The 105435-nt window shown below is 44.1% G+C and overlaps 1 protein-coding gene across 1 annotated transcript; it reads right to left on the minus strand.

Annotated features, from left to right (window-relative positions):
- Positions 1-7209: 7209 nt before the first annotated feature.
- CYSTM1 (cysteine rich transmembrane module containing 1) lies at positions 7210-93102 on the minus strand. The gene is made up of 3 exons (XM_068273018.1): positions 92917-93102; positions 37808-38052; positions 7210-7865 (listed from the first exon to the last, which is right to left on the minus strand). The coding sequence occupies exons 2-3, from the start codon at positions 38037-38039 to the stop codon at positions 7762-7764; spliced, it is 336 nt and encodes a 111-aa protein (XP_068129119.1). The 5' UTR covers positions 38040-38052; positions 92917-93102; the 3' UTR covers positions 7210-7761.
- Between the last annotated feature and the right edge of the window lie 12333 nt (positions 93103-105435).

Consider the following 105435-nt stretch of genomic DNA (forward strand, 5'->3'; position numbering starts at 1 on the left):
TCAATCGAAGCTTGAATCGGACATGTCAGAAATCGAATCGATACGTATCGACGGACGCATCGAATGCGGAAACGCATGGTGTGTATCAAGCATAAAGATGCTGTATATGTTACGGCCAGCACCCGAAGTCTGGCCACTTTAGGTTCTGGCCAGTCAAAACTAGAGTGGCCATCTCGCTGCGGCCAATGTGAGAAATGAATTACATTACCGCATTTCCCCACAGCATGAATGAATTAGATTCCTGGCGGCAATGTGAGAAATTAACTCTGCTCTGGCTCCTCCCCTGCCCACCTCCAATTCAGCTCTAGCAGCCGGGGACAGGCACATTCCCCCAGTCGTTCGTCGCGGGAAGGATGCAGACATTGCTTCTGCCAGCACCCGCTCCGCAGGAACGAAAAGTAAGATTCCCTGCTGCGAAGGAACGATGCAGGGGAATGCGTTTGTCCCCCGGCTGCCAGAGCTGAATTAATTTCTCACATTGGCTGCACTGAGATGGCCACTTTGCATTTTGACCGGCCAGAACCTAAAGACTTCAGGTTCTGGCCATAACTTATACATGCAAAAGATAAATTCCTGCAAAATTCACACACAGGCCTCAATTCACTAAGCAGTTTAGACTAGTCTACATATGGTTTTTAGTCTACACCAAACCATCAGTAGACTAAAAACCATGTGTAATGTTTTATACCTTGTCTAAAACATTCAGTAATTACACAATTCACAAAGGCAAACTAGTAACCACGCCCACTTTTTCTGACCGATTAGACCAGCTGATTTTGGTGGGTAATCTGTGAGGTGTTTTAGATATGAAGATGGAACCTTTTTAAACGAATTATGCATCAGTAGACTAGTCTAAACTGATTAGTGAATTGAGGCCATTGTCTATATCTGGAGATCTCATACACGCACTGTTTTAAGGTGGCCACTAATCATCCAATCTTTTTCATCCAATGTTACCATATCTATGTGATATAAGGGTAAACTGAGTGAATATATGGAATGGATATTTTACGCAGTTCCCTTTATATTACATAGAAATGGTAAGATTGGATGATTAGTGGCCACCATAACAGTCATCTGAAGATCTATTGTGGTGGATCTGATCTGTAATAAGGGGACAGATGTCCTGTACTTTCCAGGTAAATGGGTATAGAGGGTTGAGTTTAACCCTATACTGATTTATTTAATAGAAATATAAAATGTATTCGGGTAAAAACCTTTGTTTTCCATCTGTCACTTCTTTCTTCTTTTACTTCTTCTACCATCTCATTTAACTCTTCTGGCTTGGCACTCAGTTTGTGATCTGGACTGGAACACCTTCTTTTGCAGATAGCTTTCCTTCATGATGTGTTCAGGATAAAAGGAAGAGATTATTGAATGAACTGGCAGGAACATAGAAATCTTGCACTAGAGCGTGGCCTGTGTGTTGTTTACAATGTAAACATTTGGCATTGCAATTTATGTAGTGTCTAATAAAGAGACACTTCATCCATTGTTATACCAAATATGTCACTGCCAGTAGATGGGCAGACACTTCCGAAATGGTTAGTAGGCTGTATGCACCCTCTGGCTCTTACTGTTAAACTTCTCTCTGCAAACCCATCTGCCAACCAGCAATAATAAATGCCAATATTGCACTTATTTGAACTAGATGCATGTGATGTTAATTTATGCATTTGGTGGCAATAAATATGCATGATTGTGTTGGATTTCTACATTCATGCCTGTTCATTGTATTAAAGTTAACCTGGAATTATTCTAGCAAAAGGATTTGTACTTGCCTTCCTCCAGTCCCCTGCATTCCGTCAGCTCCCTTGGTGTTCTTCTGGTTCCCTCCAATCTGCTCTAAGGTCTGAGACCCAGCCAGGTGCTGGGCAACTTTGCATGTGCGGTCTAGGCATCGCATACCCACCAATCGTGCTCCAATTGCTGGGAGCATTCTGCGCAAGCACAGGTAAAGTCTACACAAACTGTATGCACCTGGAGGGTAGTTGGGGTGTATGCGTGGCTGGGACCACATAATCCACACATGACAGTGGCACGACAAAGGGGACGGACAGGACATCAAGGAAGCAGATGGGGAATGTAAGATGCCACAGGTATGTAGAAATCCTTTTGTTAGTTTTCTCAGGTACACTTTAAAGAAACACCTACTATGTGTGAAATATGAAAAGGGGTAAATTTCTTCACACCAGGTACTGTATTTGTTACTGTACAAATTAAAAATGTAACAACCTTTTGTGGCCAACAGAGGGCATCAGATATTAATTTAAAAACAATTGTAGAAAGTTCCCAACCTACTTGAAGTGGAATTGACTGAAGTAAATCAAAGTAAAGCTCCCTGCATGTGATTCTAATTTTGAATCGGTTTTTTTACATTCGCTTCCTGATTTTTAATTTACGTGTGTGCAGGGAGCCTAAAGGAGATCAAAACATGAGTATGTACAGTATTGTGCAAAAGTGAGTATACCTCATTTTTGTAAATCTTTTATCTCTTCATGGAACTAATTCCAAACATCTTTTACAAATAACTGCAAAGTGGGGTGTGTAATTATTCAGCCCCCTTTGGTTTGAGTATCCATAGACATTGCCTGATGAGTGCTAATGACTAGAGTGCAACTGTGTGTAATCTACTGTCAGTACAAATACAGCTGCTCTGTGATGGCCTCAGAGAATATTGGGAGCAACAACACCATGAAGTCCAAATAACACACAAAACAGGTCAGGGATAAAGTTATTGAGAAATTTAAAGCAGGCTTAGGCTACAGAAAGATTTACAAAGCCTTGAAACATCCCACGGAGCACTGTTTAAGTGATCATTCAGAAATGTAAGGCGTATGGCACAACTGTAAACCTACCAGGACAAGGCTGTCCAGCTAAACTCACAGGCCGAACAAGGAAAGCACTGATCAGAAATTCAGGCAAGAGGCCCCATGGTGACTCTGGACGAGTTGCAGAGATCTACAGCCCAGGTGGGGGAATCTGTCCACAGGACAACTATTAGACGTGCACTGCACAAAGTTGGCCTTTATGGAAGAGTGGCAAGAAGATTGCCATTGTTAACCGAAAAGCATAAGAAGTCTTGTTTGCAACAAGCCATGTGGGGGACACAGCAAACGTGGAAGAAAGTGCTCTGGTCAGATGAGACCAAAATGGAGCTTTTTCGCCAAAATGCAAAACGCTATGTGTGGCAGAAAACTAACACTGCACATCACTCTGAACACACCATCCCCACTGTCAAATATGGTGGTGGCAGCATCATGCTCTAGGGGGTTCTCTTCAGCAGGGACAGGGAAGCTGGTCAGAGTTGATGGGAAGATGGATGGAGCCAAATACAGGGCAATCTTGGAAGAACACCTCTTGGAGTCTGCAGAAGACTTGACTGGGGCGGAGGTTCACCTTCCAGCAGGACAATGACCCTAAACATAAAGCCAGGGCAACAATGGAATGGTTTAAAACAAAACATATTCATGTGTTAGAATGGCCCAGTCAAAGTCCAGATCTAAATCCAATCAAGAATCTGTGACAAGATCTGAAAACTGCTGTTCAAACACTGTCCATCTAATCTGACTGAGCTGGAGCTGTTTTGCAAAGAAGAATGGGCAAGGATTTCAATCTAGATGTGCAAAGCTGGTAGAGACATACCCTAAAAGACTGGCAGCTGTAAATGCAGCAAAAGGTGGTTCTACAAAGTATTGACTCGGGGCTGAATAATTATGCACACCCCACTTTGCAGTTATTTATTTGTAAAAAATGTTTGGAATCATGTATGTTTTTCGTTCCACTTCTAGTACACTTTGTATTGGTCTTCCACGTGGAATTCCAATAAAATGGATTCATGTTTGTGGCAATAATATGACAAAATGTGGAAAACTTCCAAGGGGGCCGAATACTTTTGCAAACCACTGTATGTATCCCTTTTTCTCTCTGCTTTAAACAGTAGGGTTATCAAACAAATTGCCTCATGTGGTAATGCCATTTAGCAATTCTGGTAGATTTTAGTCATGTTTTACCTCAAGAGGTAAGTTGTGAGGTAATTCATAAAGTAATTTGCATTAATTTTACCACAATTTTTCCAAAAATAGCTATTCTCATGGAAATTAGGGGTATGTTGGCACATTTACCGATCAGTTTAAGACCTGCCTGTACCTGAAGGTAAAATCAATTTGTATGCATTTTGCAGTTTTCAGTGGAGTTCCTATTAAGGCTGTGCACTGGAAAAGAACTTTAAATATTTACAGATTTTTTTTTATAGGGGATGCCTCTAAATATACTTTTCATAGGTTGCTACATAATCAAATACACGTTTCCCCCCGCCCCCTCAAAAAACCCCCCAACAACTTACAAAGATTACCCTAATGTATGGAAGACCATTAAAGAGTACTATTTATTTACTGCATGTTTCCTGATGAAATACCCCATGCTTTACCTCATGACCCCATGCTTTACCTCATGTTCCTAAATGGAGAATTTTTTTTTTAAATAGTAATTCTGAAAGAAGAGGAAAATACCTTGAGGTATTTTACCTACAAAAAAATTTGTTTAACTCACATAGCTACCAGAATTGAGACCATTAATGGGGGAATGATAGCTAAATGAGTTATGCACCCCCTCCTACACTGCAACCTGCCCTGACAAGGCATTACACATGGAAGGCTTGTATGTTATTTTACAGTGTGTACCTAAGAGTAGAAACTTAATTGGAAGCGAGACTCGCATTCAAAGTGGTTAAATGCTCCTGTAGCTTCCTGGACCTTCGACTCACATCCTGCACTAAATGCAACCTGTGCGCTTCCATCGCTCATGCACACAATCAATTATGAGTTTGGAAAAAAAATTATTAAATGGCCAGTGTCACATGAAACAAATAAAATGCTTTCTTCTGTATTGAAGTTTTAACCGTTAACCAATTAACGAATCTTAAAGTAAACCAGAGACTAGTACATTAAAAGATTTGCCATTTACCCGGGGCTTCCTCCAGCAGATGATCCCGACTGAACCAGTTACTGGAGCTAATCGCGGATGAATGGCGGCACGCAGGAGTATGGCGAGGGGTGCATCGGTGCTCATGGGGCTGGAGGAAGACTCGGATAAGTAGCAAATCTTTTCTTGAACTCATCTCTAGTACACTTGCAGTGTGGCCATGCAGAAGACACGCCATGCAGATAGCCAGACAACTGGTATTGTGTTAAAGGGAAATAAATACGGCAGCCTCCATATAGCTCTTGCTTCAGTTGTCCTGTTAGCCAATAAATGGTATCATCCAGAGTCAAAACCGCATGTGAAATCTCACCAATTCCCAATTTGACATGAAGGTGCAAATATTGCATTTTTCAAGCTTTCCAAATATCCAGAAACATTTATGCCATTTTATGCATTTGTCACAGTGAAAGTCCATCTAAAATGGTGTCTGTGGTGTAGCCTGTGATTGGGAACAAACTAGTATATACTGGGTATTAAAGGGTTACACCATCCAAAACTATTCTGAAAGGCAGCCAGCTGATGTCAGCACTAATTCAATACTGTATTATTCATTACATAGAGAAACTGTAACTAATAATTGAACTTCATCCCAATTAGTAGCCGATCTCCCCCCTTTCCCAAGATAAATATTTTCCTTTTCTAAAACGGATCATCAGGGGGTTCTGTATGGCTGATATTGTGGCGAAACCCCTCCCACAGTGTGATGTCAGCACCAGCAATGCCTTGTTGCATTGTGGGAAATAACAGCTGTTTCCAACTGCCAAAAAAAGCAGCATCTCTTTCCACAGACATCACCTGCCTCCATGTAAATCATGGCGATGAAAGGTTTTACAACAGGGAAACTGACAATCATTTATAAATAATTATTGTAAAAATTAAGCACTTTTTTTCATTGTTATTTTCACTGCAGATCTTATTTAAAGCAGACCCACAACTCATTCATTTTTGCTGTGTTTAACCACTTGATGACCACAATGCTAACCCCCCGCCCCCCAAAGACCAGGCCATTATTTGCTCAGCTGGGATGTGCAGGCTTTTCAGCCTCCTGCACATCCCAGCTATGGAGCCCAGCCTCTCTTCCTTTTTTGTCCCTAAGGGGACATGCCGCCAGAGGGGTCCGATCGCTGTGGCCCTTTGTTTATTTTTTTTTCCCCCAGCCTCTATGAGGCTCTCTCGACCTCCCTCCTCCCCTCAGTCAGCAGAATTGGAGCAAAATGGCGATCCATCCTGTTCCACCTCTCATAGGCATCAGCCTATGAGAGGACGGCGCTCCCTGATCTTGTACAGTGCTGCCGGGGACCGCAGCACTGTACAGTTGTAAACAAAGGGGATTTATTTCCCCTTTCGTTTACAAACAGCCTGCTAGCCGCGATCAGCGGCTAGCAGGCTAATCACGGAACTCCGTTCTGTGAAGTGGCAGGGAACGCTTGTGCATGCTTGAGCGGCCGTTCCCTGTGAAACTGCAGCCCCAGGACTTGACGCCAATTGGCGTTAGGTGGTCCTGGGGCTGCAGCTGCGGTCACGCCCATTGGCGTGAGGCGGTCTAAGTAGTTAATTGCTTAAACCATTCATGTCAAACTCTGGCCTGCAAAGCCATAACATTTGGCCTACAAATGGTTTCCTCAGTTTGCATTATGTTTGGCCCACTACAGACCGCCAGGGATATTGGAGGTGAAGGTCTAGATCACCAGGGAAGCCACATGGGGAGAGGAGGGGAAAGCACTAGACACCAGAGAACTGTATGGGGGGGGGGGGGGGGGAGGAGGCATTAGACACCAGGGAACTGTATAGGGGAGGGAGGGGAGCACTAGACACCTGGGAACATTATAAGGGAGGGAGTTTGTCCCAGTGTACAATTTCAGCCCACTTTGTTTGAATTTGACACCACTGCTAAGGGACTGGTTTCCACTGAGCGTGCGTCTTGCAGGGCACATGCCGCACTTACAGGGATTTGGATGCGTACTGGCATCACTGTAACTGCCATGCAGGGCTATAGGGATTTGGGGTGCATACTGTGATAAAAAGCTGCATGCGATTTGCACAGCAAGGCTATTGGCGGAATAGGCAACATTGCCCAGCTAAATTCCCTTGTGGAGAAGCACCACAGACTCCGCAGCAGTAGAAATAGGCCCTTAGACCATGAATGAGATTTGAATTTCATATCACTCCAAGAAAAAAAAATATATATATATATACCAGTAAAATAAGAGTTCAGAGTTAAAAGGATTTTATACATGCTTTACTTCTTTAATCGTTGCATAGTAACAGTAACAATTTTCAAACGGAGAAAAGACAAAAACAGATTCCATAATGCTGTAAATAAAACGTATTTGCATTTAGTAAATAGTAAAACTGGCTTCTATCGTATCATTCAGAGAAGGGTAGCAAGGCGTTTCCTAAAGCTAAGTGCACGCTATAGCGTCGTGCTTCCTATGAAAGCTGTGCGGGGCCGGCAGAGTGCCGCAGACAGGCAGCACCGGGCAGAGTGATCACTGAGTTCTGTGCAAAATGGACATTCAAAAGGCACAAGCAGTACAGGAAACACGTGATGTATAAAACAAAAAGAAAAAAACCATGATCATAAATATAGTCATATGCACTTAGCTTGTGCAAACTGGACATGAGACTTCACAAAAATTGTATTAAATTAACTAAGATACAACAGTTATGCAATTAGTGAACTGATCAGTTAGCGTAAAAACACATTACGAAAACAAAAAAAATAAAAGGTGTAAAATGTGGCGTATAGGCGATGCACAGTGTGGCCGCTTCTCAGTCTTATGTCAGCATATCCCATAGGCAGCAGCAGCACAGGGCCGTCCAGCAAGCCGTTAAGCAGGCACTTTCTCCGGAGTTATCTCTTCGTTCTTCTACAACGTATACTATAAATAAGAGAAACAAACTGTCAGCAAACCATGTGACTGCATCATTTTGATGTTTGAACTGAAATTTACTTGCATAACAAGGTATAACTAAACTAAATTAAAGAGAGCCTGAGGTGAGCTAAAAAATAAATAAAGTAGGCTACCTGATCCGCAAGGCTAAGCAGATCAGGTAGCCGCAAAAACTGCCGCTCCTGTGGGTCACAGTAGCCTACTTTCACTTGTGTGACCTCTGGGTCACGACGCTGCACCTCTCATAGCGTGCAGGGAGGCGGGGGAGAGAGCTGCCCAATGGCAGCTCAGGAAACCCTCTAGGAATGCCCCTGGCGGGCATTTTAAACAGGGGACTCCTCCCCCCGTTTACCTCTGAGTTAGTGACAAACATTGTTGGTAAACTGGGGGGGCTATAGCGCGGCGGTGGGGGAAGGGCAGAGAGCCATGTCATTAGGCAGAGAACATGCCTCTGCGTCCCATCTGTCCTCCCTCCTCCACCCGAAGATTTACCTCGGGTTCTCTTTAAAGTGAATCCGAGATGAACTTTTACTCATTGCATAATTGTGTTCCTTTCCTATTGTTAACTTCCCTGGCGTTCTATTAAAGTTCGCCAGGGGGCAGCACAGCGCTATTTTTAAATTTTTTTTTCAATCATGTAGCTAGCCTAGCGCAAGCTACATGATGCCCCCCTCCCTTCCGCATCCCTCCCACCCCTCCGATCGCCGCCGGCGCTGTAAGCCATAAGGAAATCCCGGTATGAAACGGGATTTCCTTTAGGGCTTCCCCCGTCGCCATGGCAATGCACGTCGTGACGTCACAGGGAGACCCGATCCACCCCTCAACGCTGCCTGGCACTGATTGGCCAGGCAGCACACGGGGTTTCGCCTGGGGGGGCCCTGCATCGCGGCGGGCGGCGATCAGGTGAGACACGCAGCAAGCAAAGTGCTTGCTGCGTGTTTAAAAAAAAAAAATTATTCAAATCAGCCCAGCGGGGCTTGAGCGGCGACTTCCGGCGGTAATGGACGTATTAAGTCGTCCATACCGCTAAGGAGGTTAATAGGGCATTCCTCAAGCCAAATACTTTTGTTTTAATACTCTAATTCCCTATAAACTAAAAAAAGCCACGCCCACAAGTTTCAAAAGAGCCTTGGCAGTAGCAAGGGCTCATGGGAGCTCAGTCTGGGCAGGAGGAGGTGTTACTAGCCATTGATTTCAGAGGCAGAGGGGATTAGGCTGATGGCTCAAGATACAGATAAGCCTGCCTCTGTGTAATGTTTACAAACAACATGGCTGCTGTCATTGTATCACGGGAATAAATAATCATATTCTGTTGAAGCTGTTTGCAGCTAGATTTGCTGTGTAAACCATCTAAACGTTAGATAAGATATATAGACAAGTTACTTGTTATAGTTCGTTTTTCATCTCGGATCCCCTTTAAGATCCCACTGATAGGCGAAGCAGGTAAAAAGGGCACGAAAGGCGCCTTGTTAAAAAAATGATTTGTAGCTATAAAAAAGTGATGGGGCCACCTGAGATGCAAATTGTGGCTATTTATAGCTGCAATTTGCATTTTACCATGTAACTCTGGCACCCAAATTACTGCTTATAGCAGTGAACATATCAGCGGTTAGGTGGAGAGTGTCTAATGTTAGGAGTAGGGGGATGAAGCGGACCTGAACTCAGAACTTCCTCTCTTCTCTAAAAGATAAGCAACAGCATACTAACCTTTAAAGAAAATCATCGGTTACAGCTGAGACAAATCCTGCAGTGCATCTACTTCATGCTTTCATGGAAGCAGACACAGGGTTAACATCCTGTGTTTACAAATTAGCTGCTCTGCCGAGGCAAAGGAGATTCCTGAGCTGACACAGCCGAGAGATCACATTACACCTGTGATTAGTCACAGATGAGGGGGAATTAGACAGGCTGAACCATATCAATACATACAGGGTGCATTTCTCTAAGTTTTCCTTCTGTTCTGTTTAAGAGTTCAGGTCCACTTTAAAAACTGGTTCTGAAAACTACGGTTTGTCTCGGAGTGAAGGGGGTGGAGCATGTTCTAGTGTATTTTGGCAAACAAAGCGTATTGTTCGGAGCACAATGTAAGCCACGGAACACAATACCCAGCATATGGTATCCTCAAGGGATTCTGGGACACAATACAGTGACTGAAATAAAAAACCAGGAGGATGTTGTTTAGTAAAGCTTACTAGTGCATGATGCTCCCATTATATCATTCGTTATACAACCTTCTCTGCCAAAGGGTTTTTTTCACTGCTGTTCCATCATAGTTATCCTTCAGGGTCACCCAAAAGACACTTTTTAATGCACTTATCTACTAAGTTAAAGCAGTTATCTACTAAGTTAAAGCAGGAGGATTAGCCATAGTATGCTAGGAAAAAAACCCACATATATATAAGTAGATAAATACCTGATCTACTTACATAACATGTATTGTACTGTCCACATTTTGATTTCAGTGAATTTTATATAGTAATTGAAGAGAATTCTGTTCCTGGTGGGAACCATGTCTTTTGCCCACAGTTTGAGGCTAAATACTGATGTCATTTCTTCCCTTAACTTTTTTATTTTCTCCAAATCGCTGAGTCACCTCAGCCTTGCTTGTAAACACAAGTGAGCAGAGGATCATGTTTCAGCTAGGCAGGGAAATAAAGGGAAGAAGAGGATTATAGATAAAAAGAACCCCTAGCATGCAACTGAATGGCAAAGGCTATTAAAAGGGCCGGTGCTCCTAAGGTATTTGATAACTCCAAACCATAACAGCAGAAGTAGTTTTGAAAGTTTTGAATGCAGGATTAGCATTTATATCGCTTAAAACACTCAGACCAGTTGCTGTTGAAATTAGATTTTTATGGAGACAATCCTGCTTTAAAGAGAATTCGAAGCAAGAATAAATCTCACTGATTCTCTTATATATAGCAGGGGCATGTTTGCCCCTGCTAAACCGCCGCTACACCGCCGATAAACGGAGGTCCCTTACAACCCCAAATCCCCTCCGTGCAGCGTGGGGATCACTTCCTGGTGAGGCAGGGCTATAGCCCTGCCTCTCAGCGCATCTATCAGCACTGATCGCCGCCTCTCCCCGCCCCTCTGTCTGCCTTCCCTGAGAGGGGCGGGGAGAGGCGGAGATCCGCCGCTAATAGACAGGCTGAGAGGCAGAGCTACAGCCATTAGCCCTGCCAACAGCAGCATCAAAATCTACAACCAAGTTGGATTTTGCAGGGGGGATTTGGGGGGGTAAGGGACCCCCGTTTATCGGCGGTATAGCGGCGTACATGCCCCTGCTATATATGTTACGGCCAGAACCCGAAGTTTGGCCAGAACTAGAAGTGGCCGGCCACTTCGGGTTCTGGCCGGCCAATGTGCGAACTGGCCGCTGCGCTGCGGCCAATGTGAGAAATGCAACAATTCCTGTAAGGTTAATGGGATGTTGTGGCCGCAGCGCAGCGGGCAAATGTATCACACATCTTTACTTTATTCAATGACATTAAGCCGCCCGGCTTTTTCTCTGCCTCTCTCCTCCCCCCCCCCCCCCCGCCTCTCTCTCCTCCCCCCGCCTCTCTCTCTTCTCTTATGGGCAGCCGGGCGGGGACACGCGTGTCCCTCCGGAGTCGTTCGTCGCGGCAGGGGAATCCTGCCGTTCTTGCAGAGCGGGTGCTGGCAGAAGCGATGTCTGCAGCCTCCCCGCTCTGCTCTCCTGCCGCGACGAACGACTCTCCTGGACACGCGTGTCCCCCGCCCGGCTGCCCATAAGAGAAGGAAGAGAGAGAGGCGAGGGGAGGAGAGAGAGGCGAGGGGAAGAGAGAAAGCGGGGAAAAAGCCGGTCGGCTTAATGTCATTGAATAAAGTAAAGATGTGTGATACATTTGCCCGCTGCGCTGCGGCCACAACATCCCATTAACTTTACAGGAATTGTTGCATTTCTCACATTGGCCGCAGCGCAGCGGCCAGTTCGCACATTGGCCGGCCAGAACCCGAAGTGGCCGGCCACTTCTAGTTCTGGCCAAACTTCGGGTTCTGGCCGTAACATATATAAGAGAATCAGCTAGATTTATTCTCGCTTCAGATTCTCTTTAAGGAAGTGATAAAAGGTGATTTCACTGAGCAGGTCACTGTCAGACACTATGGCCTATGGCCCACAGTAACTAGACTCTGACCCGTCCTTCTAGGGTAGTTAGGGAGATAAAACAAATGTACTTTTATTTGCTCCATTTAGTTTTATAGTTTTATCACACGGTTCTGAATAAAGCAGCCGTTTCAATTTCCCTCACAGTAACATCTTGGTAAATAAGTAAACAGGTGTGTGCAGAGCATTCACATGGTCATGGAGGCGCTTTGCTTTCTCAGACATTCATACCAGTTTCTCCTGTTATAGCCTGATGAAGTGGGTATAGACCCACAAAACATGTTGCATTTTGGAGTTAGAATTTATTTTCTACTGAAAATTAACAATTCTGTTTGAGAGTCTGCTCGGGGAGGTAACACCACAGCTACCTTCCTTTTAAAACTGTTCTTAAATATTTTACTCTACATTAATGCCTCTGTTCCAACTATAACCTACTATTTTAAAGGAACACTATTGAATAACATGGTTTTTTTTTTTAACCCGGGATTGAGAGAGTTCCTGAAGTGCTGGTAAATAATGATGTATGCAATTCACTTATCTGTTTTGTTTACTGTATCAAATTCCGTTCACTCTTAACTGAAGGCAGTCTGCTCAGCAGCTGCCTGTGTCTCTGATTGAAGTGTCTGAAGAGAGCAGAGGAAATGTAACCTGTTATAAACATTTGTAATCGTCAGTGACAGCAGAGCTTTTCATACTTTTTTTTTGCTTTCAAAGAAAAATGTACTCAGTAGTCTGATATACAAAACACTGGCTGTGCATTGAAGCAGACACCCCTTTTGTGAACATTTGTCCCAATAGAGCTAAATCTTACACACAATGAATTAAAAGTTTTTGCCTCTGATATTTAACATGAAAAGTAGGACATTTTTTACACAGCTACTTAGACATTATGTGGACATTGTAATTTTAGAACACTTGGTTTGATAGTGTTCCTTTAAGTTCACACTTAGTGGAGGGGTGTTATCCCCCATTGTTTCCCATCTACAGAGGGTGACTTAACCCTAGTGGGGATTGGTCTAATCTCCCCACCTGATGTTACAGTGGTTGCCTTAGTGGTAACCCACCTTTGCGAGTATCCTTTCACATTATGTGACACAATTGTGTTATTTGCTACACTATCGAGGGCTCTCGATTATCTCTCCATTTGTTCTTTCTTGTTAAAGCTCAGCAGAAGCCAAAAATGGGAATCACTCCTTCCAACCGTTCCCGATAGAAAAATAGCCATGTTGGTGAAGATCTCATCCCAATCTAATGCTGGGAATACACGGTTCGTTTCATGTCCGATCTCCCGTTCAATCGTTTTGGCGCTCAATTCCTAATAGAAGTGAATGGAAAAAGATTAAAAAAAAAAAACTAGCTGAAGATCAGAGAATCGACTGTAGAATCGAGCGACTAAAAACGATCGAGCGGAGAATCAAGTGGCAGAAACGAACTGTGTATGCCCAGCATAAGGCTTCATTGGATATCATTATTAAAGAGAAGGCCTACAAAACTAGCTGGTATCTTACTTCCAGGAACCTGGCTAAGTTTAAATGGAACCTAAACAGAGGATATGGATGTTTCCTTTCAAACAATACCAGTTGCTTGACTCTCCTGCTGAGCTCTTTGGCTGCAGTAGTGGCTGAATCACACACCTAAAACGAGCATGCAGCTAATCCAGTATGACTTCAGTCAGAGCATCTGATCTGCATGCTTGTTGAGGGGCTGTGGCTAAAAGTAGTAGAGACACAGGATCAGCAGGAGAGTCGGGCAACTGGTATTATTTAAAAAATACCAATACCAATATTATTGGTATTATTTTAAAAATAATGTGCGAGTAGGAAGGCAGGCTGGAAATTTTATATAGAGCCTTTCCAGGATCCCCATGAGGAGATTGTCTAGTTCAAAATCTGTTTGTTTTTTTTTTTTTGTTTTTTTTACAACCTACTGTAAGTGACAGCAACATAGGAACATTTATATTGCATTTTACTCTAGGAGACCCATACATCTTATATATGTGTATACATGTATTGTACATTTTTTCATGATGATTCTTTCAGGCAAAGCATTTCATCTAATTACATCCATACCCCTTTTCAAATCCAAAGCAGGTTAAAGAAAAAAAAAACAAAAACACTGGGAAAAAGATATTATACAATAGGTTTTTTATAAATGTCCCTAAAGCACACCGAGCCATACAAGCTGGATGAAGATCTTCCACCCTACTGTACGTAACACCACTGAATTAGATGGGAGGACTGACTGGCTGGGGCCCATGATTGGTCCACTGATCCGAGTCAACGAGAACCCTTGGAATGGATGTAAAGCCTTAGTATCCCCCTTTAGACTACTGACCCCAGCCTAGAGAGCCACCCTTTGTCACCACACCTGCATACCATGAGCTGGATAGTGTATTGGTTAAGGGCTCAGCCTCTGACACAGGAGACCAGGGTTCGAATCTCGGCTCATCTACTGAAGAGGTGCAGGCTTACTGAACAAGGAGACCTTGGGCAAGACTCCCCAACACTGCTACTACCCTACTGAGTGTGCCCTAGTGGCTGTAGCTCTGGCGCTTTGAGTCTGCCAGGAGAAAAGCGCAATATAAATGTTCTTGACTGTTTGCTTAAAGAGACTAACAAATTTTTCAGCCTTAGTTCTATCCTATAAGTTCCTATGCCTGTTCTAATGTGCTCTGGCTTACTGCAGCCTTTCCTAGTTGCACTGTCTCTGTAATAAATCTTATCTCCTTTCCTCTGTCGTGTCTGTCAGGCTAAGGTTTGAATGTGTGGAATGTGCAGGGCTACACACCCTCTGCAGGCTCCCTGCACACTCTGTATGACTCACACACACACTGTTTATGTGAGCCTATCACAAGCTGGTTAGTTTGTTTGTAAACACTGCCTAAAACTGTTAATTACAAGCCAGGATTGCAGCAGAGAGTGGCAGAAACAGCACAGAGGGGCACAGGAGAAAATAAGGAATAGAATGGTATGCTTTTTAGTGTAAGAATATTAGAGTACAGATTCTCTTTAACTCATTATGCAGAATGACAAACATGTTTTGAATTTCCTATTGTGAAGACACTGCAATAGTTCTGCCTAATATATTTGCATAAGAACAAGGTTAATACCTGGAATAATGTTTGATAACATTCTTGTAATTTTTTTCAGAGTTGACCTGGAAAGGATTTTTTGCAACAACACTTCTGAGGCATAAACAAGTCTATTGTGTATCTACAGTCCTGATCAATTACAGGCAGCTTTGAATACTTCGACATACTACTTAAAAGTGACTTCCCTCAAAGCTTTTTAGGGCCCATTCACACTAGAATTGCTTTTCTGAGCGTTTTGCGATTGATTAAAGTTTTTAAAATCGATCCCATTCACTTTCATTAAAATTGTGGTTAAAAAAAAAAAAAAAGGGAGGAAAAAAAAATTGCCACGATTTTCATGTACATGATCGCAAAATTGCAGCGATTTTTACAGTTTTGCGATTTATTAGCGTTTTTTTTTTAAATCGCTCCCACTCATTAAAATCGTGGTAAAAATCGCCGCGATTTGTGTACGTGATGGCAAAATCGCTACAAATTTTCCACGATTTTTACCTCAATTTTAAAAACCGCTAATCAACCGCAAAATGCTCAGAAAAGTGCTTCTAGTGTGAAAGGGCCCTTACAGTTTGTTTCGGAAGGAAAAATCTATAGGGACTGACTAGAGGAAAATTAGCATCGTTGGTGGGGAATCACAGCAACAACAACCATTCGTTACAAACCCACAAATAATCATGGTTACAATCCAACAACTGCAATCCACAGCTTTCTGTCAAAAGCCTGACTCAAATGCAGTGCGCAATGTAGTGCATAAACTGCTACTCCCTGATAAGCATTCTGATCAGAGAATGCTCACCAGGAACAAGATCAGGACCCAACTGCTGCATATATTGCCAGCGCAAAGCCCAAATCCACACAGTAATGTAAAACCACCACCTAACAGCCTGACAGAGTGTTCAAATGCGTTTTACATGCAGCTCAGATTTGCATTAGCGGCAGATACGCTAGCATTTGCTACAACGTTAGAGTTTCTGCCTAGTGTTGTTTTACAAAAATAAAAAACCCACACCGTACAGTATAAACAGACAAGCTACTACTTTCACCTTGTTATGCAACCCAAGGCAGTATATCTACGTCCCACAAGACTTCATCTTAAGATATCCGTTCCTCACTGCGATCGCCTGCCCCCATGCATGCTTCCACGCGTATTCTCTTCACGCCTGTTGATTCACCGATCAGTTAATGTAGAAATCCACTTGAGCAGGCACCGCCAGAATATAAATAAGCTCTTTATTGTTCACATGGATTAAAAGGCAGTCAAACGACAGACCGCTGTTTCGAGCTTCATGCTCTTTGTCAAGTTGTTAAAAAGACTGCAATACATTTTAAACTCCACTCCCCACACAATATACAGCTAGTGCCAACCAATCAGAGCGCAGTGTTACAAAATGGCCAATCAGATAGCGCCACCTCACAAGAGGACCTGATGGGGGAACTTCACAGGACAACCTTAGTCCCTCCCATTAGGTTGAAATCCACCAACTGATAAAAAATATACTTTATATTTTTCCCAAAATCAACAAAGTAAACATCAGAGAAGGCAAGACCACAAAGGCTCTTAAAGTGAGATTGTCCTCCCATAAAACAGCTATTAGGAATAAAGACACTACACAGGTGGTGGCCAGACATTTTGTGGAAGCAGGTCATGGAGTCTCACAATTGAGAGTACAAGTAATTGATGGTGTTCCTGTGGGATGAGGGGCGGGAAGGGATCGTGACAAGGAACTAACTATCCAGACGTAAAAACTTCTGGATAAAAAAAACTGGGAGTGTTGGGGAGTGGGGGTTTGAATATTGAATATGATCTATCGTTCTGCATCTGATGGGTTCTTTGTTCTCACGGGTGGGTTCTTGGGTGTGCTTGCCTTGGAGTGCAGTGTGAATAACTCCCAGTCAGATGTGTGTATTTTTCATTTTTGTTCTTTAATTCATTTTCTTGGTTACGGAGATCGCCATGTATTGTGTAATCTGCATTGCTGTGGGCCACTTTTCTGTGGTTAGCAACAATGGGAGATTTGTGCTATTAATCCACTAGATCATGCGCCTGTATGGTATGGGAATATTCATACTGTGGGGTGTTAGGTTAGCTTTGTTTAAGGGGTGGCAACTAGGTTGCTAGGCGATGGCTGGGAGGTCTAAAGTATTCTATTGGTCGGTGCCGCGTTTGCGGGTTGTGCCTCTGTTTTTGGAGGCTGACGGTGCCTGCTCAAGTGGATTTCTACAATTTTCAGCCCCAGTGGTGTGGAGAGCTGTGAGCTGAGGCACATCGTTGAATCTTCCATTGGATGGGTGCTGCTCTACAACCAGGAAAAAAAAAAAAGTCTATACTGATCAGTTAATGGGATCATTCACCAATCTAAGTGCCTGTGACCAATGATCACCGGTATCAATGAGAAGCCAGTGGTCCTTGAGAGAATTAAAGTGAAAACACACATGCTACATTTCCTGTAAACTGTACATAGGAATAAAGTGTGGTGGGGGGCGGGGGGGGGGGGGGGCAGAGTGGACAATTTGTAAAATTACACCTACTTACATAAAATTAAAACTATTAAATACATAAATACCCCAATTAACCACCTATCTCCCCTCCCATAGTCCAAAAAATAAAACACTTGGATAAAAATGAAGAAAAAAAAAAGTTAGTTACCCTAGGGACTCAACTTTTTAACATGTATGTTATGAGGGTATATTAATGTTATTTTTGAAAATAGGTTAGTGTCGGATGCAAAACTGAAAAGATACAAATTTCAAAATAAAATATGGTCGTCATAGATTGTACTAGGGACATATGTTAAACGTAATAACAGGTAAAAACAGTCAAATACAATGTATCGGTTTTAGCCACAGTAGCATGTTTTTATTTTAAAACTATAATGGCCTGAAAACTGAAAAATAATACATTTCCATTTTTTTGTTATTCCACTTAAAACGAATTTTAAATAAAATAATTCTCAGTAAAAATGTACCACCCAAAGAAAGCCTAATTAGAGGAGAAAAAAAACAAGATCTACCGTAGATCATTTCATGGTAAGCAGTGATAAAGTTAGTGGCGAATGAAAGGGAGGGGTGCTGAAATATGAAAATTGCTCTGGTCCATAGGGTAAAAAAAACCCTTAGTGGTGAACTAGCTAATAGAAGCATCCCTGCCAACATTCGTGGTGGAGTAATCTGTAAATTATGTAATTTCTCAACATGGCTAACCAATTAGATGTGGCCTGAGAGGACTTCCCGCCCCTTCTTCCTTTATCGGTTTCTACTGGATGATCAGCAGGTCATGTGACAGTTTCCACTCAGTCAGGTTTGATCTAACAACCCTGTATTGGTGAAAACAGGTTTTATCAGCTTTTAACACCATAGTAATCTTCATTAAACACCACACCTCATAAAAACACTCCGTGGAGAAAAACACTATGTTGTAACACTTTCCATAAAATGCCCCACCAGCGTAAGGATTTAAAATACACAGAGCTGTACAATACTGTGCAATGGTTTTAAGCTAGGTCCACACTAGAGTGCCTTTTGTCCTGAGATTAAAAAAATATATATAACTACTTTATCCAGTTATCAACCACTCTGATGACAAAAACATTCCAACAAACCAATACCATGAGCACCATTTACATGGTACACAGCTAGAAACACATCCAACAAGAGTTACGTTGTGTACTACTTGTATCTTAGGTTAAAGGACCGCTATCAGGAAACATGAGTTTTCATGTATTTTAAATTGTGCAATAAATAAAAAGTACATTTCTTCCTGAGCAAAATGTGCTCTAAATTACTTTTCTCCTACGTGGTTATCACTTACAGCAGGTATTAGAAATCTGACTGGTTTTGGACTAGCCCATCTTCTCATGGGGGATTTTCAAGGTTTTCTTTATTTTCAAAAGCACTTTGTAAATTAAGTACTGGGAATCCCCCATGAAGAGATGGACTAGTAAAAAAAAACAACACATCAGTTCTGTCAGATTTGTACTAAATTACTGTAGGTGACAGTAACATAGGAGAAAAAGTAGTTTTTTTTTTTTTTTACATCAGAAGAAATACTTTTTATTTGTTTGTGTTAAAGAGACACTGAAGCAAAAAAAATAATGATATAATGAATTGGTTGTGTAGTACAGCTAAGATATAAAGCATTAGGAGCAGAGACATAAGTCTATTTGTTTCCAGTACAGAAAGAGTTAAGAAACTCCAGTTATCTATGCAAATAGCCATTGAGCTCTGCAACTTTGAGGGCTGGAACCCACAGGAGCGCTTTTGGCAGCGTTTTGGCAGCACTGCGATACGCTAGCAGTTTGCCAAAACGCTGGGCTAATGTTAATGGATGGGGCAACTTCCACAGGAGCGTTTGCGTTTCTCAGAAACGCAAACGCAGGACATGCAGCATTTTGGGAGCGTTAGCGCTTTAATGTAAAGTATTGAACCGCTAGCGGAAACGCTCAGCAAAACCTAAACTGAGCGGTTTTGCTAGCGTTTTGCGGTTCAGCACACTGTAACAAAATGAAAAATAATTCACAGGACTAATCAGGATAAAAACGCAAAACGCTAGGCACCCGCTGGGGAAAAAAATACAATGTTGCAAAACACGACCAAAAACGCACATGAATCCGCTTGCAAACCGCTCAGACAAAACGCTAGCGGTTGCGTTTTGCGTTTGCGGTTTTCAGTGGGTTCCAGGCCTCAAAGTCACAGAGAGCTCTGACTTCTGATTAAGTTATCTCAGCTGTATTGTGTTTTTCTTTTGCAAAGACCAGTTCAGGACAGGTCAAAAGTTAACTGCCTGTTCTGCAAAAACTTTTAAAATGCTGAGTAATGTGTAAACTGCAAATATTAGAGAATGACGCAATGTTATAAAAAAAAAAAAAAGCTGTATAACTGAAAATAAAAATATATGAGAATATTTGTTTTGCTACCAATGTTCTAGTAATTACCCCTACTACACAACCAATTCATGATATCAAAATTTTGTTTTCGCTTCAATGTCTCTTTAACATTTTACATTTTTAAATTTTTCACGATAATGGTCCTTACATTTTGGAACTGGCTTGTCCAGCTTTTGGCTGGGCTGTACAACCTACCACATGATGCATCATTATGCTGCCATCAATTTTCTTTAGGATGGATAGATAAGTATTCAAAATTTCTGCACCCATGTGCTCAGTATAGTGGTGTGAGGTGGTAGTGGCCGCCAGCCCACCTCCCTCTGCCCAGAAACCACAAGGTACATATTCAAATAACTTCTTAAAAATAAATAAGATCAGCACATATGATAGCTTGTTTACCATCAGTATAAGGAGGTGACAGGTATGGCCTATTTTAAGCATACATTCATACAGGGCTGGTTCTAGACTTTCTGCTGCATGAAGAAAAAAACTTTAGAGAATGCTCCGCCCCCTCCCTATCAGATGTCACTGCTACTGATCGAGTGCAGGGATTGGCCCAATGACTGTGCCGTAGTTCCGCCTGCGAGACCATCTGCACCAGTTAGCAAAAGGAGCAGCAGGTGGCTGTGACATAGGGAAGGGTGGGATTCAGGGATGCGTGGATGAGGAGGGTAATGGCGTTACACACATGCTGGCCTTTATATGGGCAATCACGTGGGGCATGTGTATGTGGAAGAAGGACAGAGCCCAGAGCCAGCAGCAGACACAGACAGGTAAAGTATACTGCACGGGGCACATTTTATACTGGGGCAGCACTGGGGGTTCCTTCACATTCATCTCATCCAGATATCGCATGACGTAACCGCCGTGCACCCGATCAGGTATGTGCCTACATCTTGCAGCATGTCCAATCAATACACATGACCAGTGATGATCACCGGATTACATCCAAATAGGTTTTATTCGGATTTCATCCAGGTAATTAAAGCACCTGTGCGAGTGGGCGAGGGGGTTAACCACTTAAGGACTGCAGTGTTAACCCCCCCTAAAGATCAGCCCATTTAACAAATAGGGCACTGCAGCTTTAAGGCCTCGCTACAGGGCCATCCAACCCAGCACTCAAGCGAGTCCCCCCCCCCCCCCCCCCCCTCCTCCTTTTCTCCTCACCAACAGTGCTCTCTGTTGGTGGGGTCTGATCGCTCCCCCAATAGTTTTTTTTTTAATAAATATTTTTGTCTTTTATTTCTAAATAAAAGTGCTTTTTTTATCGTCTCTCTCACTAATTCCCCCCCCCCCCCCCCCATCAGCCTATCACAGTGGATCGCTCCCGAGTCCCCCAGGGGGACAGCCATGTCACACGCCTGTCTCCAGTACAGCGCTGTACTAAGTAAATAGACGGTGGTTGCGCCGTCTAACAGTCTTCTAGAGGCGATCGCCGCCAGGAGACTGATAGAGGAGTGGAGCTCAGTCATCCATGCGGAGATGCGCACACATCGGTGTGCGCGATCTCCTGCAAATCCCTGCCCAAGGACTTGACGCAATTGACGTTAGGGGGGCCTGGGGCTGCCGCCTTGATCACGTCCATGGGCGTTAGGCAGTCATTAGGTAGTTAAACTTACCCAGCAGGCATCTTCTTTAATCTGTCCCACGGCAGGTGATTACAAACACTTCCTCCTTCCGGGTTGAAGGGGGAAGTGTTTGTAGTCACGTGACGCGTTTGCAATGCAGTGTGGGAGGCGCCGTGGGACCGATTAAAGAAGAGGTCTGCTGGGTAAGTTTAACCCCCCTCGCCCACCTGCACAGGTGCTTTAATTACCTGGATGAAATCCAAATAAAATCTATTCGGATTTCATCCGGCGATCATCACTGCACATGACCAATTTCAGCCAAAACATTGGTTGCATCGGGAATCAGGCATGCTCTTGGCGGCACAGATTTTCATCCGATTATAATAATTAAATCAGATGGTAGACCAGACTCTGAGTCGCCTGATGTATGGCCACTGTTCTTACATATGATTGGGAGACCAAAAACCATATCCTCAATGGTGCGCCACAACACCAATAATATAACCTTATAAGTACAAGGATATATAGTAAAAAAGTATTTTTGAAGAGACAGACGTTTCAAGATGATCTTTTATATTAAATATTAAATTTTTTATATTAAATTTTAATGCATCAAAAAAGTTCTTTTGTAAAAACAGAGTTCACAAAATCTTCAAGTGAATTCATCTTTGCAAACAACATCCCATTATAAAGTACAAAAGACATACAGGTAGTCCTCGGTTACCGAATGAGATAGGGACTGTCGGCTTGTTCTTAACCTGAATCTGTCCTTAACCACCCTGGCGTTCTATTAAGATCGCCAGGGTGGCTGCTGCGCAGTAGGTTTTGATTTTTTTTTTTTTAAATCATGTAGCTAGCCTAGCGCTAGCTACATGATCCCCCCCCCCCCCTGCGGCGTCCCTCCCTGTCCTCCCGATCGCCGCCGTCGCTTATGCCCGTCCGGAAATCCCATTCTGAACGGGATTTCCTTCAGGGCTTCCCCCGTCGGCATGGCGACGATCGTGATGACGTCATCGGGAGTCCCAATCCACCCCTCAGCGCTGCCTGGCACTGATTGGCCAGGCTGCGCACGTGGTCTGCGCGGGGACCCCCTTTCGCGACGGATCGGCGGCGATTGACCGGAACACGCAGCAAGCAAAGTGCTTGCTTCGTGTTTTAAAAAAAAAAATACAAAAACGGCCCAGCGGAGCCTGAGCGGCACCCTCCGGCGGTCATTGACGAGCTGAGCTCGTCAATACCGCTAAGATGGTTAAGTTGGGACAAGCCACCATTGCCCCCATTTTTAATGCAGAGTATGCGCAGCGGAAGGTAGATAGAGGATATCTCACCTGTTCCACGGCAGTAGAAGGTCCCATCGTCCTGCCCGGAAGCTCCGCGGCCTGTCCTCCCGCTCCGTCCACTGTCCCCCTGGCGGCTGACGCATTAGTAGACGCCGCCACTAGGGGGCTTTTCCTGATTGCATCATTATGTGACGCATAAGAAGCCGCCGGGGAACAGTGGACGGAGCGAGAGGACGGGCCGCGCAGCTTCCGGGCAGGACAATGGGACCTTCTACCGCCATGGAACAGGTGAGATGTCCTCTATCTACCTTTCGCTGCGCATACTCTGCATTAAAAACGGCAGCAGAAGAGGTAGTCCCCGGCGGCGTGACATCGCGGCGGGTGTTCGTATCGGCGGGTCGTTCGTAAGTCGAGCGTTCGTAAACAGGGGACTACCTGTATGTTGAAATATGCAATTGTTTAAAAAGGCCTTTTTAAACAATTGCATATTTCAACATAGGATTTTGGTACTTGATAATGGGATGTTGTTTGCAAAGATGAATTCGCTTGAAGATTTGTGAACTCTGTTTTTACAAAATAACTTTTTGATGCATTAAAATTTAAGATCATCTTGAAACTTCTTTGTCATTTCAAAATTACTTTACTATATATCACTGTTCCTACATAACCAGGAATCACAATTAGAAGGCATTCAATACCATGAGAGGTCCTTCAGTATCGCTGCAAGCAGGTAAATCTGGATGTGCTGGTATGGCTGCAGCAACACACCACAAACTGTCCACATAGCAGGAATAACAGGCATTAACCTACTTAAGAGTCAACCTTCCATCCCTCATCCGATGTGTACACCAAAACACTCGTCATTTATCCCAGTGTCAAATTTCTGAAACATTTGTGTAATGTAACACCAACACTAATGTTATTTATTATGCTCTCATAAAACAGCAGGACAAATGCAAAACAGGAAATCTAATTTATGCGTTTATGCAAAGGTTTCATTTTTTTAATCTTTCCGATAACAGTACAGTGACAGATACTGCAAGGTGAGAGCCACTGGGTCTGGTCAGAACACTATCTACATGGAGTTGGTATATGTTCTCTGTTTGCATGGTTTCTCTGTGCATCCTAGTTTTATCCTGTGAAGAAAAAAAAAACACCATACCTGTAACTCAGCTTGTTTAACTCAAAAACTGGATTTGAACTAAGGGTATGCACATATGACTGATTATGGTAGGGATTAGAATGTGAGCTCCTCTGAGGGACAGTTTGTGACATGACTATGTACTCAGTAAAGTGCTGTGGAAGATGTGAACTCTAGATAAATACATAACTATGGCAGCATAGAAAGCCACACAGGTTCGTGATATGAAGGACACAAGCAATTGGTGCTCTCCAACCTTAAATGGTAAAAGCAGTTGATATGCCACATTTGAATCTTTAAGAAGAATTACAGGCTATCATAGAACTAGGAATCGAAAGGAGTTATGCATATGATCTGCCTTTGTTCCTATCCTGTTCAGAGAGAGCTGCTCATGGAAAAAGCATGGTTTAGGATCAGAACATCCACAACCCCCCCTCCCCCCCTCACAGTGATGAGAGTGGAGTGCATATCGTATTTCCTGTTAATGTATCACATGTTGCGCAAAAGGTGGATCAGCGCAACACCAGGCCGCCTCCGAATGGCCTCCATCAGAGATGCGCTGAGCCCCCCCAGGAACTACAAACGCACCTTGAACCCAAACAGAAGCTCTGCATATACACCAAAAGCATGGCTGTTAAGTGGGAGCAGCTGACCAAAAAGGAATTACATTAGTACATAGCAAGGAAATGAGCAGCGCTACTTAAAAACAGACTAGTGCCTACCTGCAAAAGAGTGCAAGCCCCACCTTTTGCGCAATTTTCAATTTTATTTGATTAGCCGCACCCAGGCTATGCATATACATAGGTTAGGATTTAGTTAGTGTTAGGCCCCTCCCATGGAGGATTGACTTCTTCGCAGTGGGAGGGACGAGTACTTAATAGGTTGCATGCAAGCTGTTAATGGAAACCAACATCCTCCTCTAGTGGTAGACAGGTCATGTGTATGCTCGGTGAGTATTCGACCCCACAAGTGGGGCTTGCACTCTTTTGCAGGTAGGCACTAGTCTGTTTTTAAGTAGCGCTGCTCATTTCCTTGCTATGTACTAATGTAATTCCTTTTTGGTCAGCTGCTCCCACTTAACAGCCATGCTTTTGGTGTATATGCAGAGCTTCTGTTTGGGTTCAAGGTGCGTTTGTAGTTCCTGGGGGGGCTCAGCGCATCTCTGATGGAGGCCATTCGGAGGCGGCCTGGTGTTGCGCTGAGCCACCTTTTGCGCAATTTTCAATTTTCGATTTCATTTGATTAGCCGCACCCAGGCTATGCATATACATAGGTTAGGATTTAGTTAGTGTTAGGCCCCTCCCATGGAGGATTGACTTCTTCGCAGTGGGAGGGACGAGTACTTAATAGGTTGCATGCAAGCTGTTAATGGAAACCAACATCCTCCTCTAGTGGTAGACAGGTCATGTGTATGCTCGGTGTGTATTCGACCCCACAAGTGGGGCTTGAACTCTTTTGCAGGTAGGCACTAGTCTGTTTTTAAGTAGCGCTGCTCATTTCCTTGCTATGTACTAATGTATCACATGTGATAAGGCTTAGGGTAAAGAAGTAAACATTTAAACCATTTCATGCACTGACATAACTATAGGGGATGCAACCCCAACAGCCGCAGGGGGACCCAGGGCCCGCCCGCCGCATGCGGGGTGAGCGCTGCCGCCCCCGCCCCATTGTTGGACCCCCCCCCCCCCCAGCCAGGCGTTGAACTGGCCACAGCGTCTAATAGTCGAGCCATTCCCCGCAGTCTCCCGGGAGGCAGAGCAGGGCTACGGAAAGATGGCGTCCGAAGCCCTGCACTGGAGACTATTTGTGTCTCCAGTACAGGGCTTCGGGCACCATCTTCCCGTAGTCCTGCTCTCTGCCTGTCAGCGCAATTTGCTGAAGGAGGATAGTCAGAGGAGCTGCGCGCCAGGTGCATTTTTTTTTCTGGTGACTGCTGCCCACGTTACGATTTTCTGGTGACTGCTGCCCACATTACGATTTATAGTCAAAAGCTGCCCCATTGCGATTTGGCACCTATGGGGGGGGGGGGGGCATCCAAATTTTCGCAGGGGGGCCCAGTGATTTCTAGTTATGCCCCTGAAGAGGTCTATTTTTTTAGTAGTAATGGAGCAGCTAATCTAAAGCAGCAGAAGGAGAAATCCGGCTGTATGGTAGTTGTGGCTTCATTCTGAATGAGACTTCAGCGGGTCTGCTTTGTTAAACATTAACTGCTCAAAGTGGGATGAAACAGTTTTATGCTGCGCTTAATGCTTTAGACCAGGGCTTTTCAACCTTTTCACTAATTGTACCACTTTTATCGCCTGAAAAATGTAAAGTACCACCACTGTGCCTGCGCAGTAGATCAGACCCGATCAGATTCGGCTGTTTCTGACGGAGCCCAAGCTGAGAGCCGCTACTGCACATGCGCTCACGTCAACAAGGAGATCTTTGGGGGGCCCAGCGCTGGATCCCCTCTACTGAGGAGGAAGGGGGAAGCCTATTTAAGATCCAAAGGGAAGTACCACCCAGGGGCACTTTTTTCTTACAGGTACACTTTAAAAAGGGGGGGGCATATGGGGGGGGCATATGGGAGGGGAATTGCAGGAGGCATTGGTGGGAAAAAGGACTACAATTAGATGGCTAGCCTACAGATTGCCAATACAGGTAGCCATTCCAATTCCTTGATCCCTTTTCCTGCTTCAGTATAGGTAGCCTCTCCCCACCACCAGATACCTGGGCAGTGACTCACCACAAAGTTCAGTTCCCCCTTACTTACTCCTTGCTGTGCTGCCCTGCGGAATAGTTCAGACCTCAGATCAGTAGGAACCTGGCCGCAGTGAAGAGATAACCAGGTGAATGGTGCAGTGACAGCAAGAAGTAAGCAGTGAAGTCACTTCCTGTATTTGAAGTATACCTGCCATCACTGTGCACGATTCACCTGGCTGTCTCCTCAATGCTGATCTGAGGTTTAAATTATGTTGCAGGGCAGCACAGTAAGGAGAGAGCAAGGGGTAGTAGTGAGCTTCACGTCAGGGCGGCAGAAATGGTTAAAAGACAACAGAGGTGAAAATAAACTAATGAGATAAGCAATTGTATCTGTCCTCCTCCTAAAATGATTTTTTTAAGTTATCCCACAGTTTTATTTATATATTATATTTAAATCTACTTTTTAACCCCTTGCCGACTGCTCCACGCCAATTGGCGTGAGCAGTGCGGCAGCCCCAGGACCGCTCCACGCCCATTGGCGTGAATGGCTGTCTATGGTGCTATGCCGCCTATGGGGCTAGCGCGCGCATCCCCTGCTTGGGGCGCGGAGCTCCGCCTTCAGTTTCAGAGCAGCGATCACCGCTCGGGAGACTTGACGGCGAAACTGCCATCTAATAGGGTAGTACAGCGCTGTACTGGGGACAGCCGTGTGACACAGCTGTCCCCCTGGGTGACACAAAAGCGATCGGCGGCGATAGGCTGAAGCCTATCACAGCCGATCGCAGTGATTGGCTGACTGGGGGACGGAGGGAGGGAAACCATTTAAAGAAATATATGTTTTTTTCTTTAATAATAATATTAACAAAAAAAAAATACACATAGGGGGAGCGATCAGACCCCACCAACAGAGCTCTGTTGGTGGGGGGAATCACTTGTGTGCTGTGTTGTGCGGCCCTGCAGCTTGGCCTTAAAGAAAACCTGAACTGAAAAATTAAAAGTCAAAGCAAGCATACACAAGTCATACTTACCTTCCACGTAGTCTACTCCTCAGTGTCTTTCTCCTGTCCCGCGTCCTGTTTGTTCACTGTGATCAAGGAAATTTTCCGTCCTCCATTTTGAAAATGTCCATTCCCCATAACAGCTTTCTGGTCAGCACACAGTTAAACTGTAACATCGCCCACTTGAGCCATAGGGAAACATGGACATTACCTGGCTCTTCTACTGACCACATATGCTATTGCTCCGTTATTTCCTGATGAAGCGGGATCAAACCTGCGAAACGCGTTGCATATTTGGAGTTCATAAATAAAATATATTGACTGTGTTTACTACAGTCGTTGTGTGTCTACTTGGAGGAGGTAAGTCCACCACTACCTCCTCTATTTACCAAGAATTTGGTTTTTAAGCTCATTTAGCTTCCTTTTATCCTTTTGGCGCCTCTGTTCTCCTGCATAATGAACATTACCTGGTACATCAGTTTTTCTCTCAGCTATAACTGACAGCAACTGATATATTTCAGATCTGACAAAATGTTGTCAGAACTGGAAGGGATAATTGTCAGAAGAAAATGGTGAGCTTCTGAGAGGAACTGATGGCAAGGTAACTATGTAATGTTCATTTGAAGTTACCTCATGTGTTTATTTTAAATATTTTTACACAGTACAGGTTCCCTTTAAAGCTGCAGTGGCCCAATTAAGTAAAAATGGCCTGGTCACTAGGGGTTGGGGGGGGGGGGGGGGGGGGGGGTTTAACACTGCAGTCCTCAAGTGGTTAAAGGGGAACTATGGCAAAAAATATGTGCAAACAAATAAGAAGTACCGTACTTTTCCAAAGCAAAATGAGCCATTAATTACTGTTCTCCTATGTTGCTGTCACTTACAGTAGGTAGTGGAAATCTGACAGAAATGACAGATTTTGGGCTAGTCCATCTCTCCATAAGATATTCTCAGCAAGACTTAAGGTAGCCATACACTGGTCGATTTGCCATTAGATCGACCAGCTGACAGATCCCTATCTGATCGAATCTGATCAGAGAGGGATCGTATGGCTGCCTTTACTGCAAACAGATTGTGAATCGATTTCAGCCTGAAACCGATCACAATCTGTTGAGCTGCTCCTGACGCCTGTGCCCCCTCCCCGTATACATTACCTGATGCTGGCTCCCGGGCGTCTTCTCTGCGCTGCACCGCACCGCTCTGTTCTTGCTCCATCCCGGCGCTTCCTGTGTCACTCCGTGACCAGGAAGTTCAAATAGAGCGCCCTCTATTTGAACTTCCTGGTCACTGCAGTGACACAGGAAGCGCCGGGATGGAGCCGGAACAGAGCGGTGCAGCGCTGAGAAGACGCCCGGGAGCCAGCGTCAGGTAATGTATACCTGATCGGATCGGCCGCCGCTAGCGACGCGCTCCCTACCCGCGGGCGATCGAGGGTAATTTCTCGCACGGCGCGATCGACGGACCGATCCGATTTCGGGAGGAAATCGGATCGGCGGGTGCGTTTAGCGCGAACGATTGACAGCAGATTCGAAACGGCCGCGAATCGGGCCAGTGTATGGCCACCTTTATTCTTTATTGCTTATTCTTTATGAAAGATATTCATGAAAGGATTTAAACAATGATGCTGGCCGGCTTCCCTGCTCGCTACACAGTTTTTTGGCAGTTGGAAAGAGCAACTGCCATTCACTAAATGCTTTTGAAAATAAATAAATCCCTTATGCTGGGCATACATGGTTCGTTTTATATTATCAATCGAGCCGCTGATGGCTCGATTGATAATATTCAACCTCACCGATCACCACGGCGGGTCGATACCGCGCTCGATCCCCGCGGGCAGACAATGGTAGAAACGAAAGGCAAATAAGGAAATGCCTGCGGGGGATGAGCGGGGATCGATCCTCGCGCACGAGCAGTGTCGCGCCGGCATCGAGCCGCTGGTTCGATACCGGCGCATAATCTAACCATGTATGCCCAGCATAAGAATCCACTGTGAAGAGATGGACTAGTCCAAAACCTGTCGCTTCTGTCAGATTTCTACTACTTACTATAAGTGACAGCAACATAGGAAAAAAAGTAATTTATGGCTCATTTTACTCTGGGGGGGAAAAAATGTACTTATGTGTATAGGTTTGCACATTTTTTTTTTTTGATAACAATCTTTATTTTAAGAGAAAGTAGTGCAAACAGAAAAAAAAAAAAAAAAGATATTAAGTGCAGAACATATATAGTTAAACACCTGCACCACTCAGACTCAGCAGCTTGTGGATCCAAGTACCCTTATTACTTCAATATAAAAATATCCACAGCGCTATTTATAAAAAGTAATTACTCTTTCTTGTAATATAACATATAGCATGAAATGAGAGAGAGATTATTATTTCATGCTATATGTTATATTACAATAAAGAGACATTACTTTTTATATTACTATAATAGCGCTGTGGACATTTTTATGTTCTAAAGAAAACAAGGAACATGGCATCGTTTTGTGTGTTTGCCACAGTACATACACATGTCTCATGTCACCTCGGATGCCCTTTAAAGGATACCCGAAGTGACATGTGACATGATGAGATAGACATGTGTATTTACAGTGCCTAGCACACAAATAACTTTGCTGTGTTCCTTTTTTTCTTTCTCTGCCTGAAAGAGTTAAATATCAGGTATGTAAGTGGCTGACTCAGTCCTGACTCAGACAGGAAGTGACTACAGTGTGACCCTCACTGATAAGAAATTCCAACTATAAAAAAACCTTCCTAGCAGAAAATAGCTTCTGAGAGCAAGAAAGAGATAAAAAGGGGAATTTCTTATTAGTGAGGGTCACACTGTAGTCACTTCCTGTCTGAGTCAGGACTGAGTCAGCCACTTACATACCTGATATTTAACTCTTTCAGGGCTCGTTCCCACTATCGCGAATCCGCATGCGTCCAATGCATGCGGATTCGCACATGTAATGCAAGTGGATGGGCCTGTTTCCACTGTAGCGTTGTTGAGGTGCGTTTTTTTCAGCGGTAAAAAAACGCACAAAAGAGCCAACGAATTCGCCTGCGAGTGGAATGCATGCGAATCGCCGCTAATGTATTTAATAGTAAAAACGCATGCGTTTGTTACATGCGTTTTTACCCGCGATTTCGCACCTTTTTCTATTTTATTTTGCCCTGGCAGTGTCATGGTTAATTTCGCATGGCACCCTGCCATGCGAAATCGCGGGTAAAAACGCATGTGGAAACGCATCCGCATGCGTTTTTACAAGCGTCGAAATGCCGGCGAAATCGCGTCGCAACAGTGGAAACAAGCCCTCAGGCAGAGAAAGAAAAAAAAGAACACAGCATAGTCATTTGTGTGCTAGGCACTGTACATACCCATGTCTATCTCATTATGTCACAATGGGTATCCTTTAAAGAGGAACTGTAACATGAAAAGATCCCCTGGGGGGTACTCACCTCGGGTGGGGGAAGCCTCCGGATCCTAATGAGGCTTCCCACGCCGTCCTCTGTCCGTCAGGGGTCTCGCTGCAGCCCTCCGTGCAGCGGTGACGTAATATTTACCTTCCTGGCTCCTGCGCAGGCGCTCTGACGGCTGTCGGCTCCGAAGTAGGCGGAAATACCCGATCGCCGTCGGGTCTGCTCTACTGCGCAGGCGCAAGTTTCCGGCGCCTGCGCAGTAGAGCGGACCCGACGGAGATCGGGTATTTCCGTTTATTTCCGTGCCGAAAGCCGCCACAGCGCCCCCGCTGGAGCCAGCAAAGGTAAATATTGAACTGACAGTCGGCACAGTCGCCGGCTGTTCGGAGGGCTGCGGCGAGACCCCCCATGGGACAGAGGACGGCGTGGGAAGCCTCATTAGGATCCGGAGGCTTCCCCCACCCGAGGTGAGTACCCCCCAGGGGATCTTTTTAATGTTACAGAGTCTCTTTAAGTCCTAAATCATTTTACCCTTCCCGAAAGTCCCCAAATCTTTCTATGTCGAAACCGCAAGATCTGGGACACCAGCAATTAACGGTTGCTAAATTTACAACTTGGTGTCACACTTGATGTCATTACATTGCAAAGCCTTATGGGAGCTGAATGTTACACTTCCTCCTCTCAATTGCTACTGTAATAAAGCAGAACAAACTTCTAGTGCTCTATAAATACAATGGACTAGCCATGTTTACCCATCTGCGGTGTATGTAACTGGCGCTGCGGAATGTGTAGTGTTAATGTAATAATTTGCGTACTCATTTTAATTGCCTTGGTGAAAGGGAATGGTGTTACAGGAAGCGCTGTAGTGTATCCACAGAATTCACCCAACTGGAAATACAAGTCCAGCCTACTGATGACAGAGTTTCATTCATTGCTAATATTGGAATAAGGATTAGAAAGAAAAAACACACCCCTCGGGATATTGCATGTCTGCTTGCTGTAATATTTGCGACGCCAGTATTGTGACACTCAAATGGGAAGTGGAAAACAAATGGGTCACCAACTACGGCTAACAGTAACAACTGGACTTGCTGCTTGTAGATGGTTATGGCTGCAAAATGTAGTAAAAATGTCACAAACTGTCCCTATGCTGGGAACAACAGGTGACAACCAGCGCAATCTCACATGTATACTATGTTTACACCAAACAGCTATACCTCAGCCTTTATTTGTGAAAACCTTTTGTAAGGTCGTTCTTTATATTGTAATGTTACATAGTTATTTGACTTAAAAAAATAAGACACAAGTCCATAGAGTTCAACCAGAAACCAAAGTACACCACCAGCCTGCACCCTCACATAACCCTGTTGATCCAGAGGAAGGTGAAAAACCCTTACAAGGCATGGTCCTATTAGCCCCAAAAGGGAGAAAATTCCTTCCTGACCCCAGATGGCAATCAGATAAAATCCCTGGATCAACATCAACACATTGTTTGACACAAGGCCAGTAAAGGTAGCCATACACTGGTCGATTTGCCATCAGATCCGACCAACAGATAGATCCCTCTCTGATCGAATCTGTTTGCAGTAAAGGCAGCCACACAATCCCTCTCTGATCAGATTGTGAATCGATTTCAGCATGAAACCGATCACAATGTGGGAAGCTGCCGCCCCCCTTCCCCCCCCCCCGCATACATTACCTGCTCCGGCCAGCATGTGTCCCCTGGTTTCCGCTGTCATTTCTCAGTGCTCGGCTCCTCCAGCTTCAATGAACTTCCTCCCGGGGAAGTTTAAACAGTAGAGGGCGCTCTACTGTTTAAACTTCCTGCCGGGACAGGAAGTTCAGTGAAGCTGGAGGAGCCGAGCACTGAGAAATGACAACGGAAACCAGGGGACACGCACCGGCCGGAGCAGGTAATGTATTGCCGCTAGCGTCGGTCATTCGAACGCCGCTATCGACGCACTCCTGACCCGCCAGCGATCGAGCGAAATCTTCCGCACGGACGGATCGACTGGAAAGATTGAGTTCGGACGGAAATCGATCATTCTGTCAGCGTTTGTGCAACGATTTCACAGCAGATTCGATCACAGTGATCGAATCTGCTGTATATCGGCGGGAAAATCATTAGGTGTATGGACCCCTTAACAGGTACTGGGTTTGAACATAACCAGGTTAAGGTGTCTATGCACTATGCGATTTGATCAGTGATTGAATCTGCTGGAGACAATCTGCTGAAGATTGTAAGGAGACAAGGGCGTCACGATATCTATGCCCAGTGCCTAGAGTCAGTGATAGGCCCCCTCGGCACTATAAAGCACTTTAAAGATGTCCAAGTTTCCAAAACGATTTGTGCTTCTGCGCCCTCATCCTCCACGCTAGATTAATAGTACATATTAGCCAATCTTAAAAGCCAAAATGACCCTTTCACTCTTAATTCTGGTCACATGAACTAGTCTAGACAGCTTCTCAAAAATCAGTTTCTTCAGCTGCTAAGATATATACTCGCTTATGGAGAGAGAACGTTTTTGATCCTATAGAGCCTCCCCACTCCTCATGGTGTCCTTGTTCCAGTGCTGTTTCGGTTCAAAAGTTTTCACCAGTGGGAGCTCTCAGAAGGCTTCAGAGGTAGTCATGGCCACGAGTACTTCCGAAGTCGGATGGCTCCTTACTGTGACCCTTTTTGGAAGCACCCGTGACTTTAAGTGCCTCTGAAGCCTTCCGAGGGTCCCCAAAGGCATATTTGACCACTTGTTCCAATACCTGCATCGGGGGTGATAGTCCTGGATCAAGGACAATGTGAAAGGACGGGAAGGTTCTATAAGATCGAAAACCTTCCCTTTCTATAGGCGAATATACCATTATTGTTATTTTCTACTACAATATTTTTACTTTAAATGATATTACCTACCTTAAGATTATTTTCCCAGTTTAAGCAATAAGTTTAAAGAGTCAATTTTTCAGGTTCTATGGTCGAGACAGCTGCTGATATACACTATATTGCATCATCCCCACCGTTAAGACTGCAAGGGGGAAGGCACAGACTGAATCTGTCATGCGAATATTGCAGCATATAGGACAGATAGTTTAAGGTGCAAGAAGTGCACATTGTCTGGGCTCCTGGCCAGTAACTTTACAATGGAGATATAGGACATTAGCTAATGAGGTAGAAGGAACTGTGTTGACACCCATAAATATAAGCTTCCTTTCATCTAAGAATACATCTGTGCCTGGAATGGGGTCAAGTCCGTGACTATTCCTGGGCGGGTCAGGGAAGGTAACGTATGCATAAATCAGATATAAGGCTTTAAAGTATTCCATTGACTTGCAAATCCAAATAAAAGGGGAAGAGCAGATAATATCTCACATAACATAGGAGTGGCATATCATCAGTTTTCAGAGAATAATTGTATATTTAATGAGAATGATTATATTTTACAATAGGCAATCTGATTTGGTCCAGGCCAAAAAAAAGCTCCATGGGCCCACTTAGGTATTTGGAGATAAACATTATGCCTGGCACACCATGCAATTTCTCATCAGATCTAAGGGTCAAATCAGTCATTTCCAACAGGTCTGATCAGGTTTCCATTCGTTTTTCTGATCACTTCTGCACAAAATAGATTGGAAACCAGATCAGACCTGCTGGAAATGATAGATCCGACCTGTCCTATGCAGGAACAGTGCTCCGTTCTGCCTTTCAGCTTACAATTGCAGGTCTTGCTCCTCAGGGAGCATGTTCCTACTGGTAGGAATCTGGTATTGCTTACATGGTTTCCTCAGCTGCATTTAGTGCCAAGTCTTTAAGGCCTCGTTCACATCAGGGACGTTTCTGTGGGCGCTTTTCACAGCGCACTGCCCTGTGCATTCAGCAAGGTATTGATTTTCCCATGTAATTAAATGTAGCTGGTTCACATCTATGCGCTGCACTGAGCAGCGTTACAAAAATGTAGTGTTGCAGGCATTTCTGTGTGTTGAGCTGTAAATCAATGCAAGTGAATGGGTGGGCTTTTTAAGCGCATAGAAGCGTGTACAAGCGCATAGAAGCGCATGCGTTTTTTATCCCTATTTGGCAAAAAAATAAATTTACATAGAAAAAAACTTTATTAAAGAGACACTGAAGCGAAAAAAAATATATGATATTGTGAATTGGTTGTGTACTATAAATTACTAGAAGATTAGCAGCAAAGAAAATATTCTCATATTTTTATTTTCAGGTATATAGTGTTTTTTCTAACATTGCATCATTCTATAATATGTGCAGATTACACAACACTCAGCATTCAAAATGAGTATTTCAGAGCAGTCTGAAGTAATGACCTCTCCTCTAGCAGAGGAAAAGTAATTAGTTCACTTACAGTTGAGATAATAAAAGTCAGATAACAGCCCTCTCCACGACTAAGTTAGTCGGAGAGCTTAATAGCTTTTTTGCATAGAGATAACAACTGGAGTTTCTCAACTCTTCCTGTACTGGACACAATGATGTATCTGATCTTAATGTTTTTTTTCTTCGCTGTACTACACATACAAATCATATCCTTTTTTTCGCTTCAGTGTCTCTTTAACAACTGCTACATTAAGCAAAACGTGCCTTAAAGAAGCGCAGCACAACACACAGAAGCACGCACTAAAGCGCGCACAAGCGCATGCATTTTTTTGCCACGCGCTTCACACGTTTCTCAGCGCAGCAAATGTTAACGAGGTCTTACTCTCCCTTATGATCTAGTTATTTGTGCGCTTGGTACTGTACATAAAACACGTCTATTTCATCATGGTCACTTCAAGTTCACGCTAACCATTAGCCGCATTTACGGCAGTATATCTACACCCAGTGGGAAGACAATTCCCGTCTGGGGCGTAGATATTCATCTACTGCCACCGCTCGCGCCACTGGTCATTAAGAGGGGAGATCATTGAATGGGAACACAGCCCCCCCCCCCCCACGTCAATGAGATGCCTGCAGTCATTGTAACAAATGAAGTTACACTTACACAAATTACTTCCCGTTCACGTAATATATTAGTATGCAGCAGGAAGATATGAGGACATCTTGTGGCGAAATAGTGAAATCACACCTATATACATTTTAATAAAAAGGCCTACACAATTTAAAATTAACTCCTTACCTCCCACACTCTCCCATGAATACTCAAAAGTTATGCATTAAAAAAAAAAGTTATTTTTGAAAATATGGGCTTGCAAATTGTAATGGACACAAAATTGAAAAAAAAAATGCACCTTTATTTCCAAATAAAATATTGCCGCCATACATTGTGATAGGGACATAATTTAACCTCTTGCCGATTTCCTCACGCAGATCCGCGGTGGGAATGTGACGCCGCGAGGGCCACCTAATGCCGATTGGAGTCAAGTCCTGGAGGCAGGTATTAGCATGGAACTAGTGTGAGATAAAAAGCAGGGATTCGTAATCAGCCTGCCAGCCGCGAGCGAAACTGGCAGGCTTTGAGTAAAAAAAAAAAGCCCCAGCTATTTACATGTGTACAGCGCTGTGATAGAGTGCAGCACTGTACAGGGACAGCCCTGTCACTCAAATGTCCCCAGGAGTGGCTCACAATCTAATCCCCCTCATAGGCTGATGCGGGTAGGGTACTGAAGTGTATGGATCACAGTCAGGGCCAATTTAGGCAGGGGGGGGGGGAGAAGGGGGGAGGGAGGGAGAGGGGGGGCAAACATTTTAATTAAGAAAAAAAAAATTGCAGCAGAGACCACCAAAAAAAATGCTTTATTAGTGGCAAAAGAAGGAGGCAAAATTAATTTTGGTGCCAAGTTGCATGACCAAGCAATAAATCGTTAAGGGAGGGTATAAACCTTTTGTCCTCAAGTGGTTAAACTGTGTAATAACCGGGACAAATGAGCAAATAAAAGTTTTAATTATGGTAGCATGTATTTTAATATTATAATGGCTGAAAACGTAAAAAAAAAAAAACTTAAACTGGACCTGACAGGAGAAAAACGCACCCTGTATGTAGCTAGAGAGTTTAGCCTGTCTAATTCCCCTTCATTTGTGACAAATCACAAATATATTTTGAGCTCTCAGCTAGGTCCGCTCAGGAACCTCCTCTGCCTCAGCAGAGCAGCTGATTTTGTAAACACAGGATGTTAATATGTCTGCTTCCATGAAAGCAGGAGTATACACACTGCAGATTTATTGCAAGATTTTTATCAGCTGAAAAAAAAAATTCTTCAAAGGTTATTATGCTGTTGCTTATCTTTTAGAGCAGAGAGGAAGTTCTGAGTGCAGGTCCGCTTTAAAGATACGCTTGTGTGCTCAAAGTTTAAAGGACACCTGAGATAAAAAAAACTAATGAAATAAACAATTGTATCTATCCTCCTCAACATGATTTTAAGATATTCCACGGTTTTATATTTAAATCTATTTTAAGTTTTTACAGTTTTCTGGTTTTTGCTCAATGACACATTGATTGAAGTATGCCAGAGCTAAAATCTATGAACGATGAACCCTTTTTTTGATCTCTTTCCTGCTCTCAGAAGCCATTTTCTGCTAGGAAAGTGTTTTCTTGTTGTAATTTCTTATCAGTGAGGGTCACGCTGTAGTCTGACTCAATCCTGACTCAGACAGAAACTGCCACTTGCATACCTGATTTTTTTCTTTCAGGCAGAGAAAAAAAACCACAAACACACACAGCCTAGATATTTGTGGGCTAGGCACTTTACATACACATGTCTATCATGTCACCTCGGGTAAACCTCTTGTTTTGTTGCACATGAAATTCTATACCTGTATTTTTAGGAGCCTCCACATAGACTGGTCCAGGGGGCTGCTGGCCATATTGAGGATAACCTTGATAGGGCGGTTGTGCTGCTGGATAGGGTTGTGCTGGTGGATAGCCTCCGGGGCCTGGAGGGTAACCAGGATACGCAGCGGGAGGGGGCCCTTGTGGTTGTCCGTATGGTGGGTAAGGAGCTCCCGGATTCATTCCTGAATAAGGTGGAGGATTTTCATAATTCATGATGAAAGTCTACCTGTAAAATACAAAATGAAATTACAGTTGGCATAACAGGAAATGGTTTTCTTTACTTACAAACTGTAAATAACCCTGCAATGCAGTGCAACCTGGGAACATCAGCACATGAAAGTGTGGCGGGGTAGTCAGCAATGGCCACCCACACATCTGTTCTACTTGTGACGTAACACTTGGGCAGAAAACTTACAGGAGAAGGATCAGACAAATTATTTTCCCGAAACGAATACACCTTGCGGATCTGCTTTTTTTAGGTTTCAGAGAGGTGAAAATTTGTCTTTCTAAAGGACGGCCATACATCCATCGGTACCGCCAGGAGCATGCCCAATTGACGGGGCAACCAATTTCAGGCAGAAATAGGCCACAGGTATCGATCGGACATGCTGCATGATGTTGGGCAGTTTTTCATTGGGTTCGCAGTGGTAACTACGAGCAACGAAACCCCCTGGCCCTGTCCCCCTACTATAAAATGTGTCCCCCTGGTGAAGTATACTTTACCCGTCAGTCGCTGGCTCAAGGCTCTGGCCACAATCCACATACGCACGCCACACGTAGTTGCTGTAGTAACGTGGATGGAAGGGGGGGGGGGTGTTTAGGTAACATTTTGCGTCACAAGGCTAATTCCCGAGAGATTTCACTCTAAACCAATCGGGAATTAGGCTGCAGTGTATGGGCAGCCGACAGATCTCTCTATAATCAGATTCGATCAGGGAGAGATTTGTCTCTTGGTTGAAACTGCCCATCATCGCTAGATGTTTGGCTACCTTAAAGCGGATCCGAGATGAAAAATGAACTATAACAAGTAACTGGTCTATATATCTTATCTAAAGTTTAGATAGTTTACACAGCAAATCTAGCTGCAAACAGCTTTAACCTCCTTGCCGGTTATCCCGAGCTCAGCTCGGTGTAACCTGCGCTGGAGGATTTCTCAGGCCCCGCTGGGCCGATTTGCATAATTTTTTTTCCTACACGCAGCTAGCTCTTTGCTAGCTGCGTGTAGTACGTGATCACCGCCGCTCGCCGCCGATTCGCCGCTACCTGCCGCGCCACCCCCCCAGACCCCTGCGCAGCCTGGCCAATCAGTGCCAGGCAGCGCTGAGGGGCGGATCAGGATTCCCTGTGACGTCCCGACGTCCATGACGTCATCCCGCCCCGTCGCCATGGCGACTAGGGAAGCCCTGCAGGAAATCCCGTTCTGAACGGGATTTCCTGCTTATTCTGATCGCCGAAGGCGATCGGAGTGGGTGGGGGGATGCCGCCGCTCAGCGGCTATCATGTAGCGAGCCCTGCGAGTTCTGCGCTGCCTCCTTGCCGGATTAATTAGACCGGCAAGGAGGTTAATAGAATATGATTCTTTCTTCCTGTGATACAATGACAGCAGCCATGTTTGTAAACATTACACAGAGGCAGGCTTATCTGCATCTTGAGCAAAAAATAAATAAAATTAATCCCCCCCTCCTCCTATCTGCCTCTGAAATCTCTGGCTAGTAATACCTCCCCCTCCTCCTGCCCAGACTGAGCTCCCATGAGCCCTTGCTACTGTCTGAAAGTTCCTTGGCTCTCTGAAAACCTGTGGGCGTGGCTTGTTTAGTTTATAGGAAATTAGAGTATTAAAACAGAAACAAAAAAGTATTTGGCTTGAGGAATGCCCTATAAACAATAGGAAAGGAACACAATTATGCAATGAGTAAAAGTTCATCTCGGATCCACTTTAAATGTAATTTGTAATGAATCAGATATATTACTCAATAGATGACCCGCCTAAACAAACGCTGGTAGTTTCCTTAGCTGAGAATCAAGTATGTGTAGGTGTCCCAAGATGGCTTCAAAATCCGAAAACCCTGGAAGGACAGTAACTCTCAACATCACTGTTCTCACCACTCCCACTGGAAGCTGGTCCATCATGTGCCATACTGCTGTCCCTCCTCCCTTCACCATAGAAACAAATGCTGTGCTCTGCTAGAACAAGGATGAGGTCTGGACAGGACTACCTCCAAATGGTGCTCAAGGGAGAGAGTACTCAATCCCTTCGGACGACAACCATTGTGAATATGTACACCCCTTTACATGTACACGTTTATACGCAGCATCCAATTGGAGGAAAACACAGGTCTCATTACTCTTGTGTAGACTAAACGTATACCATAGCTGAACAACTAAATCTAAACCGGAAAAGCAAGAATCTAACATATGCTGTCCTCACGCCCATTGCTGCCCAGTTCTTCTCCGTCCCCCTACTTTGTACCATAAATCCTCTGCCACAGCTCAGTCCAGGTCGCCAGAGTCCAGGAGTTTGAGTCGGGGCAATTTTGGGCACCCGGAGTCTTGAGTCGGTAATTTCATAAACTGAGGAGTCTGAGTCGGATGATTTTTGTACAAAATCCACAGCCCTGTTAAGTATTACACTAAGGAGTCGGAGTTGAGGAATCGGAGCCATTTTATGTACCCGGAGTTGGAGTCATGGTTTCATAAACTCAGGAGTCGGAATCAACTCCACAGCCCTGCCGGAGTCAGGCGGTAGTGCACAGGCGCACGACAGCACAATGGCATCTAATACATGCCTGCTGCCCCCCATTTTTATTTAATTGTTCAGCTCTGGTATCCACTGATAAAAATATAATTCATTTCCAGATTATCAGCAGTATTTGGGCACACAAAGAGGAAGTGCTCAGAAGACCTGTTTCGACGGTGGAGGGGGTGTCCAGCAGAGGGACTCCAGGAGTATGCCCCTTCAACACATCACTAAACATCCACTTTAAGTGCAAAATATGCATTTCAAAAGTCTTCTAAAATACTTGAGATTGGTAGTGCCAACTTTGGAATGTTTGATTGTTTCTGTAACTTTTCCTTTAGAATACAGATTGTATTAGATGTCCGGGTATTTCGATAGGCCAACCACCAGGTGTTCCAACATAAAAATACAGCCGGATTTTTTGTAAGTTTTGTGTTAAGTGTTGATAAGGTTAGGCTTTTGCACTCATTTGGTGGTCTCCAGATTCACAAGGCAACATTTCGGCTTTTACAAATGTACCAACAATCTGTCCAACTATCTTACAAACTTGTCTGTTATGCTGGGCATACACGGCTCGATCCAGACGCTCGATTCTCCACTCTATTCTGCAGTAGATTCTCTTATCTTCCGCTCGTTTTTCTTATCTTTTTCCATTCACTTCTATCAGGAATAGAGTGGTAAAACGATCGAACGGGAGATCGGACATGTCGGAAATTATCTATCTAACCATCTATCTGCCCCAAAAACTAACAGTGTATTCCCAGCATTAGAAGGTAAGTAAGGTGTGTGTACGGCTTGATCCCAGAATTTTAATATTTTGATAACTCATAAAATAAAGATTTTGATATTTTTGTAAATTATACGTGAGACCATAGATAACTTTATTTTGCACAAACAGCCAGATGACCAACTGATAACAGGTTGTTTGCCAGATCCAACGGGTGGATCAATCTGCCCAACTATAGTGCAGGTTGGAACGCGTGTACAAGTCTTTTGAACAACTTTGTTGTTTTTGAATGCGGACATGTGGGGCAGTTTGTCGTTTAGCTTGCGCGCATAGTATTTAAGCGAGTTGGTTGATTAGATGGTAGACGTGTGAACGTACTTGTCAAGGTAAACAATTTGTTGTGTGTTTTTTGTTATGCATTCAGTTGGACGTGTGTATGTGCCTTTAATAGTGAGACCTTATTACTTTATGGGTGTAATCTGGTGTAAGCCTTTTTGCGAATGTCATGAACCTTGCTCACCATTTATGTTCTGCCATTGTGTAACTTTGCACTGCTTTGTGTCAGGCAAGTGGAAATAACTAAATTAACTAAGGAATTTGAAAGTGCTCTGCAGCAAGTTGAGTATTGCCGGTATTGTTTACGCGGTTTATGAAGCTCTGAAAGCAAAGGTTATTTGGCAAGCCCAACGCGCTGCGACACCAACCAGCAACTGGCTTATACAGGCAGCAGGGAAGCAGCTTCTCACCCAGCAAATGCAGCAGGACCTGAAAGCCAACTAATCTACAGTAGCTCTTTATTTGCAACAGTAAAAAACAAGGAAATGACCCTACTTGATCAGGCAGTGATGTCCCTTTCCTAATCCCTCTTTTACAAGTATCCAGGTGTTGTATGGTTTCAGGTCACGTTACTCTCCATGCATGGTTAAAATGACCGCTCTTTTCTTGGGATTTGGCCGCTGGTTGTTTCCTGAAGCTGTTCGAAAAAAGGGGAAATAGTGCGCAAAATTTTATAAGGCCTAAGTCACACCCCCATTATTTTGGATTTGCATTCCCAAAGCAGACTGAAGACACACACACTAAAGGTTTCTTGGCCAAGGTAGCCAGTCAGGGCTGCCTCTGCCAAGTATCTAGTTGTGTATATGGTGGCCTTGATGCATCACAGAGAAATCCAGATCCTGCATCATCTCAAATGAGCACATGCCGAGCCCATTGCTCCCCTACTCGACCCTCCCTCTCAAAGCCGATTAGTCCCACCCCCTTCTACGGAAACAGAATGTGTCACTAGCCTATAGGCTGTACAGTACTAGGCCCCCAACTGTAGCCTGAGAGATGAAGTCCAAATTCAAAAACGCTACATGCAGAGTGAGATTTTATAGAAATTATGTAAAATTACAAACACATTTTTGTAGCAATCGTGATGAGATTTCCTTATCCAAATGGGTGTGCAAAGCGATATCACCAAAAAATGGCTGACAAATCGCAATGCAGAACTGCAATCTCAAGTGTGAACCTGTGGTTTCCCTGTATAACGTATTGAAATATGCCGAACTAAGGTCTTTTTTTTATAGTTTTGCAGAGATGCAATTAGTTGGATTTTTAGCACCTGCTGTAGTTGTCCTGGAGAAGCAGCTGCAAAGTATGTGGCTTTAACCCTTTCCCATTACAGCTCACACTGTGGCGCCGCATTAGCCCTCCCACCCCCATGCGTCTCCCCCAGCCTGGCAGCCTATGCAGAGCAGGCACTGGGAGCACTTTCATATTTACCAGTTCCAGATGCTGGATCGATTCTTCTCTTCCTCTGGAGTAAAAGTGCTGTAATCCCGACAGCTCCTCCTGGGTCCCAATCACGTGATATGACATGTGACTGGGACCCAGAGGAGGGTGTCAGCATGGCAACGCCGCTTGGTGGTGGAAGAGGGGAGATGGAACAGTCTATTCCGTTACCCCGCTTCCACCATCGAGTGGTGCTACAATGCTGACACCATCCTCTGGGTCTCAGTCACATGTCGTATCATGTGATTGGGACCCAGGAGACGATATCGGGATTACAGCGTTGCGGGTGGAGTAAGAAGAGGAGAGCTGATCCAGTGTCCAGAACAGGTCAACATAAAAGCGTTCCCTGTGCCCACTCTGCATGTACTGTGGAAGAGGCTGGCCGAGAACAACTGCCTGAGACAAAATTACCCTAAGTTATCTAAGCGGGATAACAGGGAAAGGGACTACTGACCTGAGAGGGATATGGAGTCTGCCATATTGATTTGCTTTTAAACAATGCAGATTGCCTGGCAATCCTGCTCATAACCTGTCTCAAATACTTTTAGTCCTAGACCCTGAACAAGCATGCAGATCAGATGTTTGACTTATGATTGACTGGATTTTCTCCATGTTCGTTTCAGGTTTGTGATTTAGACACTACCGATGCTTCAACGATCAGCAGTTCGCCAGGCAACTGGCATTTTTTTTTTGTTTAAAAAGGAAATAAATATGGCAGCCAGAGCCGTAACTAGACAACACTGGGCCACCCTGCGAAACTTTGGATGGGCCTGTCCCACCCTCCCCCCTCGCTTTCTGCACAGGTAAATTGAGAACCAATGTTATTCAATTGGCTAGTGCACACTTGCATGTGTTTCCCCATGCAGATATAAACAGAGAGCAGTGAAGCACTGCATGCATTTTCTCTATCAGTTACATTAGCGTCTGTGATAAAGAGAGACAGAGACACATGATGTGCACAACACATACAGAAAGCAGACAAGACGAGTGTGCTCCCACCCTCAGCTTATTACACTTACTCTGTCCATCTCTGATGGAGCAGAACTGGCTCTGAAGACTCCTCCGGCATCACTACAGTGCACAGCACTTGGGGGAGGGGTAGAGCAGTATTGCTTACAAGACCATAGTCTGCAAATCTTGTCTACAAAATTTAGTATTATTCATTATCAGTGGCTGAGCAGATGCAGTAATTAGAACAAGTGTGCAGATAGAATTTTTTTTCTCTTTTTTCTCTCCTTGCCCTTAGGGCTCGTTTCCACTGTAGCGGTGCGGAATCGCCTGGATTCCACCGCTGAAGAAATCGCATGCGGCTGCGTTTCCCCATGCGGATTTACCCGCGATTTCGCATGGCAAGGAGCCAGGCGAATTTAACCATGTCACTGCCTGTGTAAAGTTCCATTGCCTTTCATGCGAAATCGCCTGCGAAATCGCGGGGAAATCCGCATGACAAAGCCGCATGCGATTTCCCTATTGAATGCATTAGCGGCGATTCGCCCGCATTCCTGCCGCACGCGAAATCTGACGACCCTGTCGTGCAGATTTTTCCCGCACCGAAGAAACGCCGCCGCACACGTGGAAACAGCCCCATCCACTAACATTGAGTACGCGAATCCGCATGCAGTGCCCGCATGCGGATTCGCTATAGTGGAAACGAGCCCTAAGTTGTCAGTCTCGCACAACAGGTAAAAGAAACCTCCCCACACACGGGGCCCACTGACCCCCCCCCCCCCCTGCTGCTGCATCCCTTGCAGGGTCTATTGTTACACCCCTGATGGCAGCCTCCATATCGCTCTCTGGTCAGTTGTCATTTAAATCGATTGAGAAGCCCTTTTCCTGTAGCCTTACATAGGCCAGGAAAAAAAAACACACCAATTTAAACAGCACCCATGCCAAATATAAAGAATCCTATACAAGGCAGGTGCAGCTTGCTTTCACAGCACTTACATGTCACTCTCCATGCTTTGTTTAAAGCGCATATATACAGTTTTATGCAAATGTTTAGGCACTCCCGGCCAACTACACATTCATTTTGTAAGTGACAGCAGTAAACAACTACTGCAGGAAAATCAGAGCAACTAGGTTTTATTTTAAGACCTTTAAACCACGCAGCCAGATTACATTGGTAACTGTGCTGCAGCTCCATCTTTGAATGCGGCTTCATAGAGCCACAGTTTGTTTTAAACTGCGTACATGAATCACTCTTTAGCAGTTTGCATATCACAATACCACATCGCCGCCGGTCACCTCTCACATGCCCAGGCCGCATCTCTCCAAGCTCCGCCCTATGCATTTAGTCACGTGGGTTGTGACTCATCAGGGTCACCTGTTGAGGTAATATTTCACGATGAGGAGGCCTGCTCTGCTTTTGTTTTTAAGGTTCTACAGATTGACCGTGTGTGAACAATTGGCGCAACTATTATTCAAAACTACAATTGTGACTGAGATAGAGGACTGAGCGCAACATCACGGTAAAAATGAATGAGATTGGCTCACAGTGATCACAGGGTCAGGAGTCAATGAAATTCAGCTCCCGACTCGCTCACAGAGCTCTGCAGTCATAGCGATGGCAGATCGAGGGGCCTGCAGCAAGGGAGATTGGTGGGAGCAATTTCTTGTCAGATAGACTGTACAAATCGATTATTTCTGTCAGGTCCGATCTGATTTCGGATCGTTTTTCTGATCACTTGTATAGCAAAATTGATCAGGAAATGATCAGAAATCAGATCTGTTGGAAACAATCGATTTGACGCATTGAACTAATATACAAAGTAGTGTTCTTCTAAGCAAAAGTTGACAGTAGGAGGGGTGTTATGCATGCTGGCTCTGCAAAGGCAGAGAGAGGTGCATTCTTAAGAAACTTTATACAACGCATGCGTTTTTTTCGCACCTTCTGGTTTCCTATGTAGTCAGAGTGATGTAATGTTGCTATGGAAATTAAAAATTGGATGCAAAGATTTGAATTCAAAAACGCACATAAAATGCATGCATTTTAACAAGTTAGCATCAAAAATGCATGTCTGCAACCATGCTTTAGGGTGAGAGGTCAGGAGAGGGGGGGGGGGGGGGGAAGGAATATACAAGGCTAGTCTATCAACAGGAAGGAAGCGCCAATCTTCCTGACAAATGCAGAGTTGCAAATTAGATCCTGTAAATATTGGTACACATTATTAACTGTACATCTACCTCACTGACAGCTTTAAGGTACATTTCCACTAGAAGCAATTCTCATATAAGTCTTTTTTTACTTGCGAATGCATGCACAAACGCACTTTTTTAGCAGTTTTTCATTTCAATATGCATATGTAAAAGCGCACAAAAAAAAAACCAAAAAAAAAACCACATAAGCGGCAACGGCAGGCGGCATCTGAATTGTAGCACCGCTGTCCAGTATTTTCCTGGATGCAAGCGTTGCATCTTAAAGAGACTCCGTAACAAAAATTGCATCCTGTTTATCATCCTACAAGTTCCAAAAGCTATTCTAATGTGTTCTGGCTTACTGCAGCATGTTCTACTATCACCATCTCTGTAATAAATCAACTTATCTCTTGTCAGACTTGTCAGCCTGTGTCTGGAAGGCTGCCAAGTTCTTCAGTGTTGTGGTTCTGTGATGCATCTCCCCCCTCCAGGCCCCTCTCTGCACACTGCCTGTGTATTATTTAGATTAGTGCAGCTTCTCTCTGCTCTATTATCTTTTACAAGCTGGATAAATCCTCCTCTGAGCTGGCTGGGCTTTCACATAGGGCTGGTGCACACCAAAACCCGCTAGCAGATCCGCAAAATGCTAGCAGATTTTTAAACGCTTTTTTTTATTTTTCTATGGCGTTTTGCTAGCGTTTTGCGGATTGCTGCTGCGGTTTTCAGTATAGTAGATTTCATATATTGTTACAGTAAAGCTGTTACTGAACAGCTTCTGTAACAAAACCGCCTGCAAAACCGCTCTGAACAGGCGTTTTTCAGAGCGGTTTGCGTTTTTCCTATACTTAACATTGAGGCAGAAACGCATCCGAAATCCAAAAAATGCCTCACCCAGGTATTTTTCGTTTCTGCAAAACGCCTGCCGCTCTGGTGTGCACCACCCCATTGAGATACATTGACCAAGCAGATCCGCAGCCGCAAGCGGATCTGAAAACGCCCAAAAAGCCGCTCGGTGTGCACCAGCCCATACTGAGGAATTACATACAGGCAGAGCTGTCTGCACTCTGCAGGAAGAAACAGCCTGACACTTCAGTGGAAGATAGCTGCAGGGGGAAAGAAACCCACAAATGATCTCTTGAGATTCAAAAGGAAGGCTGTATACAGCCTGCTTGTGTATGAATGTATTTTCTATGTGTGGACATACTGTACATCAACCTACTTCCTGTTTTGGTGGCCATTTTGTTTGTTTATAAACAAACGTTTTAAAAAACTGTTTTTAACCACTTTTAATGCAGCGAGGAGCAGGGAAATTGTGACAGAGGGTAATAGGAGATGTCCCCTAACGCACTGGTATGTTTACTTTTGTGCGATTTTAACAATACAGATTCTCTTTAATGCAAACTGACCCATTGAAATGCAAATTCACATGCTGAAAAAAAACTACACAAATTTGCACCTCGTGGAAACTGGCTCTTGCCCCGCAGCCAAAACATGTGCTGAACTATGTGTACCCAGATCCTAAAGTCGACCTACAGTCAGTCACTAAAAAAAAAAAAAAAATTATATATATATATATATATATATATATATATATATATATATATATATATATATATATATATATATATATATATATATATATATATATATATATATATATATATATATATATATATATATATATATTTCATAAGCTGGATGAAATCTACCATTTCAGAAAAAAACAAAAAAACATCAACAATTCTGAAACACACGTAATCTTAATGCTTTTGTATCTTTTAATAGCTCGACAAATGCAAACACTAAACAGGCACCACATTAATGGTCACAATTCAAACATGTGACTTAGTCTGAAACTACACAGTATGTAGGAAAGAATGACTGAAACCCATGACACAATTACCTCATGAGAGGAAAAACATAACGTAATTGATTTCATAATTTCAAAGAACTCGACTGTTACGCAACCACCTGCATGTGACAGGTTGTACAAATACACTTGAGACTGAGTCATTCGACTTCCTTGGCTGGAGGGGGCAAAAAACCCCACAAAACCATTTTGCCAATAGGGGGCAGAGATGAGAGACGGACATACAGTCTGTACGATAAACTACACAGCACGCCATCCGGTCTACTATCTACATTATGTAATGGGCAAAAACATTTTTGATCATTAAGTCTGAACACCAACAAATATGTACCTGTTCCAGTTTTTCTTCTGATCTACCAGACTTTTGGGATGAATATATTGCAATACATCAACCATGGAATTGTTCTGTTGATTTGCAACTTCTGGCCAGCTTTAGCAGAATAAGGACATATGGCTTCTGAAAGATGTGTTAGAAGCTAAAGAGGATTCAGAACAACTTCTAGTAAGTAGAATGCAGTAAATTATTCAGGACACCCACTTTTATGTTAAATATCCTGGTTTCAGCACTAGAAACCTTTCCTATAGCTGTATATTGGTTGCGCCCCACCCCACCGAGGTTTAGCCTTGGCAGTTTATTATGTGAAAAACACCTCCCATGAGACCAGCTACATTTTCTACTGGCTTTAGAAAACTCAGTAAACATACATTCCGCAGAGATCATCTGCCAGCACTAAAGATATTACAGCCCATGATAAATTTCAGAAAGTAAATCAGGGAAAGGAAAGATTTTACAATGGGCAATAACTGACAATTCTATTCGTTATTTTGACTACAGTTCCTTTAAAACAGCCTTTTTCAACCTTTTTAACCTGGAGGAACCTTGCAAAAAACTTTTAGATCTCAAGGAACCCCTGCAAACAATATTTTAATCTCGAGGAACCCCTGCATTTATTTTTCCAGAGGCGTGGTCTTTAAAAGTAGGTGAGGCTGTTAATTTCACTAGCCCCTATTACACGGCCACATTATACTTTGTTCATTATTATTCTGACCCCCAATTTAGTGTTTATTTTTACAGTACCCCTATTATAATGTGCTCTATTATACTTCCTCCACGATGGGGGAAAATGCCCAGGAACCCCTGCAGAGTCCTCAAGGAACCCTGGTTGAAAATGCCTTCTTTAAAAAAAAAGTATACCTGAGGCCACACACACACAGTTTCCTCCAGCCCCCTTCTGGCTCACTGGTCCCTCGCTATTCTCTCAGGTCGCCTGGACTGCACATGCACAACCCCCCCCCCCCCCCCCCCCGAACAACAAATTACCAGAGAAATTAGCAGAGGATCCAGCCTGGGAGGATGGGGAGGGACCTGAAGGGGGCTGTAGGAAGCCCCAGGTATGTATACTTTTTTTGTGGATCTCAGGATTTCTTTCAACATTACTATTTGGTATGGGGGAGCCATTAAGGATGGACAAAGGCTGAGCGGTGAGGTCAGGGTAAGAATAGGCTGTTGGAAATGCCACAATTACATGAAACAAATATCGGGACTTGTGCATTTTTAACATTTTTAATACCTGATAACCAAATACTGAACAAAAGTACTCCTCAATGACTGTTTTGTCCAGATCCATACTAGGCAGGGTCTGAAACTGAAGCAAACATAGCTCTGCTCTTATTTTTGTGGGTTAGAATATATAAAATGCTGAAACAATGTAGAAGTCAGTGTGAACTGTGACTGACAGCAGTGTGTAAATATGTCAGGCGTATGCATGTTGTGCACTTATGGCAGCTGGCTGAGACAACAGCTGTACCGAGCCTGACAGGGTCCAGATTGTCTGAGTGATTTCATGAAATTAGTGTCACTGGTTGCCCAGCCAACCAGATCACCACACCATTAGCTAAGCAGCAAGATGCTCAGGATGCTAAGGGTGCTAAGGGCGTGGCAACTGGCTTTTCTACAAAACCTATAGCCTGCTGTACCCATTATTAAGCATTTATATAACTGACATATTCCACAGTATATAGCCTAGTCACTAACTGTCCCTCAGATGAGCTCACAATCTAGTCCTTACCATAGCCATATGTCCATTGTAGTCTAGGGCCAATTTAATGGGAAACCAATTAAAGTAAACCGGAGATGTTAAAATAAAAAGATTTGATTACTTAGGCCCTGTTCAGACTATGTGCGTTCCTAGCCGTTTTTACAGAACGCATACAGAAAGATTTTACGCATAGAAACGGCTACTAATGTTTTCTAATGGCCTCGTTCACATGTATGCATATAAGACGCATACGTTTCTCATCCGCATTGCTGCACGCAGTTCTGTGCCTCACGCACAGAAACTGACGCAATGAAAGTCTATGGACGCTTATCAAAAACGCGTACTATTGCGTTTTAGCGTTTCCCTCTGCGGTTCCCATAATTCTTTGTTTCCCGAGTCACGTGTGTGTGCAAAACGCAATAGAAAACGCATTCGAACGCAAGAAAAACGCATGTGTTTCTTTGAATTTATACGCGTTCTACAAATGCTGACAGTCTGAACAGGGCCTTACTCGGGGCTTCCACCAGCCCCATGAGCACGAATGCCTCCCTCGCAGTCCTCCCGAGTGCCGCAATCAGTCCTGGTAATCTGGCTCAATCGGCTCTTCTGCGCATCCGTAGCCCCTCCACGCATGTGCAGAGGAGCCGATTGGCACTACTGGACCAAATTACCGGGCCAGATTGCGGCTGAACAGTGGCACTCGAGAGGACAGCGAGAGATGCATTAGTGCTCTTGGAGCTGGAGTAAGCTCCGGGTAAGTAATCAAATCTTTTTGACATAACAGGTATACCAACTTCTCTGTTTTTGAAATGTGGGAGGAAACCAAAATGCTCAAAGAAAACCCATGCAGACACGGGGAGAACATGCAAACTCTGAGCAGATGGTGCCCTACCTGGGATGCAAACTGGGGACCCAGCACTGCCAGGAGAGAGTTTGTTGGGTGATGGATTCTGCGCATGCGAACGATCGTTATCTAACAACATCTATACACACTTGCTTTGCAACGATCGCCCTTCAGTTTTTCCGTTTCAACCCAAAAACTTCCTTTTACCAATAATGTTAGCCATTATATTTGATGATCAATCACTAAAAATTCTTCCGATTGTCAGCCAAACGATCGTTAACTGCTGTTATAAACTATAGTCTAAAGTCTGCACATGGTATAAGCTCTCTGTCTGGTGTCTTCACTCTGCTCCCCCTCCTCTTCTGAATAGACAGGTTGCCAGCTGAGTACTTTAGCAGATGAGGCAGGGGTAGCAAAGTGAAGAGACCAGGCAGAGGAGTTTCTCACAAGCAATTACATTTTCAGATTAGCAAAGCAGTACTAACTTTCCCTGCTCTCTGCACTGAAAGTAAAGGTTTTTATACAAAGGGAATGCTTTTAAATGTTCTTTTATGTACCCAAGTAGGTACTTAAACTTTCATATAGGGAGTTTAGGAGACTTCTATCCTACATGAAAAAAACTAAGCAGAAATCTATTGAGGTTGGTTTAATGCAGTGCTACTCTAGGTTGCCATTCATCCCCTATGCCTGCTGCCCCGCACAGAGCTTTAAAGTGTCTGATCAGACCCTTCATGGGTAAAATCAAAAGCTAATTAGACATGTGACTATAGATTATCGAACTTTACATAAGCCGGCCAGAAAACACAATCCATATATGGTCAGACTAAGATTACATTGCTGAGTAAATAACAGAAGCGGGTCATTTCTGGTTGCCAAGGACACGTAAATATTCGCTAATGAACCCAATGCTAGAATCTCATCTAATAAGGTCAGATCATACCTGAATGTACTACATCTACAGCCAACTTTGTTTCTTTTTATAGAACCACTCTATTTAGCCATTTACTAAGCCTTTCCACCAAATAGGGATTACCAGGATGAATGTTTAAACCAGTGTCTGCAGTAGGCGGTTCTCCTTGTTTGTTTACCCTCGCTAGGAACAAAGCTGCAAAACAATGCTTCTAATACAGAGAACCCTGGACATTTCAAGGCAGTCTGATCAATTGTGTGGAAATAGAACAGGAAGGAAGAATTCAATTCCATCCACAAAACACAATAACAGGGCTACAGGCTGCAAGACAGCGTGGCTTCAATGCACAAGCTGAATGCTGGAACTACTGTCAGCTTTAGCTTTACACCTGAGTGCGTGAAAAATATGAAGCTTACATTAATGTCTTTCTAAACTTTTAAGCAAACCTGTCAGAAAAAAAAAAAGTTAGAAAACTACGGTAAGTGAAAGGAAACCTGTGGATAATCCAAACGGTTTTAAATTGAACAGATCAGGACTTTTTGCCCCCGGGACATCTCAATAGCACATTAAAAATGCATGCCAACAATGTGGCTCATTACAAAAAATATATATATTCTACCTCTTTTTACATTTAAATGTTTGTTAGGCCTGGAACCCACTAGCAGTACGCCTCTAAGTCTTTTCTAAGCGCTCAAGATTTAAAGAGAACCTGAACGGAAAATAAAAAGTCAAAATAACCATACCACAGGTCATACTTCTCTCCTATGTTGTCTACTCAATCTCTTTCTCCTCTCCTGCGTCCTGCTGGTCCACTGTGATCAATGGAATGTTCCATCCTCCATTTTAAAAATGGCCATTACCCCATAACTGCTTCCTGATCAGCACACTGTTAAACTGTAATATCCCCCACTTGAGCCATAGGGAACCATGGACATTACCTTGCACATTCAGTTGTAACTCACATCTGCTGATATATAACTGACAGCAACTGGTATATTTCAGTTCTGACAAAATGTTGTCAGAACTGGAAGGGATCACTGTAAGAAGAAAATGGTGAGTCTCTGAGAGGAACTGACGGTGAGGTTAGTATGTAATATTCATTTGCAGCTACATTATGTATTTTAAATAATTTACTCGCTTCAGGTTCCCTTTAAAGAGCTTTGCTAATGTATTGCTATGTGTGATCCCACTTGAGGGATGTGATCTTTACAAAAAGCCCCATAGCCTTATATTAGCAAGAGCTTTTCACATCGCAAGCTCTTAGAAAAGCGCTGCTAGATGGTCCCAGGCTTTAGAGGCTTTTATTGCCCTATTTCTGTGGCCTGCCATCCGTAGAAAGAGCAGACCGATAAGGACTACTGTAATTAGCAGGAGCAATCACAAGCTTCCATCAGCAGAAGGGATGAGAAGATAGGACACTGTACTTCAAGCAATTTAGAGAAGTCACACTATGACATGCACACCTTCCCCTGGATACATAAGGGCAGATTGAAGAGGAGGGGGAAAATGGCAGCTCCTAAAGCTATTAGAAACGTGGAAAAACTGCGGGGGGGAGGGGAGGGGGGTGAAGCTGCTTGGATCTCATTAACCATTTGAGCCGCCTGGACGTGATTGTCATTGATCCGAGTCCCCGGTAGAAAGACCGACTGCTTCTTATCAGAAGTTGCAGTCTTCCTGATTAAAAGTAATTAAAAAAAAAATAATAAGTTTCCCGCCCTTATGCTTCCTGGAAGCGAGAGCATTCACTTCCAGGAGGAAAAGAAAAAAAATGGACTGTAGCAATCTTGTGGCCAAATAGTAAATCTACATCTACATACATTTTTTAAAGAAATAAAACATTACTACATTTGAAATTAACCGTTTACCTCCCACACCAAAAATGACCCAAATAAAATTTCTAATAAAAAACAAACAAAAAACAAACAAATAGTTACCTAAAGGTCTGAAAATGAATATGCATGTAAAGATGGTATATTACGAACATTTTCTAAATTATGGACACAAAACTAAAAAAAAAAAAAAAAAAAAAAAAAAAAAAAAAAAAAAAAAAGTACCTTTATTTTCAAATAAAATACTGGCACCATACATTGCGATAGGGACATAATTTGAATTGTGTAATAACCAGGACAAATGGGCAAATAAAATTATATAGGTTTTAATTATGGTAGCGTGTATTATTTTAAAGCTATAATGGCCGAAAACCGAGAAATGATTTTTTTCCTGTGAAAATATTTCTGTGAAAATGCATTTAGAAAAAAATAATGCTTAGCAAAATGTACCACCCAAACTGCCTAACTGGTGGCGGAAAAAAAAAAAAAAAAAAAAAAGATATAGATCAATTCATTGTGATAATTAGTGATAAAGTTATTGGTGAATGAATGGGAGGTGAAAGTTGCTCTGATGCATAAGGGGAAAAATACTCGCAGGCTGAAATGGTTAATATACTCTTCAGCCGCATCTACACGCGTAGATGCGGCCGCGATGTTCCTTATCAATCGAGCCGCTGATGCGACAGGACGGATCTCCCCACTGCCAATTCCCTGCTCGCTCCCCGCAAGGGGACAATGGCAGGGAATCGAGCGGAAGATAAGCGGGGAATCGAATGCGGGGGACGCGGAAGAGGCGATCCGGCGGCTAATCGAGCCGCCGGATCGCAGCCTCATCTACACATGGCTTGGACCGTTTCAGATCGCAGCTCTGGTCCCCTCTATGTATGAGCACAGCTGTACTGTGCATGCACAAGTAAATCAGCGTCTGCACGACCGCACAAAGCCACTTGTGGCTAAGTAAGTTGGCCACTAACGATCCAATTTCTAGCGAAAAATCATTCAAGCGATAAGAAAATTCTGATCGGAATTGAAACCTACTACACTACCAACGAACCAATCTTTGCTTCCTATCACAACCAACAAGAAAATCCAAATTTTGGTTTGACGAAAAGCCAATCGGACTACGGTTTTTATAATCGTTCACAATCGATTGTGCCCATCATCGGAGATTTACAACCAACCCGATCAGAATTTCTGATCGCTCGAACGATTTTTTGTTAGAAATTAGATAGTTAGTGGCCACCTTTACAGGTTTGATTTAAACAAACAAAATGCGATGCGGGCCTATCGGGAGCATGTCGCACTATGGCTTCGATTTGTGGACGATATATTGGTCCTATGGCGAGGATCCGAGTCTGAACTACATTGCTTTGTCAATGAACTAAATAGAAATGATAGCAACATTTTTCTGACCTATACATATGACAAAAGGGAAATCTCATTTCTAGATTTAAAGATCTATAAAGAGGTCAGTAACCTCTATACAAGAACGTATCGAAAGGAAACTGCGGGTAACACCCTGCTCTCAGCCACTAGCTTCCATTTGCCATCACAAAAGTGGGCAGTTCCCACAGGCCAATTTATGCGTATTCGCAGGAATTGTACAAAACAGTGCGATTTTGAAAAAGAGGCGGAAGAGTTAAAAGATAGGCTGAGAGCACGAGGTTACCCTGAAAATAAAATTAAGGAAGTTTATGGAAAAGCATCAGGAAAGACCAGGGGAGAACTCTTGATGGGCAAAAATATGACCAGGAAATAAGATATGGAACAATACCCTTCTGGTTGCACACGTATGGTCACTACCTATGGGTCCCACTATTATGATGTAAAAAATATCCTTGAAAGGCATTGGCATTTGCTATGTAGGGATCAATTCCTAAAAGATATAGTGGGGGAATATTCACACATGGCTGCAAAACGTTGCAGGAATTTGAATGACCTCTTGGTGACAAGTGACTTTGGTTACAAATGCAGAAATAGAGGCAAAAGGAAATGGAAAAAAGGAATGAATAGGTGTGGTAACTGTGATATTTGCCCCTATGTACAAAAAGGTGATACCTTCTATAATCAGGAAAAGACGGAATGTTTCCATATAAATGACTATATTTCATGTTCAACTGAAAGAGTCATTTACCAGCTACGTTGCAGCTGTAACAAAATCTATATAGGAAAAACCCACAGATTATTAAGAAAAAGGATACAAGAGCACATTAATAACATCTTAAACAAGGAAGAAAAAAGCCCAGTAGCAATGCACTTTCAAAAGGAACACAATTCAGATCCTAATCATTTAAAAGTGATGGGCATCTACAAACTTAATATAAGCCCACGGAGGGGCGACTATGATCATGAGCTCCTAAAAAAGGAGTCCTATTGGATATATAAATGTAATGCTATGCAGCCAAATGGACTAAATAGCGACATGAATTTAAAAGTATACTTATGATCTGCCACTGGAGGGAGTAAGGATATTCTATTTTCAACCCAGCTTGCTTTTAACTGACCTTTCTACGCTCACAGACCTCCGCTCATGCGCATAAAAGAGAGGGAAGGCCTGCGACGTCACGTCTGATGAAACCCGGAAGCGGGTGAAACGCGTCACGTGAGCTGCCGCCATGCGACTACGCTAACCTCGCAGCTACCTCACAGCCTCCGCTCACTCCCCGACTAAGAAGACCGCTAGCCGCACAGTGGACTGGAGACGCTTTACAAGAGGGCGCGCAGGGAACCCGGCTAACAAACTGGCCAGTGCCGGCAGTACCCGCCCCAAAACGGAATGCGGAACAAAACTCCCCTATGGGCACGTGAGTCTGGATGAATGTAAACCAGAGACTGGTGCAAACGGGTATGCATTTGGCATAAGCGGCCATGCATGCAATGAGGGCGTATTAGAGGCTTAGTCGACATATGACAATACAACCAGCCATCGGAAACAGAGCTACTGCTACTACCATAACTGCTTGCTTATACTGTGCATACTAACTGGCTGCTTGGAGGATAAGCTATTGTCGCCTGACACTAACATTTTGAGGCAAGACGTACAGACATTGCTACTCATTTAAAGGGGGCCCTGAAGAAAATATCAATATAAAACTGACATTAGGAGTGCACTCCTTTAGTTAGGCCCTAGACCTCAATGTTACAGCCTTTTTAGGTGGTTTTAAAGAGGAGGGATCCTGGGTTTGCTTGTATTTAACAATAAAGTGCTTTTTTCATTATTAACAGAGGCTCCCTATGCTACTATTGTTTGTTCTATAATTAAATATAGGTGAGACTTAGCATAAATTCAGGTTGATATCCCGCTTGTTGTAGAAGGTTTGATTTAAACAAAGAGGTAAACGGGTGCGTTTATTTTCGCTCTGATATGTGTATGTGATTAATCTGTTCATAAAGTCATATCTAATATTTCTAATAAGTGAGCTTAAAGGGATGGTCTACAAAATGCAAATAGTTATGAAATGACGCAGAATTATGCAAATGTATGCTACTTTAAAATGGACCAAATGGAAAAACACCTGCCTATAAGCAACATGCAATGTGAACACAAAACCACAAATGTAAACCGCAGACAACGTGAACCGCCCCCTTAGAATTGCATATGATGTCAGTGCACGGTGCCTCACATTGCGTGGAAATAATGAGCCCTCCCTTTAAAGGATACCCGAACTGACATGTGACATAATGAGATAGTGTGACCCTCACTGATAAGAAATTCCAACTATAAAAACACTTTCATTGCAGAAAATGGCTTCTGAGAGCAAGAGAGATAAAAATGGGAATTTCTTATCAGTGAGGGTCACACTGTAGTCACTTCCTGTCTGAGTCAGCCACTTACATACCTGATATTTAACTCTTTCAGACAGAGAAAGAAAAAAAAGGAACACAGCATAGTTATTTGTGTGCTATGCACTGTACATACACATGTCTATCTCATCATGTCACTTCGGGTATCCTTTAAAGCGGACCTAAACTCAGAACGTCTTCTCTGCTCTAAAAGATAGAAATCCTGCAATAAATCTGCAGTGTGTCTACTTCCTGCTTTCATGGAAGCAGACATATGTTAACATTCTGTGTTTACAAATTTGCTGCTCTGCTGAGGCAGCCAGCTGACAGCTGAGAGATCAAAGTTGTGATTAGTCACAGGTGAAGGGTAATAAGCCAGGCTTAACGCTCTAAATACATACAGGGTTAATTTCTCTAGGTTTTCTTTCTGTCCTGTGCAAGAGTTCAGGTCCACTGTCAGGTTCAAGACTATCCAACATAGTGTGACAGTCTTCTTTCAGTCAAGCAGCTATGCAAATTTAGGGGTAGTTATCCACTACAGGTGATTTGTGGCAATCACAAAGCATGCGATTTGTTACATTTTGGAAGTGCCGCGATTTCTGGAGCTATCAGGATTTGGCTACTGTAGCCACTGATGCAATCACTCCAGGATCACTCTCAAAATGCTGCAAACAGTGTTTTGCTATTGCTCTGCATTCCCAACACACTTGGACCACCCCCATAGGGATCCACTGGCCTTGCACTTTACTGATCACCAGCGATTGGCAAGCACTCCTATTGCACCCAGGTCCTTAACAGAATTAAGTTCCACTGAATGAACAGACCTCTAGGCTTGACTGCAGCTGACCACGCTGAATTAAAACCAACTTAAAGAGGAACTCCAGTGAAAATAACGTAATGAACAAAAGTGCTTAAATTTTACAATAATTGTTTATAAATGATTTTGTCAGTGTTTGCCCATTGTAAAATCTCTCTTCTCCCCGATTTACATTCTGACATTTATCACATGGCGAGATTTCTACTGCTGGCAGTTGAGGTCAGTGGAAGGAGAAGCTGCTTGCCTTTTGGCAGTTGGAAACAGCTTTAACCTCCCTGGCAGTAAGCCCGTGCTGAGCACGGGCTATGCCGCCAGGAGGCACCGCTCAGGCCCCGCTGGGCCGATTTGCATAATCTTTTTTTTGCTGCACACAGCTAGCACTTTGCTAGCTGAGTGCAGTGCCCAATCGCCGCCGCTACCTGCCGATCCGCGTCGCCGCAGCCGCCCCCCCCCCCCCCCCAGACCCCGTGCGCTGCCTGGCCAATCAGTGCCAGGCAGCGCTGTGGGGTGGATCGGAGTCCCCTTTGACGTCACAACGTCGGTGAAGTCATCCCGCCCCGTCGCCATGGCGATGGGGAAAGCCCTCCAGGAGATCCCGTTCTTTGAATGGGATCTCTTGATCTCCGACGGCGATCGGAGGGGCTGGGGGGATGCCGCTGAGCAGCGGCTATCATGTAGCGAGACCTCGTCTCGCTACATGAAGAAAAAAAAATAAAAAAAACCGCCAGGAGGGTTAAACAGCCACATTTCCTACAATACAACAAGGCTCCCACAGTGTGATATCAGCACCATGGTCCTGACATCACACTGTGGGAAAGGTTTCACAATAGCAGCCATACAGAGCCTCCTAATGATCAGTTTGAGAAAAGGAATATATTTCTCATGGAAAAGGGGGTATTAGCTACTGATTGGGATGAAGTTCAATCCTTGGTTACGGTTCCTCTTTAGGCTAAAACAGAGAACTGAAAATTCTCAAGCTTCCTCCGCACACGCAAGGGCTGCTGCTTGCTGGGATCAGGAGTCAGTCTCAAGTGACAGTTCAGAGGCTGGGTGCTGTACAGATGCATTGTTATGGCCCATACTCACGGGCAGCAAAAGTGGCCTGTCGCCAGCACACGTGAGCGTGTGGGCGACAGCTCCTCGCCAGGTCCCTCCGCATACACACGCGGAAGAGGGACCAGCGGCGTGACGGAAGCTGTCGCCGACGTTCCTCCTCCCCCCGCCGGAAGCTCCGCATACCTCAATGGAGGTTGCTGTCGCTAGTCCGCGGACTAGCGACAGTTGCGGTGGCGACTGTCGCCAGGCGATTGAAACTTTCAATCGCCTGGCGACATCAGCGACGGGCGACAGTTCGGGGTGCGCGCCCGTGCGACGGCCCATACTCACGGGCGACCCGTCGCCGCAACACGCGCGCGCCGCGTGTTGCGGCGACAATTGTAGCCCGTGAGTATGGGCCATTATCCTAGAGCAGTGATGGCTAACCTTGGCACTCCAGCTGTGACAAAACTACAAAACCCATCATGCATCTGCCTCCCCAAGTTATGCTTAGAGCTGTCAGTGTATTGCAATGCCTCATGGGACTTGTAGTTCCATCACAGCTGGAGTGCTAATGTTAGCCATCACTGTCCTAGAGGCTAGGGTTGTGTCTGTTGCTACTGGAAGGGGAAGGAAGGTTTGGATTGACAGCATGCAACACATGACTGAGTGGCTGGCAGGGCGAGTAGGACACTTCACTCAGGGTCAGTTGAGTGTCACTAAAGTTCCAGCATGGGGGCTCCTGTACACACAACAGTCAAGGCAGTCCTAAAAAGACAACTGTCATATAAAATTCGAAAAACCATTGTATGGCTTAACCTCTTTTTGGATGTAGCCAGTAGGCGATTCATGTACGTGTGACCATGTGACACCCAACATAGAGAGAACAGAGGGTCTACTACTTTCTTTAGCTTTACCTGCATTACAAAAAGTGTGAGGACACAGACTTGTAATACATAGCACGGTGTTGAGATGTTCAAGGACCACAGCCTGCTCACAGGATCAGAGCTGCAGGGCCCTTTTACACTGAAGAGGTGCAGTATTTTCGCCGCAGCCTACCGCAGGGCAATGGAAGTCTGGAGTAGTCGATACAAGCAATGCACTGCGCCGGAAGTGCCCTGTTTAACAAGAGTGCATACCTACATTACCGTGTGGCTCCTGCAGCGGATTGGAAGTCATGTAAGTCTATAGAGAAGGGCGTGTTCAAATGCCCGCCGCAAGTTTTATGTGCCACTCATGCACTAAGCTTCCGCGCAAGGCATCAATTCAGCCACAGGAAGTGTCACTTCCTGCTGGGCTGGCTGCCAGACAGGCATTACCGCGTACTAACGCAGTAATCCCTGAGGTTTCGTTCACGTGTCAGATTTTTATTTACGATTTCTGGCGATTACCTGTGCGCTTTTTTGTGAACCGTTTTTGTAAGCGGTTTTGCCGAGCAACTCCGTTTCACTTCCTGACGTTAGTCAGGTAGTGAACTCTTTGATCCGGAAAATACTACAATGCATTTATTCTTAAAAACGCAATCGTTGCACAAAGCAATTTTGTGAGCGTTTGCGTTTTTCCGATACCTTCCATTGAGGCAAAAATCACCTAAAAAATGTCCCATGCACCGATTATCTGAGCGGATCAGAAACAGACCGCTCAGATGTGAATGGTCTCAGAGAAATGGTGTTAGCGCTTTCACCAGTGCTTAAAAAATGCTAAAAACGCCTCTCGTGTGAACGTGCCCTGAAGGCCTATTTTTGGCGGTGCAGCCCCTGGACAATCTGCAGTGTGAAACCGGCTGCTGGCAAATACAGCTTCACAATAGAAATTTTAAATATGAAAAGTTCTGTTCCAAAGTGAAAAAAAAAAACGGAGGCAGAAGGTTAATAGCTTATCAATATGGGTAGATAACATCCCACTTATAACTTATGTACTTCCGCCCCCTTTGTCTAATACTACAGTTTGTTCAGAGAGACTTTTCCATCCCCAGTGCAGACAAAAGGTCAGCGCAAGGAAAGAAAGCTGTAAGGTCAAAGCTGCAGGGGGGTGGGGCATTTTTATAAAAAATGTATTGCATCTCTCCACTCAGCCATGTTATGAGTCATTGCAGTATTGTAGGCAGGGAACGTACTTGACTTTTTTCGTGCACATTTTCTGCACAGAAAAACAGGGCTGTGGAGTCGGTACAAAAAATTTTCCGACTCCAACTCAGACTCCTCAGTTTCTGAAACCACGACTCCGGGTGCCCAAAATTGCTCAGACTCCGACTCCTCGACTCCGACTCCTTAGTCTAATACTTAACAGGGCTGTGGATTTTGTACAAAAATCATGCGACTCCGACTCCCGACTCAGACTCCTCAGTTTCTGAAACCACGACTCCAACTCTGACTCCGGGTGCCCAAAATTGCCCCGACTCCCAACTCCTCGACTCCAACTCCGACTCCACAGCCTTGCAGAAAAACTGGGAACTCAGGTTAATAAACGGGCTAGTTCACACTTAATATGTTATTCGTGCGCAGAAGAAAAAAAAAAAAAAACTACATTCTGCATGACGACTCTGCACATTTTGTCAGTTTTCTCGATCAATCAGCTGCTGTGAAAAAACTTGCACGTTTTCCTGTACAGAAAACACTTGGTGTGCAGAGAAAGTACGCAGAAAAACATGCGCAGAAAACTGAAAGACAAGTGTGTTACCTATAGTTTGACTCAATTTAAATCTAGCGATTTTATCTTTCCACAAGTAGCATCTGTAGGACAGCTGTTCACATCGAAGCAGGTGGCTTTACGTTGTGCGCCAGCCATGTAGCCCCTTGGTTGGACGCCGTTATAGCAGCAATGCTATAAGCTGCAGCCCGAACACAGGTAATTCGGGGCTGCCCAAATTACTTCTCCTTTAAAGTTGCCAAGACTTAACGGGACCCAGAGCACCTCTCATGGGCATGACTTTAATGGATCTCTGACCATTGCTGCAAAGTACTTAAAGATGCATATCTTTCTGCAGCTTGTGCCCTCCTCTTTCATTTGATGCCTGATGCCGTTCTACACCAAATAGTTTCCGTTCGATTTCAATTTAAAATTGTGGCTGCCATCTTGGATATGTTATAACTTCCAGTTCACCCCTGTCTTCTCTGTTAGAGAAGTGCATCACTGAATGAAGCAGGAAGAGGAAGTGACACGCATAGCCATTGCAAGAGGCTCCTCCAGAGGGGTCATAGCACGACTTTGTTGGAATCAGTCTGGCTTAAAGGCATGCCCATGAGAGGTGCTCGGAGTCCCTTTAAAGGGGTAATACCATTTAACGCTGCCGGTAATCTGAGTGGCAGCAGGGTGAGAAATCATTCAGCACATCCTGTGCCCAACTCACCGGGGGTTCGTCCATATGTATGCGATAGCATGCCTTTCAGGTCTAGAGTCCCTTGTTGGGATCTAACCCCGATGTTATTGCACAGAGTTTGCATTTTCTCGCTTTTTGTGTGGCTTTCCACTGGGCACTTAAAGAGACACTGAAGCGAAAAAAAAAAAGATGATATTATGATTTGTATGTGTAGCACAGCTAAGAAATAAAACATTAAGATCAGATACATCAGTGTAATTGTTTCCAGTACAGGAAGAGTTGAGAAACTCCAGTTGTTATCTCTATGCAAACAAGCCATTAGGCTCTCCGACTAAGTTAGTTGTGGAGAGGGCTGTTATCTGACTTCTTATCTCAACTGTTCCTGGACTATTTACTTTTCCTCTGCTAGAGGAGAGGTCATTACTTCACAGACTGCTCTGAAAGACTCATTTTGAATGCTGAGTGTTGTGCAATCTGCACATATTATAGAATGATGTAATGTTAGAAAAACACTATATACCTGAAAATAAAAGTATGAGAATATTTTCTTTGCTGCTAATCTTCTAGTAATTATTCATAGTACACAACCAATTCACTATATCATATTTTTTTTTTTTGCTTCAGTGTCTCTTTAACCCCCTTGGCGGTATGAAAAATACCGCCAGGGGGCAGCGCAGCAGTTTTTTTAAAAAACATTTTTTTTTTTTTAAATCATGTAGCGAGCCCAGGGCTCGCTACATGATAGCCGCTGCTCAGCGGCATCCCCCCAGCCCCGCCGATCGCCTCCGGCAAAAGGCGATCAGGAAATCCCGTTCAAAGAACGGGATTTCCTGGAGGGCTTCCCCCGTCTCCATGGCGACGGGGCGGGATGACGTCACCGATGTCAGCGACGTCGGGACGTCATTGGGAGACCCGATCCACCCCTTGGCGCTGCCTGGCACTGATTGGCCAGGCAGCGCAGGGGTCTGGGGGGGGGGCGCGCCGCACCGGATAGCGGCGATCGGGCGCGCGGCGGCAGCGATCGGGGTGCTGGCGCAGCTAGCAAAGTGCTAGCTGCGTCCAGCAAAAAAAAAAAAAATTATGAAAATCGGCCCAGCAGGGCCTGAGCGGCACCCTCCGGCGGCTTACCCAGTGTCCAGCACGGGGTTACCGCTAAGGAGGTTAAATCTTTTTTTTTTTTTAAAGGAATACTGTAGGGGGCTCGGGGGGGGGAAATGAGTTGAACTTACCTGGGACTTCTAATGACCCCTGCAGACATCCTGTACCCGCGCAGCCACTCACCGATGCTCCGGCCCCGCCTCCTGTTCACTCCTGGAATTTCAGACTTTAAAGTCTGAAAACCACTGCGCCTGCATTGCCGTGTCCTTGCTCCCGCTGATGTCACCAGGAGCGTACTGCGCAGACACAGACCATACTGGGCATGCGACTTAAGTCTGAAATTCCAGAAGTGAACCGGAGGCGGGGCCAGAGATTCGGTGAGTGGCTGCACGGGCACAGGATGTCTGCGGGGGACCATTAGAAGCTCCAGGTAAGTTCAACTCATTTTCCTCCGACCCCCTACAGTATTCCTTCAAGTAGCCAATTAACTTACCCAGGACCAGTTCTCTCATGAAGCAAGGTGAAAGATTTGCATCAGATTTCAGAGGCAAGATTTTTGTAGCATTTACACTAACAGCATGCAGTCAGAGTAGGTGGAGAAGCAAGAGGAGAGCGAAGTGAAGAGGTCATCATTGGGGAAAAGCAGCTTGTTGTGCTGTGTGAGGAGTCTGACAGTGAGTGAGGAGGGGGGAGGCAGGAGAGCAGTAGTGTTTCATTTGACTTGTACAGCAGAAGGGAGGAGGTGGCACTGCTGTGTTGACTGAGGAGGAATGGCTGAGGGTGAGCAGTTTGTCACAGACTCATAGCCAGTGTGCTATTGTATTGAGCTGCAGCATGTCATGTGAGAACATTAAATGAAGCAGAGTAAATAATCAGAGGCTATGCGATCATTCCAAATCGGGACATCCTCACAAGTTTTCCTCAGACAGCAGAGAGTCCAGAAACAGCCCTGAACTTACCAGTATGTGTTTTGGAATGTGTGCGAAAGCTTAAAGGATAACTGTAGTGAGCAGAATATAAAGGCTGCCATATTAGTTATCTTAAACAATACCAGTTGCCTGGCAGCCCTGCTGATCTATTTGGAGTAGCATATGCACCAAGGATGCTCCGATACCCCCCAATCACGTATTTGAGTGATCATGAATTCGACTCCGCCCACTTACAAATTGATCACGAATAGAAACCGATATCTGACTCAAGTGCGGTTTTGAGTTGAATAACTGCAGGTAATCACAAGTAGTGATTCGGGATTAAAAACCTGCCGACTAACGGTTAATAGCAAAGCCCCTTACATGCTAGAAACTCCCCACCAAAAACAAAAATTCTCAAAAAGACCTTATAGCTTTTGAGGGGGAAAAAAAAAATCAATTTTAAGGTTTCAAAGGAAAAAAGTATACATTTAAATGTATACATATCTGGCAAATTTTGTGTTTTTAGCATGTAAGGGGGCTTTGCTATTACCCGCTAAAGTCGGCGGGTTTTTAATCACGAATACCGACTAGTGATCACAAGTCGGGTAACAAGTGCAATCAGGAGCGCATTCGTGATCAAGAGCCGATCACAAATACAGATTACGACCTTGTGATCGCAAAAAACGGCTCGTAATGAGCACCACTGGTCTTGCACAACACCAGAAACAAGCCTGCAGCTAATCAGATCTGACAATGTCAGAAACACCTGATCTGCTGCATGCTTGTTAAGGGTCTATGGCTAAAAATTAGAGGCAGAGGTAGACAGACAACTGGTATAGCTTAACCTCTTGCCGACCGCGTCACACCGATGGGCGTGGCGGCAGCCCCGGGACCGCCTAACGCCAATTGGCTTAAAGTCCTAGGGCTCTGTTTTGAATGAGATCGCACGCGCATCATTCTCGGAGGGCGGAGCTCCGCCCCCTCTTCAGGCTCGGGAGACTGTTAGACGGCATGATCTTTACCCGTACAGCGCTGCAATCGGCAGCAGAGCTGTACTGGGGACAGCCGTGTGACACGGCTGTCCCCCTGGGACACTGGAGAGCGATCGGCTCTCATAGGCAGAAGCCTATGACAGCCGATCGCCACAATTGGCTGGCTGTGGGGAGGGAGTGAATATTTTTAAAGGAACACACTTTAATAAAAAGAACAAAAATATTTGCACAAAAAAAATAAACTATCTGGGGGCGATCAGACCCCACCAACAGAGAGCTCTGTGGGGAGAAAAGGGGAGGAGGGGGGGGGGGGGGGAATCACTTGTGTGCTGTGTTGTGCGGATCTGCAGCTTAGTCTTAAAGCTGCAGTGGCACATTTTGCAAAAAATGGCCTGGTCAGTAGGGGGGGGGGGGGGGGGTTTAGCACTGCAGTCCTCAAGAGGTTAAAATGAAATAAATATGGCAGCCTCAATATCCCTCCCATGACAGTTGACCTTTAGGCCTCTTTTACAGTGCGATGTTAAAGTCGCACGTTAGAAAATGTTCCAACGCAGACTAACGCACAGCAATACAAACTCTGTGTGACATTCAGTGTACACGTTGCGTTGTGTGTAACGTGTAGCAATATTTAGAAAGTGCTGCATGCTGGGGGTTTATCAATACATTTGCTGCGTTGTGTGTTGTGCATGCTCAGCAATTTGTTTTTTTAAATGTAACGCATGCGCCGTTTTCGTTACATCACTGTGCGACAAACTGTGCACCAAAAGACACATAACGTAGTACAAAATAACGTGCAATTTTATAACCTACGTGCGCTGCGTTAGGGGCACGTTGTGCGACCTTACCGTTGCATCAAACGCAACGTCTTAGTGTGAAAGAGCCCTTAAGGTGCTACACACTTTTTATACGATCAAGAATTTCCAATTTCTCGATTTTTTGAGACTGGACATGTTGGAAACTTTAGACCAACTTTACCAAATTGTATGGTGTGTGTCTAATTGTCTAATTGTATTCAACCTGAATAAAATGTAACTATTCAGTACAGGGAGGACAATAGCTTCACATCCACATATGGCAAGCCCTTTGCAGGAAAGATCTACTGAAGTATTTTTGACTAGAAGTCCGCTTAGTGACTGCAGTTTAATCAGCTGTATGAACTGGTTCCAACCGGTCTCTTAACTGTGCATACAACCCATCACAGCCAAGTAGCCACAGTGCCATTTGCTCCTGGCCACTCCCCATTGGTCACTACAGGGAGAGTCTCTATTGTTCATAGTTTCTGTACTGTAAATAATGATAATCCAGGCATGTGCACATAGAGCTGTACCCTGTGTGACCAGGCATATTGACCAAGGATACCTCAATGATGCCCCTCTGATCTCCATCTTACAGAGGTGGGGTTGGCCTGAGGAGTGACCCTTGAACTCAGAACTTATTCTCTGCTCTAAAAGATACGCAACAGCATAACCTTTAAGCCCCATCTACACGATACGATTCTTTGTGCGATTCGACTGCGATTCTATTTACGATCGGATTAAATCCGACATGTCCGATTGGGATTCGATTTGCCATTGTTCTGCAATGGCAAATCGAACTGAAATCGAATCCCAATCGGACATGTCGGATTTAATCCGATCGTAAATAGAATCGTAGTCGAATCGCACAAAGAATCGTATCGTGTAGATGGGGCTTTAAAGAAAAAATATCTCTTTGTTACAGCTGATACAAAACCTAAAATAAATCTGTACTGTTTCTACTTCCTGGTTCATGGAAACAGACATCCGAGGTGAAAAATACACCAATGAGATAAAACATTGTATCCATCCTCCTCAAAATTACATTTAAATATAACCTAAAACTGTGGGCCATCTTTAAAAAGTCGTCTCTAAGTTTTTACTCTCTGCTCAATAATACCTTCATTGAAGTATGCCAGAGCCAAAATCTGTGAACCATTGACCCTCTCTCTCTTTCCAGCTCTCAGAAGCCATTTTCTGCCAGGAAAGGGTTTTAAGCTATAATTACTTATCAGTGAGGGTAATCCTATAGTACGACCCGGACAGAAACTGTCACTTTCATCCCTGATTAACTCTTTCAGGCAGAGAAAGAAAAAAAAATGAACATAGATGTGTATGTACAGTGCCAAGCACACAAATAACGGCTATCCCATCATGTCACAAGTCACCTCAGTTGTCCTTTAGCATCCTGAGCATTTAAATTAGCTTATCTTGCATGGCAGTCAAGTGACGCACGGGAGATATCAAACTACAACTTGTGATTAGACACAAATGAGGGGGAAATTAGAAAAGAGTTCAGGTCCACTTTAATGGGACACAGACCATATTGTCAGTTTAGTGGTGCCGTACAATTTCGAGACCACATACACCAAATATAATGTACAATTTAGCATAAACAAAACAGGACATCAGCCATGAAAGAGTTAAATTGGTGAGGTGTACTCAATAGCAAGACACAAGGACCCAGGTTTCTCCAAGTTGATAAGTTTTCACACTTATCAATTAAATGTCTTTAAATCAACTAGCAAGCTAGAAAATGCTCAAAATAATTTTGATAGTACTTTTCTCAAATACAGAGTGCTAAAACATAATGAAACATTCTCTCCCAGGAAAAAAAAACTCAGAGGAGAAAAAGTGAATTGATTAAGGTCCTAATAGGAGTGAGAGAGACCTGCCATATATCTGCTTGCAGAGGCAAATTTCATAGTGATGTCATGTCTACAATTCATGGAGAAGCATGTGATCTGTTTGTTCAGGTGACAGATCGGCAAGTCATGATCACGTGCTAAAGCAGGATGTGACCACAGCAAATCAGAGCTTTGCAAATCTATCAGCTGATCAAACAAATCACATGCTTCTCCAGGAGTTCTCCTAGACATGCCATCACTATCTCATGAGGGATATAATGTACTTACCACCTCCCAGCCAGTTCTCATTTAATACAGCAGTAGCTATAGCTGTTCATGCTGACATTTCCAGCCACTGCTCCACTCTGCAGCCACAATGGGCTCTAGTCACAAAAAAACTTAACACCACTTATTTATCACCTAAGTGATAAAAAAAAAAAAAAAAAAAAAAAAAAAAAAAAAAATCAGAGTGGGACCAGTCAGTAAGTTGGAGGCAGCATATATTCCAATCTTCCCCAACTGATCTTGGATTTGCTTGTCCATTGCATCTAAAGAACGCTTTCACTTGCCTGAACATTTAATTTTAAGTTGAGGTCAATAGGGGACTATGCCATATTTGATGCAGCTGTTTCAGAAAGATTCCCTTTGGTAAAGTCAGTCACATGATCCAATCCAGTGAAAGAACCGCACACCAAAGAGTGTAGATGTTGGTGCTGGATTCCACAGCTGCTTAATGCAAAAGTTCAAAAAGAGGAGTCTGCACACAGGCTTACCGGAACAGTGTGCATTTATTGTCCCATCACACACTTGCAATATGTGTCGGACCTGCAAGGCCTTGCAGGTCTGACATATATTGCAAGTGTGTGATGGGACAATAAATGCACATTGTTCCGGTAAGCCTGTGTGCGGACTCCTCTTTTTGAACAGTCACATGATCCAGTGATCTAGGCACAGTATAGAGCTGCCAGCTCTCACCTGACCACACCCCTCCTGAGTCCGCTCTGTGTTCTCAGGAGAAAAACTGGCTGGTGTCCTCTCCCAGGTTGTCCCTGAAGGAGAAGGTCATTTTGACACCGGGATCATCAGGTGTCTAATAGAAGCCTGTGTTACACATCAGTAATTGGCCACCCAAGCGGTTGAGTGCCCAACGCAGGTAGTAGCCAATTGGCTACTACATATGAATGAATGGTTGTAGCTAATCCTTTAGCAGTCTTCTAAGTGCCTAGTGACGCTGCCCTCAGCTGCATCCCCCTACATGCTATAGGTGCCCCCCAGTGCCCATGCATTAAAAAACTTTACCTGTGTGCTGAGTGTCAGCTGTACTTCTGCATTGGAACCCCAAGTAGCTGCTAGCATTATTGCATGCAGGGCATGTGATGTCACCCGCTCGCCCCACATGCTATATGCTGGTCGACACATGGCACTCACTAGCACTCGGCAGACACTAGTGGGCGGCAGGAGAGGTGAGGGATTTGACTGCACAGGCACATAACATTTGTGAGAGACAAATGGCCAGGTGTCACTCACAATATCGCAGGCAATTCCCGCCATGCACCTGATCGACCACGTCGGCCCAAGATTTCCCAGCATGTCAGATTACTACATGCTTGCAGCGGCACAGATTTTCATCCGATTCGCTAATTATCAAAATCGGATGGTCGATCAGCCACCAAATCGCTAGATGAATGCAGGGCTGTGGAGTCGGAGCAATGTTTGGGCTCCTGGAGTCAGAGTCTGTGGTTTCATTACCCGAGGTGTCAAAATCTGATTTTTGAACCTACTCCATAGCCATGAAAGGGCTGTGGAGAAGGAGTCAGATTTTATGAACTGAGTCAGAGTTGAGGTACATACACGTCAGATTTTTCCAAACGACCGGTCGTTTGGACGTCAAATTGTTCAGCTGTTAAGACTGGTTTTGACGGATCGTTCAAATCCAGCCTTATCAGCTGGACGACCGATCAAACACACGCCTGAGTTGACGTCCAAACGACCGATCGTTTGGAAAAATCCGACGTGTCTACGAGCCTTTGGAGTCGGATAATTTTTGTACCGACTCCACAGCCCTAGATGTAGGACTCCCTTTTACACAGCCACACCCATAAAGCACAGCAGATACTGACTAGCAGGAGGTTAAGCGAGAGAGACCGGTGCACCAGTCGCACAAAACATTAAAAACCTTTAGCAGGTTAAGTAACACGGCCCATATCAATCTCCAGTGATAACACTTCATTTTCAGAGTACATACAAGCCAGCGAATTCTGACTCGCCTCACAGGTAATGGGTGTAGTACTGTTTTACCTTGGCAAATAGTGATAATAAAATAAAGAACACCAGTTAATGATTACATTTCCGTGACGTGGGGGAAAACACTGCCAGGTAATATTCAGAAATGATACCAATTCCTCAAGACAGTAGGTAGGTTTCCCATAAAATATATACTGTGCGTTCATACATGGCTACATACACAAGCAGCACTTAGCATCTGTAGGCTATAAGGTCTGGGCAGAGCTGCATAAATGATAGATTATTCGTTCTGTAAGGGAGAAGTAGTAAACAGCAACAGCAGGAAAGCCACTGACACCACATTTTACAAACAAGTCAGTGTTTTTAAAGCGGATCTGAACTCACAACTGCCCTTCTGCTCTAAAATATAAGCAGTAGCAAAATAACCTTTAAAGAAAAGAAAAAAAAGTTTGTTACAGCTGATACAAATCCTGCAATAAATCTGCAGTGTGTCTACTTGCTGCTTTCATGGAAACAGACATAAGGTTAACATCTTGTGTTTACAAATTAGCTGCTCTGCTGAGGCCGCCAGCTGACACAGCTGAGAGATCAAAGTACAGTTGAATTTAGTCACACACAGAGTATAGCTCGTCTAATTCCCCCTCAATACATACAGGGTGCATTTCTCTAGGATTTCCTTTTGTTGTCCTGTGCAAGAGTTCAGGTCCACGTTAAAACAAACGTCTTGTGGTTTTTGGTTATTTTTCACAGTAGGACGTTGCGTTTCAGTGCGACGTTATGGTCACACAACGCAGCCCTAACGCAACGCATATAGACTTCAACTTGGACGTTTTTGTGCATTCTTTAACACTGCGCTAAATGTTATGACGTCTTTCTTTATGCGTCTCTTGGTGCGCCCTTTTCGTCGCACAGTGAGGACTATAAATTACATTTTTTTGGCTTAGTATTGTGGGCTGTTTGGTGATTACTTCAGATACTACACAAATAAACAAAAATCCCCCAAACATAAAACAAACAAATGGAGCATGCGCAATAACAAAAACACAAAACACGTGTATTTACGATGAAACGAAAGCGGCGCATACGTTACACTTAAAAAACAAAAAAACATTACTGAGCATGTGCAACACAAATAACAGCAGATTCATTGCTAAACGCACAGCATGCAGCACTTTCTAACAACGCTACACACAAACGCAACATGTGCACTGTGAATGTCGCACAGACTTAGTAATGCTGTGCGTTAGTCTGCGTTGAAACATTTAACGTGCGACTTTAACGTCGCACTCTGAAAGAGGCCTTAATCTGTTTTTATGAGATATGTTCCCTGATGAAGTTATTCGTTTATACTATATGGATTGATTTTCTATTTGTATCATTAGTCTGCCATGTACGGTATGTCTTTCTTATACATTAGTCTTGCTTCTCGTCAATGGCCATGGAGGTTTTTGGTTATCTGCGGCTCTTTTGTTCAGCAATAGTACAACAAATGATAGTCTCGGCTGTACAGTTTATATGTGCGTTCTAAGCCTGATTATTGAAGGAACACTCATTATTTGATGTGAATAATAATAGTATTAAAATTGAAAAACCCTACGTGCTGTGAAATTTCATAAGAAGTTCTGGATGGCACAGATAACCTATGGACAAATCACAATTAACCTAGCTGGCACTAGAGCTGTAAGGGGTTGGGCTGTAGCAAAGCAAGATAAAATACAAATAAATGGCATTTATATACTGCCCATAAAACCATTTCTGAATATGCCTACTGCAGTCATCACTCACTGCCCCAAGCTCTCCGGTTAGCTGGCTTAATGAAGAGGCTTAAAGTGAAAGTTAAAGAGGAACTTCAGCTGTCATTAAGTTACATTAGTCATGTTAATTAAAATAGATACCATACGTAATATAAACTCTTATCCACCCTGTTTTAAAAGAACAGGCAAAGGTTTATGATTTCATGGGGCAGCCATCTTTTTGGTTGAAAGGAGGTGACAGGGAGCATGAGACAGTTCCAACTGTCCTGATCATCCCTCCCAGTTGCGTGCACTAGGCAACGAGAACAACAACATCAGAAATCCCATCATGCTTTGCACAGCATCAGGGGAAAAATGCCGGGCAGATTTCTTTGATGGGGTGGAGCTTAACTTCTGTGCAGCTAAAAAGGAGGTTAAGGTAAGAAGAAGAACAAAGTTCTGATGCTGTGAAACTGTTAAACACCAAGCCTTTTTTGTGCTGCTGAGTAGCTTTTTAGTCTGAAGGTTCACGTTAAGAAAAAAAAAACTCAACTATAGAGCGGAAAGGCTCTGGGTCCTATAGATCCTTCTCATGATTCCAGCATTCCAGCACAGGCATCCCAGTTTGAATCCAACGCTGCAGGAGGCTTTGGAAGTCTTTGCAAGCCCAGGCACTCCCAAATATGGGCTGCTCCATACTGCGCCTGTGTTTTCACATGCATGTGCAGTAGAGAGCCACCAGTCTTCAGGATCACTCGGGGTCCCGAAACCCGGGGTGACAGCGCTGGAACGCTCAATAGGACCCAAAGCCTTCACTTTCCTTAAGTGAGTACTTTTTTTCAGCTTAACAGTAGCTTTAATTACTGAGTGAGCAGCCTCTGCAGCAGCGTGTGAACCTTCAGACCCAAAAAAAAAAAAAAAAAAAAAAAAAAAAAAAAAAAATTCTACTCAGCAGCACTGAAAAGGCTTGGTATTTCTTTCAGTTTCACAGCATCAGAACTTTGTTTTTCTTACCCAAGCCTCATTTTTAGCTGCACAGAAGAAGAAAACTGCCTGGGCATTTTTTCCCTTGATGCTGTGCAAAGCATGATGGGTTTTCTGATGTTCTCCTTCTGCTGTTTTGGCGCAATTTTTTTTTATTATTTTCATTTGGAGATTTGATGCCTAGCATGCGCAGCTGGGAGGGGCAATCAGTACACTGGACAGTTGGAACTGTGTCCCATGCTCCCGGTCACCTCCTTTCAAATCAAAAAGCACTGTGTGCAATGATTCTCTATGAGAAGAGTTCACAGCTGAGCGGTTCATTTCCGATCTGTTCAGCAATGCCTGTACCATTTTTGAGGAGTTTTTGCGATAATGGAAGGTATAGGAAAAACCGCAAAAACACTCACAAAATCGCTTTGTGCAGCGATTGCGTTCGCGGTTTTAGGAATAAATACATTGTATTTATTGTGAGGAGAACACCAGCGCATACCACTAAGGCTGCATCTGAAATGACCACCAGCTCAGTGTGCAGCACCTAAATAGATATTCTGCACACTTCGCATTCAATTCAGATGCAAATCATATGCAAATCTGCTCCTACTTAACATGCAAACTGGAAACTCAGGAGGAGGGGCTGGGAGCAGCTAACCTGACAGTTACAAAGTTAAGGAAAGGTGGGGGAAAAGACTGCGCATCCCTAAACACATGTTGCAACTGAATGGTTAATCGCACAGGCATACACCGCCTCTGCCAGACTGAAAAATGCATGCCCTGCATCCAAGACAAGTGCTAACATTTATTAACCATTTAATAACAAGCATACGTATTAAAACGTCATGCTTTAGCCTATTAATGGCAACATGACGTTTTAATACGTCACGCGTTCTCGCCGCCGCTCCGCACGTGTCCGCGCCGCTACCGCCGCCATTACCGTCGGGTTTCCGTGCTATGTGATTGGGGAAGAGGACCGAGCGGTCCTCTACCCAATCGCAGTGCCTGGAGTGAATGGACGTAACCGCAAACGGCGGCTACGTCCATTCACAAAAACAGGAAATCGTTACACGTTAAATAAAGTGTAAAAAAAAAAAAAATGATCACTTCCTATTACGGAGAGTGTTCACTAGCGCCATCTTGTGGCCAAAAAGTATATTACACATACATGCACATACACAATATCAACATACACAGTATTAATAAATTAATACATTACATTTCCAACAACCCCCCCCGCCCCCCCAAAAAAAAACCCTTGTAAAAAAAAAAAAAAAAATCAGCTTCAAATAAATAAATAGTTGCCTTAGGGACTCAGCTTTTTTCAATCTATATTTTATATGGGAAAATGTATTTCCCTTGTAATTATGGCCAGAACAACAAAAAAAAACCCCCAGAAAAATAACACCTATATTTCAAAATAATATATTGTCGCCATACATTGTGATAGAGACATAATTTAAACGGTTTAATAATCAGGACAACTGGGAAAATAAAATGAGTTGGTTTTATCCACTAGAGAATGTTTAATTTTAAAACTATAATGGCTGAAATCTGAGAAAATGATTTTTTTCCATTATTTTTTTATTTTTCCCATTAAAACGCATTTAGAATAAAAAAATTCTTAGCAAAATGTACTACCCACAGAAAGCTTAATTGGTGGCGAAAAAAACGAGGTATAGATCATTTTCTTGTGAGAAGTTGTAATAAAGTTATTAGGGGATAAAAAGGGAGGAGCACTGACAGGGTAAAAACCCTTGGGGGTGAACTGGTTAAACTAGGAGGAACTTTAGCTTCCAATATGGTTTGCATGCAAAGTATATTATACTAGACACTTGCGCCACGGTGAGGCAAACCTCCGGGCAAGTGACCCAACCTAAATTTAAAACCTTGGGAGCAGCTAAGCAAAAAAAATGTGTAACTTACATTTGGTTGAACAGTGAGGAGAACGCCAGCGCATACCACTAAGGCTGCATCTGAAATGATGACCAGCTCAGTGTGCAGCACCTATATAGACTCTCTGCACACTTCGCATTCAATTCAGATGCAAATCATATGCAAATCTGCTACTACTTATCATGCAAACAGGAAACTCAGGAAGCGCCAGGAAGTGCCGTGAAGCGCCGGGAGGGGTGGGGGAACAATGCACAAAAACGCTTGCTTTTTTAGGTGTGAATGGGGCCTCCATGCTTTTGTAAGGAATAATGAAATCCTGAGAATCACCCATGAAGAGATAGACTAGTCAAACCTCTCAGTTCCATCAGATTTCTACAAACTACCGGAAGTGACAGCGACAAAGGAGAAACATTTATAACTCATTTACTTTGAGAGAAACGTATTTGTATGTGTTAACATGCATTTTAAATTTTACAAATTTTTAATTGAGGCACTGTATCATGTGGTAATTATATTAGAAGAATTTTCATAATTGGGAAAAAAAGGCCTTAATTGCATGGCATAGACCGTGATCTAGATGAAGTTTGCAATATACGGTAACAGAGAATTTTACTACTGTACATTGAGCATTGCTAAAAATAAATAAATATGACCGTCTCAAAATTCCTTTTACTCAAAGCGTGCTTTGAGTGTAATGGTGGCCACTAATGATCCAATATTTTTCATCCAATCTTACTATTTCTATATAGTATAAGGGAACTGCCTATATTATCCATTCAATATATTCACTCAGTTTACCCTTCTACTACATAGATTTGGTAAGATTGGATGAAAGATTGGATCACTAGCAGCCACCTTTTGTGTCTTGAAAGTTATTATACATTTTATTTATCATGTTACTTTCACGGTCATACAGCCACATTACACCTATAAACAACCCATGGAAATAGAGGGGAAACACAATTCTGCAGGTTAAATGTCACCCAGATACGTGTGTGCTTCTCTGCTATGGAAGACTATTAATAGTTCCTCCAAGTAGTAGCCACCAACAAGAGGTGTGTGCTGAAAGGTCTCTCAAAATAGCTTTCCAAGCAGGGAGAGGGGGAAGCTAATGCTATTAACACAGGCAAGACAGAAGCCAAAGTTAGAGCAACACACTCAAATACTACAAGAAAACCAGGAGTCTTCTAGATACATAGGTGAAGAACTTTTCCGTTATATTTAAAAGCAAACCTGAAGCGTAAATAAACTTATGAGTTCATACTTATATATTGAATTGAATTTGTAGTACAGGTAATAAATAGAGCATTAGTAGCAAAGAAACGTAGTCTCATGTCTTCCAGTACAGGAAGAGTTAAACTTCAGTTATCTATGCAAAAGAGCGTCTCTGAGCTATAGGTACACGCAGGTAAAATCTAGCATATCTGATTATGTAAATAGGGTATCATTTTAACCATGACAAGCAAGAGAATATCATTTTGGGGTGTTTAACAACTGAGGCCTATGTCATGTGAATTGTTTTATTAGCAAACAATGAAAAGCAATACGAAAATGGTTATTTTCATATACTCTGCACCAAAATGAAACGCTTGGGGAAAAACCCCAAAGTGACAGAATTGAAAAGAGAATACATAAATAGTTACCTTAGGGACTCTCTAAATATGTATGCCATGGAGTATTAGGGCAACAAAATCAATCCAGAGTGCAGGAGTCAGAATAAAGATATGCTGCTCTATACATTGCTGCACCTGCTGTTAAAACAGCAGCAATATGGCAATACAGTGTAAACCATAATAAAATGGTGACTGGTGCCTTGAGCAGTTCTATCACCATTTCATAAATAGTTACATGAAGGAAATGCTCTGGGATGCCTGTAAACACAGGCCTACCTCTGTGGAAGATGAGCTCTGTTTTGGCTGTCCAGGTACTCCACAAGCATGTGCTAGTGAGAGTTACATGTACTGTAAATTATCCTGAGACTGGTTCAGAAAGGAGAACCATGGTTACCACATACTGTGTCTAAAATTAACAACCTGCATTCTTTGTAGCATAGAGCAAACGCTGCAAAAGGAAATTTTTCGTTCATAGCTAAAAAGCCCTACTTTAATTTTCCTTGGTTGTAACAATTTTGTGTAAATTAAAAGCGGACACAACTGCGTCAGTGGGCTCAGAACCTCAATACAGACCATATTATTAATACTGGATTTTTTTCCATGACCCCTTCTAAACAGGCAACTTCCTGTAGGCATAATCATGTGTGACCTCGGCCCATGGAAACTGCATGTAAATGTAATACAGGTTGTATGTTACAGGGAGAGCAAGTCATTTATTTTAAGCATGGTACACCCTGCAATTGTAGTTCTGCGTTAAAGGACACTTGAAGTGGGAGGGATATGGAGGCTGCCATATTTATTTCCTTTTAAACAATAACCGTTGCCTGACCGTCCTGCTAGGCAACATTTTGGTTTCAGACAAGGTCCACTTTAAGAGTAGTATGTACATTCGGATAGCTGCGAATTCATAGTTCCTGGTGACTAAAAAAGTTTGACCTTGATGTTTTGTGTCCTGCAATGGACAGAAATGGTGCTTGCAGAGTCCATTACTTCCTTTTATTTCTGCTCACAGAGGAGGAAGATGGCTCAGTCTGTGTGAAGTGTGTTGACACATTTTATCTTATAACAGACTGAAACAGTACTGAAGGTCAAAAACAGTCAAAACCATCTTTATGTGTTGTACTGAGGAAGCCTCAGTCCCTCCACGAAAGTCTAAATTAATTTCTTGAACATCCAATTGCCATGGAGGGGGGGGGGGTTGTTTCACCATTTAAAGACCTTTAATCGAGCTTGAGGGACATTCACACACACACACACACACACACACACACACACACACACACACACACACACACACAGGTAATGTATACAGGTTACACATGCAGACAAAACATCACAGACTTATGAAGTGAGATGCAGAACAAGGAAGCCTGTCAAACCAGCGCGTAGCACTTCTGTATGATGGACAAACTTGTCTATTGTTAGTAAACTGATGGCCACAGCCTCTCACATTCCTCTGCGTGGGATGCACTTCCTTAAACTGAGCAGCATTTTTTAACCCCCATGGCATCTAAATAGCACAATAACATGCAGGTTAACAATGTGGCTCATTAAATGTAAAAAGTTGAATGCAATATTTTTTGTAAAGTTTTGTTAGAGGCTTTTACTACCCTACTTCCATGGCCTGTCTTACCTAGAAAGAGCAGGCAGAAAAGGACTGCAGTAATTAGCAATAGCAATGAGCAAACAAACTTATCAGCAGGGTGGGACATAAAACACTGTGCTTCAAACTATTTAGTGAGTCACACTTCACACCTTCCCCTGGATAAATAAGGGCAGAGGGAAGGTAAATGGCAGCTCCTACAGCTATTAGAAACCAGGACAAACTGCAGAATAAAGCTGCTTTGATCCCTTTAATGGGTGCTGCAGATTGCCTCCTGCACCCCCATTACTTCATCAGAATACCAGACAGCCAGGATGTTTTGTCTTGCCAGAGGCTAGGTCCACATTGGGCGTTGTATTCCCTGTAAGGCCCGGTTCACACAGGTGCTTGCCAGGTGATAAACAAAGGCCACAGTGCTCATTGGCTAAGCACTCCCATTCAAACGAATGGGCTGCACCGGTACCATATTTCTGTGGTTTTCGCAAAAGCCACATTCTAATGCTTAGCAGATCGCTGCTGAAAGATGTCCAATGCTTTTCTGCAAGCTTGTAGAAAAGCATTTGACCAAGACGGCATGGCACGCCCATGTGAGCAGGGCCTAAAAGCAGGAAAACTGCAAAGTGTCCCGACAACAGTGAACAGGCAGTGTCATGGTAGCAGGTAGGCAGTTAAAGGATCACCATCATGAAAAATTTTAACATTTGAAATCCATACATATAAAATGTACATTTCTCCCAGAGTAAAATCCATTATAAATTACCTTCTTCCTATGTTGCTGTCACTTACAGTAGGTAGAAAAAGCTGACAGATCTGACTGGACTAGTCCCTCTCATCATAGGAGAGCTTCACTATTATCTTTATTTTTTTAAAAAAAAGCTCTCCCTAATAAGGATCTATACAGATTCCGTCCACCCTTACTAATTTGCACACCATTTTGGACTTGGCAACTGACGTTTAGTAAGTGGTTTGGTAAACAAACAAACAAAAAAAAAATAGCAGAGAATCCCCCATGAGGAATCCAAAATTTGTCAGATTTTCACTATGTACTGCAAGTGACAGCAACATGGAAAAAGGTTACTGTATTTATAATGAATTTTACTTGGAGAAATCTGCATTTTATATGCATTTCAAATTTTAAACTTTTTTTGCAATGGTCCTTTAACCACTTCGCATCCAGACCTTGTTTCCCACTTATGGACCAGAGCAGTTTTGACAGTTTAGCTATGTCCTTATTTAATCAGAAATAACTATATCCCTACTTATGACACAGAAATGAAATATATATTGTTTTTTTTTCAAGACAAACTAGGCTTTCATTGTATGTCATTTTTTCCCTCAAACAATTTTGTTTTCTATGAATTTTAATGGGATAACAAGGAAAAAAAATTGAACACCTTATTTGTCAGTTTAACCAATTCCAGTTTAAAAATAAAAAAAGTGCTACTGTAGATAAAAACCACAATTTTGTTTGGCTATTCTTACCGCTTATCATAAAAAAAACCTTCGATTATGTTCCTGTCACAATTTATGGTGAAGATATTTGATTCTGAAATAATGCTAAAGAGTATTTTTCACTATGAACTGAGAAAATAAAAGTATTTTTAGGCCTCTTTCACAGAGGGACGTTGCGTTTGATGCAACGTTAAAGTGGACCCAAATTAAAAATACAAGATTTCAGAAATAAAATCTATTTTCTAAATTATAATAACAAATAGCATCCTTTTTTCAGCTGCATGATGACAAATATAAAATATTTTACATTTATTGGAGGAACCCCTCCCTTCCTTTCAAATTGCCGTGATTTTTCCGGCAAACTGGTGGAGTAGACGGTGTCCGGCAATGGAGGAATTGCTAATGGCTGCCCCCAGTATAACCCTAGCTATGAAAAGAGAAGGGTGAAAAGCATGCACTGAAATGATCATAGGTTTGAAGGAGTGTTTATTTATCTTTGTATGTGTCAGAAGTGGTGCAACTATATATTTTTCATTAAAAAAATGTTTGGTTTGGGTCCGCTTTAAGGTCGCATAACGTGTCTCTAATGCAACAAATTGAAAGACTAACTTCGACGTTATAGTATATTATTCATCCCTGCGTTTGGTGCACCGGTTTCATCGCACAGTGATGGAACAAAAACGGCGCATGCGTTACATGTAAAATACAAAAACATTACCGAGCATGTGCAAAACATAACGCAGCAAATGTATTGCTAAACGCACAGCATGCAGCACGTTCTAAATATTGCTACACGTTACACACAACGCAACGTGTGCACTGTGAATGTCGCACAGACTTTGTATTGCTGTGCTTTAGTCTGCGTTGGAACATTTTCTACCGTGCGACTAACTAATCTCATTAGCTCAGGAAACATATATTCCCGTTCACCAATTAGTGCTGCCTCAGATAGTGCCAGAAATGTGCACAGGAGCAAGCCCAATCCTGCACAGCACTGCTTCTGCTACAAGACGTACATCTACTGACTCGTGGCTCAGATGAAGTCACAGAGGAGGTAGATATACTGTAGTGGTGGATAAAGTGGTTAAAGGAAATCAGAGATAACGAAATAAGCAGCTTTTATACTTAGCCGGGGCTTCCTCCATGGGCTCCATCACCGTTTTTCTGGGACCCTCCATTCCTCCGCTGTGTCCCCGGTATATATCGCGGGCAGTCGTGGTCCTGTAGCCGGGAGAGTACTGCGCTGGCACAGAACCTCTTGGGCCACAGGAGCGCGGCCTGGTTACACATGTATGGTGAAGCACAACTGGAAGCTACTGATATATACCGGGGGCACAGCGGAAGAACAAAGGGGCCCATGAGGACAGCGATAGAGCCCACGGCTGGCAAGGGGCTGGTGGAAGGTCCAGGTAAGTATAAAAGTGTCTTATTTCATCATTTCTGGTACACTTTAAGAATACTGCTGTTAGCCATTTGTGAAAAAGGGCTGTTAATAATCCCTTAACACCTACCCAATGTAAACAACCCTCTCAGTCCTAGCACACTACCTGTTAACCGATTTTGGCCCTGTGTAAAAGGTATCAATGTACGATACGATCAAAATTGCATCTGTTTAGAGTATGTAGTTGTGTTCACACGGCGGACATGTTTGATCATTATGCATTCAGCCCCTTTCCCACTTAGTCTAAAGCTTCATCTACACGGCACAATTTTCCGTCAGATCGGATCTATTTGATAATTTCCAACTGGTCCAATCGGATTGCGTTAGATTTTGCAATAGATGTTGGGTACTTATCAAAAGCAAAATCTATCGCAAAATTGATCTGAAACAATTTGGACGTCTACACGTGATGCAATTTCTTATTAGATCTGATAGAAAATTGTACCGTGTAGATGAGGCATTCATCAGCCTGCTCAGATTAGTAGGAAACAGTGTAACAGCAATGATTTACAAAGTATACCGGAAAGGGCAGAGAGGTGAAACAATGTTCAAGTGTTTACTTCCAGTAACCACTAGTGCAGTTGTGTATACATAACACATATACTGTGCATATAGATCCATAACATTAAGACCGCTGACAGAGAAGCAAGAACTCAGATTATCTCTTATTGCAATAGTACCTGCCAAGAGTTGGTATACATTAGCACTACATTGAAAAGTCAGTTCTTCAATGTGATGTGTTACAGAAGAGCTTTAACCCAGGATTGAACTTAATGCCAATCAGTGGCTCATACTCCCTTTCCCATGAGAAATGTTTACCTTTTCTCAAATAGATCATAGGGGGCTCTGTATGGCTGATATTATGGTGGAAACCCCTACCAGTGTGAGGTCATAACCAATGTCCTGACAGTTTGTTGTCTGTGAACCTCATTGCATTGTGGGAAATACCAGCTTTTTCTAACTGCTAAACAAGCAACATCTGTGCATAGAGCTCTCAGTAATTAACATTCTGCACAGATCATCTGGCAGAACTAAAAATGGCACCACCAGTGATACATTTCAGAATCTCTCTCAGGGCTCGTTTCCACTATCGCGAATCCGCATGCATCCAACGCATGCGGATTCGCACATGGTATGCAAGTGAATGGGCCTGTTTCCACTGTTGCGTTGGTGATGTGCGTTTTTTTGAGCGGTGAAAAAACGCACAAAAGAGCCAACGAATTCGCCTGAGAGTGGAATGCATGCGAATCGCATGCAATGTATTTAATAGGGAAATCGCATGCGTTTTCCCCATGCGTTTTTTGCCGCGAATTCACATAGGTACCGATGTAAATTCACACAGGCAGTGACATTGTTAAAATCGCATATACCCTCACCTATGCGAATTCGCGGCAAAAAACGCATGGGGAATCGCATCCGCATGCGATTTCATCAGCGGTGGAATCCAGGCGATTCTGCACCGCAACAGTGGAAACGAGCCCTTAGGGAGAGGAAAGATTTTTACAAAGGGCAAAACACTGATTAAATCTATGAATATAGTAAACAATAAGCAATTTTATTAATCATGTTATTTTCAATACAGTTCCTCTTTCAACCAGGGGAAAAAATACATATAAGGATCAGAACAGCCTTTATTAGGGCTGGAGCATCACCAGAAATGCAGGTCAAGCTTCCCAGTCTGCCCATGGCTCACCGAGTCACATGCTTAACAAAGGCTATCCCTGTCTAGTCCAGTCCCACAGATAAAACTACTGCAGCACAAACTGCTGACAAACTTTAAGCTGGACATGTTCCCGGGCTATGTAAGCTGTGTGACCCTGCAGCCCTGGTAACTCATCTACATCAATACATTATAAACAATCAAACACTAGTGTTGGTATATGTGCCCCTGTCCTCTTCCACTCCGGTATCATACAAAAACACACAGCCAAAACCAGGGATGGGTACATTAATAGTAAACTCCGATATAGTAAACTCAGTTCTCAAGTTCCAGCACATGCCTCTGTATAAATATGCAATGTATCATCAATTCTGATATCGTAAAACTCTGACACAGTAAACTACTTTTCCTGGTCCCTTGGAGTTCACCATATAGGGATTCTACCGTAGCCTACATAATAAAACCCCTTTCACTGCATCCTCCAGTGTCCACACACTGCCAGCAGGGCTTTGGAGTCGAGGAATCTGAGCAATTTTTGAGTACCTGGAGACAGTGGACTTGATTGTACTGACTCTTCATCCCTGATTTCCGGGGGTTAATAAGACTGTTGCACTAGGGAATTAAATGTCATTAGTTATTACAAAATAACAGTTTTTTTTGTTTTGTTTTTTTCAGTCCAGTTTGCTGTCCAGTGACCTTTTGAGGAGACCAACTCTGTAGCAAGGAGAGGACATGTGGAGGAGTCAGAATAAAGCTGTCAGTACAGGATTTATCCACTCATTTACACAACAGTTCAGGCTGGGCTCAGGGGCATGCGTGGGAAATCATTACACAGCAGCCCCACCTTATCAGTCCATTTCTATAGTATGTGCCATACTGTTGTGTGGCAGCACTGGAAAGATTGCAAACTATCATTTTATTAAAAACAATGTATTCAGAGGCTCCAGTTGTGCCCTAGTTGGGATTTACACAGTGTCCTGCCCAGGGGCATTGCTAGGATCCGAAGAAATCTGGGACACTTTTGGGCACTCCAGATGGAAAATGGGTGTGGCCATGCACGAGAATGTGGGTGTGGTCATGGGTGGAGCAAAATTTACATAAACTTAAAAGCAGTCTAAGTAGACCTTCCCAGCAAAATGTTAAACAAAGCCCCCTCTCCATTAATACAAACAGAAAAACAAAAAAGGTGCAGCATATCACAAATAGGCAGTGACTATGCAGAGTTGCTTGACTTCTGTGCTGGATAGTCTAGCATTCTGCTGGGCGGGCTGGCCTGCCTCCAGGTTTTCTGGCAGTCCCCCCCAATAGCATTCACTGATTCATTGATTTGATTCAATCCGACATGTGGCAAATTGAATCGAATCCCGATCGGACATGTCAGATTGAATCGAATCAATGAATCGACTCGAATAGGACAAAAAAAATTGTATGGTGTAGATGGGGCTTTAGAGCAATTGGACCCAACTTTGATCGAATACAGTCCTGTTTTCTAAAGCAAGTCAAGAAACCGTGAGAGACAGCTAGAGAATGTTTTACTGCAGGAAAGTTCAAAGGGTTGTTAGCTTTCTCTGCTTTATTGCTTAAAGAGAACCCGAGGTGGGGTTTTGACAATGCTATCTGCACACAGAGGCTGGGTCTGCTTATATTGCCCAGCCTCTGTTGCTATCTCAACCCCCCCTTAAGTCCCCCCTGCGCTCTGCTTTCCCCCATAAATCACAGCCGCGCTGTTGACACGCAGTGTGTCGCAGCAGGCTGTCTTTACCTCTGTACTGTCAGTCTCGCCGCTCCCCCGCCTCCTGCATAGCTCCGGTCCCCACCCGCGTCCCTTCCCTCCCCGCTGATTGGAGGGAAGGGATGGGGACCGGAACTATACAGGAGGCGGAGGAGCGGCAAGAGTGACAGCTGCAGATGTAAAAACAGCCCGCTGCTTGTCAACAATGCGGCTGTGATTTATGGGGGCCAGCAGAGCGCGGGGGGAACTGTATAGCAACAGAGGCTGGGCAGTATAGGCAGACCCAGCCTCTGTGTGCAGATAGCATTGCCAGAACCCCACCTCGGGTTCTCTTTAAAATACAGAGTGTGGTTTGTAAACTGCAAATATAAAAGAATGATGCAATAGGTTATAAAAATAAACTATACACCGTAACTGAAAATAAAAATGAGACTTTTCTTTGCTACTGATGTTCTATTCATTATCCATACTACACATACAATTCATTATATCACAAGGGTTTTTTTCCCCACTTCAGGCTCCCTGCATACAATTCCGATTTTGCTCTTTAATCGGTTTTTACATCCGATTCCGATTTTTAATCTTTACTGCACGCTGCGTTTTTTGATCCGTTTTTCTGTTGAATGTATTCAGGGACAATCGGAATTGAAAATCTGAATCGGAAAACGGATTTGCAGTGTGCAGGAAGCCTCAGGTTTGCTTTTAGCTTTAGGCCAGTTTTGGAGAAACTAATTAACTTATTAGTGCATCTCTGGAATGCGGGAGGAGCCTCTGTGCAAACACAATGAAGAGCATACAAATGCCAAGCAAAAGGCTGAGTTTTCAATTCTAGGACTCTAGTGCTGGAAGACCACAACATCTAGTGCTGGAAGATCCACTGTCGCCTAAAGTAAAGAGCACTTTTGTGGTCTCCATGTTACAGGGAGGCATATTGACCACTATAGCATCTGCACCGTGCGTGCGGCCTCATGTGTGCATCGTCTAATGTTCTGTCACATACAAGGCATTCTTTTCTTGCAGTACACCCCAGTGACTGTCACCATTTCCATGAGGGAGTAGAGGGCATCAAACTCACAGACTTCCTGTCTTCTACCCTGTCATAATTCATGAATAGCTCCCTTCAGGAGAGACTTTTAGCCAGGACAGCGGCCTCATGTCACATGACGCGTGTGAGCAGCAATCTATTAAGCATGGGATGTAAAACACACAGTTACCAGAACTCACCACACAACCTCCTGATCTCCTAAATGGGGGAAGAAGTGCAGTGGTCAGGGCCTGAACACACTAGCTCCCTTCTGCCACCTTTATATTAACTGACATATACATATTACAGTAACTGGAAGTAGTGGGGGCGGATCTGGAATGAAAACTTTTCAGGGATCTACTCAGATTCATAAAGTAATGACTGACAGCTTAATTACTTAAAGCGGTATTGTCACCATAAAAATCAAATTTCAACAGCAACTGGTCTGAGTGTATTAAGTGATAAAGATGCTAATCCTGCATTCAAAACTTGCAAAACTTTTTCTGCTGTTATGGTTTGGAGTTATCACATAGTTTATGGAGCACTGGCCCTAGTGCCAAACAGTGCCAAAAAGTTGAATGCTGGGAGTTTTTTTTATCTGTAATATATTCCTCCTCTTACATTTATTTCCCTGCCTAGCTTTCTTATCTGAAACGCCTCTGCTCACTTGTGTTTACAAGCAAGGCCGAGGTGACTCAGCGATTGGAGGATAAGACAGTGTAGTTCCTAGTATACACCTCAGTGGGAGTGTCTATAGACTGTTGAAGACTCGGAGGAGGGCAGCTAATGAATACACAATGAGCAAGAGAAGGGAGGGGGGAAAACAAGAGAGTCAGGGAGGATATGATGTCAGCATCAGCTTGGCAAGATGGCCACTGCCTAGAATAGGATTTTCTGCTTTTCCTTTATAAAATTCACAGAAATCATTACATGGATTGTACAATACATCTGTTATGTAAGTAGAACTAGTATTTATCTACCTATATACAGTGGAGGAAATAATTATTTGACCCCTCACTGATTTTGTAAGTTTGTCCAATGACAAAGAAATGAAAAGTCTCAGAACAGTATCATTTCAATGGTAGGTTTATTTTAACTGTGGCAGATAGCACATCAAAAGGAAAATCGAAAAAATAACCTTAAATAAAAGATAGCAACTGATTTGCATTTCATTGAGTGAAATAAGTTTTTGAACCCTCTAACAATAAAAGACTTAATACTTAGTGGAAAAACCCTTGTTTGCAAGCACAGAGGTCAAACGTTTCTTGTAATTGATGACCAAGTTTGCACACATTTTAGGAGGAATGTTGATCCACTCCTCTTTGCAGATCATCTCTAAATCCCTAAGGTTTCGAGGCTGTCTCTGTGCAACTCTGAGCTTGAGCTCCCTCCATAGGTTTTCTATTGGATTAAGGTCCTGAGACTGACTAGGCCACTCCATGACCTTAATGTGCTTCTTCTTGAGCCACTCCTTTGTTGCCTTTGCTGTATGTTTTGGGTCATTGTCGTGCTGGAACACCCATCCACGACCCATTTTCAGTTTCCTGGCAGAGGGAAGGAGGTTGTCGTTCAGGATTTCACGATACATGGCTCCGTCCATTTTCCCGTTAATGCGATTAAGTTGTCCTGTGCCCTTAGCAGAAAAACACCCCCAAAGCAAAATGTTTCCACCCCCATGCTTGACGGTGGGGACGGTGTTTTGGGGGTCATAGGCAGCATTTTTCTTCCTCCAAACACAGCGAGTTAAGTTAATGCCAAAGAGCTCTATTTTGGTCTCATCAGACCACAGCACCTTCTCCCAGTCACTCACAGAATCATTCAGGTGTTCATTGGCAAACTTCAGACGGGCCTGCACATGTGCCTTCTTGAGCAGGGGGACCTTGCGAGCCCTGCAGGATTTTAATCCATTGCAGTGTAATGTGTTTCCAATGGTTTTCTTGGTGACTGTGGTCCCTGCTAATTTGAGGTCATTCACTAACTCCTCCCGTGTAGTTCTAGGATGCTTTTTCACCTTTCTCAGAACCATTGACACCCCACGAGGTGAGATCTTGCGTGGAGCCCCAGAGCGAGGTCGATTGATGGTCATTTTGTGCTCCTTCCATTTTCGAACAATCGCACCAACAGTTGTCACCTTCGTTCCCAGCTTCTTGCTAATGGTTTTGTAGCCCATTCCAGCCTTGTGCAGGTCTACAATTTTGTCTCTGACATCCTTGGACAGCTCTTTGGTCTTTCCCATGTTGGAGAGTTTGGAGTCTGCTTGATTGATTGATTCTGTGGACAGGTGTCTTTTATACAGGTGACTAGTTAAGACAGGTGTCCTTAAGGAGGGTGACTAATTGAGTAGAAGTGTCTAACCACTCTGTGGGAGCCAGAACTCTTAATGGTTGGTAGGGGTTCAAAAACTTATTTCACTCAATGAAATGCAAATCAGTTGTTATCTTTTATTTAAGGTTATTTTTTCGATTTTCCTTTTGATGTGCTATCTGCCACTGTTAAAATAAACCTACCATTGAAATGATACTGTTCTGAGACTTTTCATTCCTTTGTCATTGGACAAACTTACAAAATCAGTGAGGGGTCAAATAATTATTTCCTCCACTGTATGTGTTTTTATTTCTAGGTTAGCATGGGTGTCTCTTGTTCTTTAAAGGACCACCATTGCAAAAAAGTAGGCAGTTAAAATCTGACAGAAGCGATAGAATCTCATCATGGAGGATTCTCAGGGTTTTCTTTGTTTTCAACAGCATTTCCTGAACAGCAATTTAACTGCCAAAATAGTAAGATACCAGCCAGCCTTCCTACTCACTTGCCCACTATTTTGTTAGTTAGACTTTGCAACTGCTGTTCAGAAAATGCTGCTGAAAACAAAGAAGACCCTGAGAATCCAACCTGAGTAGATGGACTGACCCAAAACCTGTTGGTTCAGATTTTAACTGCCTTTTTTCCGCGATAGTGGTCCTTTAAAGAGAAACTCCGACCAAGAATTGAACGTTATCCCAATCAGTAGCTGATACCCCCTTTACATGACAAATCTATTGCATTTCACAAACAGACCATCAGAGGGCGCTGTATGACTGATTTTGTGCTGAAACCCCTCCCACAAGAAGCTCTGGGACCGCGGTACTCTGGGCAAACTGCCACAATGTAACAAGGTTCACAGACAGGAATTAGCTGTTTACAGCTGTCTGTAACAGCCAAAACAGCTAGGAGCAGCTACATAACCTGCCCACAGTAAAAATGTCACCATGTGATAAATGTCAGAATGTAAATCTGGGAGAGGAAAGATTTTACATTGAGCAAACACTGACTAAATCATTGTAAAAAGTTAAGCATTTTTTTTATTACATTATTTTCTCTGGAGTTCCTCTTTAAAGCAGATCCGAGATGAAAAACTAACAACAGCAAGTAACTTGTCTATATATCTTATCGAAAGTTTAGATAGTTTACACAGCAAATCTAGCTGCAAACAGCTTCAACAGAATATGACGATTTATTCCTGTGATACGAGAGCGGCCATGTTCTGTTTGTCATCATTACACAGGTAATCTGCAACTGCATCTCTACCCCTCAGAATGTGAAAAATTCACTCCCCCTCCCCTCTGCCTCTGAAATCTTTGGCTAATAACCACCTCCTCCTACTGCCCAGACTGAGCTCCCATAAGCCCTTGCTACATGGGTCTGAGTGCCTTGGCGTTTTGGAGAAGCTGTGGGCGAGGCTTGTTTAGTTTATAGAGAATTAGAGTATTAAAACAATGCCCTATAAACTATATGTAAGGAACACAATTATGCAATGAATAAAAGGTCATCTCAGATCCACTTTAAAGTGGATCCGAAATAAACTTTTACTCATTGCATAATTGTGTTCCTTTCATATACTTTATAGGGCATTCCTCAAGCCAAATACTTTCTTGTTTTTGTTTTAATACTCTAATTCCCTATAAACTAAACAAGCCTCGCCCACAGCTTTTCAGAGTGCCTTGGCATTTTCAGACAGTAGCAAGGGCTTATGGGAGCTCATTCTGGGCAGGAGGAGGGGGAGGTGTTACTAGCCATTGATTTTCTGTGCCTGTGACAAACAGAACATGGCTACCCTCATTGTATTACAGAAATAATCAAACTTTTGCAGCTAGATTTGCTGTGAAAACTATCTAAACTTTAGATTAGATATATTAGAGAGAGACTTGTTATAGTTAGTTTTTCATCTCGGATTTGAAATTCAAGTACTCTATTGTCCCCTAAAACAGAATCGGTAATCAAAGGAGTCACCTGTTCACCGTGAAATGGTCATTCATTTTAAACCCTGCCCCAGTCACTCGCCCAAAGCCTCACCGAGACATTCCCACCTGTGTTGCTGTGGCCTGTCCCCAGCTTGACCGCTGCCTATCATGCTTCTTAGCAGACTTCGGGCAACAATTGGCATGATGTTCTTTTTCATATGGGGGTTGGGTTTAAGATTAAATGATCATTTCACAAACAGGTACTCTTTAAACAATCATTCCCTTCTAAATCTGAGGGTATTTTTGCATATTGTCCATTGTGTCGCAACGGACAAAATCATCGCAACGTGATGCAAACCAGGGCTGTGGAGTCGGAGTTGGAGCCGGAGTCGTTGATTTCATAAACTGAGGAGTCGGAATCGGCTGATTTTTGTACAAAATCCACATCTCTGTTACGTATTAGACTAAGGAGTCGGAGTCGAGGAGTCGGAAGATTTTTGTACCGACTCCACAGCCCTGATGCAAACACAATGATACTCGGTAAGCCCAGGATAGGGTCACACACCATTTTCAACAAAGTTACTTTTTATTCCATGAGTTAGTCCACACTGCTGACAAATGTTTCGGGCCTGGGGGTGCCCTGTATCAAAGCACAGAGGTAGCCAAATTACATGTAAAATACTTTGGTGTAGCCCAATTCTGCCACCGCCGCCCCACCCCCAAACAAACCAAAAAACACTCCTCACCACTTAGTACAAAACTCCTTACAGAATCACCTCACAATTTCAAAATTCCCTAAACTAAAAAAAAAAAAAAAAAAAAAAAAAAAGGAAGTTACGGTTGCAGATTTAAATAATTATTATTTTTAATAAATGCATCTCAGTATCTCCACCCAGCTATTTCTCCTCCACAAGAGACACCCATAATTGCTAATCATCAAGGACAAACGCGTTCCCAACACTACTCAATCCCTGGAATGTCCTTACAAGCCCAACTGGTTAACATTTAAATATCTAGATAAAGCTGGCCACACACACAATGTAATCTTGATTGTATGATCTTACTTAATCCACATATACATATAGTATAAAAACCAACAGTTGAAAAGTGTACAAAGGGGAGCACTTATACTACTCTGATAAAGTTAAGTTTTTCTGCAATTACCACAAACTTTTTTTTTTTTTTTTTTTTTTTTTTAAATATATTAAAAAAAAAAAATTCCAGAAAATATAGCTCAAGTCCATTGATACATTTTCAATCTATCATACCCCATTCATTTAAACAAAAAGTCAGGATTTCCCACCACAGACGAAGAAATATCAGAAAAACAAAGAAAAGAATTCTTCTATACAAAAACAATCATTTTTATCATGAAAAACACAAAGATCAAATGTTTTATTGTATCATGTGTGGCCACCTTAAAGTAGACCCAAATTAAAAATACAAGATTTCAGAAAAAAAATCTATTTTCTAAATTATAATAATAAATAGCAGCCTTTTTTCAGCTGCATGATGACAAATATAAAATATTTTACATTTATTGGAGAAACCCCTCCCTTCCTTTCATATTGCCTGGACAGAATCCGGCAGACTGGTGGAGTAGGTGGTGTCCGGCAAAGGAAGAATTGCTAATGGCTGCCACCTGTATAACCCTAGTTATGAAAAGAGAAGGGTGAAAAGCATGCACTGAAATGCTCATAGGCTTGAAGGAGTGTTTATTCATCTTTGTATGTGTCAGAGTGGTGCAACTAACTATTTTGAATTGAAAAAAAATGTTCGGTTTGGGTCCGCTTTAAGAGAAGGGCAAAAGAAAAAAAAAAAAATTATACAACTTCAACACCTCAGTTTAGGGCCCATTTCCACTAGACGCGTTGCAATGCGAAAACTGCTCCGCATCGCAAGGAAACTGCAGTCAATTCACGTCAATGGAGTAGTCTCCATTGACGCCAATTTACCTGCGCAATCCGACGCGGAGGAAATTATGGATAGCATGCTGCAGTTTTCTGCAGCACGCACCCGAGTCCCCATAACCGCCGACGGGAAGCCGCATCCAGTTGTATGGAAGACAACCGGAAGTACTTGCGGAGGGATGCGAGGAGATGCGGCGATCGCCTCGCATCCAAAACGCCAGTGGAAACGGGCCCTTATGAAACCACCAACTCCAGGTACCAAATAAATTGCACCGACTTTGAATCCAAGAACAAAGCTCTGGGCACCTGCTAACACACTATCTGAATCACACACGCATTGTTATCTTATGCAGTTGGGAATTCGGTTTTTTAACCCATCCATATTGCAGCACAAATAATAATAAAAATGAATAAATAAATAAAATCAGACTTACAATCTAATGTGTGCATCGCCATAAAACCCCCTCTACACCATTCAATTCCAGGCGCAATCGATCGAATTCGATTACATCAATTAAATCCGACATGTCCGATCAGGATTTGATCGATCGTGTGATTGATTTTGGCTAGTTTTCCATGCAAATCAATCACACAAGCGATTGGACATGTCAGATTTAATCGATCTAATCGAATTTGATCCAATCAAATTTGGTCAATCGCGCCTGGAATTGAATGGTGTTAAAAAGCCTTCCATGCGACTTTACAGTGTGCAAAGTCACGTTTTTTTTTTTTTTTCACACAAGGGAGATCCCAGCCTCATAAGAAACATTGGGCTCAATTCTGAAAGCATTACCAATTGTATCAAACGTGTTCGTTCGCCTTCGCCAAATATTGTATCATTAATAAGCATCTAAAACATTTCTACATCCTTTTGAAGAATAGAAGTTCCAAACGCCTTTAGCTAGATTAGAAGGACTATTTCAGGAGTCCTGAGGCTCTAAATACGTCTTTCAACTTTCCCGCCCCACCCTCGTGTTATCAGCAGCCCCCGATGCAGGTTCTCCCCAGACACAGGTATTACAATACACAGGGCTCCTTCCAGGAATCTGCCGGAGCCACAGAGACCCCTCGGCCTAATACACCCCCCGCCAGCCGCTATACGTAGCGCAGAGCACAAGCCCGCTAGTTACCCGTATGTCTCTCCTCTCCAGCGATCAGGTGAAGCTGCAGCCCCGCAGCTGCTGTGCACAGACACTACTCAGCACTGTCAGCCAGGCACTCACTGACGTCACGTTCTCTCGAGACAGCCGTCACATGACCCGGTTGCTAAGGTGTAGGGACGGGAGGTTGTCGCTGTGGCAGTGATTGGGAATGGGAATCCTTGTTCCTCGCTGAATGGTGATGAATGACAACTAGGCAGGCGTGACTGGATTTCCCACTGATGCCTTCATAAGCTGCTGTGCTGCAAAGGAGGCGGGCCGGTCCATCTCCAAGCTGTCCCTCTATTGCAGCCACATCCCCTGTCCCTTTATTGCAGCCACACACCCCCTGTCCCTCTATTGCAGCCACATCCCCTGTCCCTTTATTGCAGCCACACACCCCCTGTCCCTCTATTGCAGCCCCATACCCTGTCCCTTTATTGCAGTCACATTCCTCAATTGCAGCCACACACCCCTGTATTGCAGCCGCATCCCCTGCCCCTTTATTGCAGTCCCATACCCTGTCCCTCTATTGCAGCCGCATCCCCTGTCCCTCTATTGCAGCCGCATCCCCTGTCCCTCTATTGCAGCCGCATCCCCTGTCCCTCTATTGCAGCCGCATCCCCTATCCCTTTTATTGCAGTCACATTCCTCAATTGCAGCCACACACCCCTGTATTGCAGCCCCATCCCCTGTCCCTTTATTGAAGCCACATTCCTGAATTGCAGCCACATCCCCTGTCCTCTATTGCAGCCGCATCCCCTGTCCCTCTATTGCAGCCGCATCCCCTGTCATCTATTGCAGCCGCACCCCCTGTCCTCTATTGCAGCCGCATCCCCTGTCCCTCTATTGCAGCCGCATCCCCTGTCCCTCTATTGCAGCCGCATCCCCTGTCCTCTATTGCAGCCGCATCCCCTGTCCTTTTATTGCAGCCGCAGTCCCTGTATTGCAGCCACATCCCCTGTCCCTCTATTGCAGCCGCATCCCCTGTCCCTCTATTGCAGCCGCATCCCCTGTCCCTCTATTATAGCCGCATTCCCTGTCCTCTATTGCAGCCGCATCCCCTGTCCCTTTATTGCAGCCGCAGTCCCTGTATTGCAGCCACATCCCCTGTCCCTCTATTGCAGCCGCATCCCCTGTCCCTCTAATGCAGCCGCATCCCCTGTATTGCAGCCACATCCCCTGTCCCTCTATTGCAGCCGCATCCCCTGTCCCTCTATTGCAGCCGCATCCCCTGTATTGCAGCCACATCCCCTGTCCCTCTATTGCAGCCGCATCCCCTGTCCCTCTATTGCAGCCGAATCCCCTGTCCCTCTATTGCAGCCGCATCCCCTGTCCCTCTATTACAGCCGCATCCCCTGTCCTCTATTGCAGCCGCATTCCCTGTCTTCTATTGCAGCCGCATCCCCTGTCCCTCTATTATAGCCGCATCCCCTGTCCTCTATTGCAGCCGCATCCCCTGTCCCTTTATTGCAGGCGCAGTCCCTGTATTGCAGCCACATCCCCTGTCCCTCTATTGCAGCCGCATCCCCTGTCCCTCTATTGCAGCCGCATCCCCTGTCCCTCTATTGCAGCCGCATCCCCTGTCCCTCTATTACAGCCGCATCCCCTGTCCTCTATTGCAGCCGCATTCCCTGTCTTCTATTGCAGCCGCATCCCCTGTCCCTTTTACTTTTAGAGCGTCTTGTGTGCCTCCCTCCACCCTTACTCCATGGCTGCCTCTCTCTACCATCCTGGGCTATGTATGTATGCTCCTTAAACACACAGGTATCCATGATCCCTATATGCACTGTCCATATATGTTTACATTCATCATTTCTCATGATTCATGAGCATATTGCTATATCTCAGCACCTTTTCTGATGTTTCTCTCACAGTTGTTTATAGGAGATTCCCTACTGGTGGTGTTCATGTTCATTCTTTTCACTTGATAGTTTTTTGGCTCAGACTCGGGTCTAATATACCAAATGGGGGGTTCAATTCCATGAACCCACTTTGAATATCATCTTTGGCAGCCATTAGGGTATATCTGTTATATAGGAGGTGAGGCATTTGTGATATTGTTCCCACATAACATTGTATTGTGGTGATTTGTTGTTCATAGCAACTGTTTTAAATGTTTTTATGATGTTTACACAGAATGTTCAATAAAGCTTTGTTATATTCATAATTGGTGGTGCAGCAGTTTGTGCAGGATTGCTTTTGCTTCTTTTCATGAAAACCCTGTCCCTTTTATTACAACCACATCCTCTGTCCCTCTATTGCAGCCGCATCCCCTTTCCCTCTATTGCAGCCGCATCCCCTATCCCTTTTATTGCAGTCACATTCCTCAATTGCAGCCAGACACCCCTGTATTGCAGCCCCATCCCCTGTCCCTTTATTGAAGCCACATTCCTGAATTGCAGCCACATCCCCTGTCCTCTATTGCAGCCGCATCCCCTGTCCCTCTATTGCAGCCGCATCCCCATTCCCTCTATTGCAGCCGCATCCTCTGTCCTCTATTGCAGCCGCATCCTCTGTCCTCTATTGCAGCCGCATCCTCCGTCCTCTATTGCAGCCGCATCCCCTGTCCCTCTATTGCAGCCGCATCCCCTGTCCCTCTATTGCAGCCGCATCCCGTGTCGCTCTATTGCAGCCATATCCCCTGTCCTCTATTGCAGCCGCATCCCCTGTCCCTCTATTGCAGCCGCATCCCCTGTACTCTATTACAGCCGCATCCCCTGTCCTCTATTGCAGCCGCATCCCCTTTCCCTCTATTACAGCCGCATCCCCTGTCCTCTATTGCAGCCACATCCCCTGTCCTCTATTGCAGCCGCATCCCCTGTCCTCTATTGCAGCCGCATCCCCTGTCCCTTTACTGCAACCACACCCCCTGTCCCTCTATTGCAGCCGCATCCCCTTTCCCTCTATTGCAGCCGCATTCCCTGTCTTCTATTGCAGCCGCATCCCCTGTCCCTCTATTACAGCCGCATCCCCTGTCCTCTATTGCAGCCGCATTCCCTGTCTTCTATTGCAGCCGCATCCCCTGTCCCTCTATTATAGCCGCATCCCCTGTCCTCTATTGCAGCCGCATCCCCTGTCCTCTATTGCAGCCGCATCCCCTGTCCCTTTATTGCAGGCGCAGTCCCTGTATTGCAGCCACATCCCTTGTCCCTCTATTGCAGCCGCATCCCCTGTCCCTCTATTGCAGCCGCATCCCCTGTCCCTCTATTGCAGCCACATCCCCTGTCCCTCTATTGCAGCCGCATCCCCTGTCCCTCTATTGCAGCCGCATCCCCTGTCCCTCTATTACAGCCGCATCCCCTGTCCTCTATTGCAGCCGCATTCCCTGTCTTCTATTGCAGCCGCATCCCCTGTCCCTTTTACTTTTAGAGCGTCTTGTGTGCCTCCCTCCACCCTTACTCCATGGCTGCCTCTCTCTACCATCCTGGGCTATGTATGTATGCTCCTTAAACACACAGGTATCCATGATCCCTATATGCACTGTCCATATATGTTTACATTCATCATTTCTCATGATTCATGAGCATATTGCTATATCTCAGCACCTTTTCTGATGTTTCTGTAATGATCGCTGCTGCAGCAGCTATTGCTGGAAGTAGTGCTGCAGCTCAGGCAGTTCTGATGTCTTTCCATGCAAGCTGCATAGATTTGTCTGTCTTTCCCTGCTGTCAGCTTGTGACTGATTATCATTCACCTGTGTGGGAATCTGCATGTCTGCTCCCATTGGATGACCTCAGTATAAAGATCTGCTTCCTGCAGGGTTTCCTTGGGTTTTCATAGCTTCAGCTTAAGCCTGTCTTGCTGTCGCTTTAGCCCCCGATCGTGTTTCTTGTTAAAGATACTTTGCTGGTCTTTGCATCATATATTGGTTCATTGCCAATATATATGCATACCAGCACGTTTATTATTTTCCTTGTATTTGTGTTACGTTGATATATCAGTGTTGCTGATATATACGTACACGAACTGTTTATTTCCTGTGTTCAGTTAGTCAGTTTTCCAGCACGTTTTGGTAGTTTGCGCGTACCGTGAACACCCGTGCTGAGCTAGTTATCCTGTTCCTGGTCCTGTTTGTGGATTGCGTTCATCTCTGCGAAGAGATAACGAATCCTTCTGAATCCTGTTCTGTTCCTGTTTGTGGATTGCGTTCATCTCTGCGAAGAGATAGCGAATCCTTCTGAGTCCTGTTCCCTGTATTACTCCAGTCCTAGTCAGCGTTCCTGCTTATGTCATATATCGGTTCATTGCCGATATATACATATGTTAGTCAGAAGTTACAAATAGTTTCATTGATAGCTGTAATTGTAATACGCTAGGAAAACATACTTATTGTATATTTATCTGTGTTACGTTCATCTATCTTAATCCTGCTATTTTCTGACTGTCCTGTCCTGTCTTTGTGAGGCACGCCATCGCCGCAGCGCATTGGCTGCCTCATTCCAGTCTGTCTGGTTTTGGACGCTTGCTGTCGCTAAGTAGCCGCTAGCTAGCAAGCGTTCATTCTGTCTACCTGTCCTGATCTCCTCAGTTCTGGTTTATGCGCTCAGCGCTACTTTGCGCTGAGACGTTATAACGAAAGCATTGTTTGTGGCTGTCAGATCTGCACCGGCTCTGTGCGCCACAATCTCCTATTGGAGTCAGTCCTCCCCTCCACTATACTAGGGATAGCCTGTTTCCTGGTGCTAGTGTGTGTACCTCCTCCACGCCAGCTCATGCGTTGCATGCTGACTGTGGAGAATACACCACCAAGCCTTACATTATGAAAACCCCATTACCAATCCCCATTGTGGGGGGGATTCCCAGAAAGTATGACACTGTTAATTATGGTTCCTGTTCCTTTAAGAAATTTGAAGAACTTAGCTCTGAAACAGAAAATGAGTTTTTCTCTGAATGTGCCAGGTTCCTGGCCAATCCTGATCTCCAAGCGACTCCTGTTTCAACGTGGGCACTCCAACTAAGTTATATTTTGTTTAAAGGGGAATTATTCCAGTGGGCATTTGATGTTCTCAATCATTCCGATTTGAAAGATAGACCGCTGGAATTTCTAGCGTTTGTGATCCATAACTGGTTGCGCATAGATCCATTGCCTTTTCCTCTTAATGAACTCCTGGCAGCAGGCCAATCAGCTGCTCCTTCAATTGCTTGCAAGAATGAGCAGCAAGCAGAAAGTGTTACTGATAATTTTCCTGCAGCTTTGAATAAATCACCAAAAACCGCAAGGTCAAAGGCAAAACGCAAACGTTCTAAGAAACGTGTCCAATCTGCAGAATCGTTATCCTTAGCGACTGAGACCTATAATGAGATTCTGCCATTAACAGATAATGAAATGCAATTGTCTTTCAGGGGAGTTAAATGGACTTATGAAACTACTAATGAACTTTCATCACTGGCTAGGGAAAATAAAGATTTTTGTTTAAAAGAATTATCTGAGTATGATTATGAGGAGATATTACAGAGTATTGAACAAATCAACTCATTTGTGAAGCAAGGAAAGTTTGCATACACTACAGTTAAACACTTGCTACAGGTATTAGAGATTCTTAAGAATAAGGAATCTGCCAATCACCTGCTAATTAACCCAATATATGTCCCTGCCACAATCATATCTGCAAACTGTGATCTGCCTGTTAAGTATGCTTGGAATCCTCCATTTGAGAAAGGAGAGATGGAAGCTCTGGTCAATGAATGGAAGAATGATTCAAGTTCATTTTGTCAATTTTACAGTGCAAAAGGTGAATTAGTATTGAATGCATGCATTAAGTCTGCCTATAACCTAATAAAAACTGGTGTGTGTGGGTATGACTTTGTGGCTCCATTGATCGATGTGTGGAAAATGATTTTGGATGATTTTTATGTGATTCAATCAGTTGATACCAGGGAAGACACACTGTCAATTGGAGACTGTCCCACTTCTCCAGTTACTGAGTCCCTGCCATGTCTTGTGAATGTTCCTGTAACTCCACCCTGTACCATGGATAACTCAGTGTTACTTCCCAGTAAAACAGAAGCCACTGATACATTCTTAACCTTGCCCTGCGCAAATTTCTCAGCAGAGAATCCAGAGGTCCTGCTGACTTCCGAGTCCAGCCTAGCCAGTACTCATGACTCTTTGTTTAGTGAAACAGACACCAGAAAAATCTTGCCTGTCTCTGCAAACACTTCTGCAGAAATTACCTGTGTTAATAAAGTTCAACTCCTGTCTGATCCAGCAGATGCCAATAGATGCACTACATCAGTTTCCGAGTCCCAGCAATCCTGTCTAGAAACATCAGAACCCCGGCATCTGAATTTTCCAATTTTACAAATGAATGGTGATTCAGATGCGCAAACATTGTGTCTTGATCTTCCTGTTTCTACACCTCGCTCTAGTTTCATGAATAGCTCAGAGCATCTGCTATGTGAACCTGAAATCGCAGAATTATTACCTTGTTCAGAAAATCTTCCAGTAAATTTGCCCTGTACCATGAATTGTGCAGTAGATCTCTCCAATGAAACTCAGGTCACAGAATCATTATGCTGTCCAGCAGGTGCTTCCATGGTTTTGCCCTGCAATATGGACTGTTCAGTGATTCTGTCCAGTGAAGCTGTGGTCGCAGAGTCTTAGGCTTCACCCAGTACTTTGGATATTTCAAACCCTCTAGCAGAAGGGTCTGAGGCACTGCTTACCTCAGTTGGTGTTGCAGTAATATTCACTTGTCTAGCAGCTGTTTTGGAATTACAGTCTGCTCTAATAAAACTTGGTGAATTTCTGCCCAGCAAAGCGGAAGCCATTGAAATATTGTCCTCGTCAGCAATTGTGTTAGATACCTTGCCCTGTACACAGTCTGATTTAACCAATGTTGAGTCCCTCTCCAGTGTTGTAACAGCCGAGGAACTCCAGCCCTGTCCTCTGAATGTTTCAGAAGTCTTGCCCTGTAACATGGATAATTCTGATTCTCTGGTCAAAATAATAGAAATCTCAGAATTTCAGTCCGGTCTGATGTGTGTTCCTGAAACCCAGCCCTGTATCCTGAAAGATTCTGGTTCTCTGGCCGCTGTGGCAGAGGTTCCAGAGTCCCCTTCCTGTCCAGGGAATTCCTCAGTTTTGCCTAGTCCAGTGGGGGCTGCTGCAATGCTGACTTGTTCTGCAGCGCCTCATGAGCTCCAATCCAGTGTATTAGATGAGTCTCTGTCCAGTCCAGAGGTAGTTGTGGAGTCCCTATCTGGTTCAGTGCATACATCAGAAGATTTGTCCTGTCTTGTTAGTGCCCCTGAATCTGATTTGTTACTGACTTTGCTGGAATCAGCGACATCTAAGTCTGATCCTGCATTCTCGTGTAAAAATCCAGTAGTTGCGAAGTCTAGTCATGATGATTTTTTTTTGGCCAGTCCTGGTTTTGGTCCTGTCTTGGCTGACCCTGAGGCTCACAGTTCCTTGACATGCCCAGAGGTTTCTCTTGTGCCAGTGTGCCCAGATGTTCTTTGTGTGCCAGAATGCCCAAGTGTGTTTAAGGTGTTAGCGTGCTCTGATGCTTCCTTAGTGGGAACATGTTCTGATGTTGCCAGTCTGCCTGCATGCCCAGAGATGGTTCTGGTCCCTGAAAGCCCTGATATTGATGTTTGTCCTTGTGGCCCTGACTCGGGAATTGCCCTAGGTTCCATAGGGGTTCTTGATAGTTCTCCATGTGAGCCTAAGGGGCATTCTGACCTATGGGGATCTCTTTGGAGCTTCAAGGTGTTCTGGGAGGTCTCTGAGAAAACTTGTCCTGGTGCCTTGGACTGGTTCAACAGTGGGTTTTGTGTTGGTAAAGACAGTACCGGTGGGCATTGCAAAGGCTTTGGCGTTTCTGAACTGTTCCTGGAAGGCGGTGGGTATCGCTCAGGGAGTTTCGGAGGGCTTTCTTCTGGAAATCATGGTTCTGATGGGTGTCACACTGGGGCTTGTAGTACTGATGGGCATGGTTCTGTAGGTTCTGGTTCTGATGGGTCCAGTCTTGTGGGGACTGATTCTGGAATTCGGTCTTGCCGGGCTGTCCCGGTCATCATGAATTATCAGTCAGACTGTTTTGTTGGAAATTTCAGTTTTGAAAAGCGTCTGGAATCCGCTTTTAAAGGCGGGGGTACTGTAATGATCGCTGCTGCAGCAGCTATTGCTGGAAGTAGTGCTGCAGCTCAGGCAGTTCTGATGTCTTTCCATGCAAGCTGCATAGATTTGTCTGTCTTTCCCTGCTGTCAGCTTGTGACTGATTATCATTCACCTGTGTGGGAATCTGCATGTCTGCTCCCATTGGATGACCTCAGTATAAAGATCTGCTTCCTGCAGGGTTTCCTTGGGTTTTCATAGCTTCAGCTTAAGCCTGTCTTGCTGTCGCTTTAGCCCCCGATCGTGTTTCTTGTTAAAGATACTTTGCTGGTCTTTGCATCATATATTGGTTCATTGCCAATATATATGCATACCAGCACGTTTATTATTTTCCTTGTATTTGTGTTACGTTGATATATCAGTGTTGCTGATGTATACGTACACGAACTGTTTATTTCCTGTGTTCAGTTAGTCAGTTTTCCAGCACGTTTTGGTAGTTTGCGCGTACCGTGAACACCCGTGCTGAGCTAGTTATCCTGTTCCTGGTCCTGTTTGTGGATTGCGTTCATCTCTGCGAAGAGATAACGAATCCTTCTGAATCCTGTTCTGTTCCTGTTTGTGGATTGCGTTCATCTCTGCGAAGAGATAGCGAATCCTTCTGAGTCCTGTTCCCTGTATTACTCCAGTCCTAGTCAGCGTTCCTGCTTATGTCATATATCGGTTCATTGCCGATATATACATATGTTAGTCAGACGTTACAAATAGTTTCATTGATAGCTGTAATTGTAATACGCTAGGAAAACATACTTATTGTATATTTATCTGTGTTACGTTCATCTATCTTAATCCTGCTATTTTCTGACTATCCTGTCCTGTCTTTGTGAGGCACGTCATCGCCGCAGCGCATTGGCTGCCTCATTCCAGTCTGTCTGGTTTTGGACGCTTGCTGTCGCTAAGTAGCCGCTAGCTAGCAAGCGTTCATTCTGTCTACCTGTCCTGATCTCCTCAGTTCTGGTTTATGCGCTCAGCGCTACTTTGCGCTGAGACGTTATAACGAAAGCATTGTTTGTGGCTGTCAGATCTGCACCGGCTCTGTGCGCCACAATCTCCTATTGGAGTCAGTCCTCCCCTCCACTATACTAGGGATAGCCTGTTTCCTGGTGCTAGTGTGTGTACCTCCTCCACGCCAGCTCATGCGTTGCATGCTGACTGTGGAGAATACACCACCAAGCCTTACAGTTTCTCTCACAGTTGTTTATAGGAGATTGCCTACTGGTGGTGTTCATGTTCATTCTTTTCACTTGATAGTTTTTTGGCTCAGACTCGGGTCTAATATACCAAATGGGGGGTTCAATTCCATGAACCCACTTTGAATATCATCTTTGGCAGCCATTAGGGTATATCTGTTATATAGGAGGTGAGGCATTTGTGATATTGTTCCCACATAACATTGTATTGTGGTGATTTGTTGTTCATAGCAACTGTTTTAAATGTTTTTATGATGTTTACACAGAATGTTCAATAAAGCTTTGTTATATTCATAATTGGTGGTGCAGCAGTTTGTGCAGGATTGCTTTTGCTTCTTTTCATGAAAACCCTGTCCCTTTTATTACAACCACATCCTCTGTCCCTCTATTGCAGCCGCATCCCCTTTCCCTCTATTGCAGCCGCATCCCCTATCCCTTTTATTGCAGTCACATTCCTCAATTGCAGCCAGACACCCCTGTATTGCAGCCCCATCCCCTGTCCCTTTATTGAAGCCACATTCCTGAATTGCAGCCACATCCCCTGTCCTCTATTGCAGCCGCATCCCCTGTCCCTCTATTGCAGCCGCATCCCCATTCCCTCTATTGCAGCCGCATCCTCTGTCCTCTATTGCAGCCGCATCCTCTGTCCTCTATTGCAGCCGCATCCTCCGTCCTCTATTGCAGCCGCATCCCCTTTCCCTCTATTACAGCCGCATCCCCTGTCCTCTATTGCAGCCGCATCCCCTGTCCTCTATTGCAGCCGCATCCCCTGTCCTCTATTGCAGCCGCATCCCCTGTCCCTCTATTGCAGCCACATCCCCTGTCCCTTTACTGCAACCACACCCCCTGTCCCTCTATTGCAGCCGCATCCACTTTCCCTCTATTGCAGCCACATTCCCTGTCCCTCTATTGCAGCCACATCCCCTGTCCCTCTATTGCAGCCGCATCCCCTGTCCCTCTATTGCAGCCGCATCCTCTGTCCCTTTACTGCAGCCACATCCCCTTTCCCTCTATTGCAGCCGCATTTCCTGTCCCTCTACTGCAGCCGCATCCCCTGTCCCTCTACTGCAGCCGCATCCCCTGTCCCTCTATTGCAGCCGCATCCCCTGTCCCTCTATTGCAGTCGCATCCCCTTTCCCTCTATTTCAGCCGCATCCCCTTTCCCTCTATTGCAGCCGCATCCCCTGTCCCTCTACTGCAGCCGCATCCCCTGTCCCTCTACTGCAGCCGCATCCCCTGTCCCTCTATTGCAGCCGCATCCCCTGTCCCTCTATTGCAGTCGCATCCCCTTTCCCTCTATTTCAGCCGCATCCCCTGTCCCTCTAATGCAGCCGCATCCCCTGTCCCTTTACTGCAGCCCCATCCCGTCCCCCTATTGCAGCCGCATCCCCTGTCCCTCTATTGCAGCCGCATCCCCTTTCCCTCTATTGCAGCCACATCCCCTGTCCCTCTATTGCAGCCACTTCCCCTGTCCCTCTATTGCAGCCGCATCCCCTTTCCCTCTATTGCAGCCGCATCCCCTGTCCCTCTATTGCAGCCGCATCCCGTCCCTTTACTGCAGCCACATCCCCTTTCCCTCTATTGCGGCCACATTCCCCTGTCCCTCTATTGCGGCCACATTCCCCTGTCCGTCTATTGCAACTACATACTTTACCCGTTGGTGTCCTTTGCTGACTCCATGCTCTGTTCACATACATGCGCCCCACGTTGTTGGCGGCATAACGTAGGTGCGTGTGTGACACATACACTCAAGTATACACTGCAACCACGTGGGGCACATGAATGTGGCAAAGAGCCACTGACTTTTTGAAACCCATTCGAAAATAAATTATGAATTATTAAATTTACAGACCAGCATGCAGCTGATGGAGACTTAAAGAGACTCTGAAGTCTCCTGAAAATGAGGTTTTTATTTTAAAAACCTCATTACCATTATTGTCCCTCTTAAAACGCAGCAGAACCATGGCTGAAAACCCCCTCAATCACCCCAAACTCACGGGGTACATCGCGGGCTCCTTCCGCATAGAGGCAGCTTAGCTCTGCCTCTATGCGCGTCAATCAGCCCAGATCGCCGCCTCTGCCCCGCCCCTCTCAGTCTTCTTCCTTCACTGAGAGGGGCGGATGAGAGGCGGAGATACGCGCTGATTGACGTGCATAGAGGCGGCAGCAAAATCCACGACCAAGAAAGTCATGGATTTTCAAAAAAGGAAAAAGCAAAAAAGTCTGGCACTGTAGCTTTAATAAATGAGCAGCAAGTGTACAAACAAAGGTGATGAATCGTTCACAAAAAACAGCATATCAGCTACTTGAAAGTAGATATTACTTATCGTGCTCTGCCGGAGGTGGGAGGCAGCTGTGGGCGCCAGTGGGTGCACGGCCTTACGACTGTTTCACAATGGGGTGAGCCTTGCTTCTTCGGAGGCTAAACGTGCACAAATGCTGGATGGAAGAGGCTATTGAAATAGCCCTCTTCCATGTGAGGTCCCGCCTACCTGTCCTGCGTGACGTGGGATCGTACCATTGGGTGCAACTTGTGACGCGTCATGGCGGCGGTGCTTGCGTCACCGCGTACTATGGATGCGTACAAAGATATTGCCATGGCGACCTATACCGCCCCCACAGCCGCGTAAGAGGCGGCAGCCCAGACCATCTAGGCTGTCAGCCAATCGGCGGAAAGGGGGCGGGTGCAAAGATATGCATCAAGGCGGCCAAGCAAGTTGAAAGCAAAAACAATAACAATGTGTAAAACTGTCAGTCCGCATGTGGGCGGATGCGACAGATACAAAAGTATGTTCTGCTGCCACGTAAAACGCTGGATCTATTATCCAGACATATAGCTTAATAGCTAGTAGCGTGGTAAAAATCAAGTATGCACTCCTCAAATGCTGTGATCGGCGTATGTATGGATGGTCCCACGCCAAAGGGAGGAAGGAAGAATGAAAATAGAGGAAAAAGATGAGGGAAAGAAAAGTGAAAGTGAACAGTGACGAAAAGATGTGAAAGAAGGGACAGTGAGGAGGGGCACGGAACCTAGAGGATGAGGCCCATAGAGAGCAAAACTGGGAGAAAGACCTGGAACAAAGTGACCACTCCGAGTACCAAAAGATACCTTAGAGAATATAGAGTACCCATATATTGTATAGTACAGTGATGGCTAACCTTGGCACTCCAGCTGTGGTGGAACTACAAGTCCCATGA

This window comes from Hyperolius riggenbachi, chromosome 3 (genome assembly GCF_040937935.1).
Source record: "Hyperolius riggenbachi isolate aHypRig1 chromosome 3, aHypRig1.pri, whole genome shotgun sequence".
Lineage (NCBI taxonomy): Eukaryota > Metazoa > Chordata > Amphibia > Anura > Hyperoliidae > Hyperolius > Hyperolius riggenbachi.

Bases quoted from the DNA above. Each gene is read 5' to 3' on its own strand.
- CYSTM1 (XM_068273018.1), bottom strand. From the start codon at position 38,039: ATGAATTATGAAAATCCTCCACCTTATTCAGGAATGAATCCGGGAGCT. The intron at 7,866-37,807 runs GTATAGAATTTC...TCTTATTTATAG, and splicing joins GGAGGCTCCTAAAAATACAG to TATACGTTGTAGAAGAACGA.